Source organism: Amphiura filiformis, unplaced genomic scaffold (genome assembly GCF_039555335.1).
Source record: "Amphiura filiformis unplaced genomic scaffold, Afil_fr2py scaffold_82, whole genome shotgun sequence".
Lineage (NCBI taxonomy): Eukaryota > Metazoa > Echinodermata > Ophiuroidea > Amphilepidida > Amphiuridae > Amphiura > Amphiura filiformis.
This window is the reverse complement of record NW_027305546.1, coordinates 15,562-159,740: the sequence shown is the minus strand read 5'-3', so window position 1 is coordinate 159,740 and position 144,179 is coordinate 15,562. Positions and strand designations below refer to the sequence as shown.

Sequence of the window (144,179 nt, the reverse complement as noted above, 5' to 3'; positions counted from 1 at the left end):
ACCAGATTCAGTTGGAACCAACGCGTGTTACGAGTACCACTGCCAATGTTCTGGATCTTTTTTTTACTTCCAATTCATCGCTGATCAATGCCATTAGTGTCACCCCAGGGTTCAGCGACCATGATGCAGTCTTGGTTGATTCATCGTTGAAACCGGAAGTTCATATGAAACCACCTCGCAAAATATTCTTGTACAGCAAAGGAGATATGAATGGTTTGAAATCGGACCTTAAGGAGTATGTTGATAATTAGGTCAAAAAAAAAAAAAAAGGTTTGTCTCAAAGCTCACGAGAAATTTAAAAACAAATGCGAAATGCGATTTTTTTTTTTTTTTTTTTTTATTCCCGACTTTTTTTCATGGTATTTTGAGAAAAAAGTCCGATTTTTCTGGAAAAAGCTATAAATTTTTTTTTTTTTTTGAAATAAAAAAATTTCCGCATTTTGTTTTTTGTCAAATCGTGGGATTTTACAAACGCACGCGCAAGCTTTGAGGCGAACCTTTTTTTTTTTTGGCCTTACTTGGAAGTTTGTCAAAACCGCACTGTTGAGAATACATTTGTAATTGGTTGAATTTCAAATCCAAATTATTTGAACTGATGGACAGATTCCCTAGTAAGATGAGTACCACCAGATACAACGTTCCTTGGTTCAATCGTGAGTTTCATAGAATGAGAAGAAAACAACAAAGATTCTACAACAGAGCCAAGAAGAGTGGTAACCACAGACTTTGGGAAAAGTTCAGATAACACCGAAAGTTGTACAACAAGACTCTCCGTGAAACACAGAAATCGCACATTAAGAACATTTTCAGCCAAGACACAGAAGAGAACAAGAAAGCTTTCTTTAAGTACGTAAAAAATCTTAAGAAAGACAGAAGTGGTATAAGTCCTCTGAAATCAGGCAACAGCACCGTCTCTGACCCGCAAGGGAAGGCTAATGTTTTGTCAGACTACTTTAAATCAGTTTTTACGCAAGAAACAACAGGTGATATACCAGAAATGTCTTCCAAAAAACAGCAAAAAATTCCACCTTTGGCTTTTTCTAGTGATGGTATTCTGAAACTTTTACAAAAACTGAACCCAAATAAGGCCTCTGGGCCAGACAATATTCCAGTTCGCATATTAAAAGAATGTGCTGAACAGATAGCTCCTCTCCTACAAGCGCTCTTCACTCAGAGTTTGCAAACAGGGAATCTACCAACAGACTGTCAGGCTGCATTCATTACACCCTTGTTTAAGAAAGGAGACAGATCTTTACCTTCAAACCATCGTCCAGTATCGCTAACATCAGTGTGCTGCAAGACCATGGAACATGTTATCTTCAAACACATCATGGATCACTGTGACACTCATAACATCGTAACCGACGTCCAACACGGATTCAGGCGCAATCGTTCTTGCGAGTCGCAACTGTTAGAAACCATGGACGACCTTGCCTTCAATGTTGACAGAGGTTATCAAACTGACATCATTGTTTTGGACTTTCGAAAAGCTTTCGATATGGTTCCCCATCTCAGACTCTTGTCAAAGTTAGACCATCTAGGGATCAAAGGACCAATACATAGCTGGATCAAGACCTTCCTCACTTGCCGAAAGCAGAAAGTTGTTGTCGACGGAGCTGAATCTGTGGCTGAGGACGCGGTTTCAGGTGTACCGCAAGGTACCGTCATGGGCCCGCTTCTTTTTCTACTTTTTATTAATGATCTGCCCCAATCCATCAAGTCGCAAATTAGGCTATTCGCCGATGATTGTTTACTTTACCATACTATTCAATCACAAACTGATCATAATATTCTCCAGGAAGACTTACATGTACATCATCTTGAACTTTGGCAACAGAGATGGCTTATGCAGTTCAACCCCAGTAAGTGCACTGTCATCAGAATGACCAGTCCCAGACGGACTCCAAAAGTTTCTGATTATACCTTATGTGGTCAGAAACTGACTCCTGTTGATTCCAATCCGTACCTCGGCATTGAAGTCTCGGACCGTACTCTGTCATGGAACACGCATATATAGACAAAACGGTAAAGAAGGCGAATTCTGTTATGGGTTTAGTAAAAAGGAACCTTTATGCGGCACCCAAAGAAACAAAGACTCTTGCCTATCAATCAATTGTGAGACCAACGCTGGATGGGACCCCCACACAGCAAAAAATATCTCCAAAATTTAAAAAGTGCAACGCTCCGCAGCCAGATTTGTATGTAGTGATTACAGCCTAGGGTGGTTCTTATTTTACAAAAGTCTGAAATACCATGCTCCTAACCCCTAGAATGGTTCAGTTGGATGAAAAACTTATCCTGTAAAATTTTCAGAAATATTGAACAATATTTACTGGTAGCTCAAGAGCCTCCAATATGGTCGTGACTATCCGGAACATTGGTCGTCGGACATTTTGGAGCATTTTTAGGGGGGTATATTTTCAAAATAGAGTGTCTCTTGATACTCAATCTTTGTAATTACATTAACAGTAACTAGTTTAATATATATATAACAAAAAGTTTCATGTATTTACATCCATTGTTGTTTTAAGCTCAACCAGATATGGCATTTCGTGCCGTGAATACTCCTAAATACTGGTCGTCAGCCATTTTTGAGCAATTGTAAGGGGGTCTAATTTCAAAATAGAGTACCTCCTGATACTCAATCTTTGTAATTGCATTAACAGTAACTAGTTTAACAGATATATAACAAAAGATGTCTTGTATTCACTTCCATTGCTGTTTTGAACTTAACCAAATATGGTAGTTTCACTAGTTTGTGCCGATTAAAGTACTCCTAAATATCAGTCGTCAGCCATTTTCGAGCAAAGGGGTCTATTTTCAAAATAGAGTGTCTCTTGATACTCATATCTTGGCAATTACATTAACAGTAAATAGTTTAACATATAATATAACAAAAGGTGTCTTGTATTTACTTCCATTGATGTTTTAACTGAACCTGATATGGCACGAAGTGCCATGAGTACACAAAATACCGGTCATCATCAGCCATTTTCGAGCAATTGTAAGGTGGTCTAATTTCAAAATAGAGACTCTCTAATTGACATTCAATCTTTTTAATTGCATTTCAGTAACTAGTTTAACAGATATATAACAAAAGATGTCTTGTATTCACTTCTATTGTTGTTTTGAACTCAACCAAATATGGTAGTTTGCGCAATGAGTACTCATAAATACCGGTCGTCGACCATTTTCAAGCAATTATAATTTTAAGAGGGTCTACTGATACTCAAGTTAAAACTTGGCAGATGGGGGGATGTTGCCTTCTAGACAATTGCATGGCTGTCTTGATAAGATCAGGTCCTTTAAGCAACTGGAGGTCATTACGTGGAGCACAGGCTGGCGTTAGCAGTGCAATGAATAAATTAGGCCTACAGCCACAGAAAATATACAAAATTCCTGAAAGTCTTTCTATCTCTGGTTGAGATTTTAAAAAACAACTATGGAAGTGAATACAGGACATCTTTAGTTATATATGTGTTAAACTAGTTACTGTTAATGCAAATACAACGATTGAGTATCAAGAGACACTCTATTTTGAAAATATACTGCCCTAAAATTGCTCAAAAATTGCTGACGACCGGTATTTAGGAGTACTCACAGCATAGCACATACTACCATATTTGGATGAGTTGAAGACAACAATGCAAGTGAAAACAAGATATCTTTATAATGTATGTTAAACTAGTTGCTGTTAATGCAACTACAAAGATTGAGTATCAAGAGACACTCTGTTTTGAAAATAGACCCTTTATAATTGCTCCAAAATGGCTGACAACTGGCCATATTTAGGCATACTCGCCGCCGCAAACTACCATATATCTGATTGAGAATAAAACAACAATGGAAGTGAATACAATACATCTTTTGTTATATAAATGTTAAACCAGTTGTTGTTAATGCAATTACAAAGATAAAGTATCAAAAGACACTCTATTTTGAAAATAGACCCCCTTATAAGTGCATGCTCATAATGGCTGACGACCGGTATTTAGAACTACTCACGGCACAAACTATCATATTTGGTTGAGTTTAAAACAGCAATGGAAGTGAATACAAGACATCTTTTGTTGTATATCTGTTAAACTAGTTACTGTTAATGCAATTACAAAGATTGAGTATTAAGAGACACTCTATTTTGAAATTAGAACCATTTACAATTGCTCAAAAATGGCTGACGACCAGTATCTGGAGTATTTGCGGCACAAAGTGCCATATCTGGTTGAGCTTAAAACAACAATGGAAGTAAATACATGAAACTTTTTGTTATATATATATTAAACTAGTTCTGTTAATGTAATTACAAAGATTGAGTATCAAGAGACACTCTATTTTGAAAATATACCCCCCTAAAAATGCTCCAAAATGTCCGACGACCAATGTTCCGGATAGTCACGACCATATTGGAGGCTCTTGAGCTACCAGTAAATATTGTTCAATATTTCTGAAAATTTTACAGGATAAGTTTTTCATCCAACTGAACCATTCTAGGGGTTAGGAGCATGGTATTTCAGACTTTTGTAAAATAAGAACCACCCTATTACAGCCGCCATAGTAGCGTTACATCTATGCTCAGTGAACTTGAATGGCCAACTCTTCAAGAAAGAAGAAAAGCCTCAAGATTGACGAACTTAACTTGTATAAAAATCAGAAATGAAGAACTTTTGTCACAGCAGCAAACAAAAGGCTGATTCCATCGAGGAGTAAACGCATGTACATGTACATCAGGCATGTTACAAACATCTGAATGCCAGAACAGAAACATTTAAGAACTCGTATTTCCCCAAAACCATAGTCGACTGGAACGCCCTGCCCCCCAATGTCATCGAATCTACTTCAACAACTCAATTTAAAGAAAGGTTGAAAGCACATCTGCAGCACATCTAACTGACCCTGACCCTCCATTGGCGTGATACTCTACGGAGGCAGTGCCAATTACAAAGCAGAAGCAGAAGCATAATAGTTTGTTTGTTTGTCCTCCAGTGTCACTTGACCGACTCTCAATGCAGGTCATTTTTATCAACCTTTTAACCTTCCGTGCAAGCGCCCTATTATTGATTTAAAAAATATCACATATTTTCCACATCGTTCAGATGATTTTCTATAATGCACCAACTTTGAATTTTGCCAAAAGTCGCCACCTTGTCAGCGCACATATCATTTTTGGGTTACTTGCCAACAAGTGAAAACTAGGTAGGAGTAGGAAAGAGCGTAAACATAGTAAAATGCTCTTTGTGTGCTAACCATACATGTGTAGACTTCAACATATTAAGAAGTTCCAATTTCCCAATATGGTCATGAAAATGTACAAATTGTAAAATGTTAGAATTTTTAAAGAGAACTTGAAACTTGTCGTCTGCAGTTGACACTGTGTGGAGAGGGTTAACACCCGGTGGGGTCACTCCCTGGCAGGGGGGACACGTACATGTAGGACCGTTACCACAAGTACAAATTACCCTCTTTCGCAGTCGATTTCAAGGACAAATCATGAAATTTTGCCCCCTTTTTTACTCCTAAAATGGTATTCTGAAACACCCCTATTTTTTAGATTCCGAGGACACATTTGCAATTTTGACCCTATTTCAACATTTTAAGGATGAGGATTTTGGATTTTATGAATGTTTTTTTCAGTAATTAACAGGGCATCACAGAATTCAAGTAACTACCCCTTGTATATAAATAGCTATCCATGGGATTTTCCAATTTCACAGATAATTTTGTCCGCGGACAAGCCCTAAAAATGACCCCCTTTACAGCGATTTTGGTAACGATCGTGCGGTCAGTACATGTATATTACAAGTTGAGTGACCCCACCGGGGGTTAACAACTGAAAAGGACAAACTCTGTTCCAAGATCCACTTCCACTTTGCACAGGAAACTTGTACTCTGTAGTAGTGTTTGATAAATAGGTAACTTGTAAAATGAGGGTGACTTTTAAGTGGAACAGTGGCGTAGCGTTGGTCATGATTGGGGGAGCACCGGGTCTTATGGGGCACAAGCCATATTCCAGCAATTTTTCTATGGGATTTTTGATTTAGCCACACTGAACCAATACTAGGCTTGTTTGTAGGCCTACTCATTTTTATTCATTTTTCATGCTGACTCCACATGGTCATGAAAATTTACAATTCTGAATTTTTTTTAAAAACTTGTGTGCAGTCAACTCCCGTATGGAGAGAATTAAAGTGGAATGATTCTGATTTCTTTGCAGCTCTTGAAGCAAAATGACAGAAGAAAAGCCTCCAGCGTACAACCCAGCAGATCCTGCCTACCCCCACAACAACCACCCCCTGAGTATGGCTCTTCACAAGGATATCCCACACAGCCAGGGTATCCACCACAGCAACCAGGGGGTCCTCCAGGGTATCCCCCACAGCAACCAGGCTATCCACAACAGCCGGCTGGATACCCCCCGCAACAGCCAGGTTATCCGGCGCAACAGCCAGGCTATCCGCAACAGCAACAGCCAGGCTACCCACAAGGTGAGTGAAAATCATCTATTCCAATTGGAACCTACCTCCTATATCAGTTCGGGGGCACTCACATACATGTACGGGGAGTCTGTGATATCATATACGTCGAGCTTTGTTGACAGCTGGGCACTCGATGCATCTTTGAGCCCCTGTGACATTTTTATTAAGCCAATGAGTGGTCTACCCTGCTATAGGGGGTCACACCTGAACCTACATGTATATTGCATACTAAAGGCAAAATAGATGATGTCTGGCATCTAGTATGAAGAGGAGGGGGGGGGTCAAAAATGGCAATTTGTCATGTGCGTCAGTATGAACATTCATTTTTAGATGTCTATATCAGTAAATGGGGGTGAGATACCATTTTTGAGTCCAGAATCTGGTTACTTGGGTCAAAGACCCCCTAGATTCTAATTTGTAGCCCTGTAGCTTACCCCTAGGGGAAGATATGGATGTTTAAACTCGGAAGAAAATTAACGTAGCGGTGGGCGTGAGCAAAACGGGGGGTCTGACCCAATTTTCAATAGGCCGGTTCTCGGAAACGACAAGGAGTAGAGACCTACCATTTGAAATGTGTTCATTTGGCACATAGGGCTATGATAAGTGATTTTAAACAAAATCTGAGAGGGTGACCAGCCAACCTTTTGTGAAAACTAGGTGACTTGAGATGGACTGACCCAGCTACCGTGGTTGTAGGCCAACCAACTACCACTACCATAGTGACCACATCAATGATTCATTATCTCATCATTTCCTTGCAGCTACCGTGGTTGTAGGCCAACCAAAATGTACCACTACCATAGTGACCACATCAATGATTCATTATCTCATCATTTCCTTGCAGCTACCGTGGTTGTAGGCCAACCAAAATGTACCACTACCATAGTGACCACATCAATGATTCATTATCTCATCATTTCCTTACAGCTACCGTGGTTGTAGGCCAACCAAAATGTACCACTACCATAGTGACCACATCAATGATTCATTATCTCATCATTTCCTTACAGCTACCGTGGTTGTAGGCCAACCAAAATGTACCAATACCATAGTGACCACATCAATGATTCATTATCTCATCATTTCCTTACAGCTACCGTGGTTGTAGGCCAACCAACTACCACTACCATAGTGACCACATCAATGATTCATTATCTCATCATTTCCTTACAGCTACCGTGGTTGTAGGCCAACCAAAATGTACCACTACCATAGTGACCACATCAATGATTCATTATCTCATCATTTCCTTACAGCTACCGTGGTTGTAGGCCAACCAACTACCACTACCATAGTGACCACATCAATGATTCATTATCTCATCATTTCCTTACAGCTACCGTGGTTGTAGGCCAACCAACTACCACTACCATAGTGACCACATCAATGATTCATTATCTCATCATTTCCTTGCAGCTACCGTGGTTGTAGGCCAACCAACTACCACTACCATAGTGACCACATCAATGATTCATTATCTCATCATTTCCTTGCAGCTACCGTGGTTGTAGGTCAACCAACTACCACTACCATAGTGACCACATCAATGATTCATGTGTCAGATAGACCTGTCAATACTCAATGCCCAAACTGTCAGAACCAAGTGACATCTGTTGTTCAGAGGACAATGGGTGGAATGGTGTGGCTTATTGCAGCTATCCTTTGTATAGTTGGGTAAGTATATGAATGAAGTATGACATGCCCAGGCTTTGATATAGATTTGTAATAGTTTGTTAAGTATGGAATACCCGAACTGTCAGAACCAAATGACATCTGTTGTTCAGAAGACAATGGGTGGAATGGTGTGGCTTATTGCAGCTATCATTTGTATAGTTGGGTAAGTATATGAAAGAATCAAGTACCATCACTCCGATGATGGCCTTCGACCAAGATGGCCGAAACGGTCAGGTCAGTAAAATTAATTGGTTTTGACAAGAAGAACATTTTGTTAATTGTATCACACAAACCTGATGAATTTCTTCAAGAATATATGAATGAAGTATGGGATGCCCCCACTAGTGTTTGAAATAAGGTAGGTCTTCGTGTCAAAAACTGTTTGATATGTTGGGCAAAATGTAAGTTGTGATTTAAAAAATATTATTGTTACAAATTTCAAAATTAAAATCTTTGAGGATTTGATTGAATGTAAAGTGACGGTTATGATTAAGAGTAGTTATATGACGGGCATTGTGAATGTGAAAAATCTATTTCCTCAATTTTACACACTTAAATTTTTCAAATAGAGTGTAGCTTAAGTCAAAATCATTGTTTTAATAATCTTAAGCTTGAAAGGGCATTTTGTGATCCACACCCTCATTCCCCCAATTTTCTCATTAAAAAGTTGAGATTCTTATACCAATGGAAACCTCCAGGTACATGTTTATGTACAAAACAAATTCTTGCACATTAATTTGTTTAGCAAAAAAAAAAAATTTGAATTACGTTCTGGCACACCCGAACGAAATTACAACACTGGCCTATGGACTGGAGCAGTGTAATACACATAATCTTGCATACATGTGCACTCACAAACGCAAAATAAAAATCAACTGAAATTTTGGGAATAAACTTTTTTCGTTGTAAAAGAGGATGCAAGGATCACAAAATACATCATTTGTGTCACTTCTGTAGCAATTCTGTAGGGGGGCACTTATTAGGGATGGGCTTATTAGGGAGGACAGCTAAAATGGTTCACTGAGCTCAGCCAAGCTTTGCTGTCTTGGGTAACACATTCTGGTGTAAGGGGTACACAGCTCATTGACCCATGTTTATAATCCTGCTACCTTGCTGAAGGCTCTGATACATATCAGCAAACTGGTAATAATGTTCACTTGTTAGTATAATAAATATAAATAAATAATAAATATATTCCGGATTTATATAGCGCCTTTTTCCAGATAGATCTTGAAGGATTCAAAGCGCTGTAATTTCGCTGCCATGGTGAATCATCACAATCAGATCGCATCATCTAGGCCAGTTGCAGCCGAACCTCAGGCGCAGACCTATCCGCACTTAGATTGTAACATCCATCAATTATCTGTTCAGCTCCCCAAATTCCATTGGGTGAAAGAAGTTTTTGATAACCAAACAACTAATCACAGATAAACCAAGTGCACATGAGTCCTTGGGCCGCACCGGGGCTTGAACCTGGGACCTCAGTGATGCAAAGCGAGGGAACTACCGCTGCGCTAACTCGCCCTCCCATCCAAGGCTGTAGCAAAGCTGAACCATTAGTTAAGCCAGCAAAACATGGCAGAGCTCAGCAAACCGTTTTGGCTGTACTCGCTAACTGTGCACGCCGTAATTCTTCTGAACTCTAACCATTTTTTTTTAAATGACTTGTTTGTTTTATTAATCATGGAAGGTGGGCATGTTGCCTATGGGGGACGATAAGTAAGGGGTGTATTAGCAAACTCAAAAATATAGCGCAAATGTACACAAATGAGAGTTGTGGGGCTAAACGCTGACAGATTGATCTCTCTTAGTACATGCATGCTTAGATGAGTGATATTGCCAGGTCCCAACGCTATACCGGTGTCGGCTGAAATCAAGTACGCTTACAGGGCACATATTGCCAGGTCCCAACGCTATACCGGTGTCAGCTGAAATCAAGTACGCTTACAGGGCACATATTGCCAGGTCCCAACGCTATACCGGTGTCAGCTGAAATCAAGTACTCTTACAGGGCACATATTGCCAGGTCCCAACGCTATACCGGTGTCAGCTGAAATCAAGCACGCTTACAGGGCACATATTGCCAGGTCCCAACGCTATACCGGTGTCAGCTGAAATCAAGTACTCTTACAGGGCACATATTGCCAGGTCCCAACGCTATACCGGTGTCAGCTGAAATCAAGTACTCTTACAGGGCACATATTGCCAGGTCCCAACGCTATACCGGTGTCAGCTGAAATCAAGTACGCTTACAGGGCACATATTGCCAGGTCCCAACGCTATACCGGTGTCAGCTGAAATCAAGTACGCTTACAGGGCACAGGCATGGAATATTTCAATTTATGTGTTATTAATCTATGGTTTTATTGTTTCCATACAACAGACTTTGGCCATGCTGCTTGATTCCATTCTGCATCACTGACTTGTATGATTGCGACCACACCTGCCCTGTCTGCAAGTATCATTTAGGCTCCTTCCGAAGACTCTAATGATCATACAGATTTTACACTCAAAGGAGGAGGACTGCTAAGGAGGTTGTATCATAAGACTCAAACAATTCTAGGGAAGATTCAGTCTCTAAAAGCCAAATAAAAAAATAGATTTGTTTCATGTCCCCGGCGCGCATTAGATTTATGTTTGCTCATGAAAAATTGCTGAATTTGAATTTTATTTCATATTTTAATCTGCTATTAATAATAATATTAATGTTCAGTTTCAAATTTGCTTCCGATTGAATCGGCGACTTCAAAAATGTAATACATAAAACGCAACATGAATACTTTAAACCCATGAAATTGCAGTACAGTGTAGGGTGAAATGCCATTTCTATTCTGTAGGCCATACTATAACCTACATGAGGGTGTGCAGTATGACAACATTATAGAATTGCATTTGGGATATAATACAATACCCCAAATTGGCATTGCTGAATAATTTATAAAAAATAAAATAAAAAGCTGCATACTGCACAGTGTTCGAAATAAGCACTTATCCTCTTGTCCTCTTGTCCAAAAATCACTGGGGACAACCATATTGAGCTATGTACTTATCCCCTGGACAACTTCTATATTCTACCTCCAAAAGTATGACACATTTTGGGGACAACCAAAATGTATTGAGGACAAGCAGAATTCATGCTTTAGTTATCCTCGGGATAACCTCCATATTTTCCTTATTTCGGACACTGATACTGCATTATATTTTCAATTCCCATGAGACAAATCAATTTTTTTGTTTGGCTTTACACATGTTTGTAATCCTACACGCAAAGGATGGTTCATGTGGAGGAGGACTGCGAAGGAGGTTGTAACATAAGGTGGATGTATAAATATGTGACACTAGTCTTGTGCACATGTTGTTATATAATATTAATTTTCACATTGTATACAGTTTGCATGTGAGGAAACTATAATAGATTAGAGTCACTGTGAATCATGATTTATAAGCCATCTCTTCTATGGCCTCCATTTTAATGCTCTACATCCTAACCATAGGCTTCAACATAAATATCAAAGTTTTGAGCTAACCACGTAACCAAGACTAGGCTTGTTTGTACTCATTTAATGTATTTTTCATGCTGATTCTCAAATACAGTCATGAAAATATACAATTCTGAAATGTCTGAAAAAAACAACTTGTCTGCTGTCAACCCCTGTGTGGAAGGGTAAATTTGTCATACCTTTCTGTAAGATAATCTTCCACAGGGGAGTGTGGATTTCAAAAGGATTAGCCCAAGTTTTCACTGATCATGTTGTCCCCTTTTAATTTTGAACCAAACAAATTAAGTAAAACAAAGAAATTGCTATTTCATTCCAGCGCCTACAATGTATGTATTAGCTCGCCGATCAAATTACATGTCTAGGGTGAGTGAAAAAGGTGCAATAGGGAAGTGAAAACCAAGTTGGAACTTTCCCAGTGTTGAAAGTTTTTATGTCACACTCAATAATCACCTTTTGTGAAAAAATAAAGTGAGACAAATCGCAATATGCACATAACTTATACCTCACTAATTCAGTGATACATGTAAACATGAGCTGACATTCGCAAGGCTTGTGAGCAAGCACTCGATTGGTGAATTCTTAGTAAACCGGAGACCGTCCGATTTAAAATTAAAACTTAAATTTTGCTGTAATAAAGCACTTAGGGCTTTGTCTTTCACATGCTATTTTAGTACACCACTGGGCATTGCAATCATGCAAAATGTAGAAATTTGAGAAAGATTGAAGGTGTTGCTGTGGTGCAAATTGGAAAGTACTGTCTACAGGCATAACTATTGGAAGAGATGCCATAATGGGCTTTTCCAGTTGAAATTCATACAGCCCCTATAGACATGCTCTTAATCCCCCACACAGCAGGTGTAGATTTGAAATGTAGTTATTGAAATTTACACTCCTGGTGGGGAAGATTTACAATGTAAGGTTATGTCTTCCATAAGGTTTATGGATTTCTACTGGAAAAGCCCAACTGTAACTATCACATATTTTGCAAGTGACATTAGTAGACTTATGTATAATTCATATTCTTGAATATTTCTTTCTCTTATAAGGCTAAAAAAACAAGTTTATTTCCTGTAGGTGGCCTGATAACCTATATATGTGAAATAATTGCTTTTGAATTTTTTTTTCTTAGTTTTAGAGTCCCAACATATAGTAACATAGGACTCAAATTACTTTCATTGATGGTCAAATCAGTGCAGACTGCAGATGTGAAAATTGAGTTTCAGGAAAATGATAGATTGATCTTCATATATTTTGATCAGCTCATAATCGGCGGGCCTTATAACATCGCGGATTAATAGTAATATATTTAACTTGAAAAATTGTCTTGTGATATCTCGCCAGAAGTATTACAAATTATTAATTGAAGTCCTATACTTTGTCTACTTTCTTTTTAACACACTAAATATAGACCAGACAGATCAACTATATCACCCTTAACATGGATCTACTTTTTGGTGTAGTGGTAAAAGCCTACTAATTCCCGCCGATTACGAGCTGATCAAAGTATAGGACACTTAGTAATTTCATATTCCTTGTAAACAAAATGCATGAAGAAGATCTTTAAAAAACAATTTGTCATAATTTTTACTTGAAAATCTCATTTTTCAAATAAAAAAAGCAAAATGTGATAAAATTGCATCCAAAAAGAAATGTGCAAGGCCTACAGGAAACAAGCTGGTTTTTTTAAACGTAAATTCTTAGAAAATACAAATTATTACAATATTGATGTTTGATGAGCAGTATGATGAATACCCCTATCAACAGCTAACCAGTCATTTTCCTCAAGCTTTAATTTTTTATTTATCTTAAATGCAAAGAAACCTAATCTTTAGAATGATATTATTGGATTTTGTAGGAGCAGCGGTTGATTCATTTTACAATGCATTATAAACGCATCGTAAATTTCCAAACCCAACTTTAAGTTATGCTACATGGTTTATTTGATTAACATGGTTTATTTGTAAAGTTACAATGGGAAAAGAGTACTTGTAACTTCACAAAGATGAGTTTTGATTGATATGCATTACACATGTAAGTAATTAGAGATAACAGGAACCCTTTGTAAAGTTACAATGGGTAAAGCATTCTTGTAACTTCACAAAGATGAGTTTTGATTGATATGCATTATACATGTAAGTAATAGAGATTACAACAGGTAAGGAGTTCCGTCTCGTAACTTTACAGTGAGTTATATTCACAGAACTAAACCCAGAGAATCCGGACTCCCTATAACGCCATGTCAATAGCAAAAACAAGTCTGCATCTTATCTGGAGTGTTTAGGTATCTCATACAGGTCCCATCAAGTGCGTCTCTCCAATGCGTGTAGTATGCGAGGCCTAATTTTTGCTCTATGCATGTATCAAGATGGTGGTCGAGTCCGGGTTCTCTGGTTTTATTACCGTGGTTATATCAAAGATGCAATCGTTTAAATGTTTTAATGAGATTGACCATGATCACTGATTTTACAATGAAAAGTGCTTTTTTAGTGCAAGTATTTCAAATGTGTGTGATAATATTGTATGCAAGCTTTAAATAACGAATTCTGCATATTTTGGACTTTATTGGGAAAAGTTATGAATATCACTATGAGTCTATAGTAACAATTGTATTTGAATGAACACAACAGTATGCAATTTTATATTTAGAGGACAAATGTGGGCTGATGAAAATACTGCTCAAACCAATCAAAGACATTGGAAATACCAATCAATGTATGTGGGTTGGATTCACTTCTGTGTTCCGTGCACATGTGGGTGTTCATAACCCAGTGTACACGGGGTGATCGTGATGTTGAGTTCATTCAAATGACATGTACTCATGTAGATTTCAGCAAAGCTATCTATCATCTTTTACTTCTTATACATTCCATGTGGGTGTATTCCTGATACATTATTTCCAGGACATATGGTTGCATTCCTAATACATTTGGGACCTAAATTCTAGATGTATTTTTTAGATATTTGGGTGTATTCCTAATACATTTGGATGTATTTCTGAGACATTTGGTTGTATTCCTAATAACTGTGGATATATTCATTTGGGTATATTCCTAATACATTTGGATGTATATATTTCCGAGACATTTGGGTGTATTCCTAATACATTTGGGTGTATTCCTAATACATTTGGGTGTATTCCTAATACATTTGGGTGCATTCCTAATACATTTGGGTGCATTCCTAATACATTTGGGTGCATTCCTAATACATTTGGGTGCATTCCTAATACATTTGGGTGTATTCCTAATACATTTGGGTGCATTCCTAATACATTTGGGTGTATTTCTAATGCATTTGGATGTATTCCTAATACAGTATAATTTGTGAGACATTGGGGTGTATTCCTAATACATTTGGATATATTTCTGAGGCATTTGGGTGCACTCTTGATACATTTACATGTAGTGATACCATCTGCTGCACGGTTTTTGTTGTGGTAAAACCTGTATGATAAATCGTTATGAATTCAGATGGCCGAATCCGGATTCGGCTTTTGGTAAATTCATTTTATGCATGCATTACTTTTGAATTTGAGAACAAGGGATCAATACTTAACCCATAGAGGCAGCATTATCGACGACAACGGTTATCGACGTTGACCGTACTGCGATGCACCGTATATGCAACCATGTATACCGCCCTCCTTGTTCTCAAATTCAAAAGTAATGCATGCGTAAAATGAATTTACCAAAAGACGAATCCGGATTCGGCCGTCTGCCGAATTCATAACGAAATGATCAGAGTTATATGCTGGGTATCAAGCATAAGGCCAAAAAAAAAAATATTGTTGTGTTGCCCTCAATTGGAAAAATGGGAAATTTGGGTAGGACGGTCGGATTATTATTATTATTATTATTTTTTTTTAAATCTTCAGTTTTAAAAATTCCCTCAAATATTAAATAATGCTTGTTCAATTAAGGGACATTAGTCAATTTTGACTAGTCTTAGAATAAAATATTAATTTTAAGTGAAAAACATTGAGTTTTTGAACAAATCTGTAAAAATCATCATTCAAAAAAAAAAAAAAAAAAAAAAAAAAAAAAAAAATTTATGACCCTGATTTTTCAGGATTTAGAGTAGGACGGTTGAGGGCAACACAACAATTTTTTTTTTGGCCTAACATGCATTGACTTTTTGCATGTACAACAACTTCTTATGAGGTATACACGGCTGTGTTGTGCATGTATATAGTGGTCAGAGCATGCAATGATGATCACAGCGTGAACCGGATTGACATATGGAGGCGTAGGGCCATAATGTCCCCCAACCTTTTCATTTTTGAGTGAATAGTTTGCTGCCCAAATGTTATGGTTTATAGCTTTCTTTGTAAATTGTGAGCTGTTGCATTGGGCTATTCCAATTGAGATCCATACACCCCCATGCAGGACTTGGCCTTAATCTGCCAGACAGAGTGTAATTATCAAATGCAAATTACCTGAATGTTTGGCACCATTTAAAGTCTACACTCCCTGTGTGAAAGATTAAGGTCATGTCTTCCATGGGTGTGTGTACGGGGGGTGTGTATGGATTTTAACTGGACAGCTCATTTAATTTTGGTAAATAGTATCTTAAGCATTCCTTATAATTGAGTTTAAAGAGGATCAAGTGAAAATTACTCTATTCATTGGTATAGATAGGAACTTTAATAGTGCAGTATTGGGTTGTAAAAGGCACTCATATAAGTAACTGTATGTAAATTGTGTAATAGTGATTTGGACCATTGGACTGTACCAGTTCAAATCCATACATTCCCATAAGACATACAGGGGTTTTAGATATTAAATGGAGTCCGCCGTCCATGGTGACCCCATCTGAAATTCACACTCCCTGTGTGGAAGGTTATGGCATGTCTTTCAAAGTTGGTGTATGGATTTCAAGTGGAATAGCTGATTTTATATGAAGCAGTATTTATCTTATGTGTACAGGGTAACTCAAACAAACGGGGTAAACAGTTCTAAAGTAAAAACCATTAGTTTGACAATATTATAAAAAGAAATCATTCAACAAGCCAGTATCATCAATGCTGTGAGCAAACATGTATTGGATTTACTTCAAGAAACCTACAGCTGACTGAACCTATTAAGTGATATTACTAAATTTAACATATTTTTATTTGAAGTAGAACCACATATCAGTATTAATGTTAATTTGTATTTGTTGTTTAAAGGTGTAAATTATAGATGTTTTGAAAGATAACATGGCAATGTGCCTACTTATATTTTGTGTGATTTGTTAACTAATTAATATTGTGTATATGAACTGAACCACTCAGTGCAAAGTCTGAATTTCTGAAAATTGAGTTACTACCGTTGGACTATGCCAGGGCCGGATTTACCTTTTAAGGGCCCCTGGACCAGGCTAAAATTTGGAGGCCCCAAACTCACTGTGAGGATAGCATGTGCCCTCAATTGGCCAAGTTTTGGTTTACAAATAGGGGGTCTAGTATAAGATAGACAATGGCAGTGCGAAAGCATTACAAATTAGGGGACACAAGCATATTTTGTTCTGATGTTAATAGGACATTCGTAATAGGACAGTTTTTGTTGGAATTTTACCATATTGTGGTCCAAAGCATGGTGTTTTCAGGCTAAAAATGGACATGCACAGGGCAATACCCCACATTTTAGGGGACCTGGCCCAATGGAAAATCCGGCCCTGGACTATTCCAGTTGAAATTAATACACCCCTTAAATAATGAAGACTTGACCAAATGGTGTTACCTAAATGGGGACTCCATTTGAAATGGAAGTTGTTCTAACAATGTTGTAACAAATTCAGTTGGGGTGTCCCATATGATTAGTACCAACAAGGGAAAATAGGCAGGTTTGAACCAGTTAAGGTGCTAATACATGTGTATTCTGGCATGCAAATACCAGATATTGAGATTTGCTGCCAGGAGAGAGTTGCAGCTTAAAAATAGGTCCCACTGATGTTATACAAGAGGCTAATTGGGAGCTATTTCATGGTAACTGGTGAGCTAATTAACAGTTCTGTCATTATTCTTCCCCAAGAGGGATTTGAGGGCTCTGGTAGCAACGTTTGGACAGTATATATTTGTGGGATATGAGAGCACATCAGACATATCAAATTGCATTCTGAACACGAAGAATGTCCTTCTGATATTAAATAATTTTGAATTTTCGAAATTTGCGATATAATACGGCAAATGATTAAAAATTGATATTTAACAGTCCTCAAAGTAAACTTTATAAATCTAATGATATGTGACTCCTCGCCACAACTGAGCCCGGATGTCGCCAATCATCATTTTTGAGATATTCAACCAAAATATTCTGCTTGAAATTAGCTTTAAAATGATGTATATCATGTCTATAGTACTTGACATTTAAGTAGTGAAAAATCAATAAAACAGTCAATAAATCCTTTCTTTCCTATTGTTTATTGTTAAGTTCGATGGAGCATATCTCAATAGTGGCACTGGCGACATCCGGGCTCAGTTGTGGCGAGGAGTCACATATGTACTTTTAGTGTATGTAGCTGGGATGAAAAGCTGATGATCAATTGAAAATATTGACCTTTCGCATTGGAGATATGGATTTTTTCCTCCAAAACACTAAAACATTTAGGTCTTTTTGGGAAAAAAAATGTATATCTTCAATATGAAAGGTCAAAATTTTCAATTGATTGTTGGCTTTTCATCCCAGCTACATACATTAAGTACATATCATAGATTTATAAAGTTTACTCTCAGGACTGTTAAATATCAGAAATTAACAATTTAATAATTTGTCATAAAATTTGTATTATAACCAATCGCAAATTTCAAAAAATCAAGATTATATTCAGAATGCAATTCGATATGTCCAGTGTACTCTCAGCTCCCACAAAAAATACTGTGCAAATATTAATATCAATTCCTTACGGAAGATTAAAATAAAATGAATTTGGGGAACAAAAAGTGTATATTTAAGCTGAGCATATATTATTTTGAAGATGGAGATGTTTGGAATAAAAGAAATTTGTAAATGTGGTAAATGGAACATACTGTTTGTTTTTGTAGAACATCAATCAAGCAATATTTTCTTTGTATCTTATTGTTTTACCAATATTCAATATAGTTAATGAGCTATGTTTGAGTTGAAAGTGCTCGATCATGATTGTAGGTAATTTTTGCCAATATTTTGGTTATATTTTTATGGTGCTTTAATTTAGCAACAAATTTCCTTGAAACTTGGTTAAAGTGGTTTTAATGTGTTATAATGTCTGTCCGTCCTCTAATTTGCATAATTATAGAGCTAATTTGCATAAATGCTCATTAATTATGCAAATTAGAAGGCAGCTAGTTTATATGATACATTAAAACACATTAGTAACATTGACCAAGTTTGCAAGGCAACATTTATGCATTGACTTCCTTTTTAGCATATAATGTTGGCAAAAATTACATATTGATGAACACTTTCATAATAGCTCATTCAATTACATTGATTGATTGGTAATCACAAAAACAACCAGATAGAAAGAGAATTCAGTAAAATGCATATATTTATTTTATCTGATTTTATTCAAGCAAAAGGAATATGTACTTTTTGCTGAACCATGAAATGGTATCAGCCTATAACTGTATGTTACTAGGTTACTAGGTCCCTAGGTTACTAGGTCCCTAACTAACCATTTGGTCTGAAATGGACATATCTCTAAATGCCACGAAGGTATGACCCCATGAGTGGTGCCATATGAAAGAGAAAAACATAAAGAATATAATAAAAATATTTCCAAACATCAGAGGTCATCCAGGGGTCACAGGGGTCAAAAAGGTCATTTTAACCAAAAATGCTCCGATTGAGCTTAAATTTAAATGCAATGATCCTTATGACATTCTAAACAAGTTTAAAACATTGTTAAATTTATTTAAGGTCATTAAAGGGGCACTTCGTGATCCACAGCCTCATCCCCCACTTTTCTCAAAAAAAGTTGAGATTTTTATATCACTGGAATACTCTGGCTACATAATGTTTATGTACAAAATATTTCTTGCAGATTAATTCGTTTAGCAAAGATATCGCGAAATTTAGAATTTCGTTCTGGTGCACCAGAACGAATATTTTTTTCGTGGATATGTACTGAAAATGTCATAAAAAGAGGATGCTAGGATCACGAAATACTCCTTTAAGGGGTCCTAAAGGGGTCAAAGGTCAAGTTGTTCAAAATGCTCCAATTGAGCTGAAATTTAAACGCAATGATCCTTATGACATTCTAAACATGTTGCAAATATTTTAAAATTCATTTAAGGTCATTAGGGGGTCATAAAGGGGTCAAAGGTCAAGTTGTTCAAAATGCTCCAATTGAGCTGAAATTTAAACGCAATGATCCTTATGACATTCTAAACATGTTGCAAATATTTTAAAATTCATTTAAGGTCATTAGGGGGTCATAAAGGGGTCAAAGGTCAAGTTTGTCAAAATGCTCCAATTGAGCTGACATTTATATGCAATGATCCTTATGACATTCTAAACAAGTTTAAAACATTGTTAAATTATTTAAGGTCATTAAGGGGTCCTAAAGGGGTCAAAGGTCAAGTTGTTCAAAATGCTCCAATTGAGCTGAAATTTAAACGCAATGATCCTTCTGACATTCTAAACATGTTGCAAATATATTAAAATTCATTTAAGGTCATTAAGGGGTCATAAAGGGGTCAAAGGTCAAGTTTTTCAAAATGCTCCAATTGAGCTGAAATTTATATGCAATGATCCTTATGACATGCTAAACATTTTAAAAACATTTTAAGATTCATTTAAGGTCATGAATGGGTCATAAAGGGGATCAAAGGTCTAGTTTTTCAAAATGCTCCGATTGAGCAGAAATTTAAACGCAATGATACTTATGACATTCTAAACATGTTGCAAATATTTTAAAATTCATTTAAGGTCATTAAGGGGCAATAAAGGGGTCAAAGGTCAAGTTTTCAAAATGCTTCAATTGTGGGTATAGGCCTACCACAATATACTGCTGAAGCCACATGGTTCAGCTATGGTGCGGTTATCGCTCTAGTTTTGTCCTAAATTAATTAATCATGCTTAGAGCATTTTCAAAATGCCCCATGATAAACCTTAATGTTTGTAACTAGTTCTGGTTCTCTATTAAGCACCTGGTCTCGTAGTCAACATCAACAATTTAAGCGGTGGCGTATCGTGAGTCATCCTGTGGGGGGGGGGGCTGACCATGATGGGGGTGGGATGGGGGCACCATTCCTGATCGAGGGTGGCGATATGGCACAAGCCGTTTTGGCATATTTGTATGTGATTTTTTACATTTTTAATACAATGGTAATACCCCCATGATACATGGTAATACCCCTATGATGCTACGCCACTGTATAGCCTCGAAGTCGTTCGCCAATATTATCCTCAAAATTTGGCATGTCTAACATGCCACCTCATGTTCGAGACCTGAAGGACTTAGGCTACCTATTCAGTTCCAATTCATCTTCTGACATGCAAGTTCGAGACCTGAATGACTTAGGCTATCTATTCAGTTCCAATACATCTTCTGACATTCAAGTTAGAGACCTGAAGGACTTAGGCTACCTATTCAGTTCCAATTCCAGTAAGTCATCTTCTGTCGAGACCTGAAGGACTTAGGCTATCTATTCAGTTCCAGTTCCAGTAAGTCATCTTCTGTCATGCAAGTTCTCTTACTATATCGTCCAAGTTTGGTGTCACACACAGAACAGTAATGGACGGTGTCATATGTTTTCTTACAGCAGAGCGGCAGGAAGAAGACGGGGAAGAGTCTGTATAAAATTTAAACAATAACATTAACGTCACACAAAATGGGTTGATGTCAAAGGGATTTAAGTTATGAAAAGACAAATTCTCTTAGTGTGTGTTTCGCTTTTTTTCTCTCCTTTTGTTCTTTCTTTCCTTTGTTTTTTCTTCTCTCTCTCTCTCTCCCTTTCATTCATTCATTCATTCATTCATTCATTCATTCATTCATTCATTCATTTATTCATTCATTCATTCATTCATTCATCCTTTGCATTTCTCTCTCTCTCTCTCCCTGCCTCCCTCTCCCCTCCCCCTGGCAATCGGGATTGCAAGACACTTACCCGACTGCACAAAGTAGACCCATATGTCCAAGCACACCTAGCCCAGGCCTCTTTTTTGTGACGGAGTTACCGAGTATGGCGCATCTAGGACACCGTATTTCTACCGATTTCTCGTAGAATTTTTGTACAGTTTCGACCTTTTCATCGGCCTCGTCTATTGAGTTGCGTTTGCCATCCCTGATTGATACTTCCTCCTCTAATTTTCCATCAGCGTTTTTTGTGTAGACAACTGCTGCAGAGTTTTCAGGTTGTTTTGTTATTGCCCGGGGTGTTATTGCTAAATAATACAAAGAGGAAAACTTGATAAATCATACAAAATAGAAGCTCAAACATCCCATATAACTAAAATTGTATCCAAATGTAACGGTAATCAGGAAAATCAGACCATAGGCCTATTTCTTTTTAAATATTGAAAGACACTCTCCATACATTATATAATACTCTTTGTTTTCCTAGGCCTTACTTTATATATATCATACTGCACACTGGTATGGGGAGATAAAACATAATGTACTTGTAGTCTCTTCATTTCTCTTGCACCCAGTTGCACCAATTCACTTTGGTTTTACGTTAGAACAGACAACCCCCTATTTCATTATTTCACTCAAGAAATTATATGGGGGGGCTTTGGGCTGGCAAAAAGGAACAGACGGTAGAAAAAACTTCCAGCCCCCACCATGGAAATCAAATGGTGCGTCCCTTATGCCACGGGGTGTCCAAAAATATAGTGGACCTTTTTAAATGGATTCTGAAATTTCTGGTACAGTAATAATAATAATAAAAAAGAATCATTTGGTATGCTTAAAATAAGTCTAATACCTACCCCTTGAAATCTCATTGCGTGCCAAATGGTGCCCTTCAACAGGTTCAAAATAGAAAGAGAATGAGCACTGTTTAGTTGTATTCACAAATATAACACTTCATATTGTTCATTGTAAAAAAAAAGTAAACAATTTTGAAATCCAAATTTGCTGGCGATATTAAACCAAACTGAAAAAGGAAAGATCCACTTTATTTTGGGACATTGAAAAGAATATGCATTCAAGGTGGTTTTTGGCCGATTCATGGTAAATTTTTAATAATTATAAAGAACACAATTAACACATTTTAAGGGTACACGATGTATTGTTGGTCGTAGCAGCCAAAAAAATTCATTATTTAAATCAATATATTATTGAAATATAACACTTTGATGTTTTGCAAAAGTTCATTCTACAAATCATATACTTTGAAAACTTGCTTGATTTATTGTTGTTAATGAGTTATGTACGTTTTACAAAAGTGTTGTTGTTTCAGCCCTCTTTACAACATAACTCAAGAACCACAGGACCTACAAAAGTATATCTGTGATATTTGAATTTTTCTACACACTCGCTATGAAATGATCAATGCAATTTTTGCCAAAGCTCACTACACTGCAAAAAGTGTGTTTAGGAATTAAACACTTTTCTAAACACTATCTTGCACCATGTTTAAATGCTACACATGTTTAGGAATTTGATGGGCTGTGTTTAGGAAATTTGACATTGGTGTTTAGGAATCAAACATGTTTAGAAATGTGTTTAGACATTGGTGTTTAGGAATCAAACATGTTTAGAAATGTGGTGCAAGAAAAGTGTTTTATTCCTAAAAACCAATGTCAAATTCAAAAACATCATGTGTTAAATTCCTAAACACATACCCATCAAATTCCTAAACATGTGTAGGCCTAGCATTTAAACATGTTTAAAAACATGGTGCAAGATAGTGTTTAGAAAAGTGTTTAATTCCTAAACACACTTTTTGCAGTGCGCTGTCTGCACACCCCCATCACGTCAAGTGCCCCTGAGATGGAGCGGTTAGTAGCTATATATCAGGGCTGGCTGCCATGCACTATAGGGTTTAGGAATCAAGCATGTTTAGAATGTGGTGCAAGAAAAGTGTTTAATTCCTAAACACGCTTTTTGCAGTGTACCATTCGCAAGATGCTGTGAACTATCAAATCGCAATAGTTGAAAATAGTTGCTAACCTTAAAGAAGAGGCTAAAGAAAAAGTACACACATAATTAAAGAAAACTTAGTCATTAATTAAGCAAAATAATTGACAAACTAAAATCTTAAGAGGGAATTTTAAGTTATTATCGTTTAACCTAAAAGGCTGAAGGTCTTGATCTTGCGTAATGTATAGGCCTACAGGTTGTAACAAAAATAGAAAATAGTATTAGACAAACATGTCACTTATTAATGGTATTAAGTTTCTCTTGTTCGTCAAGATGATTTCTTAAGATACAACATAAGAGTTATTTCAATAAAATCGACTGTTTAAAATTTAATGACATAATATAAAAACAGATATTTTTTTAAAAATCTTTCCACAAGACACAAAGTGCCCCTTAAGAATTGCAAATAGCCTTTTCGTACAGGGCCAAATAGGCCTAATCAACGAGATTTTTTTTCGCATGTTGATAAAAAGTAGGCCTATTGAATGTTCAACGTAATTTGAATTGTTAATGCCAAATTATATACACACGAAATGCTAATTACTTACGTGGTAATTGGACGTAGCCAGGTAGATTCTCTTCGGTTGTGGTCTCGGTCAATGCTGCAATTATAACATGTAATAAAAATCAGCTGGGCGGGGCATAAGTTTAATACTACTAGACTTCAATACGTGGGGTGGTTCTGAGAGTTTTAGCATTGTGAATTTATTTATCATTTTAGGCCTATTTATATATAGGTCTATTACAAACAATTATTTATTTAGTTCGTTAGTTTTGTATGCATCTTTGCAAAAATATTAAAAAACACAGGGCCTATATATTAATATAGTTCCAATTTGTTTAGGTTAGAAACGAACGCGTCTCTAAAACACCACATTGCTGTACAAAAGATTGTTTGCTTGTCCTCCACCGACCCTAATTTTAAAAATTCCTGATTTTTTTTCTTTCAACATTTTTGACATGCAGAATTTTTTTTTAAAGGGGGCAGTTAATATGATTTTTTTCATTAAACCATGAGGGGGAATGTTAAGTTTGAATGAAAAAAGGGGAAACCCGAAATCTTTTTGACGGGACGTAGGGGAACGCGAAATGTTTTGTCGATTTTTTTTGTCAAAAATTCCATTCCCCATGGCGTAGGCTAAGTAGGCATATTATTATATTGAACCGTCCCTTAAACGTGTTTACAAGGCAGCGACTACAACCCTATGTTTAATGTTTAAATTGTACTTATTTTGGTTTTTTCCGGGGCTCGGCGAAGTCATTGCAATAAATGCCATTTTTAAAGGCTAGTTTCTCGAAGCCGATGACCGACCTTTTTGGCCCATATACTTACATGGAAGTCTCTTGTAAGGTAGACGTTCTTGTTCGTCAGATATTATCGCCATGCTTTGAAGAAACCAAGAAAATAATAGCCAATAAAAATAAAGAATGAATAAAAAGTTAATAAATAAATAAATACAAATAAATAAATAAATGTGTAGTAAATAAATTATAAATAAATAAATAATTAAATAAATCAATCAATCAATCAACATAATATTATTGAGACTACCACCAGGGACTACCACAAAATAGAGATAATGAATTCTTCTCACCGTGAAAATTTACTGAAGTTGTTCAATATTGTAGAATAAATTATAAAATAGGCATAATTTAGTACACTCCTGTGATAATTTCGTGCAACTGGACACACAATCTTCCCTGGTATAGACAACTATTCATAAATGATCAATAATCAAATATTGAATCGATTATTTGAGAAGGGAAACTCAATCTAATTGAACACCATAACGTCATTTTCTATGAACACAAGTGTAATAATACAATATTGATCCAACAAATGTTTGCCGTAACCAAGTGGCTCGGTCACCGTCCCGGTTGCCATTAACATATTGTGCCCAAATTGGGAGTTAAACGGCAAATCTTACTGCCAATAAGTTACTTAATATCATTTTATGGACAAGAAATGACCAAATATCTTGTTAACTTGTAGATGAGGTTCAAAATTCACAAACTTTGGGCTTTTTTCCCCCTCTAAAACTGTGTTAAAATTGTTTAAAATTCGCCGTATCTACAAAATCACAGGTTATGGCTACCCATCAGTTCCATTACGTTCATAACAATATATCTAGTTTAAACATTCAGAGAATGCCAAAACATTTACAAGATGAAAACACAATAGAGAAGGAATCTTATTTTTATCGCGTAAAATATGAGGTCGTACGGTATGAGATATAGGCCTAGAATGAAAGATGAAGTTAACAAATTGATATCACCTACCTGTAAATGAGATGAACGTAGATGATGATATCACGTATTATGTGGATCCAAGTTCATCGAAACCCTCCTCTATAATTATGTAAGCCTATGTAGTTCAAACTTGACTTAATTTACCAATAAGCTATTTTAGTCCCCAGATACACATGTCCCAGATACGATCGGTTTATCGTAATCAGTGTGGGATGGGAACAGGACTGAAGTGAAAATCGTTGTATTGATTTGTTTTGACCACTGACCAGTGGTTTTGAGTTTGACAATCATTGGCTGATCATTGTTAACTTATTGCCTGAAAACGCCCTCTATCGTACCATGACAAAAATCACAACCTGGTATCTTCACAGTGGCGGCGGCACTAGGTGATTTGGTTCCCGGTTAAAAAAAAAAAAAAGGGGGGAGGGATGCAAGCAAGGGAAGGTGGAATTTAGGGGTGGAAAACTGAGATAAACTTGTCTCAGGTGGAAAATATCTAAAATAAAGTTTCTTCATCACCTTGGTCATCATCATTATCGGTTAACATTACTTCATCAACATGTCCATACCCGCGTAGTTATACGGTAGGGGAGAGCGGGGAGTGTTCGCCCTATATTTTTCTGACCAGCCTAGCGATGTCAATTTTAAGGTTAGGGATGATCTGATTAGCCCATGTGAAAGCCCTATGTCTTAGCTATATACAGCCACAATCCCAGAACTATAGGCCTTACAATAGCAACAGGATAGAGCAAACAAAAAAGTTTTTCAAAGTGGCGAACTTGCCCCATATTGGGGTAGGTTCGCCCATATGGTGGGGTAAGTTCACCCTAATCACAAAAAAGGTTTAAACATTGCATAACAATAACATATTAAATGCAAACATTTAGCAAGAGTATACAGGGCATTCGTTCTCTTCTGGGGAGTCACTAAATTTGTTGCAGGGGTCGGGTCAGGATAAAATGTAGGGGCCCAAAGTGAGCTTAAACGTATCATGTTTACAACTTCGGGGAGATTATGGATCAGGACATAAACGGTGGTATGAGTAATACTGATACCACATAACTTTAAAAACATGCTTTTCAGTAGTTTTACCTTGTTTAATGGTATAATTATAAATATTTTGCATAATACGCTGATGGGGCAGGTCCGCCCTCCAGTTTGGGGTAAGTCCGCCTGGGGAAGATATAGGGCGAACATGCCCCATCCTCAAAGGGCGAACGTGCCCTTGTGCACATTTTTGTATTTTCTTCAGGGTATGCAAAATACAAATCGAATAAGAAGTCTAAAACTGCATTAAATCTTTGACAAATCCCATATGTTCCCAATACAGATTTCCATTAAAACCATCTGTATTTATGTATCAATGATAGATTATTAATGCAAGAAAAAATTACGTTTTGGTGTAATTTTTTTGTTTTGGCTGCAGTTCGATGCACACGTCCCTATATACCGGGTAGCTAATATGAGAAGTTTATAATGACCTATGTCACCTAATTTTGCCATCACCAAATTCCCCGATAGCCGTAGTGCTGAGAAACAAGGGGTGGGCGAACCTGCCCCTAGGGCGAACACTCCCCGCTCTCCCCTACTAATTGTCATCATCATCTGGCATCATCACCTTGTTTACATCTCCTCCTCCTCCTCTTCAAATCCTCCTCACTTATCATCAGTAACATCATCATCGTCCCAAATCGCTGTCATCGTTATCATAATCATCGCCATCGTCGTCGACGCACCATCATCATTATAACGGTCATGCTGATGATGACGACGAAGAATGATGATGACGACGATGTCAGATGACGACGAAGACGATGTCGTTGATGATGATACTGGTCATGATCATTATGACGGTGATGATTAGGCATAGGGTGCTATGGCGCAGTAGGCCTACGTATAGGCGACAGAGGGTCACGGTGGTGGGGATGGTGAAAACGACGATCATTATGATGATGATTTATGTAAAGATGATAATTAAGAAGATGAGAGTAGATGACAACGAAGATGATGGTGGTGATGACGATGTCAATATGATGTCATGATATTAAAGGATCATAGTGACGATGAAGATGATCAATAGTATTGATGATGACGATGATGCTAATGAAACGATGATGATGATGGTGATGGTGATGACATAGCCTAGTGGTGGATCGGTGGAGCTTAAGGTGGTGATGATGATGATTCATTATCATAAATCATTATCATATTAAATCATTATTATCATCATAATCATCAGCATCATCATTGCCGTCGTCAATCAACATCGTCTTGTGTATCAGGCTAGTTCCTAATTATGTCCATGGAAAGCCGTGATATATAAAAGTAGCTTGTAACAGGATTAATTACCATAGCAATGGGTTTACAATATTTTTTCACGGCGGTGAAATAATGCTACTTGCCCTCACATCTCATATGGACAGTATATCCTGTGTCTTGAAAAGCTATATAGCCCACCAATCCTGTGGCTAAGAGGCTAGGAAGTAATTCCTAATATCTCATACCCTAGTTTGTATGCATTTATCTAATCCTGCCCCACATGACAAGTACTATTTAGCCCTTAAATCCGCAAAGAGACTGTTCAGTGTAGGAAGTTTTAGCCTTTTTTTTTATAAACATGTTTGCAATTGGCTTATAATCAGAGGAGGCTTAAAGGCATTCCTACAATGCACTATGATTGGGAAATTTGATCAATATAACCTAATTTTAAAGGCAAAGTCCCCATTGCCACACACACAAAATGGTAATTTTAAAACTGCAGCCAACGAGCTAATAGTTGAGACTTAGGAATGATATTTGATTTTCTTACAGGAAACATTCATATTGTCCCACTGCATTAATTTTATTCCTAAGTCTCGATGTTTTGAATGTTAAATAATAGGATGAAAACACCAGATATTTGCACACAATTCCAATGCAAGGTATGCTCAACTGTACTACATGTGTACAAAAGCCAGACATACAAGGTCAGAAACCCCATTGGGTTGTGGGAATGTCTTTAAACATCCTCTGGCTTATAATAGCCATCACATGTTGGCAATACACATAACTGATTGGTTAATCAAAACTAGGCAGGTCATGGTCAGTATACGGAATGTTTACTTTGTGATTAGGCTATCGTTTGTATATAAAACTCAGTGCATGCAGGCGATTCACTTCAGAAAAAGTTCAATATTGCACAAAACGAAGTCCATTATCTATAGTTAATTGAATGTTTATTGACTCTCGTAATAACCCAGCAATGTGTGTATAAACCTGTATAATCTTTTTCTATTACAAAATAATTTGTGTTCATAAAAGCAGGGCCGAGACAAATATCCCTGACAAAAGCTAGCAAGACCCAGAGCGAGCAAGGCCAAAATGGCTGTGTAATTTGTTTACCAAGTGATAAGGCATCTTGCATACAATTTTCTTCGGAGTTATATAGCCAAATTTGTTTCCTGAAGGTGGCTTAAAAACCTAAAAGCAAAATGAGATCCTGTAGGTGGCTTAAAAACCTAAATGCAAAATGTGGTTTAAAAAAAATTGTTTTCCGGAATCAAGACGCAGGTATCATTATTAAGCCTCCAAGAATAGCAGTGCTTTTACACTGAAGGAGCTACCCTGTATAAAGAAAGTTGAAATAAATAAATAAGCCTCATATCACTTATTTATTGTCGAATAAGTGCAGAGTAGGTTAGATATTAAATAATATTAAATGTTAGACCAAAGTAGCTCCACTATACACCTAATCCGCGAACTTGTCTTTTTAAAGACAAATTCTTGTTGAATATATTCTTCACTACAACAAGCAGGGTGCGCTCATGCATGCCCTCAACATGAGGATGAGGTATAGGCATGGAAACGTTTTGGCAGTATTGTCTCATTTGATAAAGACCTCCTCATCCACACACAGTGCAAAGTTCTATGTACACAATTGACTGGGTAGTTGCACAGGAGATTAGGCTTGATCAATAATGCATAAGCACAACCCAGGGAGTTTGCAATTAGGACCACTCCATTGTTGTGCATGGGTAAATTGGGGGGGGGGGGCACAATCAATATTCACAAACTGGTCATGAAGCATGTGTTGGTTTTTTGTTTCTTACAAACTTTTATTATTACAATTTTTTCAGTTGCACAGAAATGTTAATACTGATACATCCACAAAAATAAAATAAAAAGTTAATGAAATAAAAAAAGAGTTGAAAAAGTTTTAAAAACATGTAATAAATAGTAGTTTTAAAACCAGCACCAAAATATATTTAAACTAACATGTATATTAGGCCTACATTTATATGGAGGTATGTAAGCAGTGCCTGATCAAAGTTTGCATGGCACATTAAAGTAATAATAAGGCCAAATAAAAAACAAAACATGTTTCTCTTCCCCTCTCACTTCCTAATTGGAGGCTGCTTTAATTCTATTTTAATTTTTATAAATACAGTTACTATACTATTGCAAAAAGATGTCTAGAAAGTTGAGATGCTTTCTATAGCCTTGCTAATACAACAAACATTTCTGGAAGGTTCTGTGATCACTAGACATGCTAGAGGGGCCTGGACCAACTAACAATGAAAATTTTCAGGTATTTATTGTATGTACTAAATAGAGTGCCAAATATGGGCATATAGGCCTATATTTTTCAATAACTAATTAAACCGGGACGAAACATGCTTTTAGTTTACTTGCCCTAACATAAATGAAAAATATAACTTATTATGAGCACTGTTATGGTAAACTTATAGCACCAAACATAAAACAGTAAAACGTTATATAATATTAAACATTAAAAACCATAAAAAAGTCAAGTGTACAACTTGCATATGTCACAAATGGAGGTATGTAAATTATCTACAAAATTGAAACACAAGTGTAAAAGAAAGAATTACTATTATAAGTGTACATGTATAATTCTCACTTAAACTTTGTACTACATTATGTATACTATACATACATGTATATACGTACAGTACAGATCTACAGTCCAGAGCCATGATGTGTATTTTATTCACAAAAACCAAGTAATATCACAATACCATCAGCTCACATCCATACAACCACAAAGCTAGTAGAGACTATAGCTTAATGATATAACTGCCACTTTTGTAGTATAATTTGAAAATAACATGTGGTGACCATGTGATCATCATTTGTGGTTGGATTAGAATGCTACCGAATGCAAATATTTTTGTTAAAAATAGTCTTAAGTCCTTACATTACGTTTTACGACCTGAAGAGAATTGATCAGAAATTGAATTCCCACCTGCGGTTAGTATTTGTCAATGGATTGACCAGATCACCAGGCTGTCATTATAGCTCGAGGCAGTATACGACACACATGGGTCAATGAGTTACATAAATAGACCTTTAATGGTATTTAGTTCACTGGAAGTGAGTTTTGCCTGAGGCAATTTGTGGTTAAATGTTGATCCCTCACTTTAAGAGTTATTACCGTCGATTTAGTTGAAAAAGGAGGTGAGACATTATCACTTCTGTTCAGGCAATGAAACTTAATGAGTTGTCAGATCCGAATGCAAAATACCACATAAAAGAACTATATTTGAATGCATTGCAATTGCATTCGAAAGGTTTCAAAATTTTTGTGGTCTGTTGCATACTTGCATTCGAATGTATTCAAATGCAAAATACCACATCACTACCACAATGGTAAGATATGAATGCATTATGAATGCCATGATTGCATTCGGGTTTAGTATATAAGAATATCAACCAGAGCTTTTATCTTGTTTTGTAATCCTGTTCTTTTCAAAACAAACATTTTCGGTCCAGTTTGCCCCAGGTTCCCCTACCAGGCTCCACGGTTGATCATTTATGTTAAAATCCAAAACAATTGTATATAATTTGTGTAAAACGGGTCAACGGTTAGGCGCAGAAAATCAGAACTTCACGTCCGTGTTTGGATAGGTAGGCCTAACTGCAACCCTTTACCGGCCAATACCTGTAGGGGTTGGGTGGGGTGTGGTGGTGGTGTGTGTGTGTCATCGGGATGTTGGTGCGCAGGGTGTGTCTGCGGGGTGAAGGCGCTAAAACTGAAAATAGCAACAATAGCACAGAGGAGAATAAGTAAATGTGACTGGACACTTCGAATCAGCCGTAAACTTGACCCCCTGTCAATTTTGTTTTATTTCGTGTTTAGAAAATATATATCATAAGCGTTAAAATAGTATATCATTTGACTTCAAATGATATCCAGAAGCGGGGTTATGGTTTGTTGAACTCTGCTCCTTCAACAAAATGGTACCTTTTTTCGGTTCTACGTGTGTCTCTTTTTCCACATTGCAAGTAATAAAGTCATAATTGGCTGTCATTTCAAATCATCCCCAAGTCAACGAGCTTCAGGAATGTCCCGGGGGGGGCACTCACATTTCCCAGCTATACGGGTATGTGCCGCGGCGACGACCCCCTTTTTCAGAGCCACTGGCCGTTCCTTAGACCCTCTGAATTCATTGTTTGCCCGCTCTGAAGCCCCAAAATTTTTCTAGCCGTTCCATAGACCCTCAGATCATCGATTTCCGCTCTCATCGGCATCTTGAGAGACGTGTTTTCTATCCTACTATTTCAAGCCCAAAAGCAGACCCAAAAGCTACTTTTGCGAGCCCAAAAACTTCAAAGGGAATTTTCCATTAATTTCTTCCCCATTGAAACACATTGTAAGGAATAAGGTGAACTTTGGGTGGGATTTTGGGCTCCTTTAGTAGTGGCAACACTGGTTGACTGATAATAAATAAACATTGCAGCAATGCCGATCGCGAGAGTCCAGCTGGTGAACATTTAGCTAGAAATAAATGATTTTGAGATCTCTTTTTGGAATAAAATTGCCAAATATGAGGAAAAGTACCTTAATAATTATGTACACATCCTTGCAGCTCTCCATAAACAATGAATTAAAAGGTAATTTACGATCTACTGGTCTAGTAAAATCGGGAGTGGAATGGCTTTCAAATTCTGCACACTTCACTCAATCATCTCATGGTATAAGCATGACAGTTCAATGTAGTCTAAATGTTTTTCTATTCGGCACTGAAAAAAATAATTCTTGTGGGTTTGTTTTTATGGTGGGCTTTTGTAATGCTGCTATAATTATCAGTAGGCTAATAGCATAGGTTGTAGGTCTACAGGGTCTAGTAATTTTGATTTGAATGCTGTTTTGCTTTGTTGAGGTTTCCATCGTAATGGGCCAAACCAGACCTATTTTGCATTAATGATTTTCCTGATTAATAATTTAATGCACAATTCAAAGTGAAATCGATTCCTTCAAAAATCTGTGGCAAAAACGCAACAAAATTGAACCCTGGTTTGGCCTGCGGGTTTAGTTTCCGAGATTTTTCAGATTTTGGCGGCCGATCAGTTCCCAAGACCCCCTTTTGGCCAGTCAATCAGTTCCCAAGACCCCCTTTTGACCGGCCAATCAGTTCCCTAGACCCTCCTTTTTGGCTGGCCGATCAGTTCCTTAGACCTCAAGTTCGAAACTGGCGGTGGCACACCCCTACCAAAAAAAAATTCCAGTGCCCCCCCCGGGAGGAATGTCCTCTCATTGTTAATTGTTGGTTACACATACCCAGACAAAATACAATGCAATTATAACCCACCACTTGAACAGGATTTAGCCAAAGCAAATAAAGACTAGATTCTTTATGTAGACGATTATTGTCCTCTTCAGCAATAGGATTATTGATTGGTTTAACGCTATCAAATGAGAAACATGTCGCGCCTAATTGAGACACCTATGAATACGACCCTCACGCATATTTTGCACTGTATCTCAGAATACAATTTGCCGAGTTTACAGCTCATTCGTAGTGTCCACTCACAAATGTGAAAGCGTTATTCTTGTGATATGAGCATGGAATAACGCAGTATACACTGTGCACAACTTATAAGTTCCCCCTTATACTTTTTAAAATAAGTTGAATAGTATTTTACGAAATGTAAAATTGTAAAAAGATATGTATAGCCCTATTTGTTTTACCCATGTGAACCAATTTATAGCGTCACACATCATTGCGTTCAGTCACAATGGTTAATTATGTAAGAAAAGAGGCCATTTTAAAAGTTGCACCTGAGCCCATCGGCAGTCAAGTTTTCTTTAACTAACACATGAATAGGCCTGGCCTGCTGTATTGTTTGAGAGTTGACTCCTATGGACTCAGATGCAACTTTTAACACAGTTTAAACCGGTTTCTTGTTTTACACAAGGCGGTTCTCGAACCACGAGTCTCGCCTGCTTTTCTGACCGCCTGCTTTTGCGATAACTTTTGGTAGAGAGGTAAATGAATTTGGCGGTTATCGGCTGGGCACGATTATCTGGCTGATGGTAACTGTACCCACCAAGTTTCATGCCCATGCAACAGTTTTTACTAATATGACCTCAGATGACCCCTGGTGGCCCTGAAATGACCTTCTAAAATTTTGGCTCTAAATGTTGACTGTACCCCTCGTGCTAAGTTTCATGCCCATACGACAGTTTTTACTAATTTGACCTCAGATGACCCCTGGTGACTCCGAAATTACCTTCCAAATATTTGGTTTTAAATGTTGACTGTACCCACCAAGTTTCATGCCCATACGACAGTTTTACTAATTTGACCTCAGATGACCCCTGGTGACCCTGAAATGACCTTCCAAAAATTTGGCTGTAAATGTTGACTGTACCCACCAAGTTTCATGCCCATCCGACAGTTTTTACTAATTTGACCTCAGATGACCCCTGGTGACCTTCCCTTTAAATGTTGACTGTACCCACCAAGTTTCATGCCCATCCAACAGTTTTTACTAATTTGACCTCAGATGACCCCTGGTGACCCCTGAAATGACCTTCCAAAAATTTGGCTTGAAATGTTGACTGTACCCACCAAGTTTCATGCCCATACGACAGTTTTACTAATTTGACCTCAGATGACCCCTGGTGACCCCAAAATGACCTTCCAAAAATTTGGCTTCAAATGTTGACTGTACCCACCAAGTTTCATGCCCATACGACAGTTTTTACTAATTTGACCTCAGATGACCCCTGGGGACCCCAAAATGAACTTCCAAAAATTTGGCTTGAAATGTTGACTGTACCCATCAAGTTTCATGCCCATACGACAGTTTTAATAACTTGACCTCAGATGACCCTGAGTGACCTCGGATGACCCCGTAATGACCTTCCAAAAATTTGGCAAAACCAAAGAACTATTTCATCAAATAAATCAAAACAGAAAGATGCTTCCTTTACGAGTTATCACTCATTGAAAGTACTACTTTGCTATACTTTACATGGAAAGCGACTATCTTAAAGTCGTCATATTTCCTTAATTACATGACCGATCAAGCTGTTATTTGGATATGTGATGCACAGTTGAAAAATAATTATTAAAAGATTTGGTGACCTCAGTTGACCTTTGACCTTGTATGTCACCTTTGACCTCACGAAATTGGATAAAGTATGTTGCGCTGAAAAATCAAATTTGGCAATACCAAAGAACTATTTCATCAAATAAATCAAAACAGAAAGATGCTTCCTTTACGAGTTATCACTCATTGAAAGTGCTTTTTTGCTATACTTTACATGGAAAGCGACTATCTTAAAGTCGTCATATTTCCTTAATTACATGACCGATCAAGCTGTTATTTGGATATGTGATGCACAGTTGAAAATTAATTATTAAAAGATTTGGTGACCTCAGTTGACCTTTGACCTCACGAAGTTGGATAGAGTATGTTGCGCTGAAAATCTAATCAGGTCGAGTACCTCTGGCCACGCAACTCCCCACCAAGTTACGTCACTGTACCCCATACGGATCTCCAGATAATCTGTTCACAAGATATTTTGCTTATTACACATATATTATGCAAAATAGGTACTTAATTACCATATTTTATTTTGCACTGAAAATCTAATCAGGTCGAGAACATCTGGCCACGCTACTCCCCACCAAGTTACGTCACTGTACCCCATACGGATCTCCAGATAAGCTGTTCACAAGGGTTTTTTTTGCTTGATACGCATCAAATACGCATAAATTATGCAAATTAGGTACTTAATCAGCATATGTTGCGCTGAAAATCTAATCAGGTCGAGAACATCTGGCCACGCTACTCCCCACCAAGTTACGTCACTATACCCCATACGGATCTCCAGATAATCTGTTCACAAGGTATTTTGCTTATTACGCATAAATTATGCAAATTAGGTACTTAATTACCATATTTTGCGCTCAAAATCTAATCAGGTCGACACCCTTTGGTCATGCTACCCCCTATAAAGTTTCATCATCATAGCACTTTCTCAAGATAACGCGTTCACAAGCTTTTTCCGAACACACACACACACACCATAGTGATTACTAAGTCTCTCCCTGAACATTCAGGCGAGACAATAATGAACCATTTTGACTGAACGCAATGACGTGTGACGCTATAATTTGGTCCTTATGTGTAATACAAATAAGGCTACACATGGCTTTTTACAAGTTTGCATTTTGTCAAATATTTTTCAATTTAAAAAAGTATTCAGGGGCAACTTATAAGTTGTGCACCCTGTATAGCGCAAATATGCTGAGTAGTAGGGAAATGGCAATAATTTTTCCGAGACCAATGCAAACCTCAACACAAACACGCGTGACAACTTTGTGACACCTTTTTTTGGAAAAGAAATAAAACTCAAGTTTAATTTCATTTGAGACTAAAATTAAGTCTCGATCCCATCTAGGGCAAAACTACACTACTAAAAAACCCTGAAGTGGTCAGAAACTGACAATCCTGATTTAAATTCTTTCTTTCCTGCTCCCTTGGTATTGATCGAAGTGTTTTTCAGTATCGTTGGACTTCAGTACTCATCAGTATTGTTTGACTTCAGTACTCATCAGTATCGTTTTGGACTTCAGTACTCATCAGTATTGTTTGACTTCAGTACTCATCAGTATTGTTTGACTTCAGTAATCATCAGTATCGTTGGACTTCAGTACTCATCAGTATCGTTGGACTTCAGTACTCATCAGTATTGTTTGACTTCAGTACTCATCAGTATCGTTGGACTTCAGTACTCATCAGTATTGTTTGACTTCAGTACTCATCAGTATCGTTGGACTTCAGTACTCATCAGTATTGTTTGACTTCAGTACTCATCAGTATTGTTTGACTTCAGTACTCATCAGTATCGTTGGACTTCAGTACTCATCAGTATTGTTGGACTTCAGTACTCATCAGTATCGTTGGACTTCAGTACTCATCAGTATCGTTGGACTTCAGTACTCATCAGTATTGTTTGACTTCAGTACTCATCAGTATTGTTTGACTTCAGTACTCATCAGTATCGTTGGACTTCAGTACTCATCAGTATTGTTTGACTTCAGTACTCGGCATCGTTGGACTGCAGTACTCGGTGTTCTGTTGCTTGACCATTACTGAATGAGATGACATTCATCTGAATTACAATGTTAATGTTGTTTTTGAAAAATGTCAATAAATAAGTCTGATACTTTGTTGAGTAGTGTAAATTAAAATTGAGATTATTGGACCACCCTGTATAGAACCCACAGGGATTTACCAATTTGTGATTGACCTGTTTCATAATGTAATTTTTTATATATTTAGAAATCTTTCCACAGAGTACTTGACGGCAATCAATTTTGAGAACTTGTTAATAAAATCTCCACAAAACCATTGCCAATAAAATGATTGGAGGTACCATCACGACTAGTCAATTTACCATCTTTGTAGGCATCTTGTGCATGGCTTGCAGATTGGAACGTTACCATGAATCTCCCATCAGCCAGAGTCCTCTCAGCCTTCTCAATCTCTCCATAGCGACCAAAATATTCCTTTAATGTGATGCTGGTCACATGACTAATATTACTGCCTTTGGTTATTATGTAGAGTGTCCGCTCATCCTCCTGTGATGGGGGAAAACAGGATTCTTAAATAATTGGGCTGATTACAGATTAATTCAATCCTCCTGTGATGGGGGAAAACGGGATTCTTAAATAAGTGGGCTGATTACAGATTAATTCAATCCTCCTGTGATGGGGGAAAAACAGGATTCTTAAATAAGTGGGCTGATTACAGATTAATTCAATCCTCCTGTGATGGGGGAAAAACAGGATTCTTAAATAAGTGGGCTGATTACAGATTAATTCAATCCTCCTGTGATGGGGGAAAAACAGGATTCTTAAATAAGTGGGCTGATTACAGATTAATTCAATCCTCCTGTGATGGGGAAAACAGGATTCTTAAATAAGTGGGCTGATTACAGATTAATTCAATCCTCCTGTGATGGGGGAAAACAGGATTCTTAAATAATTGGGCTGATTACAGATTAATTCAATCCTCCTGTGATGGGGGAAAAACAGGATTCTTAAATAAGTGGGCTGATTACAGATTAATTCAATCCTCCTGTGATGGGGGAAAAACAGGATTCTTAAATAAGTGGGCTGATTACAGATTAATTCAATCCTCCTGTGATGGGGGAAAAACAGGATTCTTAAATAAGTGGGCTGATTACAGATTAATTCAATCCTCCTGTGATGGGGAAAACAGGATTCTTAAATAAGTGGGCTGATTACAGATTAATTCAATCCTCCTGTGATGGGGGAAAACAGGATTCTTAAATAATTGGGCTGATTACAGATTAATTCAATCCCCCTGTGATTGGGGAAAACAGGATTCTTAAATAAGTGGGCTGATTACAGATTAATTCAAGCCTCCTGTGATGGGGGAAAACAGGATTCTTAAATAAGTGGGCTGATTACAGATTAATTCAATCCTCCTGTGATGGGGGAAAAACAGGATTCTTAAATAAGTGGGCTGATTACAGATTAATTCAATCCTCCTGTGATGGGGAAAAACAGGATTCTTAAATAAGTGGGCTGATTACAGATTAATTCAATCCTCCTGTGATGGGGAAAAACAGGATTCTTAAATAAGTGGGCTGATTACAGATTAATTCAATCCTCCTGTGATGGGGAAAACAGGATTCTTAAATAAGTGGGCTGATTACAGATTAATTCAATCCTCCTGTGATGGGGGAAAACAGGATTCTTAAATAATTGGGCTGATTACAGATTAATTCAATCCTCCTGTGATGGGGAAAACAGGATTCTTAAATAAGTGGGCTGATTACAGATTAATTCAATCCTCCTGTGATGGGGGAAAAACAGGATTCTTAAATAAGTGGGCTGATTACAGATTAATTCAATCCTCCTGTGATGGGGGAAAACAGGATTCTTAAATAAGTGGGCTGATTACAGATTAATTCAATCCTCCTGTGACGGGGGAAAACAGGATTCTTAAATAAGTGGGCTGATTACAGATTAATTCAATCCTCCTGTGATGGGGGAAAAACAGGATTCTTAAATAAGTGGGCTGATTACAGATTAATTCAATCCTCCTGTGATGGGGAAAACAGGATTCTTAAATAAGTGGGCTGATTACAGATTAATTCAATCCTCCTGTGATGGGGAAAACAGGATTCTTAAATAAGTGGGCTGATTACAGATTAATTCAATCCTCCTGTGATGGGGGAAAACAGGATTCTTAAATAAGTGGGCTGATTACAGATTAATTCAATCCTCCTGTGATGGGGGAAAAACAGGATTCTTAAATAAGTGGGCTGATTACAGATTAATTCAATCCTCCTGTGATGGGGGAAAACAGGATTCTTAAATAAGTGGGCTGATTACAGATTAATTCAATCCTCCTGTGAGGGGGGAAAACAGGATTCTTAAATAAGTGGGCTGATTACAGATTAATTCAATCCTCCTGTGATGGGGGAAAACAGGATTCTTAAATAAGTGGGCTGATTACAGATTAATTCAATCCTCCTGTGATGGGGGAAAAACGGGATTCTTAAATAAGTGGGCTGATTACAGATTAATTCAATCCTCCTGTGATGGGGGAAAAACGGGATTCTTAAATAAGTGGGCTGATTACAGATTAATTCAATCCTCCTGTGATGGGGAAAACAGGATTCTTAAATAAGTGGGCTGATTACAGATTAATTCAATCCTCCTGTGATGGGGAAAACAGGATTCTTAAATAAGTGGGCTGATTACAGATTAATTCAATCCTCCTGTGACGGGGAAAACAGGATTCTTAAATAAGTGGGCTGATTACAGATTAATTCAATCCTCCTGTGATGGGGGAAAAACAGGATTCTTAAATAAGTGGGCTGATTACAGATTAATTCAATCCTCCTGTGATGGGGGAAAAACAGGATTCTTAAATAAGTGGGCTGATTACAGATTAATTCAATCCTCCTGTGATGGGGGAAAACAAGATTCTTAAATAAGTGGGCTGATTACAGATTAATTCAATCCTCCTGTGATGGGGGAAAACAAGATTCTTAAATACTGGGCTGATTACAGATTAATTCAATCCTCCTGTGATGGGGGAAAACAAGATTCTTAAATACTGGGCTGATTACAGATTAATTCAATCCTCCTGTGATGGGGAAAAACAGGATTTTTAAATAAGTGGGCTGATTACAGATTAATTCAATCCTCCTGTGATGGGGGAAAACAAGATTCTTAAATAAGTGGGCTGATTACAGATTAATTCAACACTGTATTACTTCTAAAATTAGAAAGCTTTGGTTCAAATTATAAAATTTTCCACACCTTTTACAACAGATGCAGAGGATGTTTAAAGACATTCCCACAACCCAATGGGTTTTGTATACATATGGTACAGTTGATCATGCCTTGCATTGGAATTGTGTGCAAATATCTGGTGTTTTCATCCTATTATTTAACATTCATCGAGACTTAGGAATAAAATTAATGCAGTGGGACAATATGAATGTTTCCTGTAAGAAAATCAAATATCAGTCCTAAGTCTCAACTATTAGCTTGTTGGCTGCAGTTTTAAAATGACCATTTTGTGTGTGTGGCAATGGGGACTTTGCCTTTAAAATTAGGTTATATTGATCAAATTTCCCAATCATAGTGCATTGTAGGAATGCCTTTAAGCCTCCTCTGCAACAGATGAAAATGGCTGGGTCTGGACTTATTTAAATTTGAATTCCCAATGTCTAAATCAGTGGGGTGTGGATTTTAAATAGATCAGCTCATTTACATTAATTTGCCTTGTCTTCTTGAAAGCAAGAAGTAATAATTAGTGATTTGATACATGCAAAGAATTGTCTAGTCCATTTCAAATCCACACACCTACTGTGGTTCACAATGCCATCTTGAGTCCAGTTACACCTAGCCAGTCTTTGATCAAAAACTCAAAATGTGTTGATGACTTTTCTTGTTTTAACACACTGAACCAGTATAGGGGCCAACCCCCATGGAATTTTCGCGTCATTGGACAGATGTTTCAAATGGACAAATCATATATCAAAATGTTCAGAAGAGTCTGGGGAATCTTTTTCTGCCATGTTGCCAAATCTGTAACCAAGACGTTATATTCCGTTTCCATGGCAACGGTCATGCTATTTAAGGATTTTTGTTATTTATTACCTACAAATGGCACATTTAACTATTTCTTGAAAACTAAATGGAGTAGAAACTTCACATTTGGTGTGCAGAACACATGCCACCAGGATATTTGAAATATGTAAACAAAAATCATCGCTTAATTCAATACATTTAGTTTATGGGTAAAAATGTCATTTGTTTGGTGATTTTTGTTCAGTTTTGACCAAAAAATGTGATTTTTACATGGGATATATTTTGAAAAATGACTTATGCATTATGGAAAGTGTATGAATTTAATAAGATGGATGTTTGAATCAAAAAAGTCAATCATAACATTTGTCTTATGGTTTTTGACCTATGGCCTCTTAGAATTCATAAGTAGGCCTAAAATGCATGTTTCAAATATGTGTGTATCCCTCCTATGAGTTTAGCTTGATATGCAAGTGTTATGATTATGCTATCAGATTGTAACTGAAACAACATCAAATGTGTAACCAAAACTGCCAGATGACAATGATAAAATGCATTTTAACTTCAAACAATTATACCAGTATCCAAATTTGACTATTATGTCTTGTGGTCTTTCAGAGCATGAGAATCTACACAGGGACCATATCTATGAAATGACTTTAAGTTCTGTCTCAAAGCTACAGTTAAAAGTAAAGACACCCAATCACTTTTTGTCGCTTTTGGTATTTCAAATAAGTTCCTTGGTATTCAATTACCAAGTGCCATTTCCATATAGCAGGTTTCCTTGGTATTCAATTACCAAGTGCCATTTCCATATAGCAGGTTTCCTTGGTATTCAATTACAAAGTGCCATTTCCATATAGCAGGTTTCCTTGGTATTCAATTACCAAGTGCCATTTCCATATAGCAGGTTTCCTTGGTATTCAATTACCAAGTGTCATTTCCATATAGCAGGTTTCCTTGGTATTCAATTACCAAGTGTCATTTCCATATAGCAGGTTTTAAAGGCTTCCAGTTAATCCTTTTTCTAATAGTACAAGCAATTTCTGCATAAATGTCTTTTGAGCATTTTAAAGAAAAATATTAAATTTGATTACAGTCTTTATCTGCTGTTATCTTTTATTTGCTATAAAGCTAGGTTTTGTTGTAGTGAACTAGTCTAGCTTTTTTTCTCACTTATACAATTCTCAATATTTGGCTTTATGTTAGCTTCAATTTAATCCAACTGAAGTGACCAAATCATATTTTATGGTCACTTCAATTTGGACTACTTATTGTCTTCTTTGTAGACATATGTACAGATTTTCTCCATTTCCACGGCACTGAATCCTGATTTCATTTTTACTTCGCCTACAACAAATGGAAAAAGATATTGAAACAAATTTTCTCATAAGCTAGAGAAGAGCCTGGGTTATAATCATGGAAAATATGAAAAGGCTACTAAATGCAGAAGCAGAGATATGAGAGTAAAGATAGAACTTTATAAATGACCCTCATATGCCTCTTCGTAACCAATCCAGTCGCCGGTAGTGGTCATGTGGTTTACATAATTAGCATAATTGGTTACAAAGTTATCAGCATTTTATGCAGGATGCACCTCTAAATATAATTTATGTTAATTTTTTAGTTCTATAAAAAACTTCAAATTCTGTCTAGCCTTGGCACACTTTTCTCCTAGTTGCCTTGAAAGTGATATCATGCATAGAATATGACTTGAGATATTTGATGAAGCTTTTCTTGAAGTTCAGTGTATTATACTGTTTTTAAATTGTTTTATAGTACTCACCTCATCTGATTTAGAACTTGGTTTAGCACTTGCTTCAGATGTCTCTGCCTAAAAAACCAAATAAAACATCCAAGAGTTATAGTGGGGTAAATATATTAACAATGGATATATATAGTATCGGACAATAGAGTACACATAGAACCAATGGCAATTCCAAAGGAAATGCAATGCATGGGAAAAGGTGAGAAATAGTGTTGGGCTTCTATCACTTTTTTCCTAGTTGACTAGTCGGCACCAAATAGTCACGACTACGACTATAGTCGCGACTATCTGTGGTCTAAATTGGGCTGCAAAATTTCTGGTGTTGTCAACCCTTTCTGACCGCCCCTTCCTCTCCGCTCATTTGCACAAATCTCTCCTTGTAGTCGATAGGTCTAGGCTGTCACTTCTAAGTTCTTCATAATCATTTCCAGAAGCCCTTCCTTCTCTGGCCAACTTGTTTCTTTTCCTTTGTCTCCAGCTCACTCTTAGAAATATTCTCCACAGCCACAGATCATTCTCTCTTCTTCTTTCTCAGTGTCCAACTTTCACATCCGGAAAAAGCGATGCTCCAGACCAGGGCCTAGCTAATTTCACCTTCAAATTAAAATATTTGGACATATGACCACACGGTCTGTTGTTGCTCCTTTCGCTATTTCCTGCCTGATCTTAATATCTGTCGCCCTCAGGGGTGATACAATTAAAACCAAGGATTGAACATCTCTTCCTCCTCTATCTTGATCATACAGCTTGGTCTTTGATGAGGCTTACAGTTAATTGATTATACTCCTCATCACCAAAAAAACATGGCTGTCCCTCAGCCAATATTGTGGTTAACTGCAAAATTTTCCCAAATTTCCCCCATCTATAATATCGGCTTATAATATATCCCATCCCCCCAAAAATTGTAATTACATGTGTCAGCACTGAATCACTGATACACCCAATTGAAAAATTAAAACACTGCATATCCTAAACAAGAAGTGTGGATTTTGCCAATTATCACAATTTCGGTATTCAATTTTGTGATGATGTTTGCATGTGGCTTGGCCTAATTCATTATAAAAATACAAATTGTATGCTGTATGATTGTTCTGATGTTATTACAACCTTGATTCCGGCAAAGGCATTTTGCGAGAATCATTTAATGCTCAAAATTATTTTCTGTGCTAACTTTGAACATTTATGATGATCAACTTTGATTCCCACAAATCCTTACAAAAGAATCTTGCAGAAAATCACTTGGCGGATTCTTGTTGTTGTAATTTGTTTATTCAACTAAAGAATACAGATGCTATACATATCTTCTTGTAAAAAGAGTCAAACTGTATTCTCACTTTTTGTTCATCAGAAACTGATGCAGACGTTTCTTTTCTTACACTTTTCTGAAATAAACCAAAATAAATTGATTTACTTATTTTACTGTCCATCAGAATCACAAACATGCATCACAAAATCCTACAAAAATACAAAACATCATGCAAGTTCTTGTTTCCTGCCAAAGAAATATTGTGCTCAAAATAATTTTCTGTGGGCACTTTGAATATATAATTATATGATAATCAAATTTGATTCCAACAAATCCTTACACCTGTTATATATCAATCAATCAATCAAATTTATTTCCATCAAAAATTAAAACATACAAAATTAATAACATACATGATAAAACGATGGAGGAGACACAACTAGAAGCAAAAGCCTGTAAAATGTTGTGCCCCCTGAAACACTTAAAGAGCCTAAATATATAAACACAGATACACAAAATGAAAAAATACAATATACCAAGCCTGAAAGGAAAAAAGATAATACACTTGATTTCTCACCTCACACTCACACCAGGCACACTCCACCACAAAAATGTCATAGGCATGTAATAAAAAGATAAATTTATATGTGTAAAACATTTATTTATATAAAATTCAGTAGTATTAACCAAATGTTACCATATCAATGAATTCTACTTGTAAATATCAAAAAACAGATTTCAAGTTTGACTTAAAATGGCCTAAGGTTGCTGACATTTTAACATTTTTTGGCAATGCATTCCATACTTTTGGTCCAACCGTTAAGATACTGTTGATTTTGTGGATAGGTATTTTATAATCATTCCTATTCCTTGTATTATAGTTATGATTTTCTTTGTGAGTCTGGAAGAAATTTTCAAAAGATCTAGGTAACATTTTGTTATTATACTTAAACATAAATATAGCAACTTCCTTATTGAACATATCAAAATATTTAATACCTTAAACATTTTGAAAATTGGTTCAGTGTGACTAAGATAGTCACTATTGGAGATTACTCTCATGGCACGTTTTTGGAGGCGGTACATTTTATTCATGTGTTCTTTATTTGCATTTCCCCACAGTAATAAACCGTAATTAAGATAAGGTAATATTAGAGTACAATATAATTTATACATGGCGTCTCTTGGCAGGAATAATTTAACTTTGTTTAGTACACCAATATTTCTGGTACAAATTTTACCAATATTTTGAACATGTTTTTTTTTATTCATATGTTCATCTATAGTAATTCCTAGAAATTTTGCTTCACTAACTCTACTTAATTTACACCCATCCAAGATGATATCAAATTCTTTGTTATTTATTACACTACTAGTCTGTACACGGGTACCAAGATACATTAAATTAGTTTTCTTTGCATTTAATGACAATTTATTTGCTTTGAACCAATTTGAAACCTCTTGAATTTCTGTGTTTACACTTTTACATAATACAGATACATCTTTATGAGAATAAAAAACCGTGGTATCATCAGCAAACAAAATTGTATTTAAGATCTGTGATGTGTTGCTGATGTCATTCATATACAAAATGAATAAAAGAGGACCTAGTATTGACCCTTGCGGAACACCGCAAGAAACGATTTCATGAGGAGATTTGCTGTAGTTATATAGAACATATTGTTTTCTATTAGAAAGATAATTTCGAAACCAGTCATTAGATACTCCCCTAAAACCATAGTGATACAATTTATGCAATAAAATATCATGATCAATCGTGACGAATGCTTTTGATAAATCCATGAAGATACCTAAGGTCTTCATGCCTTCATCACTGGCCTTAGTAACATCATTTAAAAATCTAATACCGCCATATATGTTGAATGATTAGTTCTGAAACCATATTGTTTTTTATACAGAATATTATATTTTTCTAAGAAGTCATATGACCTATTGTATATTATACGTTCAAGAATTTTTGACAGGCATGGTAGAACCGATACAGGTCTATAGTTACCAAAAACTTCGGGATTATCTTTTTTATATATTGGCACAACTTTTGCGATCTTTAATTCGTCGGGTACAACACCTGAGTAAATTGATTGGTTAAAAATAAGCATGAGTGGATAAGCTATTTCATTTGCAACTTGCTTTACTATATCAGATTTCATACCATCATAACCAGGACTTTTACCACTTCCAAGTTTGGTGATAATTTTTACAATTTCATCTTCATTAGTAGGTTTAAAAAACAAGTCTTATCATTTGCCTTCTTAAGATATGATGAATAGTCATTTCCTGATTGCTTAATTGTAGATGCTAAAGAAGGACCTATATTCGCAAAATATTTATTAAATTCAGTAGCAATCTCTGATGGGCATGTATAGGAACTACTTTTTGATACAAACTTTTCAGAACATTTATTAGTTTTATTACGAATAATTGAATTTAGGACTTTCCATGTATTTTTAGTATTATTTCTATCACGATCAAGAATTTCACAATAATAGTTTTGCTTAGCCAACCGCAAAAGAGACTTTAACTTATTTCTATACTTTTTATATTTTTCAATATTGTTTTCTGTGGGCTTTTTTAAAGATTTTTTGTATAAAACATTTTTTCTTCTAATACTTTTTAACAAGGCAAATGAAATCCAGGGCGATTCTGGTTTCTTCACTTTTGTGTGTACTCTTTTCCTTTTCTTTGGAATGCATATATCATAAATTTCATTATATTTAGAAATGAATTTTGAGTATGTCTCATTTACATCATCAGAATTACAAACAGAAGTCCAATTGACCTTATCTAATTCCCTTTTAAAATAATCCATATTCTCATGTGTATGATCACGTATTTCGATTTCATCATTTTCTTTCTTAGGTCTGTATACATTAAGATCAGTGGTAATAAAATGGGTAAATGATCACTTATGTCAGTAATAATAATACCAGAAGTTTGATCAAATTTTGAATTCGTAAAAATGTTATCAATAAGCGTTGCTGATTTTGATGTGATTCTAGTCGGTTTATTTATACTCGGATACAATGAATGAGAAGTTAAAATATCGACAAAATCATTAGTGTGTGAATGAATATCCTCATTCAACAGATTGATATTGAAATCGCCCATGAGATAAACAAGCTTTTGATTCTTTGTAGCATGAGTCATTAATGTGTCTATAAACTTGTTAAAAACTTTCATATCTTGATCTGGCGGTCGATACATTACACCAATTATAATATTTTTGGAACCAGTTTTCTCAATTTCAATAAACAGACTTTCGACGTTTTCAGGATGGTGAATTTGAGCCAGATATCTTCTTACAACAACAGTCAAACTGTATTCTCACCTTTTCTTCATCAGAAACTGATGCTGACTTTTCTTTGCCTTTATCTTCACTTTTCTGAAATAAACCAAAAGAAAATGTTTCTAATTAATTTAACTTTCCATCAAAATCAAATTGCGCACATGTAGTGCGAATTAGGCTTATGTCTACAAGTAGCTTTCATTTTGGAATAAGTGGAGTTTTCATGATGGTAACATTTATATTTTTTGCTAAATAAAATAGTTCTTGGTTAATAAAATCATACTGAACTGACTATAAGAATGAGAATAAATGATAGAAATGTTTGTTTTTACTATCCTGCCAGCGCAATGGCCTTCTTGCACTAAAGTCTCCAACTTGATTTGGCAAGATGAAATTCTACAAACTTAATAAATTTGATCAATTAGCTTTAAATTACACATAGCTTTTATTACAACAGTGGTGGCACCATGGACAGGAGGAAATGATGAAGGGGGGAATCCCAAACTTTGGCTTTCCCCCAGTTATAAAAGAACAACTCACTGGCAATACTGGGGCAAAAAAATGCTACTTTTTAGGCCCTGATTCACTTTGCTTCCTTCCACCTCATGGGAAAAATTGCTGGTGCCACCACTCACCACTGACCTCTGTACATTCTTACCTGAGTCACAAGACCAACATCGATGCGTATTTTTCCTATGATATGTTTCCTATAAATACCATGTGGCTTTCCATCCACATAGGTAGCTGCAGCTTGACCGCCGTGGCAAACGTGATATAACAATAATCACGATGATCGGTTGCCATTTCAACTTGATCATGCTTTGGAGGTACTTTGAAAGATTTAACCATCCCATACTGCTCAAAATAAGTTGTTAATGTCTCCATACCAGTACAGCTTATATCACCACCAATATACAGCCGCCGATCCAATGGTTCCTAGTAAAAACAATTGTACAACTTATTGCTAGTACCGTAACCACTCGGGTATAAGCCCACCTTCAGGTATAATCCCACACCCTATTTTTCAAACCATTCAGGGAACAAGGGTGCACTCGGGTATAAGCCCAGTAGTCATTTTGGCTACGTTTTTAAATCATATCAATGCTTTTCTTTCACATTTAAAAATAAATATTAAAAAAATATCAGTTAAAAATTTACATTCCATACTTAAAATGTTAAAAAAATTGACAAAGATGATAGAAATTACTGATACATTGGACAATATACAAATGAGGAAGATTTTCCTTATTTTTAAATTCAACTACTAGCCCCTCCTCGGTTATAAGCCCACCCCCATTTCTGAAGTGAAATTGCCCATCTAGGCGGGTGGTTACAGTATTACTACTAACATACAGTACTGTTTACAGTATTTGGCAGTGTAGCAAGTCACCCCTAATAAGCAGCCTTTTGGGATTTTTTCAATGCAATGGGGAGAGGGGCACATGCCCTGGGGGCGCCACCCTTGGGGGCCGAATCTACCAATTCAGCATCGATTCTGCGCCCCCTCCTAGTCCAAAAGTCAGCACAAAATCATTTGAAAGATCAATTTAAGACCAATATTCAAGTTCATTATAACCAAAATTACTGACTGGTACATGTAGGTTCTGTTTGCGCGCTCTGCAGATACTTGTTTCAAGAATTGGGGAGGGGCACCATTATGTATCCTTAGCCCTGGGCACCACAACCCCTACCTATGCTACTGGGATCTTGTATACATTCTCACAGATTTCTTTTGCTGGGCGCCAATTATTGGGCTGTGAATGTGGTTCAGGAAGCTAGCTTAAATAAAAACGGTGCTAAAACTGTACCCTGTTGGGCACCAGTATTGGATTGGAGAACATTTAGTCTGGCTGCCAAACTCAATTTTGCCACAGAAGCTTGTTTTGGTGTCCATAGTTTTGTTTTTGATGGATTCCGTAAAACCCCGTCTACAAGCATATATAGTGTTTTTTATAAAAGCTTAATTAATTCGAAGCAAGCGTTAATATACCAATACAATACATCGGTCTTAAAATAATATTTGTTTGTATATGCTTGGATCCGTAATTTATTTGCTCAAACTCCATAATGGCGACTGGATTAATGTAGCTTTCATCAGAAGCACACTATATGCTTGTAGACGGGGTTTTACGGTATTGCTTCCCTAGACTACCAACTTCAAGAATAAGTTTACTGGACCTCTGTCAGCATTGAGTATTGTGCGATATTGGTCAAAGTTCGCACAGAGGTCAAAATTCAAACTGCTCAAATTATTCATCTTGTCATGGCGATCTAGAAAAAGTATACTTTTACCTATCTGTGACATTCTCTTCTGGAGTTATAAGCAAAAAGGTCAAAGGTCACAATTTGACCTCCACAGGGGTCAAAACCTGAAAAATGCTCTAGTCTCAAATTGTTCATCATAGAAAATCCATGTAGAAAAATAATAGTTTGCACTGTGTATGATAGGTAATCATGGTAACATAGTAAAAAAGTTCAAGTCTATGTATGATTCAATGGACATTTATTTATTTATTTATTCTTTCTTTAACCAGGGTAGCCCCTTCAGTAACTGGTACTGATCTCCAAGGGGGCCCTGAGTGACAATTTACAGCACAAAATATAATAAAAGAAGTTGATAACAATTAAAAGCAATGCATGGAAGCAAAAGTTACTTAAATACAGTATTTACATTGTACATCAGGTCAAGTAATAATTACATTATACAGAATAGATAACATTGTACAAGTTTTACAATCAAATAGTGAGTAAAAGACAAAAAATTATATAAATTTGTGGAATTCAATAAATCAAATAATAAAGTCAAATCACAATTTTGAAATTTTGAAATATTGACCTTTGTCACCACGTTACCATGGTATCAAAACATCCTAGCTATGGCACACTATTCTTTTCTTAATTGTTTATAGAAGACTAAAAATTTGAGACTATTTTCATACAAATCGGGAGTATTTTTCAGGTTTTGACCCTGTGGAGGTCAAATGGTGACCTTTGACCTTTTGCTAATAACTCCAGAAGGGTATATCACAGATAGGTAAAAGTATACTTTTTCTAGATCGCCATGACAAGATGAATAATTTGGGGACCTTTTCATGTAATTTCAGCTCAAAATGGACAGAAACCCTTCCCAATCATTATTACTAGCATTATTTCAGCATTTTGAGTATAATAACAAATTTAAAATCTGAAGGAAATCATACATTAAACAGGTAGCACCCTCTGGCTAGTTCTCCACAGAAGAACTTACAATACACCTGTTACTTTGATGACAGACAGAACAGAATTTACATGGATAAATTTTAACCTTGACCAATTCCCTAAAGAACTTGAACCAAAAGCGGGGCTTTCATTTTAAGGCTTTAAAAATCACTGTGAAGATCTGTGCTAATTGATTAGCACACAACTTCAAAATTCTTGGACTAATGTTGTCTAGGCCCACAGACTTAGTAATGTTAAGTTTATTGAACTCGTGACAAACTTCATGTTCAGACACTTGCAAAATAGAACCATTATCAGATTTCAGATTGTTTTCTGAAGTGATACGCAGACTACAAATCACTAAAGTCATGTTTGTCAAAACGATTGTATAAATCATTTAACTTGCTAGCATATTTAACAGTGGTATCTGGCAAACTGTTTCGTGAACTGGAAGTGTTTGAATACTAGTACCCGCTCATAAGTCGTATACCTTCCCAAACCTGTTTCATGTTATTTTGAGTGAATTTTTGCTCAATTTTGATCTTGTACCTTTCTTTCTCCAACTTCATAATTCTATTCAATTCCATCTGACCCTCTTTCAATTTTGCTTTATCCCCCTGACCAAAGATTAGTTTTTTCTAATGTAACGAGGTGATGCATTATGTTGCAAAGGATTCTGGGAAGGGTAAGATATCTTCTCTGGCCTTACCTGGTCTTCCTCACCCTTGTACGAAACCAACAGGAAATCATCTTCAACATTCAGCAGTCTTTCTTTCCTGCCAGGTATCACTTCTCCCTCTTCAAAGGCTGCTGTGGCCTGAGCAACGGACTCAAAACAAACAAAGCAAAATGGGATTCCATTTCTGCTTGGGTGCATCTCGACATTTGTCACACATCCATAGTTTTCGAAAATGAGTTTGATTTCAGCAAAAGAGTAATTTCCTGTGTCAGGAATGAACAATTCTCGACATGGCTGTATCAAATAAAATGACATGAAAATTGCTATTGAGTACATAGTGGAGATTAATAGAAACTGACAAAAATAAACATGTAGGGATTTCTTTTTCAGTACAGGGTGTATCAAAATAAAGTATACATGTAGAGTTTGAAAAATGCCGCTAGCTTAAAAAGTATAAGGTCTTCAGTCAAAATATTTGCATTGATAGCTGAATCAATATCTTGTCCTTTAACCACGATTCAGGCTGAATATTATTTGCAAACCGGCTTTGGTTGGTAATTGTTTTGTTGTTTATGTAGAATGCCATTATAATTATAAGTATAATTTACTTTGTTGGTAAGTGCTGTGGTCTTTGAAAGGAGCTATATAAATGCTTGATTGTAGTATTCTATACTAACCCCACGTTGCTGTGATTCCTTGTTCTCCTTAATTGTTTCATCAGTTGCATCCACCTAATATGCAAGGATATAAAACAGTTGATCATTACAAAGCCATAATGGTAGCCCAATTGGGTGTCTTGGAAGATTTTCTACTCAACTTTCCTGTCTCATACAACCCAAAAGAAAAACTGGCCCCCATGATTTCAGAAACTCTTTGACTATATATTTATTTATGTATCCAATGAAAAAGTTATCATAGGCCTTATACAAGAGTGCTCAATACTAACATTACTGTCAGTAGAGCTAATTATAAAATAATTAATTAAGTTTAATTAACACATCATGGTCACTACTCCGAGTTTCATGCTACAAGCATGTAGCAATCATCAGTGGAATGATATGACAGTGATCACACACGTCTTATTTTTTCTTAGCATGGTTGACTGGTTTGTATCCATGGCGACATTTAGATACTAGCTCAGATCTTTTATTAGCACTTGAGCTATTGGTTTTTTTGGCAAGTAGGATTGCCAGCTTTTCATCAATGCATAAATTACAGTTACCAGATTGCCTCATACAAGTGTTTGATTTGTGCACAATTTCCCAATTGATGCTGTAATCACTGTTTTGTTGCTTTAATTTCCAGATATATTTTGATAGCTCAGTTTCTTTTTCATACTTACTGTGCCTGAATGACTTAGTATGATTGTTATAGCGAGGCAATCTGGTAACTATAATTTATGCATTGATGAAAAGCTGGCAATCCTACTTGCCAAAAAAACCAATAGCTCAAGTGCCCTTAATAAAAGATCTGAGCTAGTATCTAAATGTCGACGCCATGGATACAAACCAGCCAACCGTGCTAAGAAAAAATAAGACTGTGTGATCATTGTCATATCATTCCACCTGATGATTGCTACATGCTTGTAGCATGAGACTCGGAGTAGTGGCCATGATGTGTTAATTAAACTTAATTAATTATTTTATATTTATTTATTTATTTATTTCATTCTTATTTAACCTGGGTTAACCTTTCAATGCACTAGCATTGTTCTCCCAAGGTGCCCAGGTGGCACAAGCCCAACATTAAAATACACAAGATACTACATATAAAAATACAGAAGGAACAATAATATACACAGTAAAAAACTAGCACACAGATTTTGACTATTAGAATGCATTTTGGGGCCCTTTTTTTGTCAAATGTAAAACACACCAAACTTTGAAGCAATTTTTTTCAGACATTTTGCATGCATATTCCCAAAAATAGGCCTCAGAAAAGACATGACAGATTGCAATATTAATTATGCCCATGCAGATGGCATGGTTTGAATATTAATTTGTTTTAAGCCAGATAGGTAGCCAACTTCTCTTGGAAGACATGACCTTTAATTATCTCCCACACATGGAGTGTGAATTTCAAATTGGTTACCTGAATGGGTCATTCCATTTGAAATCTACAGCCCTGTGTGGTAGATTAAGGGCATGCCTTCCATAAGGACAGTAGCATAGCCAATAGGAACAAGGCAGCTGCCCCCTGTGAGAAGTCTTCCCCCCTTCTTGCAATGCTGGTCGCCCTAATATTTAAGATTTGTAGGCAATATTTGTACTTTTTATCCCATTTTTGTCAAAGTTTGAAAGTTGCCTTTATACACCTCCTCTGAAAGAGTCCTGGCTACACCACTGCATGGGGGTATTGATTTACTAAGATAGCCCATTGCATTGATTGTCGATTGTCAGTTGAGCCATGCATTCTCACATGATGTAAACATCGTGAGCTAATCACCTACATGAATCAAAACAGCTTCTAAATCATATTCCCATTCAGGTAACCCAAAACAGCTTCCAAATCAAATCAAATCATGGCTTCCAAACAGCCTCCGTAACACACATTCGCTTACTCAGTTCAAAAAGCAACTTAAAACTCATCTTTTTCTTCATGCTTTTCCGGATTCACATATGTAACTTGTTTGTCTTTATTGTTTGTGCGCCTTGAGTTCTTTTAAAGATTGTGCGTCTACTAAGAACCCTCCATTATTATTATTATTATGAATGTTTAGACCCATTTTCTTTCCAAAACTGATCTAACCCAGGCCCAGGACCACTTTAAGCAACCAAGAACTTCTTTGCCTAGCATTATGCTGTACTATGCCACAATATGTTGTAAATCCTATGATTAATACTATTACCTCGTTTTCAATTGTTGCACTATTTCCCTGGTAACAAACCATGAGGCCCAGCAAACATTATAATATTGGCCCAGTAATGGCTTAAACCGGTCTACTTCTGGCAATACCGGACACGGCTGACGGTATAACGCCAGTACAAATCCGATACTGGTCAATGTTTGGCCGCCGTTTTCTTACCAGGATAAGCTGTGCCGCATTTGGTCCATTATTGGGCCAATTGAAGACTACCGAATATGGCATCGAGCCGGCACATACATACTGGTCCAGTTGCGGCAGACACTTGTAGGCCGGGCTTGTAGGCCCCGAAAGTGCCGGCCCTGTTTTGGCCCAATGTTGCATTAATGTGGGCGTGGTTTTGAAACCCTGACATTTTCTACTATCAAAATACAATATTTGATCAGTATCATCTTCATTTTGAAGGGCCACATGTTATTATTATTATTAAGAAGAGGCAGTGAGTTTGCGCTTGTTCCGAATATTTCATTTACTGCCTTGAAAAAATCTACGTGAGCAAGGCATAATTTTTTATCTGATGACACCATAGAATATATATTTCATTTATCAATGGCTCAATTTTGTGAGCTTGGTTTGTTATCGACCTTTAATACTTTGCACATCAGTTAACACAAATTCAATTGTGCTGAGTGCAAGTAACCTGTAGGTCTCCTTTATAAAGAAGGAGGTCTGGTTCAACAGGTGAAACTGACCAATAATGCCTGAACCAACCGGATAATCGAGGAATGAATAGAAGAATATTCCACAGCTAGACGTGGACCAAAATGAAATAAAATAAAAAGTACCAAAATTGGACCATTACCGTTTGCTTACGGTTGCATAATGGGAATATATTGGCAATATTATATGGCCCAGTACAGTATTGAATAAATTGGACCTCTACTGGGCCAATTTCAACCCATTTTGGCCCAGTGCTGGCAATATCTATTGGGCCAGTCGAATGCCCGCAGTGCACGACCGTGTCGGACCAATACAGGCTGCCATTCTTGGTCCTTTATAGCAGCTTTTATAGAGCCAGTATCGGGCCGATTGTATAATGTTTGCTGGGGGGTACCAATTCCAATATGATGCAGTCTTTCTCTTTTACTAGTATTAGGGACGATATCTCCTGCTTCAAAAGCTGCTCTAGCCTGAGCCACCGATGGAAAACATATGAAGCAAAATGAACGATGATATCGGCTTTTAACTTCAATCTCCCCCACAAAACCGAACTGACTGAAGTAATGCCTTAGATCAGATTCAGTGTATTTTCCCATGAGAGGAATATACAAATCCTGATCTTTGCGGTTCTGTGTCAAGAATAATGATACAATCAATAATGAGTAAGAAATTACAAAGGTAAAATCTAGGGGTCAATTTCAATAACAGTTGCAACATCCAAACGCACAACTCTTCCACAGGATTTATATGTTTGAGAGTCACAATGGGGTTGGACTTATGAGGGGTTGGCAGACTTGCAGTGTGTCACAACTGTTAGTGAAATTGTCCCTGGGATAGCTAATCTAATCAGAGAATAACATGGGCTAATCCATTTGAAATCCACAAACCCCTAAAGCGTATGCACGCTGCGTTCGCGTATACGCTACTTTAAAAGCGTGGATTCATTACGGATTAACAACAGTTGCCTCCTGTACAAAGGTACAGGAAGAGTTGTTGAAACAATATTAAAATTGCAAATTTAGATAAATACAATCCTTACAACATAAATCAAATACATAAAATATAATCTACAACTAAGGCAGCACAACCAAATTTATTTGATCTTTGGACCAACCATCAAAGCTGAATTGATGCTTGTTATTAATATAAAGCCACAAAATAAAACAACAGGTGTGGAAAGGTGAGTATACACTGACCAGTAGATACCAGCTGTAGTCCTACTAATTCATGGCACATTGGATGACCCAGGGGAAAGTTAGCCCATACTTGCAAGACTACCCATGCCTTCAAGGTTAAATAAACCTGATAGTACTCATATGTTATCATCTGGCCATGGTATGCCCTGGGAAACAAGGTTTTTCAATTTAGGCCTTTAATGAACTACCAACTTATTAATCCAAATTAATGGTAAATTTGTATTATTGGTCAATAGCATTACATGAACAGATTGACTATGTAATTGTTATTACAATTATCAAGTCATTTATATTAACTGAGATAATATGGACCACGCAATGATCGTCAATAGAAAGATCAAACTACTTTGGTTTTATTGCCTTACTTTTTGGCGTAGTGGTAAACCCTAACAATTCCCACCGATTATGAGCTGATCAAACTAGAACCAAATCTCATCTCATCTATTCTCAAATCTGATCTAGAACTTACTTCTTGGTAACTACCCTTGGGACCACTGGTACTGTCTTTCAATCCAGAAGAAGATTGATATGTTAAGATGACTAACTCATGCCCGATGATATGCACCCTTAGTTTGTTGTCGGTTTCATGCACCTGTCCACTCTGGAATGCTTTCTCTGCTGCTTGTGGTGTTTTAAACTTAACAAACCCAAAGTCCAGCGGAACATCTTTGTTGTAAGCTTTCTGCACTTCTACAATTTCACCATATTTGCTGAAATATTCTTGTAGTGTTGCTTCAGAGTATGACATTACCCCTTGTAGGGCTATGCTTAATGGGGATTCCATCTCATGTTCCTGATGTTGAACTGTCGCATGTTTCTTGCATTTTGGCTCCAATTCTTTCTGTTTGTATAAAATAACATAATTAATTAATTAAATAAATAGCTGTCACAGAGAGATGCCTCAGATAGAGAGGGATGAAAGCAAGGACTTGTACAGCAATATGCCTTGAAAAAGCTTCAACAATGCCTGAAAATGGTCATTTCCCTATACATTTATACAGGGATGATCCAAGCAAAATACTAAAATCATGATCAGGCAAATAGCTGAAAATTTAAATCCATGGTTTCACCGCTTTTAAAAATGCATACAGTAAATATTGTTTCTAATTATGTCTGGCTCCAGTTTATGCCACCAGTGACACAACAGGTTCTCAATGCTATTAAAAACAACATGAATGAACAAACAAACACAACAAACTTGCTCCTGGGTCTGCAAGCATACTTCAAATTATTAGTGCCAAATCTTTGGTCCAGTTTTATTTGATATAAAGATAATAATATTTAGAGGTAAATGCATACGCATCAATAATCAGTTATTGTGAGGGTATTGCGAAAAATTTAAATATGTGCTGCTCTGTAAGGCCCAAAGTAAAAATGTTCAGATTTATACAAATATTCTTTATATTCTATACATTGAGATTGCATCATTTAATATTCTACAAATATTAACTGTCTATGAGTGTGATGGTGAAATATAATCACAAGGTGAAAGATTGATTGTTCCATTCCACGAGCCGGAACGGCGAGTGGAATGGAATAAATTCACCCTTACAGGTTTCCTCAAAGAAAGGTTGCAAAGTTTTTCCAGCCTGGGGAGGGTTAACTTTAATACCACCACTACCCCTCCACCAGTTTATGTAACATTTTAATTGAGGACATCCTTACCTGCAGATTCAATCTAACCCAGACATGCTGGGGTCCAATATTATGCTTTCTGTCCTTCCCTTTTCTAGTTATTTCACCAGCTAGATAAGCTGCTTGAGCATCAGCTGCAAACTGGTAATGTACGAAACAGTAGTTGCAATTGCGCGGCATGTCAAGTCTTTCTATTTTTCCATATTTGATGAAATGTGCAAGAAGATCATCTCTAGTATAGTACATCACATTGACAACAAATAGCTGTTTACTCTCATTACTCTGAAATAAGAAAATAAACAACAAAATATGCATACAGGGTGAGTCAAACTGAGTAGCCAACAGAACAAAAATCTTTAAAACACTTAGCAGTAATAAAATCATTAAAATTGCAGGAAATTATAAACTAATGTGTTGTCCATTGTAAACACATCACACATAAAATTGCCCCCCCCCTTTATTATGAGACAATAACTCAAAATCTATGCATCAAATTTTAAAATTAAAATAGCAAAAAGAAAGCCAATTTCTGCAAATTTTGCTCCTCTATTTGTCTGGATAGTTAAAAAATTACAGCCACAGTGACTCTAAAAGCTACTCAAGCCAGTGTACTATTACATTTATCTACATGACTGGATGACCCGCAGTGACCACTGATGACCAGGCTCTCCAGCAACAAAAGTAATATTTTTAATGGGTTTAGGGGCTACTTTTGAATCTGCATCTGTTCCATTCACAGGGTCACCATAGCAACAAATTTTGGGCTATTGATACAAGCGAGGCATACAAATTTATAGAACAAAACTGGGTTTCTTTTTGCTCTTTAACTTTTAAAATTTGATGTACAGATTTGAGCTATTACCACATTACGAAGGGGGTAATTATCATGTGAAAGTTTGATAAATGTAACTCTTTCACTTAGCAAAACAAGAACATTTGTAAAAAACATTAAAAAAGGCAGATTATATATGGATGTTCAATACAATCACACTCTCTAGCTTTTTCATGTGACCACTGCATATCAAAGTACAAGGTGGTTCGCGAACCACTGGATCGCCTGCCATCACGGTAGTTAAAGGGGAGATATGGCATTGACAAGGTTCATAGCAATTTAACCCTAACCAGTGCCTACTTGAGATATATCTATGCTGCCAAGATAGACACCCATATTCGCTTCAAATAAGCCATTATGGCCATGTTATTGTGCTGGTACACCACACTCTGTGCTAGCCACTCAGTTGCAATTAAAGCCAATTGAAAGATTTTTTAAATTCCTGTAGATTATAAAAGCTGTATTGGATACTCACAATATTTTGCTGGCTTTCTGACACCACTTTATTGGTACTCTCTCTTGATGTACTAGTAGATGCCTTAACAAAACGAAAGCAAAACAAGAAAACCAAATCAGTCATAATTTTAATTTTTAAAGTTTTTAAGCCATAATGTACGATCTTATAATATGGAATAGGTTAATTTTTTTTAAACCTGATTTTTTGGTATATTTGTAATGTTAACACATGTCCCAACTTGTACCTACCCTAAATAGAACCAGCCAAATTTGTTGTGTTTGTAGATCAACAAAGCAAAGTATGACATAAAGTCATATTATGACTGCTAAAACTACTGGAAGGCACAGTGATTAATATAGTGCGCGCAACACACAGGCAGAAACCACAAGCTTCATCAAACTTATCAGGAATTTGATGACCACTGTGGCCCAAGACACACCATAAACCATTTTATCAGGGACTTGCAGCTAAAAAGCACACATCCTTTACATACCTCAATAAACCATCACAGCCAGGATCAGCTCACTGAGATCCTGTACAGGTAACAGTAGGTTAACACTTGCAGATTGGCTTACAGATATGGTTTAACTTTGCAGTGATTGCAGTTGGAAACTACATGTGCTGGTAGATCAAACATGCCTATAGCCAGGAATTATTTGGGGTGAATATTTGACACTGGATATCAATGTATCAACTTAGAATCGCAATACGTTTAATTTCAAAATGTAGTCCCATTTAATGCCATTTGGTGCACCATTTCTGATCAAATGTGAGGTTCATAGCAAATTCACACAGCGAGGTGGTTTTTGGTGTTTTTTGTGCGGCAGCATTCGCCCCCTCACCCTTGGCTATGAGCCTGCCTGAAGAGTATTTAAGAAATCATCTATAGCAGACTTAGTTGGATTATTGACACTTCATTCTTAGAGATAGTGATGTACTGCTTGAAAAGCAATTAATGGGTAATCTCCACTGATAATTCATCACTCTTACAATTTTACAATGAGCATGGTAGCTGACCCATGACCACCCTTACAGGAAGGTTGCAAAGTTTGGTCATTGTATTTCAAACCTTGGGGTGAGGCTTAACTTTAATACCACCACTACCCCTCCAGCAGTTAGTATGTAACATTTTAAATGTGGACATCATTACCTGCAGATTTAATCTAACCAAGACATGCTGGGGTCCAATATTATGCTTTCTGTCCTTCCCTTTTCTAGTTATTTCACCAGCTAGATAAGCTGCTTGAGCATCAGCTGCAAACTGGTAATGTATGAAACAGTAGTTGCAATTGCGAGGCATGTCAAGTCTTTCTATATTTCCATATTTGATGAAATGTGCAAGAAGATCATCTCTAGTATAGTACATCACATTGAAAACAAATAGCTGTTTATTACTCTGAAATAAGAAAATAAACAACAAAATATGCATACAGGGTGAGTCAAACCGAGTAGCCAACAGAACAAAAATCTTTAAAACACTTAGCGGTAATAAAAACATTAAAATTGCAGGAAACGATTAACTAATGTGTTGTCCATTGTAAACACATCATAAAAAATTGCCCCCCCCGCTTTATTATGAGACAATAACTCAAAATCTATGCATCAAATTTTTAATTTAAAATAGCAAAACGAAACCCAGTTTCTGCAAATTTTGCTCCTCTATTTGTCTGGATAGTTAAAAAATTGTAGCCACAGTGACTCTTTGAATGCAAAAAGTTGCACTAACAGCTACTCAAGCCAGTGTACCATTACATTTATCTACATGACTGGTTAAGGATGACCCGCAGTGACCACTGAAGACCAGGCTCTCCAGCAACAAAAGTAATATTTTAATGGGTTTAGGGCTACTTTTGAATCTGCATCTGTTCCATTCACAGGGTCACCATGGCAACAAATTTTGGGCTATTAATATACGCGAGGCATAAAAATTTATAGAACAAAACTGGGTTTCTTTTTGCTCTTTAACTTTTTTAATTTGATGTACAGATTTTGAGTTATTATCACATTACGAAGGGGGTAATTATCATGTGAAAGTTTGATGAATGTAACTCTTTCACTTAGCAAAACAAGAACATTTGTAAAAAAACAATTAAAAAGGCAGGTTATATATGGATGTTCAATACAATCACTCTCTCTAGCTTTTTTATGTGACCATGGCATATCAAAGTACAAGGTGGTTCGTGAACCACTGGATCGCCTGCCATCACGGTAGTTAAAGGGGAGATATGGCATTGACAAGGTTCATAGCAATTTAACCCTAACCAGCGCCTAATGCTGCTTAGATGGACACCCATACTTGCTTCAAATAAGCCATTATGGCCATGTTATTGTGCTTGTACACCACACTCTGTACCAGCCACTCAGTTGCAATTAAAGCCAATTGACAGATTTTTTAAATTGCTATAGATTATAAAAGCTGTATAGGATACTCACAATATTTTGCTGGCTTTCTGACACCACTTTATTAGTACTCTCTCTTGATGTACTAGTAGATGCCTTAACAAAACGAAAGCAAAACAAGAAAACCAAATCAGTCATAATTTTAATTTTTTAAATTTTTTTAATTTTTTAACTTGGTATTTTATAAAGGTTAAGGTTACCAAAAATATGTTCTTGTTGTTTTTTCAAATGTGTGCCCCGTATAAAACCACGCCAGGTGATTGCTTTCTCCATGTTTGTATTGTGCTGCACACCTATCAAAGAAATTATGCACCATTTATTAAATTTTAGCTCGTTTTGGGGGAACATTTTGGAGAATCTTGCATGAGAAAAAACTGTTTTGTTAAATTATCGTTATCTTGATTACGGTTCTTTGATTTTGACATCTAAGTACCTACATTATTTCTCAACCTATGATAGACGACAGGCAGGTCCAATATTTTTATCATAGTGGATACCGGCTGCGACGACTAAACGACGACAGCGTCCACACAGGTACTAATATAACTATAAGCTTATAATCGAAGTTTATAACTATATACGTGTACGCCATTATCAACGACTAATCATCGACCGTCTGAACGTGCCTATTGACTACTAACTACTGCCTGTCTAGCTATCCATCATCTAATCTAACCTGATCATATTGAAGACTATCATAGTTTGATCAGCTCGTAATCGGTGAGCCTTGTAACTTTTTGGCGTAGTGGTAAACCCTAACAATTCCCACCGATTATGAGCTGATCAAACTAGAACCAAATCTCATCTCATCTATTCTCTAATCTGATCTAGAACTTACTTCTTGGTAACTACTTTTGGGACCACTGGTACTGTCTTTCTTTCCAGCAGAAGATTGATATGTTAAGATGACAAACCCATCCCCGATGATATGCACCCTTAGTTTGTTGTCGGTTTCATGCACCTGTCCACTCTGGAATGCTTTCTCTGCTGCTTGCGGTGTTTTAAACTTAACAAACCCAAAGTCCAGTGGAACATCTTTGTTGTAAGCTTTCTGCACTTGTACAATTTCACCATATTTGCTGAAATATTCTTGTAGTGTTGCTTCAGAGTATGACATTACCCCTTGTAGGGCTATGCTTAAAGCGGATTCCATCTCATGTTCCTGATGTTGAACTGTCGCATGTTTCTTGCATTTTGTCTTCAATTCTTTCTGTTTTGTATAAAATAACATAATTAATTAATTAATTAAATAGCTGTCACAGATGCCTCAGATAGAGAGGGATGGATGCAAGCACTTGTACAGCAATAAGCCTTGAAACTGCTTCAACAATGCCTGAAAATGGCCATTTCCCTATACATTTATACAGGGATGATCCAAGCAAAATACCTGAAATCATGATCAGGCAAATAGCTGAAAATATAAATCCCTGGTTTCACCACTTCTAAAAATGCATACAGTAAACAATTTCTAATATTGTGTCTGGCTCCAGTTTATGCCACCAGTGACAAAAATTGAACAGGTTCTCAATGCTATTTAAAACACAACAAACTTGCTCCTGGGTCTGCAAGCATACTTCATATTATTATTATAGTGCCAAATCTTTGGTCCAGTTTTATTTGATATAAAGATAATAATATTTAGAGGTAAATGCATACGCATCATCAGTTATTGTGAAAAATTTAAATATGTGCTGCTCTGTAAAAATGTTCAGATTTATACTAATATTCTTCATATTCTATACATTGAGATTGCATTATTTAATATTATACAAATATTAACTGGCTATGAGTGTGATGGTCGAAATATAATCACGAGGTGAAAGATTGATTGTTCCATTCCACGAGCTCTGTAAGGCCCAAAGTAAAAATGTTCAGATTTATACAAATATTCTTTATATTCTATACATTGAGATTGCATTATTTAATATTATACAAATATTAACTGGCTATGAGTGTGATGGTCAAAATATAATCACGAGGTGAAAGATTGATTGTTCCATTCCACGAGCCGGAACGGCGAGTGGAATGGAATAAATTCACCCTTACAGGTTTCCTCAAAGAAAAGTTGCAAAGTTTGGTCATTTTATTTCAAGCCTGGGGGAAGGGTTAACTTTAATACCACCACTGCCCCTCCCCCAGTTAGTATGTAACATTTTACATGAGGATATCATTACCTGCAGATTCAATCTAACCAAGACATGCTGGGGTCCAATATTATGCTTTCTGTCCTTCCCTTTTCTAGTTATTTCACCAGCTAGATAAGCTGCTTGAGCATCAGCTGCAAACTGGTAATGTATGAAACAGTAGTGGCAATTGCGAGGCATGTCAAGTCTTTCTATATTTCCATATTTGATGAAATGTGCAAGAAGATCATCTCTAGTGTAGGACATCACATTGACAACAAATAGCTTTTTACTCTCATTACTCTGAAATAAGAAAATAAACAACAAAATATGCATACAGGGTGATGAGTCAAACTGAGTAGCCAACAGAACAAAAATCTTTAAAACACTTAGCGGCAATAAAATCATTAAAATTGCAGGAAATGATAAACTAATGTGTTGTCCATTGTAAACACATCACAAAAAGAAATTTACCCCCCTTTATTATGAGACAATAACTCAAAATCTATGCATCAAATTTTAAAATTAAAATAGCGAAAAGAAACCCAGTTTCTGCCAATTTTGCTCGTCTATTTGTCTGGACAGTTAAATATTTGTAGCCACAGTGACTCTTTGAATGCAGAAAGTTGTACTAACAGCTACTCAAGCCAGTGTACCATTACATTTATCTACATGACTGGTTAAGGATGACCTGCAGTGACCACTGACGACCAGGCTCTACAGCAACAAAAGCAACGTTTTTAATGGGTTTAGGGGCTACTTTTTAATCTGCATCTGTTCCATTCACAGGGTCACCATGGCAACAAATTTTGGGCTATTGATACAAGCGAGGCATAAAAATTTATAGAACAAAACTGGGTTTCTTTTTGCTCTTTAACATTCAAAATTTGATGTACAGATTTTGAGTTATTATCACATTATGAAGGGGGTAATTATCATGTGAAAATTTGATAAATGTAACGCTTTCCCTTAGCAAAACAGGCAGATTATATATGGATGTTCAATACAATCACTCAGTGGCGTAGCTCGTCATGGCCGTCCGGTGGCCCCCGCTCGTCATGGCCGTCGGTTCATGTAAGGCCGTCGGTAGATGGAAGGCGTTGTTGAAAAAAAAATTGGGTTAACAATAGACTATTTTTCACCCAGGGTGACAGGAAAAAGGGGAGAATTGTAAAGAAAATGATGAAAAATTGTCAATTACACATAAAAATTATGTGTTTTTATGTTAGTACCGCTTATTATCCTTTTTTTTTTTTTTTTTGCTCTTCACTTTTTCAAACCATGCAACAAATCACAACTTCCATCGGTAAAAAATATTTCCGTCCGTACATTTACAAGTTGTGCCCCCTCGGTTCCAAAATCCTGGCTACGCCACTGCAATCACTCTCTCTAGCTTTTTATATGACCATGGCATATCAAAGTACAAGGTGGTTCGTGAACCACTGGATCGCCTGCCATCACGGTAGTTAAAGGGGAGATATGGCATTGACAAGGTTCATAGCAATTTAACCCTAACCAGCGCCTAATGCTGCGAAGATGGACACCCATACTTGCTTCAAATAAGCCATTATGGCCATGTTATTGTGCTTGTACACTGCTAGCCACTCAGTTGCAATTAAAGCCAATTTTTTAATTCCTATAGATTATAAAAGCTGTATAGGATACTCACAATAGTTTGCTGACTTTCTGACACCACTTTATTGGTACTCTCTCTTGATGTACTAGTAGATGCCTTAACAAAACGAAAGCAAAACAAGAAAACCAAATCAGTCATAACTTTAATTTTTTTAATTTTTTTAATTTTTTAACTTGGTATTTTGTAAAGGTTAAGGTTACCAAAAACATTTTCATGTTGTTTTTTCAAATGTGTGCCCCGTATAAAACCACTCCGGGCGATTGCTTTCTCCATGTTTGTATTGTGCTGCACACCTATCAAAGAAATTATGTCACCATTTATTAAATTTTAGCTCGTTTTGGGGAACATTTTGGAGAATCTTGCATGAGAAAAAACGGTTTTGTTAAATTATCGATATCTTGATTACGGTTTGTTGATTTTGACATCCAAGTATCTACATTATTTCTCAACCTATGATAGACGACAGGCAGGTCCAATATTTTTATCGTAGTGGATACCGGCTGCGCCCGCATCCACTACTCAAAATATTGGACCTGCTTGTCGTCTATCACATGGTAGAGGATAGTAAAAACAAAAATTCCTATCATTTATTCTCTAAGTGTGCAGGATACCCCATTCTTCCAACAAGACTAATATCTTACCTGTACAGAGCTCTTCTCCTCAGTTGAGTGTATCTTACACCTGACAACAACACCTTCTATGTTGTGCTGTGAATTATCATTCATGACAAAGCCACCACTGTAGGCTGCCAATGCCGCAGCACGGGTTTGGAATTCCACACGTCCATAGGCTGACCTTTTTGAAGCATATTTGACATGACCATATTTGTTTTCAAAATACCCATGCAGGATAGGCCAAGGAAAGTTTTTTGGCAAACCAAAAACATACAGGGTGTTAAGATCCTGTGAAAATGTAACAGAAAATGGATGGTCATTATTATGATAAAAAAAAACACAATCTCATAGGTTCACCATTTCATACTCTTCAAAATGATCAAGATTTTAACCAGATATGTAACAAGTCTACATTATGAGGGGAAGAAGCCAGGCTTGCTTGATTTAAGTTGATCACATGATTTTTTTTGTTGATAATTTGATTAATTGTGGACAATTTAATGTTGTTTTGGTTAATAATCATCTGCATTAGCCTATTTGTGATGTTCATTATGATTTTAAATAACTTTAAGAACCCTGTGTATGTCTTTTACCAGTACAGTAAGATATTTTTCAATGGAAATCGCCTTCATTAACATATTTATCTCTAATTTTCACTTGGTTTTTTTCAAGATTTCACATCCACAATATTTTGAATTTGAGTGACAATCACTTTGATTTCTATTTCATAATTATTGGAATTGCCAACTCTTATGGCATTGTGAGCCATGGTTGACATTAGCAGAATGATGTTACATGTACATGTATGTGGTTGCAATTGGGGAGGGGAAAAAAATCTTGATTTACATTGATTCACACCAAAAATTATTTAAATAAAAAAAAATCTGATTTAAATTTAAAAAACCACAAAAAACCTGGACTGAGTGATATTACAATTTCACCCAAAAATATTCCTGCTGGTAACACCCCTACGTATCTTGATAAATGAAATACAAAATATATCTTGTCACTGCTTCTCATCTGTTTTGAAGTCCTTACCACTATTTATGACAGCATGTGTGCATGTGTGTACAGAATTCTATATCAAGTAATTTACTGTATTTTCACGATTGTTCAGATTATTTGCCTGTAGTTCAATTACAATTCAACATAAGGTCACCAAACAGGTAACTTCATCATACATCTCGGGACATATATTGGTCAGGATTATGTCACATGTCAAAAATTCAAGGTTGATTGCTAATAAGTCAGCTGCAACTGTTTTACTTCAGCATTTCTAATGTACCACTACCAACCATGTGTAGGCACAATGTGCCATTCCAGCTGAAATCCATACACCCCCTATGGAAGACATGACCTTAATCTTCCACATAGGGAGTGTGAATTTCAAATGGGACTACCTCAACGGGTGACTCCATTTCAAATTCACAATCCCTGTCTGGAAGACTTAAGGGCAGAGTAATGGAAGCGAACGTGGACCTTTTCCGACTTCCTTAGGGGCTAGCATTTACAAAAAGTCAGTGTCAATAAAATTGTGACCCCCTTTTTCGGCAACAAAAATTTAATGACCCCCATAACAGGCTAAAATTGTATTGAAATCAGTCTTTGAGAATAAAATAAACACACTATTTGTGGTAATCTTGTGACTCCCTACATTTTGGTCATCATAAATGTTATGACCCCCTATTTTTCTTATGACCCCCCAATATATTTGGGACCCCCTTCTGAAGAAAATGCCAGCCCCCTTATTTCTGAAATTCAAGTCCAAAGTATATAAAACTATATTTTTTTGGAATGGAAACGAGTCGAGGAATCCTATGGTAAAGTTAAATTTAAACAAAAATGTTCAGTTTTTGAAAAAAATCACAAAAATACATTCATTTGCCCCAATTTGTGACAACATACAAAAATATCAGTCCGGAGTAAAAAGATTTCAGTCAGCTTCTCATAATGAAGATGTGAAATTAGGAATAGTTTTTAAAATTTTTTGGAAATTCACCTCGTTTTACAAAATATTGAGAAAAACATGTGTAAAAAGTAATTTTGTCACTTTGATCAGCAAAAAATTGCACATAATGGTGTACATTTTGGTTTAAAACAAATATTTTGATAAAGTGAGAAAACCTTCTGCTCTATTAAATGATAGTGCAAAAAATGTACCTTTTGCTTGCATATTTTACGAGTTATCTTGTCATAAAAAATCGTGCACTGTTGTCAAAAAAGAACTCTAAGAAAACAATGTGTTAGTAAAACAATGTCAAAATTATACACAAAATGTCCTTATTAAACTTTAAAAGGGTAAGACTTTCACACTTGCGAAAGCTGTATCTGGTGCATGGTCTTTATTTACTGGTGTTAACGACATAGCTAAATACACACAGGTTTGCACTGCGTCATGTGCCCGGGGTCATGTGGCAAGAATCACACACATAATCACAATATTTCGCATTGACCCAATTTACAGGTGTCTTGAGCCATGTGACTTAAAGAAAGAATGAAATAATGATTTTTAAATGAAGAAAAAATGTTGTATTTTATCAGTTTCAAGTGATACAGTGTACATCTCAGTATTGGTAAGTATCAAGAAATCTCAAATTTGAGCGTGGCAAATGTGCCTTCCCTTCCCTTAAGGCCATGCTTCCCATACTTGTACTTGAATTGTGTAAATGAACCACAATTTTATGCTGATGCTGTGCACTTGACATATCAATTCAAAATTTTATTTTAAATCAGTCTTTAAAAAAAAAAAAAAACGCATTCTGAATTCGTTTTTGAACCCGACAAGTAGTTGACTTTGAGACATATAATTTTTTTGTTTAGCCTTATACTCACAATTTGCTGTTGATTGCCTGTTGACTTCACTTCACTAGTAGATGTGGGGTTATTCTCCTCTGATTTGAGTAATTTGCACTTCACAAAAACGTTATCAATATAATGCTGAGAAATATTGCCCATCAGAAATCCACCATTATATGCCGTCAATGCTGCAGCACGATTGTGGAAATCTACATAAGCACCCAATGTCTTCTCATTCACTACGTTCATTCTAACAAACTTAACTTGTCCAAGACCAAATGTTGTGTCAAAGTAGTTGCGTATTACTTGCCAATTAGAAGAAATCTTTGGTATTCCATAAACAAACAGTGTATTACCTTCCTGTGAAGATTAAAACAGATGAAGATTGTGTTAATATAAAAAGAGTTGGAAACCATCCGTTTCAACTAAAGACTAGTATGTATTGCCCACCCCTGACTTGTTCTAGGAGATCTAGAAGTATCCAGATTGCAGGGTTGCTGATAATTTTGATTTAAAAAAAAATCAACGACATCAGATTTTTAAAATTTACAAAAAGTCAAAACATGTTTTTACATGTGAAAATTTTGAAGAAAAATTTGGTAAAATCACAGGAAAAAAGCTGTCGAATTATGCACCGGTATGAAGATGAATTTTTAGCAATAGATAAAATGTCATCATAGAGAGGTATTGTAATTATCAAAAATTTCATTATGTACATTAGGCCTCAATCTTAATTTGAATTGTTGTATTAACATAAACATTTTGGCACCACTTGTATCAAAATCAGAGCATTTATATATTTTTGACCCCCATAGAGCCAAAAATTTGACTTTTACCTTTTTGGAAATAACTCAAGAATGGTACATCCTAGATAGGTCAAACTATAAGTTTTCTTAACCCTTATGATTAGAAGAATACATTTATGCACCAGACTGTAGATTTTTTTATTTTATTTTGTGAACAAACAGGGATATCTAATATTGTGCATCTAAAACTTTGTGCAAAGGGGACAAAAACATATCCTTATGTTTAACAAATAGAATATGATAAAGGCTGCTAATTTTATCCATCATCATAATTAAGTTTTAACAACACTGTATTCACATGAAATGGCTTAAACTTTCACACTTACTTCCCTGGTGATGGGCATACTCCTGATTCCAGAAAAATACAGCACTAACTTTTTTGGGTTTTAAAAAACATATTATCCTGTTTTGCCAAATGAAACAACTTAATCCAATTGACAGCCTCATCCCCCTGATTTACCTCATTGCTGATGAGATATTGGTATTATATAATAGATCAGATTTTCCTCATTACCATCCTGAAATTTGACATTCCAAATCCATGTATTTCCGAACAAATCAATGAACAAAATTATGATTTGTGGGTAGCACCAGGAATTTCACTTTAATGAAATTGGGACAAACATTCGGACAAACATTCGGAAAGCTTCTTCTAGTTATTAACAGTTTACTGATACCCAAAGTGATACTCCTTTATGATTAAATGCGGCGATATTCTTGCTATGTGAATGCTTTATATAACATGTACATGTACCATATTCGTTCCAATAAGCGCCCATACCACAATAAGAGCCCACCCAGGGTATTTTCAATTTGCTAAAGGGTACCATTAATGTTGAAGTGACTGATAGATGTTGATACAGTGAAATAGCTTCAGGATTTGAAGTCCTGTGTAAACTTGCAATACATTTACTGCATCAGAAAAGTTTCTAGAACGTCTCGGACCCTATTATAACATAGGTAAATCTGTCTCTAATAAACAGCCCTTACAAAAAAATTAGGTAAACCAGGTAAAAATTAAGTGCCCACCCAAAATGACTTTGTAAAGCGCCCTGGGCGCTTACTGGAATGAATACAGTAACTGAACTATATATTGATATAATAATAATAAGGCCAAACAAAAAAATATTATGTCTCAAAGCACCCATGTGCATTCCTTTTTCTCAGCACATAAATTTCAGCTGAAAAGTCAAATTATTTGTTACATTTTTTTCAGTTTTTTACCGTAAAATCATGAAATTCTGACAAATATTTTGAAGAAAATTTACTTGATTCAATTATAGGTATAAAACAATTGAAGTTGAATTGTGTAAATGAACCACAATTTTATGCTTTGTACTTTTGAACACTCACAAATGATATCTTAATTCAAAATTAAGTTTTAAAAAAATCTTTAAAAAACCGAAAGAAAAAAACCCAAAACGCATTAGTTATTGAAACTGCCAAGCCCTTTGAGACCTAATATTTTTTGCCCAATAATAATAACAATAACAATAACAATAATAACTAGACTTAGCTGTGGTCTAACCCCACGAACACAGCCGTGTTGTGACCCCTTAATGACCTTTGACCCCAAAATATATGAAAACCCCATAGACATTGGCTAATGTCAATGTATGTGTGCACGTGGCATCACCTTGCCATGTTATTTGTGGCAGAAGGGCATTTTGAAGGTTTTGTCTCAGACCGGAAGTGACCCCTTAATGACCTTTTACCCCAAATAAAAAAATACCACGTATACACTGAGTAACATCAATTCATGTGTGAATGTACCGTCTCTGTGCAATATTTTTCTTGGCTGATAAAATTTTTTGAAGATATTTCGATTTATACCGGAAGTGACCCCTTAATGACCTTTGACCCCAAATCTGTGTACACCACATTGACACTGGGTAATAACAATGCATGTGTGCAAGTGGTGTCACTGTCCCACGTAATTTGTGGGAGAAGATGCATTTTAAAGGTATTTCGCTTTTATACCGAAGTGACCCCTTAATGACCTTTGACCCCAAATAAAAAAAATACCACATATACATTGGGTAACTGCAACTCATATGTGAACATGATACCGTTACTGTCCTATGTTTTTCTCAGCTAATAAAAAAAATGAAGGTCTTCCGTTTTATACCGGACGTGACCCCTTAATGACCTTTGACCCCAAATCTGTGTACACCCTATAGACTCTGGGTAATTACAATGCATGTGTGCAAGTGGCGTCACTGTCCTACGTAATTTGTAGGAGAAGATGCATTTTGAGTTGAAATCACGTTTTTGACCCTATGACCCCTGCGTGACCTTTGACCCCACAAGTTTCATGTGACATAGGGGCACGGTCAATGATCATTGTGACCAAGTTAGGTCAAAATCGATGTAAGCATGTGAGTGCTAGAGCAAATGTAATGGTTGACAGAAAGAAGAAAGAAAGAAAGAAAGAACCTGTAAGAAAAAAGACACGTCACGGCTGTGTAATAATAACAATAATGTAGATTTATAATGAGCACAAATCCACCAAATTAATGGCACTCAATTGGCTCCATACAAAAGTAATTTACACTACAACTTAAAATTAACTTATAACTTTAGTCTACATGTACACATTATAGGGGGACAGCTGAAATCCAAACACCTATATGTGGAAGATTAAGGTCATGACCTTAATCTTCCAGGAGTGTGAATTAAGGTCATGTCTTCCATATGGGGTATACAGATTTCAACTTGAATAGCCCTATACTTACTTCAAGCTGTTGGGATTGGGTAGTCGATTTAGTTTTAGCTTTAGTTTCACTTGTCTTAGGTTTTGCTACAGTGGCTGACACCTGAATATACAGAGGAAGAAGGAAAAAACAAACATCAGAAATGGGTCAATAACAACTAAACTTAAGTTACAGTTTTTGGTTGTAAAAGTAACAAACTTCAGCAGAATGGGCTATTCTAGTTGAAATCCATACAACCACTATGGAAGACAAACATAATCAGCCAATCAGATTATCGGTCTGTTGTTATGATTGTCACATGATTGAATCAGCCAATCAGAGCCAACTTGTAAACAACTAAACTTGCATGAAAGCTGTATCTGGTGCATGGTCTTTATTTGCATCTTTTTGCACCTGTCCAGTGCAACAAAATCCAAAATAATTTGAAAATTTGCATGGCATTTTGACTGCAAATCTTTTTTTGCTGGTGTTAACCACATAGCGAAATACACACAGGTTTGCGCTGCATCATGTGACAAGAATCACAAACGTAATCACAATATTTTGCATTGACCCAATTTACTTCAGGTGTCTTGAGCCATGTGACTTTTTGGAGTTGGAAAGAGTAAAATAATGATTAGCCCTTTGAGACCTAATATTTTTTGCCCAATAATAATAACAATAACAATAACAATAATAATAATAACAATAATGTAGATTTATAATGAGCACAAATCCACCAAATTAATGGCACTCAATTGGCTCCATACAAAAGTAATTTACACTACAACTTAATATTAACTTACAACTTTAGTCTACATGTACACATTATAGGGGGACAGACAGTTCCAGCTGAAATCCAAACACCTATATGTGGAAGTTTAAGGTCATGACCTTAATCTTCCAGGAGTGTGAATTAAGGTCATGTCTTCCATATGGGGTATACAGATTTCAACTTGAATAGCCCTATACTTACTTCAAGCTGTTGGGATTGGGTAGTCGATTTAGTTTTAGCTTTAGTTTCACTTGTCTTAGGTTTTGCTACAGTGGCTGACACCTGAATATACAGAGGAAGAAGGAAAAAAAACAAACATCAGAAATGGGTCAATAACAACTAAACTTAAGTTACAGTTTTTGGTTGTAAAAGTAACAAACTTCAGCAGAATGGGCTATTCTAGTTGAAATCCATACAACCACTATGGAAGACCAACATAATCAGCCAATCAGATTATCGGTCTGTTGTTATGATTGTCACATGATTGAATCAGCCAATCAGAAGCCAACTTGTAAACAACTTAACTGCAATTATTGAAATTCCATAAAAAGTGGTTTTGTGTATCCAACATTTTGGCGCTCTGAATTATAATAAAAAGTTTTATTTTATTTTTAAACTTAACAATTCTAAACTGGTATAAAACATATAAAATTGATTCTTACATTGTCTAACAAAAGTCCAATACCTGTATCACAGTAAGCATTCCCAACAAGGATAGCGTTTTGTTTTTTCATTTGATTCCAAATGCGGTAAATGTTGACACATGGCCTAGCATCAAATCACAACCAGTTGACTTCAAGCCGACTTTCTATTATGCAGTGGCATAGCCATGAAGGATATTTAATAATTTCAAGCCCATTTTGGCCATTTTCATCAAGTTTTGCCCACATAAAAGTTGCCATGTGACAGTCACTAGCCATGAAAAATTAATGAGTGATTTTTCAGTCAATCATTCCGACTACTAGTATGATATGAGCATAACTTTCTATCTCCAAAACCAATATCTAAAGTTTTTAATTAAATCAAACTTATACTTTTACAACTTGCTAAGTTGATTTTAATACCATCATGCATCATCAAGCAACAGACCCGCTGGATTGGTCCTGTGATAGGGTCAGTTGCCTGATGAAGTCCGATGGTATCAGACACAATATAGAAAGTTGTAAAAAGTAAATTCCAGTTAAACATTTAATTCAAAATGTTGTGACTTTAATGAAAGGATGACTGAGAATATTCACAATCTTGAAGGCCAATGGGTAGACTTCTCTGTAGTCCACTTGCCCATTGTGCATACTCTTAAAACTATGATTTAATTATTTGAATTGTTCTAAAACAAATCCAGTAAAATAGGTGATGTTGACATACCTCTCAATGACGTTTCGTGCTGTGTCACAGCACTTTATCAAATTGAATGACCAGCTTTGACCTTAGACGCCTGTTGCTTCCTGTTGGTAGCTGACGAGGTGGCGCTGTTAGTAGCTGATCATAGATGTGCGGAAGGAAGTAGTTTCCACAATCCCTGTTGAGAGTGTTAGCCTGCCCCTCTTTCGTATCCAAATTGATTCCTTTATATGCCTTCTTTTTCTGTTGGTTTTAATGTCTTTTATCTTGGCTTCGTCCCAACCGATCACGTGATTGTCTTCAGCGACATGGTCCGTGAGAGCGGATTTTCTAGGGCGCTTTCAACCAAGTTTTTTCTTTGTGACCTGGTGTAGGGTTTTTCCGAAGCTGCGTCTGATTCAGATTTGTGCTCTTTCATTCTCGTACCAAAGAGTCTTGAAGTTTCACCGATGTAAGATTTTGGGCAACCTAAGCAAGGGATTTCATAAACACAATCAGCTGTCGTTTTGACGCCCCGCTTATCTTTAGGGTGAACAAGATGGTTTCTGAGTGTTTTATGTGGCTTGAAATTTGCTTGGTAACCGTGCTTCTTAAAGATTCTCTTTGTCTTTTCCGAGAGACCCTGTTTTTACGGGAGACACACGAAGCCGCGGCTTTTTGTTTGCGACTGATCTTTAACTACTGGCTTGCTCGGTTTTTGAACAGATTTAAATGCCCACTCCGGGTATCCACAGCGAGAAAGCGCTTCCTTTATTCTACTTTCCTCCAACTCTCTATCTTTCTCCTCGGTGACAACTTTATCTTTCCTGTCCATAAGTGTCCGGATTACACTGAGTTTGTGTTGTAAGGGGTGGTGCGATTGGAAATGCAGATATTGATCTGTATGTGTCGCTTTTCTATAAACTAAGAGTTTGATTGAACCGTTGGGTTTCTTGACTATTAGTGTGTCCAAGAAAGGAACTACTTCCTTCCGCACATCTATGATCAGCTACTAACAGCGCCACCACGTCAGCTACCAACAGGAAGCAACAGGCGTCTAAGGTCAAAGCTGGTCATTCAATTTGAGAAAGTGCTGTGACACAGCACGAAACGTCATTGAGAGGTATGTCAACATCACCTATTTTACTGGATTTGTTTTAGAACAATTCAAATAATTTTCAATGGACAATCCTGATGAATCTATTTGCGGATATGATTTAATTAATTTGTGCACAATTGATAGATTTTCACATCTGATCTTTTTAGTCACCGTACTCCCTCTGTTTGTTGGCTTCCCAAGTGGACTACTTACTTTCGATTGCGGTTTAACACGGTTGTCTATGGATGAGATTGTCAAATTTCTGGCCTACTAAAATTGCCCATGATGTAATGCATCTTTAATGGTTTAAATACTCCGGGCATGTGCCATTACCACTGATAACTACATTGTACACAACTGTGCGGCGCTTTGTGTACTAGGTGCATGAGCGCGTCTTGTACGTACAGGCTTTGTGCTTGCGGTTAAATTGGATTGATAAACAAGTATGATTGACAGTGTGTGTTAGGGACTAAGTCCCTGATGAAAGTCCTGTTAAAAATGCAATGTACATAGTCGATTTTTAACTCGGGCTTTCGTGATTATTAAACTTGTAGATTCTAAAATCAGAACTGTTCAGTATTGAAGTGCCATTATAATATGTTGCATTCAATAAGCCTATATGTATATTTACTGTTAATGTCACTAATATAATTATATATTAAATTGGATTGATAAACAAGTATGATTGACAGTGTGTGCTAGGGACTAAGTCCCCGCTCAAAGTCCTGTTAAAATGCAATGTACATAGTCGATTTTTAACTCGGGCTTTCGCGATATTAAACTTGTAGATTCTAAAATCAGAACTGTTCAGTATTGAAGTGCCATTATGTTGTATTCAATAAGCCTATATGTATATTTACTGTTAATGTCACTAATATAATTATATATTAAATTGGATTGATAAACAAGTATGATTGACAGTGTGTGCTAGGGACTAAGTCCCCGCTCAAAGTCCTGTTAAAAATGCAATGTACATAGTCGATTTTTAACTCGGGCTTTCGCGATATTAAACTTGTAGATTCTAAAATCAGAACTGTTCAGTATTGAAGTGCCATTATAATATGTTGCATTAAATAAGCCTATGTATATTTTACTGTTAATGTCACTAATATAATTATATATTAAATTGGATTGATAAACAAGTATGATTGACAGTGTGTGTTAGGGACTAAGTCCCCGATCAAAGTCCTGTTAAAAATGCAATGTACATAGTCGATTTTTAACTCGGGCTTTCGCGATTATTAAACTTATAGATTCTAAAATCAGAACTGTTCAGTATTGAAGTGCCATTATAATATGTTGCATTCAATAAGCCTACGTATATTTTACTGTTACTGTCACTAATATAATTATATAAACTTTTTCATAACCAGTATATACTAGTATTTTGATGTAATAAAATAATATCAGTATAATTTTGAGTTCAACTGAATGTGTTCATAATGATCAAATAACACATTTTTATTTATCAAAAATCGACTATGGCATAGTCTAGCCAATGGGCTATTCCAGTTGCAATCCATACACCTCCTATGGAAGACATTACCTTAAATCTCTCACACAGGGGATGAAGACTTCAAATGGAACCACCCATTCTGGTAACCCCATTTGAAAATAACACTCTTTGTGTGGAAGGTCATGTTTTCTATTGGGGGTGTATGGAATTCAACTGGAATAGCACAAAACATCTTACCTGTTGTTCCATATTACCACACTGATGCAATGCAAATTTTCCAGTGAAGTGACTCTTACAGTTAATACACAAGTTGGTATTCTGAGGTCTGAAATATTAAGATTACAACCATTTGACATCTATTAACAAATCTTATCAATACATGCAGATGACAAAAATGTGTCACACAAATTTGACAAAGTATTTAGCAACAAATGATGTTCCCATCTTGTATTAGGGGTTGCAATATTTAGTCAGTGAGTCCAGGGTCTTGGCTAGATATTTACAAGTGCTCGTCACTTGAATGAGAAACAGCTTTTAAGTGTAGTATTCGTCCAATGTCAAGTGTGTGCATTGGACCTTTACAAATGTGCCTATTAGGCTTCTGAAGGAAATGAATCCCATTTTTGCATGGGATGATCTCATGTTATCCCATCTTTGTCTATTCCATGCTTGCCTAGGCTATTGGCTTGCTAGTTAAAAATATAGTGAGGGAGTGAAACATCTGACACATACCCCCATCTTTTGCATTTGTACTCATTTTAATGCATTTTACATGTTGATTCCAAATATGGTTATGAAAATGTACAATTTTGAAATTTTTAGAATTAAAAAAATAATGTTGGAACTTGCCGTCTGCAGTCGACACCGGTGTGGAGATAGTTAAACTATGAAAACTGTCACCATGTTTCTTACCTTGAAGTTTGTTCAGATGCTTGGCTGCTTTGGCTGGAGTTGCTTTGTTTCAGATTATCAGCCACTACTTGTTCCTTATGCTTGTCTGTGTTAATATGCAGATTCCAGCTCCATGCATTCTTACACTCCATGTTACACACATCACATCTCAATTTCTCTCGTCAAGCTGTTGTGGAGTCACTTTCAGGTTTGTTGGAATAACTGTTTTCTCTGGAGGCTGAATGAGTGGCAGAGATGTATTCAACTTTGATTCACTTGGTACGGTTACAACTGATGAGCCATCTGTAATGTCTTTTCCATCTAGAGACCATCTAGAAACTGTTTTTTCACTTGGAGGTATACTAAGAGAGGCATGAGTTGTTGATTGCACTCTTCTAGGAGATATGGACTTTTTTGTGGGAGATGGTGTTCTTCTTGGTGACTTGGATCTCCTTGGAGATCGAGACCTTCTCATTGGTGATCGCGATCTTTTTGGAGATGGAGACCGTCTTCTTGGTGACGGAAATCTTCTTCTTGGAGATGGGGATCATCTTTTTGGAGATGGGGATCTTCTTAGATTAAGATTAAGAAATCTTTTTGGAGACGGAGATCTTCTTCTTGGTGACTGAAATCTTCTTCTTGGAGATGGGGATCTTCTTTTTGGAGATGGGGATCTTCTTAGATTAAGATTAAGAAATCTTTTTGGAGATGGAGATCGTCTTCTTGGTGACGGAAATCTTCTTCTTGGAGATGGGGATCTTCTTTTTGGAGATGGGGATCTTCTTAGATTAAGATTAAGAAATCTTTTTGGAGACAAAGATCTTCTTGGAGATTGAGTTCTTTGTCTCATTGGTGATCGAGATCTTTTTGGAGATGGAGATCGTCTTCTTGGTGACGGAAATCTTCTTCTTGGAGATGGGGATCTTCTTTTTGGAGATGGGGATCTTCTTAGATTAAGATTAAGAAATCTTTTTGGAGACAAAGATCTTCTTGGAGATTGAGTTCTTTGTCTCATTGGTGATCGAGATCTTTTTGCAGAAGGAGATCGTCTTCTTGGTGACAGAAATCTTCTTCTTGGAGATGGGGATCTTCTTTTTGGAGATGGGGATCTTCTTAGATTAAGATTAAGAAATCTGTTTGGAGACGGAGATCTTCTTGGAGATGGAGTTCTTTGTCTTTTAGGAGGTCTTGATGTTTCAGTTGTTGAATCCACTTGTACATCAGTGGATGTGCTTTCTCCACTCTAAACACATAAAATGAATAAAAGGTTACAAGATTTAAGTGGGTGGAATGTTGATGTTTCAAACATGTACCTAATTTGACCTGTGGCAATTAGATGCAGCCTACCAATTGACCTGAGGAAGTCTCAAATATGGACATGGTTATTCCTATCCTCACCCATTATTACAAATATGGACATGGTTATTCCTATCCTCACCCATTATTACAAATATGGACATGGTTATTCCTATCCTCACCCATTATTATCTTAGATTTATTTTGTTCACACTGTATGCAATAAAAAACAAATACTTGCACCATGGTTTTGTATAAATACATTTTTGGTGGAAGCAGACCTCCACCCTATACCTGTGTATCTCTCACAGTTGGGTATTGCACAATAAGACTAGCATATTGTGCAATATGCCTGGCAGGGAGAACCATAAGAGCTCTACTTTGTGCTGCTAGCATATTTCCTAACACAAGTAAGAACATGAAGCCAGTTCAAGCCCCTGGCTCCACCATTGTGGTGTTACCACCACTCTTAGTTTTGAAAAGCTTTTGACTCAGAAAGTTTGGCCTACTAATACATATCTGTAGCTGTCAATGACATTAATATATGAATAGCCTCGACATTCATTGATGAGCTTATCCACTGGTACATTACAAATAATTATTGAAGGGCCTATTTGACTGCTGTTACACTTCTATTGAACAGCCAGGGATACATTGAATTAGTACGCATTGCAAGCTGTTCAAGAGAAACAAAATTAATTAAAACATACAACTTTAACCAGTTTAAGTAGCAGTATTTCTCTGGTTTCCAACCTTGAATAACAAGTAATTTATGGTCTATAAATGTTTTTTTTGTAAAAAAAAATACATATTTTTTATACAAATTTAACAAATTGTACTTGGCAGGTCTGGTACACCATTTTCCACCTTGGCGAGGCAGTGACATCAGTGCGCACATTACTGGGCACATCTTCTATTTGCATATGGTGTACATGTGTAAAGATGCCACCGCATTAATTTACACATGAAACAACTACCTTGCTAATAAGGGGATGAATGTTATAGTTGGTAGGGATAGTGGGTAGGGGACATCTGTCATACCTGTTCATAGTTTCCACCTTGAATTCTGACAAACATAACATCTCCTTCATGTCCAATGTTGTGTTGACTTACAAGTTGCCCACCATGTGTCGATATTACACCAGCATTAAAAGCTGCACGAGCTTCAATGGCATTGCCATATCTTATTATACAATATGGCTTTGGACATCTAAAATTGCAATCAAATTTACCAAAAAATCCACCAAAAAATCCATATTGACTAAAATGATCTTTAATAGAATCGGTGTTCTTTGGTATCATGCCCACTGCCACTAGTTGACGTTCTGAGATGTCCTGTGGTGGGAAAATAATAAAAACATGTATGTAAATGAATTCAAGCATGCTAGTCATAAAGTGATAAGGGATGAATTCAAAACCAAACTTTCGGTTGACCACTGTCAGTTGACTGGCAGTTGGGTTTCCATCTCTATGCTCATGCAGTACTTATATATACAGTAAGCCAAAGAATTGGTACTAGTTGTGTTCACCCCTGTATATCATAAATAAAGACAAATATGTCAAAATTAAAACAAGCAGCCAATGCCTGTACTCTTTAGCTCAGATTTAAGACCTCATTTGTTGAAATTGGTTGAGAATTAAAGAAATGGTGATCTAAAACCTAATGAAGAACCTAAATCAAAAATTACACTTTTGTGTTCCAATCAATTACAGCCATATTATAACATTTGCTGAGGAGAATGCCCTGAATTTTTTTTTCAATTCTGGTTTTACACGATTGTAATGTACTTTAGTCAATTAAGATACTCTGCAAAAATCAAGACTTTAGGTGCTGTAGTTTTGTCCAAATCCGAGATTTGTAATAAAACTATGGAACCGGCGTTTTATTATTACTATGGAAATATTAGTCGAACACGTATGCACAGTACGTACACGGCGTACGGGATACACATACATACACACCCCGAGGGTCGTACCATATTACAACTGCGGGAGTAACATGCATGGGTGTTATAGTAATTCCAATTTTCCATGCTTTACCTCACTTGTTCGGCTGAAAATAAATAAAAACGCGGGAATTTGAACTCACAAAAAACCTGAATTCAGGTTCAAACCTGAAAACTGGCATCTCTGTGTATATCCCCAAATCGACACTTAATATCCATGATCACATGACTCCTCAATTTACTGTGGCTATTACAAAAGAAAACAGACATCACTGCCAAGGGTATATTTTACCAAATAAAACACAACACAAATAGAAAGTCCTCACTCCAATGACCCATCATAATCTAAACCTGGTCATGTTAAAGTCCTCACTCCAATGACCCATCATAATCTAAACCTGGTCATGTTAAAGTCCTCACTCCAATGACCCATCATAATCTAAACCTGGTCATGTTAAAGTCCTCACTCCAATGATCCATCATAATCTAAACCTGGTCATGTTAAAGTCCTCACTCCAATGACCCATCATAATCTAAACCTGGTCATGTTAAAGTCCTCACCCAATGACCCATCATAATCTAAACCTGGTCATGTTAAAGTCCTCACTCAAATTACCCATCATAATCTAAACCTGGTCATGTTAAAGTCCTCACTCCAATGACCCATCATAATCTAAACCTGGTCATATTAAAGTCCTCACTCCAATGACCCATCATAATCTAAACCTGGTCATGTTAAAGTCCTCACTCCAATGACCCATCATAATCTAAACCTGGTCATGTTAAAGTCCTCACTCCAATGACCCATCATAATCTAAACCTGGTCATATTAAAGTCCGCACTCCAATGACCCATCATAATCTAAACCTGGTCATATTAAAGTCCTCACTCCAATGACCCATCATAATCTAAACCTGGTCATATTAAAGTCCTCACTCCAATGACCCATCATAATCTAAACCTGGTCATATTAAAGTCCTCACTCCAATGGCCCATCATAATCTAAACCTGGTCATATTAAAGTCCTCACTCCAATGACCCATCATAATCTAAACCTGGTCATGTTATAATTGAATTTGATTGATACAAACTTGGAGCTGATATAAGAACTACACAGTTGGAGGGCCATTCAACTTTGACGCGCTATTATTAAACTGTACGCTATGAATACGCACACAACGAAAATTTAAATTTGCTTGATTTGGGTTGCAGTTTTAAAGGCTTCCAAATTTCTCTCTACAACTCCTAATAGCTATATATTTTATATATAACTACAAGAAAGGCTTTCAACATTCCATATATGTTCACAAAAATACCGTAACTTTGCAAGGAATATGATATGGGCACATAAACACACATTTTGTCATGAATTGAGATAAAAGAGTAAGAAAAACTGCGTTATTTTAAAAATGGTGCGAGTTCATAAATCAGGAATTTGCATATGATTAGAAACATGGCTTATTATCCTCATATTAAAAATCAAGATTTTTGGTTGGTTAAGACAAAAACCTGCCGGGATGAAAAGGGTATTTTACAAGACGGAAAAATACCAGTAAACAGTAGGCCATGCGACAACAGCATTGAGAAGGTTCATGCAAGCAGTGTTAAACTGCATGCGGCGTATTTCACTGAACGCAGATGAATGGCGGCGCTTAGGCTTAACAAAGTCACGCTGCGTGTACTCGTTCATGGTGTCAAGTCACGCGGTATTGTTATGAAGTTGTTTACTTAATTTTCGTCGATGGGCCTAATCTGGGTAACCAATTTAAACTATTATAACAATTTAGAATTTTAAGTTCAAAATTTGCGACAAAGACTAATCGATAGATAAAGGTTGAAATTACTTGTCTGGCTAAAAATTAGAATGATTAAAGCGTTAAGACAGAAAATATCCGGTTAGAAGTCCTTAGCAACGAAAATAAATTTGAAGGTAAAGCAAACGCAAAAATCACTTAATTCTAACGACAAAAGTAGACAAAATGGAAATCAAGTAGAGAATTGTGAAGATATTTTCTAATAAAACTTATTTGTTAATTGCCCAAGATGATTGGCTACACATAATACGATACATTTCAAATCGAAATTTTCCGCGGGAAAAGTAAAAAAGCATACCCAAGAGTGCGACGGTCATTTTTGCCAAGGTCGCGTCCGTTAATAATTTGATCTTTAACGGAAAACGCGCATGATGGCCCTCCGACTGTACATGTACAATGATATGATGGAAACGTTGCACTGGTGTAAACTTCAACACTGTTGGGTTACTCAACTTATCATTATTGTGTTTAAATTTCTCAAAGCCAATGCACCAAATGATCTAAGTTCTAAATTAATTTTTACAAACTGAATTCACTCATATCCAACCAGACATCATCTTTCAAATACACTTGTTGCTCACCATTCAAAATCCAATGCTGCTGAGTGTACATTTAGAACAAGGTCTGCAATTACTTGGAATAAACTTCCACAAAATATTTGCCTAAACTTTGATCCTTTAACCATTAACCAATTCAAAAACATTCTTCAAAATTAAACATTATCATTTAAATGTAAATGGTAAATGCATAATTATTTTTGTTTTTCAACACCTTCAAAGTATTAGGTCTTTCTTTTCTGTATTACGTATTTAGCTAGTTCTTATATAAATTGTAATTTTTAAATTTTCTTGTCTTTAAATATATTTTGTATATGTAATTGTACCTATATTTCTGTAAATCATGGCCTTCTTGGAAAGCAGTGCCAGACACTGAATGTTGTAACCCTAAATAAAGAAAGCTTAAATACATAAATTAATTAATTAATGTGATACCACATTTGCTACCAAAAGCTCTACATTTACACAAAAAAATTGCTACTATAGTAATGCAGTAAATGAAATTTGGTGTATTTTCAAAAGTTTCAAATATAGCTACATACGTGTACATGTATCTAGCCATTCATACAATGAATTTGCCAAAAAATCATTTATTCTGAAGTTGAAACTTATTATTTTAGTTTTTAATGCAATATTAAGTCTGCTGTTTTATGGAATGCCAAAAATTTCCAGATGTGAATGATTTTACCTTTTTTCCTACAATTTTCATCCCAAAACACACTTGGAAATTAAATGATATTTAAGATTTGGAAATTCAGAAATTTGTTCCCAAAACATGGATCAAATTGTGTAATATGCAACTGGAATTGAACAAAAAGCAGGATTAATCATGTGGTATGACATGTATTGACATTGATGTATAGTCTTGCACACAGGAGTGTGGTGGTGTGACATGTATTGACCTTGATGTACATGTATAGTCTTGCACGCAGGAGTGTAGATTGTCATAGACCAAAATATATAGACTTCTCTGTAGTCCACTTGCCCATTTTGCATAAGATGGCTATTATATTTAAGCATAAAACGCTGATTTGTATTAATTTGTGTGCAATTGATAGATTTTCCCATCTGATATTTTCAGTCACCATACTCCCTCTGTTTGTTGGCTTCTCAAGTGGACTACTTACTTTGGGCTGCGGTTAAGATTCTTAACACAGGACTCTATGGAGAGTTAGGCCAATTTCTGGCCTAACTAAAATTGGCCATGATGTAATGCATCTTTCAATGGATCTGGCTTGTGAATGGTCGCCCAGATCTCGCTATTGTTTAAATTGTGCCATTACCATTAACTACATCGTACACAACAATGTATGGATTTTGCGGCACGTTTGTGGCTGCGCGAAAGTTAAAACTCTCAGTGGTGCATAGACGTACATTTAGCGTGGCATGTACTACCATGCTTAGTACTTGCGGTGAAATTGGATTGACAAACAAGTATGATTGACAGTGTGTTTTAGAGACCAAAGTCCCGGGGTAAAGTTCTGCTTAAAATCCAATGTACATAGTCGGATTTCGCGATCAATAAACTGGTAGATTCCAAAATCAGAATTGTTTAGTATTGAAGTGGGCCATTACAATAATATGTCAGATATGTTGCATTCGATAACTTTTATTGTCACTAATCATCTAATTAAATTAACTCTTTCCATTGTACTATTGAACACTTTAATGTTAACATGTTTAATAAACATCAGTATAATTTTGAGTTCAACGGAATGCGTTCATCATGATTAAATAATAATAACATATTTTTATCAAAATGCGACTATATGGCATAGTCTACAAAATATAGGGCATTTAGGTAGCAGCCTGAGAAATGTCAAAGCATTCACACCCGTATAGCCAACACAAAGGTACCCCTCCATGGTGTATTACACACCAGGTGGGAGCGGCCAAGATATGTTTAACCTTGCCATTGGGTTTTACAAGTAATCTATAAATTTGCACTGTGTAATGAATCAATATTTTATCATTTGAAATCTATAGGAGTTGGACAGTCAACTCCACTGCAAATCCTGGTTTTGATTATTTTTGTGTGATCAAAAGTTCAAAAATCTGGAATGAAGCTGCCATGTGGACCGTCTTCTGCTACATACCTCATTGTTGGGATTGCGTACCACTCCTTTTTTAGAAAGCCATACATGACAGCTTCCAATGTTGTGTCGTCTCTTTGTATCCCCTTTCACAGGCTCACCAGCTTGGAATGCTGCCTCTGCTTCACTGACAGTGTTGAAATACAGATTACCAAAATTGGGTGATTTTTTCTGGAGAAATTCAAACTTGGCTAAACCATATTTGTGGAAGTATGCAATAAGTTCTTGTTTTCCTCTGTTAGTTACACCACCAACAAACAAAACATGTCCACATTTCTTTGTAGCAGAGTTACAGGTTGAGCTGGCAGGGGATTTAGGTACTTGTTGAACTTGTTGTTGCTGTATTGAAGAGGTGTTTGTCCCTGAACTTGCATCAACAGTTCCAACATGTGGCTGAAATAATATCAAGGAAGAATAATATAGTGTGTAAATGTGCAATTCCACTTGAAATCCATACACCCCCTATGGAAGCCACAACCTTAATCCCATTCAGGGAAATTCCCACTCCCTACACAATGTATGTTGAAGTTCAAGGTCATGTCTTCCATAGGGGGTGTATGGATAGCAACTGGAATAGCCCAAAATGCCCTTCAAAACCACATTTAGGATGGCTTCAAACCCATGCAACCGCTGGACCAGGTCAGAACATGTGGTTTAACTGCATTCAATTGTTCTGAACAATACAAACCAGGTCCAATCTTCAGTTCTGCCAGGGTGTCAGTGGACAAAAGGTGTTTGGGGGTTTAAACCATCCCTTACATGTTTGTAACAGGCTGGTAATAATGGGAATCACAGAAATTTATTCATCAATGACCTCTGTGTGATGACGTAGTGAGGGATTATGTGGTACAATGGCCACGGAACAGTTTTTTGTCACTGATTTCTCGCTGCTGTAATTGGTTGTTAGCTTAAGTCCATTTTAGCATCTTGTTGTTGTGAGGAGTTAAAAAGTGATGGTTATAAAATTAGGTTAATAAATTTGCATCAATTATATGTTTTCATTGTGAAAAATCTAAACATTTTGCTTGGACCTTATATATACGCCCTTCAGTTGCAAAGGCAATTTTTCAGAATGCCCTCAAAACAACTGATACTCGGTTATTTACCTAAAATCAATGCTACATACCTTGCAGTCTATGACTGTTTGTTCAATGCAGTGGTGTGATTTCTTAGTGTGCCCATCATTGTAAGCAGACTCCACATGATGAGGCATTGTAAACTCTAGATAACCACAGCCATTAGCTACCTTGATGTCCTTAATCTGACCATACTTGCTGTAGTATAGGGCTATATCCATGTCCGCAACCTTGTGTGCATCTTTGACAAATAGTCTGCATGGGTTGAATTGCTGTAATTAAAAGATAAGGGCGATTCCACGGTTACTCGCAATATCTTTTGCATCCTCTGTTAATCTGAGTGCTGCGGTGTTTATATTGGTTAGCCATGCTCAAGGCTTTGCTATGGAAGGCAGACATGGAAGGGGATGTCCATCAACATCTTGGACTAATGATGTGTGTGAAGGAGTGCATGGTGCAACGCACTAGACATCAGATCGAGCCAGATAGCATACTCCTGTGAAGACCACAGGCATTATACATTTACCTGTATACCATCATTGACAGGTCTGAAGCATTCTACCCAACTCTTGTTAATATGATGCTCTGATTTCTCCCATTTTAGTCCTGCTTTATAAGCAGTCTCTGCAGCAAGGTGTGAATCAAATGCAACAAATCCATATCTATACAAGCCTTGGTGTTCTAGTCGTTGCAGGATGCCCACGGATGTCACTCCTCCATAATTGCTGAAGTATTGCTCAATCTGACCTTCTGTCAGATCTTTCAACCGGCTTATAAGAAGACAGTTCTGAAATAAAGAAAATGATTCATAATTAAAACTACATTATTGTAACTCAAGGACTGGAAATGTGCAATTTTTCATCTTGGTGAGTCAATAATCTCAATGTGTTAGTCGGTAGCTTACGAGTTCGAGCCCCGGCGGTGTCATCATGTTGTGCTCTTGGGCAAGGCGCTTTACCTTCCTTGCCCCTCTCTACCCAGGGGTGAATTAGGGAGCTATTATGAATTTTGTTCATTGAGTGCCACTTAAAGTATGAGCGTGCCTTGGGCACTGTATGGCAGCTGACATATTCTAACAACAGCAGAATAAATGTAAAAGCGCTTTGGTACATGTGCACGTGTGAAAGGTGCTGTATAAATACCAACATTTATTTCATTTTTATGACCCCCACAAGGTCAGAGTCACACTTTTCAGACTAAAAACACGGCAAGCAGCCTGTCAAGGTGGCGGTGGGCTGCAGGTATCTCAATTTCCACTCAAAGGAAAAGGCACCCAAAATCCTATAATTTGGGCTCATTCTATTATTTCTTGCAAACAAATCACCCAATAGGACAGATATTCACCAGTCCATCAGTTGGCATGGTGACACTTGCGTTGCATTTGGCTGTTCCATCTTGCACCCTCTGACATGAAGGGGAAGTTCCCTGTTGCACTCAACAGGGGAAATCACAAACAATGCCATAAATCAATATTTATTTGTGAAATAATTCCAAAAGTTCCATTTTTTATCAATGCAATCAACTTTCATTAATTACAAATAAAAATTTTATTTTCTAATCAGAGAAAGTTAACTGAAATATGGATTTCAAGAGGGTATGTCCTTTGACAGAGCTGACAAATGGGTTAGTGTGATAGATGGAACAACCACGACTGGGAGAATACATTGACAACACTTTCTTTAAACAGTGATCAAAATAAAATGGCCATAAAACACTTGAAAGGAGCTATTAAACTTTTTGAACCATTAATTGCCTGCCAAAATCAAGGCCATTTACCTTGAAAACCACTTTGTCTGGATAGTACTTGCAAACTGGGCTATTCCAGCAGAAATCCATACACAATGGAAGATATAACCTTAATCTCCCACCCAGGGGATGCGAATATCAAATGGGGTTTATACCTGAATGGGTGACTCCATTTGAAACCTATACACCCCCTGCATGGGAGATTAAGGCAATGTCTTCCATAAGGGTGTATGGATTTCAACTGAAATTGCACATTTTCTGTGTCGGAATCCTATCAAAAGTAGCCTAATGCCCATATCACACTAGCAATCGCAGCGCCAAGTGCTCAAATGCTGGTAGCGTTTGCACAATTGCTACCAATGTTCAGTCGTGGCTGGTGACGTATAGTCAAAGTTGAATTGAAGTCACCTGGTTGCTATTTGGTGCTTGGGCATGCTAGCAACTTATCGATTAGATATATCGGCAAAAGCGATGGAAGTTACATCACAAAAACACAATATGCTCCTTGGGTAGCTTAGTATGATATGGATACTGCATGTTAAGTGCTGTGTGATATCACATCATCAGTACTTACCTTAGGACGCCTTGACTTGCATGCGAGAGCTTTCCCCTTGATCCAATGAGTACACATGCCTGCTTCACCACTGCTTTGTCCAGCCTTTATTGCCAACTCAACATGATTTGGAGATTCAAACTCAACAACACTACAGCCAGCTGTATTCATAGTGATTTGAGTCAGGGTCCCGAACAGACCAAAGTAATATCGGAGATCATCTTCAGTAATATCACCCTGCATGCCACTCACATGTAATTCATAGGGATTAGCAACCTAAAAAAATTATAACAAACAATCAAATATATAAAAATACAAGTAAATTTTATAATTCTTCTGTCACCGATCCCAATGAAAACAAGCCTCCTTTGGAAGCTTTCTTGTGCTATCCATCGTTATAATTCAACACTGTCTTAAAAGCTTAAATTATTTATTTGTATACTACACCTATTTGCAAAGATCTTTTGCAGTGCCTGATTTGGCGCAGTTCACAGCGTAAATATAAAGTCGGGTTCTGATTGGCTAATTGAAACATATCATCATCATATCAGCACCTCATTCGCCGATCAATCTGTGTAGCATTGCGTGACGCAGGAGTGACCTAGTTGTTTTTATATGATCAGTTGGCAGCAGTGCGAAGGGTCTTTGCAAAAGCCTGTAGCAAGAGACCTGAAATCAATCAATCTATGCACCGATAACCAATGGGTCAACTGTCTTTGTGTCATGACGCTCGATGCAGAGCACACATGGAAGTATTAAACAATTTACTTGAAGTTGAAGTCAGATAATTATATGCATGTCTTTGCATGACTAATTATATTTGCCAACTTACACCTGTTCAAGCCCACTCTTTTTGTGCAATAAAAACAAATCAGTTTACTTTTACTAACAAAAAAAAGCAACAAAAAACCCTGTTATGTAATAATTATGTCCTTACTTCAAATTCTTTCTGTAAGTTGCACTGTAATAGAGTTGTCTTAACCCGATGACTTGATTGTCCTGACTGCCCCATGCCAAGTCTGCACTGTAATAGAGTTGTCTTAACCCGATGACTTGATTGTCCTGACTGCCCCATGCCAAGTCCATCTTGGTAGGTTGTCTTAACCCGATGACTTGATTGTCCTGACTGCCCCATGCCAAGTCCATCTTGGTAGGTTGTCTTAACCCGATGACTTGATTGTCCTGACTGCCCCATGCCAAGTCCATCTTGGTAGGTTGTCTTAACCCGATGACTTGATTGTCCTGACTGCCCCATGCCAAGTCCATCTTGGTAGGTTGTCTTAACCCGATGACTTGATTGTCCTGACTGCCCCATGCTAAGTCCATCTTGGTAGGTTGTCTTAACCCGATGACTTGATTGTCCTAACTGCCCCATGCCAAGTCCATCTTGGTAGGTTGTCTTAACCCGATGACTTGATTGTCCTGACTGCCCCATGCTAAGTCCATCTTGGTAGGTTGTCTTAACCCGATGACTTGATTGTCCTGACTGCCCCATGCCAAGTCCATCTTGGTAGGTTGTCTTAACCCGATGACTTGATTGTCCTGACTGCCCCATGCCAAGTCCATTGCACTGTAATAGAGTTGTCTTAACCCGATGACTTGATTGTCCTGACTGCCCCATGCCAAGTCCATTGCACTGTAATAGAGTTGTCTTAACCCGATGACTTGATTGTCCTGACTGCCCCATGCCAAGTCCATTGCACTGTAATAGAGTTGTCTTAACCCGATGACTTGATTGTCCTGACTGCCCCATGCCAAGTCCATTGCACTGTAATAGAGTTGTCTTAACCCGATGACTTGATTGTCCTGACTGCCCCATGCCAAGTCCATTGCACTGTAATAGAGTTGTCTTAACCCGATGACTTGATTGTCCTGACTGCCCCATGCCAAGTCCATCTTGGTAGGTTTTCTTCACCTGTTCCATGGTATAAAACTATATGTGACCTCTACCTTCGCTATCAGACTCCACCTCAATATTTTTGATTTGCCCATATTTGCTGAAGTAGAGTAGCAGGTCCATTTTGGTCAGACTAGACAAGCCTTGTAGGTACAAGAGACAGGAAGCAGATTGCTGTAATGAAGGGACAAAAGACAACTAAAGTAGAGTACTAAGAGTAGCAGGTCTATTTTAGTCAGATTGACAAGCCTTGTAGTAGGAATAACCATCAAAATTTCATGTTGCCCCTATTGCTACAAAATATTGTTTTCTGGATAGAACTCATCAATAGAAGTATTTTGGTGGTTAAATGGTCAAACGTGGTCAAAAACTTTTTGAATTATTAATTTTCAAAGTTTCCCATTCTGACCGGTCATTGGAACGAAATAAAATGACAAGGTCCAAAAATATCAATTGGGAGCAAAATTGGCATAAGCATACCTTTATACATTTCTTTATTTTAACATATGTGACGTGTCATGTCAAAAGGAAACACTTTTTGGGCAGGACCGTAAATGGAGAAATAGCCAAAATTCTGCCCGGGGTGATTTTTTCACAATTTGGGTTTGTTGCGAATTTATGATGTTATTAATGTTAAAAATATTGTCTGATAGTTTCAGACCGGAATATAACTGGCATCTTGTATTTTTGAAACATTTTTCAAGGTAATTCCTACTCTCAACATTGTCAATAATATTTTTAAAGGCCGATATCTCAATTTCCAATTTTATAATACCATAACTTACGAACTCAATATCTTCGCCTACGAATGTCCGATTTCATTGGGGTAAGCGGCGTTGTGGAGCAAAATATCTCTATATTTAAGGGGGTACTACACCCCTGTGGTAAATTTGTGCCTATTTTTGCATTTTTCTCAAAAAATAATAACACACTGGTAATAAAAGTTACGTATATTATTGGGGCAAGGAATCCAATTACTACACTAAAATTTCATTGACGCAAGACAAGCGGTTTAGTATATATGATAGGAAACGAGGTACATCCTAGCGGTACCTTATGTCTTATCATAAATAACAAACCGCTTGTCTTGGGTCACTGAAATTCCAGTGTAGTAATTGGATTCCATGCCCCTATAATATGCATAACTTTTGTTACCACTGTGTTATTAGTTTTATTTAAAAATGCAAAAATAGACACAAATTTATCGAGGGGTGTAGTACCCCCTTAAGATATGTAGAAAACTCAAAATTGATAACCTGCCCAAAAGTGTCTCCTTTTGACATGACACGTCACATATATGCAAACATGAAACAAGCATATTGTGAAAGTATCAAAGGGTTTCTTATGAAATGGCACTTTACTAGTCAATGGCATAAATTATTTTTTTAAACCGAGGCATTGAAATCATGCATTTAGAGAACATTTTGCCAAAAATCATCCAAGATGGCCGATATGGCACAAAATCAAATTTGCACTAAGTCCAGGTAAACTTTTTTTTTCACAACCAAAAATTTCAATGTTATTGGGTTTAAATATGACCAATTAGTAGGTGTATGCAAATTAAATCTTAAGTGTCATTGAAGGTCATTGACTCATTCACAACAATAGAGGTTATCCACTTCACTCATCATGCTCATGTGTGACTTCTAACAAAAGGTGCTGGTTCCTGTAGTATTCCTCATTCAAAACAATTCAATACATGACCTCGGAGTTACCTGCATCTGCATGACTTTCGCGGGCTATTTTGAAACAGTTATGGTTGCACATTCAGGTACTTCTTTTGAAAGTTCTAAACAAGGTATAGCCAGCAGCAAGTTGTATATGGAATAGGCCTAAATATAAGAAAACGTTTAGGGTTGAAATCAGGTGAAAAATACATCAAATGGGCACGAAACTTCACATTTATGTTCAGAAAGGTGTCTTCTTAGCATGATTCGAAAGGAGTATGGAAATTCCAAAGGGAAGCTGGTGATTTAATTTGTAACTCGAGATCTACTTGTTCAATTTTTTAACCTTTTTACAGAGGTTATGATAGAGGTATTACTGGCAACTCTGCCAAATTACAGCTCAGTAGGCCACGTTTTTCACCTGAAATTATTGACATGAATATTTTGTGCCATTCTTGAGCAGTGCTGAACTCAGCCACTGGCAATTAAGTGCACTGTGGCGATGGACCAGTTTTGACTCACACTTACAGGAAAATGAAATAAGTTATGTTGCTGTAATTTGCAAGATAGTTACAAAATATAATTGGCATTAACTTCCCCAATCTTTACAGAAAAATATTGAAAAATAAAAGAATGAGATCAATTTAGAAATGTCTGTGCAAGCAGTGCACAGTTGAGCTCCCTGCATGTTTATGGGAGTGTTCTAATCAAGTTGATGGTTCATTGGTCATCCCTACTTGTAGATACAAGAGGCAGGAAGGAGATTGCTGTAATGAAGGGACAAAAGACAACTTATAGTAGCAGGTCTATTTTAGACAGATTGACAAGCCTTGCAGATACAAGAGGCAGCGAGGAGATTCCTAAAATGCAGAGAAAAAACAACTTATGATTAAAGTAGAGTAGCAGGTCTATTTTAGTCAGATTGACAAGCCTTGCAGATACAAGAGGCAGCGAGGAGATTCCTAAAATGCAGGGAGAAAAAAACAACTTATGAAAGTAGAGTAGCAGGTCTATTTTAGACAGAATGATAAGCCTTGTAGATACAAGAGGCAGGAAGAAGATTCCTGAAATGCAGGGATAATTTATGATTTAAATAGTGTAGCAGGTCCATTTTGGTCAGACTAGACAAGCCTTGTAGATACAAGAGACAGGAAGGAGATTGCTGTAATGAAGGGACAAAAGACAACTTATAACTAAAGTAGAGTAGCAGGTCTATTTTAGTCAGATTGACAAGCCTTGCAGATACAAGAGACAGGAAGGAGATTCCTGAAATGCAGAGAAAAAACAACTTATGATTAAAGTAGAGTAGCAGGTCTATTTTAGTCAGATTGACAAGCCTTGCAGATACAAGAGACAGGAAGGAGATTCCTGAAATGCAGAGAAAAAACAACTTATGATTAAAGTAGTGTAGCAGGTCTATTTTAGTCAGATTGACAAGCCTTGAAGATTCCTGAAATGCAGGGAGAAAAAACAACTTATGATTCAAGTAGAGTAGCAGGTCTATTTTAGTCAGATTGACAAGCCTTGCAGATACATGTACAAGAGGCAGGAAGGAGATTGCTGTAATGAAGGGACAAAAGACAACTTACCATATTCGTTCCATTACCTGCCCATGCTCTTACATGTATAAGCATCCACTCACTGACTTTACAACAAGCAAACTGCAATATTATTATCTGCCCATGCAAATCTGGATCAGGGTCTGGAAAATATGGCACACTGCTGATGATGGATGAATAGTTTGGTCCATTTTTTTATGTAAAAAATAAGTACTCACCCAAAATTACTTTGATGTAAAAAATAAGCGCCCACCCAAAATTACTTTGTTAAGCGCCCTGGGTGCTTAATGGAACAAATGCGGTAATTATGATCAAAGAGAAGAACAAAGTGAAAGCTGTTAAAAACTTTTGTGATTTCTGTACAAAACATCTTGCCTAGATATAAAAACTGCCTCATAAATTTGAGATTCATCATCAGCATCAATATGTCTCTTGAAGTTTTTTTAAAAAACAAAACTTTCTTCATTCACACCACTTGCTCACAAGTGTGAGTACACTATTCTGGTTGATCTGGGATCTCATGTTAATCAGTGCTTCAAGCACATTAATTTGAATGATGAAAACCAAGCAGCTAAGAAGCGATAATCATAAAGCTTTGTGAAAGATTTCTATGAATCAAAGTTGATTCTTGTAAATTTGCATTTTTTTTTCATCATCAACTTGTCCAGTATACCATGCATGCTATTGCTAAATTCCTTATATTGTTTTTTTGCTCCCTTTTTATGCATGAAAAGTTTGCCTGGCACATGAAATAATCTGGAAGTAAACTAAAGATTGCACAAAAAGAAACGTAGCTGTTATAAATATGCCTATAGCTTCAGAACTGTTAAAATGTATTCACAATATTTTGACACAGAACGAAAGATAATGTCTTTACGCCCCGGTCCCCGCACTCCGTGCATCCACGGGTATTCATGCTTGTCGGTGAACTTTAAAAACACCCCCTTTTGCATCTCATTTCGCGAAGTTTTTAAGGGAAAAACACCCCTTTTTTTAACGATTTCGCGAATTATTTGCCCTTTGACAATACCCTATTTTCACTAAAACGCGAACGATATTTCTAATATACCCAAGTTCTGGAAGAAACGCGTATGCTGCTCGATGAAAATACCCTTTTCTAAAATTTCGCGAACACATGGTTTGAATAAACACTCCTTTTTTTTGTGTGTTTCGCGAATCGCGTTTCTTCATCTGAAAACACCCCTTATTTCGCAAAATTTTCGACGAGCATGAATACCCACGGATGCACGGAGTGCGGGGACCGGGCTTTACGCGCATTTTGATATCCCATTTGTCCAATGTCATTCAATATTAACAACACAGTAAGTGCTGTTACAGAACAAAACCCAAATTTAAAAGTTGCAGTTTAGAGCGATCAATGGTTATTATGCACCCATTGTAGCACGTATAAAGCCCGCCATTATCTTTGTGCTGACTTAAAATCAATACAAATACATGTAGCTGCAACTTTTAAATTCGGGTATTTTTCTTTCAAAACACTGCTGTGTTGTTAATATTGAACAAAATTGGGCAAATGGGGCATCAAAATGTGTGTAAATACATCATTCTTCTTCTATGTCAAAACATTGTGATGAATACAATTAATAGTTCTGAAGCTGTAGGCGTATTTAAAATGGCTGCATTACGTACATGTATACTTTTTGTGCAGTCTTTATTTTGCTCCCCATGAGCGACACACAAACATGGCAGAGTCTTGATTCTCTTACTTATTTCTGTGATTCCAACATACCTGTGTAGCATCATGTTGATTTGATTTTGACAACCCTAAATCATCTATCACCTCCGAGACATTCCTTCCTCTCTGTGTCTGTGGAGCCAAATCAGTATTTCTAACACTACTATCCGTGATCATTTGCCAATCTGATAATAAGTTCTTCTGAGTAGGAGTCAACTTAGGTGAGAGTAAGTCTGGTTTACAAGGAGGAGTTTGCCTTCCAGGTAACATAGGAATAGTATGTTGCTGTGAATATCCTGTTGCATTGTGGGAATACAGTGTGCCCTGGTGTGGATAATTTGTATTCACAGCAGCTGTATAGGTTTGAGTTGTTGGTGCATTACCACTAGTATTTGCTGATGATGCGTTTGTGCAATCTGTGTAAGTGGAGGATGTATTCATGCCTGCACTCATTCCAGTCACTACAGATCTGTCATAGGTCATTGTCGGCCAATTTGTTGTATACGGTTGGGTGCTGTAATGAGATTGCATTGGCCGTTGAATATTTGTGTATCCTCCTGTAGCAGAAGTTGATGTGTTTTGTGGCCAATCATAGCTAGCCTGATGTCCTGTTGTAGATGGTGCCGACAGACTCCCATCTGGCATTGAAGATGCAGTAGCACTATGTCTATCATGTCCTGCTTTCAATTCCTCTTTCTCTCTTAACATTTGGCCCAATACAGCAAGTAGTTTAACAGTTTTGAGGCTTGCATCTCCTGATTCAATGTGCTTGACAATGTCTGTCATTCTTCTTGGATCAAGTATGTCTGTAGAATCTCCTGACAAAGTAAAAAAGTAAAAGGAGAAAAACTTGATTAGTCTTTTGGAACCTGATTTGTCTTTTTTGAAGTTTTAAGCAATTTGAAAAAAAGAGGATGGTCAAAAGTAGAAAAAAACCAATAACAAGAAAACTGCTGATCGGTGTCAAAATTTGGGGAACAATATAATGCAACACTCCACTTCAATATAACTATATCTTATATATTTTTAATGTCACCCATTGCAAAGAAAAAACAATGAGGTAGAAGTAGAACCAAAGTGTAGGTACCGTACTGTTTGCATACATGTCGTGCATGGAGGGCAAATAGTGCACCGCCAGATAATTTTGCTAAAATTCAATTCTAAATGTGTAGTTGTTTGCATTCTGCATACATGTAACATGTTGTGCCAAAAATGTGCACTAAGCGCTGTGTTTAAGCTTAAAAATGAAAATTGTTGTTCAATTTTTGGCTAAAGTCAAAAAAACGCCACTACTTTCCTTTCATGAGAGACAAATCAAAATACCATACTGCTACATACATGTACATGGCAATTTTGAGTCAATATTCTTTGGGGAAAAAAGAGGCTGAAACCACAAGAAATAACCAATTTCATGTAAGGTTTTAAATACGGTAGCAGTTTCACCATAGTAACATATTTTCAAAGGAGAGAACAGGGGAGCTACATCATTCAGCAGGTTATTCATGAAGCTCAAGATTGTGAGTTCCTGCGTTCACAAGATGGGATCACTTACCTTAAAGGGCAAATCTATTGCAAAAACAAGTTTAAGTCTATTTGAAGAGAATAATCTTACACTTACTTGATCCAACTGATGAGTTTGAAAATAATCTCTGCCGTTGCCTTGGTGATCTCTCTCTTGAACATGACCTAGATCTGCTATGTCTACTTCTTGACCTGTGTGGTGATGTCTTTCGTCTCCATGGCGACCTACTTCGTGATCTTTTGTGCCTGCTTGGTGATTTACTATGTCTCTGTGGTAATTTGGCAGGGGATCTTGATCGTTCCCTGGATTTTGTGTGTGGTAAAGGTGATCTTGAATGTCTTCTTTGCTGTCTTCTAGGTGAAAGTGATCGGAGATATCTTCTGGGAGAAGAACCTCTTCTATCAGCACTTGACTAAAATAATAAGAGGAAAGAGGAAAGAAATTCAAAACTTTTAGTATGGTACCGTTCTTAATTATGATGTTTTAAAAACCGACGTCGACAGAATACTTCTTGTTAATCGCCCTACTAAGCATGCTAATGGGGCTGTGCAATAATTTTGAGCCTATGGGGGAGGGTAAAATTGGTGACAAAGAAATTGGTTTATTTAGGAAGTGGTCACTGAAAACATGCCCCTAAATTATGCTAAATTACACATATTTTGTATAGGCTCTAAACTGCGAAATATTTCATCTAAATTTTGTTTTGGACTCACAAATTCAACATCGGAATGTCATACATGAACTTCATATTGCACACAAAATGGGAGTAGACCATATGACTGAAAACACAATAAAGTCAAGGGCTTTTTTAAAGACCAATATAAACTATTTTAATGTGTTGATTTACATGAATTCTTTCAATAAAAAGTGAAAAAGGATAACTTTTGTCATAACCTTTTAATATGACATGTTTTAATGTCAGAAAATATGTGCAATGAATAGGAAACCAAAAACATTTTTTAATTAAATTGTAAAAGATAATTGGGATAAGTAAGGTTTATAATGTAGCAAATTATTTTTGACCAATTTAGATTGGCATTCAAAAAATGACTTGCAATGGTGACATGTCAAGGACAGAAAATGCTACTTTGTCACATTTTAATTAGCAGAACTTTGTTACATTTGCAATTTTAATTAACTCCTGGGTAATTATGACTTTTTGCAACAATTTTATAGTTTAATAAAACATGTTGCAATTGCTTTTAAACAAATTATATAATATGGAACAGAAGCCATGATAACCATTTTGACCTATTGTATGGTTTCATTATTTTCCCCAAAAACTTACAGTGCTACGGTGACAACAGTTTGACATAATTTGTTATAGTGCAGGTTTACTTTCAGGACCGTAAGTAATTGAACCATGTTTGTGTATTATGTACACATGTTCTAGTATATTCCAACACAACAACTAAACTGTCTTTTTGATCAAGATGATGTTTGCTCGAGAAGTCTAGCCAAGAATTTGCTCACCATGTAGCTTCACATTCTAGGCTAGAGACCCCCGGTAGAGGCCATTGCAGTCAAAATCTAGTCGGATTCGCTGAAGCATCATACCGTGTAAAGCAATGGAAGTTCAGAAGTAAACACAGTCACAGCTGATGATCACAACAGGTGATTGCATCAAAAATGTTGCTAAAAAAAGTAAAATTACACTTCAGCAACATTTTAGACTGTCCAAAATAGGCAAATCTTGCTCAAAAGATGTGCAGTTGACTCATCCAAATTTCAACATTTTAACAGAACAAATCACCTCCGGTGCAAAAAATCGCACCGGTCCGACCGAAAAACACATGAACAATAGCAACGATGAGACTAAGATCTAGAAACACCACTGAAATGCTGTTTTGTTAGCTGAATCTTTTTGATGAAAGTCAATCTTTGACAAGATGTAACTTTGCTACAGAAAGTGCTATGACAAAAAGGTTTTCAGTTTTGGCTTTCTTTACTCAAGGGCTTTCTTCTTCCGGTAAAGTGCTGCTTCATCTGGATGAAGATAATTTGCACTGCGGAAGCACATATGCATGTGTGTGGAACAAGTTTGTGACGCAACCTTATCTTGGTGCAAATATATACAGGTGCAAGTAAAACAGTCCTGGTCCTCTGGTGCAGGGTAGGTGGTTGGCCCCAGCAACGCAGTCTTGAATGCGTTGAGGGAAGCTAGGTGAGCAGAATCAAATGCCAGGTTGTTCCAATCTCTGCTTGTCCGGGGGAAGAAGGATGAGGCATTAAGGGAGGTTGATTTTCAACTTTTTTTAGATATTTGATTTGAAACAAATGGAGATATCTGTGACTTGCCATAACAATAACTACCATGCAAAGAAAAAAATTCTACCATCAAGCACTTTTTGAGGAAATCCATTTTAATTTTCAAAAATAAGCCTGTCGAATTCGGCAGCTTTGCACAACATTTACTATGGGAAGTTTGTATGTGATATTAAGTTCCTACATTTTTGCAACTTTTTTTGGTATCAATATTTTACATGTGAATACTGTTTCATTACATTGATGTGAAAAATAACCATTATGTATCAGATGCCACAAAATCATTTTCAAATTTAACCCCATAACCCCTGGGAGAGCTGTATTTTTGTACTCTTCAACCCTAAAATATACCGCTTTCTTGCTCATTATGTTTAACTTAAAATTTTTTCCAACGTTATCCATACAAGCTATAATTATGTCATTCTAACATCAACAATAACATAATATATAGTTCTCAATTTCAATGACCCCACTTCACCTTCACCACTTGAAGCACCTGGTCAGGAATGTTTTCTGTCAGAGCTGGTTCACAGATCCCAGTATTAATTGGTGTGATCTTCTTTAAGTGCTTCTTTGCTGGCTCTTGTGATAGGCAAGACTTTCTTGGGTGCAGTTTCTTCTAAATCATCAGACTTCACCATGATGGAGTACAGTACATTCTCAGGAAGCAATGCAAATGCATTGTACTTGATGTTCTAGCTGAAAGCGATAGATTGGATCTCTTCAGAATGCAGTTTGATCCTCTGGATCATGTTAAAAATGTACAGCTGCTGGTTATGGAACTTGCTGTCCCTTTTGATCTCAAACCAACTTACTGCATACACTTCAACAATGAACTTGATAGCATGGTGAAGCCTTTCTTGTATTTCTGCAGTATAAGCACCTCTGGTCCACAGACACATCAGTCTTATTACCAATGTCAACCATTGCATGATTCATTGGTCCTATCTTCTAGGCTGCAAATCTTGGGCTGACCTAGATCCCATGAACATACTCTAACAGAAGCCTCTGGTCAGTGTGACTACTGAGATCATCCAGTGAATCTTCATCAAATTCCATCTGATCAAGGGGGGCCTTCACCTTTGTGAAATTCACCTGTGGCAGATCCTGATGTTCAGTTTCACACAATTTTCCCAGGGGGTCAGTGAAAGCGGATGGACTTTTAGTACTGCCATCAAGGTGCTTAAAATACTGCTCTGAAAGGAAGCTCATTCTGATGAAGTGAACAGCCAATGGTGTGTAGTTTCATCTTAATTTCATTTTCTAAAACTGTCACGAGACCTCCCACTGCACCAGTCAGCTTTCAGGGTATGAACACTGTTGAACTCCTTCAAGACACTGGAAACTTCTTTATCAAGGAAGATTGGTTTGGTTCATCCAATCTATATAGGCCTAGTATAACATGGTAATTGCCCTGTAATAGTGGATGTAAAGGTATTTTTTTTACTCCAACAGAGTAGGCCTATGAGATCTTCACATGATTGTGGGAAAAATTACATGAAAATTACCATGTTCTACTAAATTACATAGGTTGGTTGTTTCATTATCCTATTTTTCATAAACACAAACTATACCCTCAACATCTTCACATCCTGCTTCTATTACTGACGGCTTTTCATTTGACCTTGTACCGTTCCTAAAATTGACATAGGCCTAAATAGCAATTTAAGACAATTGATGGTGACATCATATAATCATTAGATTTTGGAACTTATACTGATGATATTGTGCCATCAATAGAGAAAAGAAACCTTTGCCTTCAATGTAAAAATAGACTGATACCAAATAATGAGCTGGGCTGTGTTTATAATTCCTAAATACAAGTACTTATAAATCAGCCCATAATCTCCCATAGTATAACACTATGCAAGGTTGCCGAATTCGACAGGTTTATTTTCCAAAATATATTTGGATTTCCTCAAAAATTACAGTAATTTCCACAAAAATGACTTGTTGCAATGGTGTTTCTACATGGATTCACAGATATCTCCACTTGTTTCAGACCCCAGTTCCAAAATCAACCTCCCTTAATGAGGCATATACCTGTGTGCTGCAGTGCAGCAAGGTGAATCTGGATGCGTGCCCTCTGGTCTTGGATGATGACTCGGTTAGGTGATCACGCCAGTTGATGTCAACAAGGTTGTAGCGGATCCAATACATACAATGTAGGATAGGATAGGATAGGATAGGAAGCTTTTTATTTCACCACGGAAGCCCAAATCAACAAAGTTGTTCTTCATTGGGGCCGTGGACATAACATAACATTCAAAATGTATTAATAAACAAAGTACAAATAAAATTATTAACATCATCATATAATTAAGATTTAAACAACAGTTAAAAATATGCACTTTTAGCATCATTTTTGAAAAAGCACCCAGCTTCTTGTTGCCATCAGGATCACTGTCAATGATGTCTGACAAGTACTGATTGTAAGTCTGGCGACAGGCCCGGGAGACAGGCCTGTTGAGTTTGTTTCTTGATGTTATGATACCGACGCCAGTCTCTTGCCTTGTTGGTATGCCTGGCCTTCTTAAAAGCCCTGGATTTCTTACGACACATGCGCTTGGTGGTTGTGTCAAACCAGCATTGGCTGTATCTTGATGAGCAGGTCTTGGATGGTTTATGATTGTCAACTAAACTACCCAAGGCTTCCTGAATTGATACAGCAACGCCAGTTGATTCATAGTTGTGTGCCCTTAAGGTGCACTGAGCCTGGTTGGGCTCTCTCTCTCTGTCTCTACACTCGTGGAAGCTACATGTGCCTGGTTGTGATTATCACATTAGATTAATCCCTAATCCTTTTATTGGCGTGGTGACAGCTTGGATTCGAAACCAGTCATCTCTGAAGTCTCTCAGCTGACCTTCCTGACGAAATTGGTGGTCATCTTGAACCCTAAATGTGTGATCTTTCACAAGACTGTGAGCGACCAGTAAGCTTAAAACAGTAAGCTTAAGCCTGCAAGGCTGCATATTAGCTTTTATTCTGGTTCACATACACGAGTGTAAAACAATCAGCAATGGCCACAACACATCGTGCGCCAAGCAATGGCCTCTAACAAAAAAACGAAACAATAAACTCATTTGAAAGCTGGAAACATAACCTCCAGTATACACTGTCATTAGACCCAAGCTTTTCTCCCTACTTGGTTGAAGGAGCGGTATGGGAAAAAAGTCAAAAACTTCCCCTCTTCGAGGTCTCACTAACGACGGTGAGGACATACAGGAAGCCCAAAGGAAAACAGCAGTCCAGAAAAATGCTGCATTGAGCTTATGCTTGGACAAATAGCCAACTATTGTCCAATTATCTCACGAAATACAATACTCAAAAACTGCACCAGCCTGAAAACGATATGGCAAGCCATCCGTCTCCATTTTGGCTTCCAATCAACAGGTGGCCACTTCCTAGAGTTCAACAATATTACCCTTGGCCCTGATGAACGGCCAGAGGACTTGTACCAGCGTCTAGTAGCATTCACCGAAGACAACCTCATGCGTGAAGGAGGCGGCATCAGTCACCATGACCAAGTCATCGATGAAGATGAGGAGATTACGCCTACACTCGAAAACTTTGTAGTGTTAGCGTGGTTGCGTCTTATAAACCCTGATCTGCCCCGATTAGTAAAGCAGCGATGCACGGTACAGAGCTAAGATCCCGCACCTTGGCTTCTATCAAAGCCGAAATTTCTTAAGCTCTGGATTCGCTCCTGGATGAGCTGAGCTCAAACGATGCTGCTCGCAGCATGCGCACTAGTAGTCAGCGTAGACCGATGCCTAAATTGAAAGCTAAGAAATCATTTGGTAAATCCTGCCCTCTGTGTGAGCAAGCTGGTCGGCATGACCATGCGCATTTCTTAAGCGAGTGCTCGTACCTCCCTGAAAAGGACAGAAAATACCTGGCCCGCGCTCGTCAGCTTAACACTGATATTCAAAAGTATCTCATTTTGGAAAATGGATCTCATATTTGTAATCGTCTCAAATTGAATAGATTTGAGAAGCAATTTGAGATCCAATATGAGATCCAATTTGAGTGGCAAATTGAGATATAATCCACCCAATTAGGGTTTATTGGGTGCTAAGTTGCTAACTATTATAGTAGATGAAGTATGGTACTGTATGGAACCATAGATGGAACCAGTGTTTAGACTTCTCATGGTCAAGTATGGGTTTAATTGCTGTTCATGGTCTTTTGTGTATACACAAGGTGACCATATGGTAAAGTTGAACTAAAAATGTTTTTCTTGTTCCTTTCCAAAGCAAAAAAAAAATCAAGAGAATGTTTTTCAAATTATTTAAAACATCAGAATATCTCACAAACTTAAAATCTGAATACAATGTACTCATAAAATCACTTGGAAAATTGCAAACTCAATCAGTAACAAGGACTTATAAATTCCAGGAGGATAGTTGGTTTCAGGTTGTTTGCTACAAAAAATTAAAAGAACAATTAACAGCTATAAGTAATGTGGAAATAATTTGTGCAGTGAAAACTGAAGTAAAACCCTTATATTTAAAGTGGGATGCATACATTTGAAGTATGTATCAATAATAAGATGTTTCATAGTAAATTGACCTTGTCTTCTTGGCAGAGAAACCTGACCTGCAAGCACAAAATTCCCAATACTATTTCAGCTATTAAATTGGAGTAATTAGGCCTTGCTCTGTCAAAAATACAATTTTGATGATCCCCAACCTCTTTGACCATGAAATGACAAACATTTGGTAGCACCAATGTATAAAGCACCAATTGGGTGATTATGGATCTCATATTGGTACTCAAATTCATTCTCAAATTGGGTCTCAATTCTATCCAATTTGAGATGATTTTCAAAATGAGATCCATTTTCCAAAATGAGATAGTTCTGCACAACAGTGTAACATCCTTGATGATTGTGACAGCGACTCAGATTTAGCATGCGCCTTATTTGATCAATCTAACCTTAGTGCGCAGCCCAATGTTCAGACAGCGCTGCGAATTCATGTTGATCAGTCTCCTTATGTAGATGCATTCCACAAGCACCATGCGGTCCGCATCACCATTGACAGTGGATCCACTGGTAATCTCATTCGCGAAAACACTGTCCAACGATTAGGATGCCCCATTCATCAGAGTTCGCAGTCTGCCCGTCAAGCTGGGGTAGTTGGGGAAACAACCCTCACCTTTACTCGTGACAGACACTCCTTTGTCTTTAAAGGTCTAGTTGTTAGAGACCTTGACGAAGAAATCCTTGCAGGTATTCCCTTCATGAAATGCAATGATGTCGCAATTAAGCCCTGCTAAGAACCAAATCATCTTGACAGATGGTACAATTATCACTTATGGCGCCAACAAGAGCCCCAAATCCCAGCACACTGTTCGTCGTGCCCATATACTTCGTGGACCTTCTCAAAACACTACCATATGGCCAGGCTCATACGTTGAGGTAAATCTCCCTGCAGACATCGTTGAATCAGATGCTACTTTTGCCATTGAGCCCCGTGTTGATCAATACCCCGCTCGGTAGGTTCCTACCGCCCAAACAAGCCTGGCCCAAGCCTGATGTAATTACAAGTATTGCAGGCAGGGTTCGCATTCCCAACAATACTGGTGTGCCACTTGTCATCAGAAAGCATGAACATCTTGGCCAGATACACACTGTTTTTTCACCATCACTAACTTCTAAGCCATCACACACTGCTGCAGCAGCATCAGTCAGTGTCCCAAAGCCCAGTTCACCGGTTAACTACTCAGCTGCTGTTGCCCTTGACCCAGATGGTATACTTGGCACTTGTGAGCAATCCAACTTCCGCAGTCTTCTCGATGAGTACGATGAGGTTTTTGACCCTAGTTTCCCAGGTTACAATGGTGCTGTCGGCCCTTTCAAATCTGTGGTTAATATGGGCCCGGTCCAACCCCCCCCCCCCCAACGCAAAGGTCGTCTCCCATTGTATGCACAGGATAAACTCCAAGAGTTGCAATCAAAGTTTGATCAGCTTGAAAAAGCAGGCGTCTTTGCTAGACCTGAAGATGTCGGTGTGTGTGTCGAATACCTTAACCCGTCCTTTCTTGTCAAGAAGCCTCATGGAGGCTTTCGTCTGGTTACTGCATTTGCTGATGTCGGTAGATATAGCAAGCCACAACCCTCTCTAATGCCCAATGTGGACTCAACATTGCGTTCAATTGCCAAATGGAAGTATTTGATTGCCACTGACTTGACTAGTGCTTTCTACCAAATCCCTTTATCCCATGAGTCCATGAAATACTGTGGTGTTGCAACTCCCTTTCGTGGGTGCGTGTGTATACACGGTGTGCCATGGGTATGCCAGGTTCTGAAACAGCCCTTGAGGAACTGATGTGTCGTGTCCTTGGTGACCTCTTAGAGAAAGGTGTCGTAGCAAAACTCGCTGATGACTTGTACTGTGGTGGTAATACTGTGGATGAACTTGTTGAGAGTTGGCGTCAAGTTTTGCAAGCTTTGTCTAAGTCTGGGTTACGCTCTTTCTGCTTCCAAAACAGTCATTTGCCCCCAAAAGACAGTAATTCTGGGTTGGATTTGGTCAAATGGAACCCTTTGTGCTAGCCCCCATAGCATCGCCACACTTTCCAGCTGCTCGCCTCCAAGCAAAGTTGGTGGCATGCGGTCCTTCATCGGTGCATACAAGGTTCTGGCCCGTGTCATTCAGAATTGTGCCAGTCTGGTAGCCCCATTAGATGATGCTATTGCAGGGCACCAATCAACTGAAGAGCTTACATGGTCTGATAGTCTGCATACTGCTTTTCACAAGGCTCAAGCAGCACTGTCTTCCGCTAGGGCAGTCACACTTCCCCATCCCAATGATCAGCTTTGGATCATTACTGATGGATCCGTGAAGAAACATAGCATTGGGTCGACATTGTATATTTCCGCAATGACAAACTCTTCCTCGCCGGGTTCTTCAGTGCTAAATTGCGTGATCGACAGCCAACATGGTTACCCTCACGAAATTGAGGCGCTGTCTATTTCTGCCTCCACCAAGCACTTCAGTCCATATGTTATTCAGTCCAAACACAAGACATGTATCCTCACTGACAGCAAACCTTGTGTTCAGGCATATGAAAAGCTCTGCCGGGTGAGTTTTCAGCCAGTCCTCGGCGTGTCCACATTCCTCTCCACTGTCAGTCGTTTCCAAGCATCTGTTCGTCATCTTGCAGGATCAGCTAACACCCCCTCAGACTTTGCTAGTCGTAATGCCCCTGACTGCACTGAGCCCACTTGTCAAATATGCTCCTTTATCAAACGTGAAGAGGAAGCAACCGTCCTTCGTGTTTCCGCACATGACATTCTGTCCGGGAAAGCTAAGCTCCCCTTTGCCAGCAAAGCAGCCTGGCATGCTATTCAGCAGGAATGCCCGGATCTGCGACGAACACATGCTCATCTAGTTCAGGGCACTCGCCCTTCAAAGAAAGCTACTTCTGTCAAAGATGTGAAGCGCTATTTGCAGGTTGCATCTATCGCTAGAGATGGCCTACTTGTTGTTCGTCGTGATTAACCATTGTCCCCAACTCGCGATTGTATCGTTGTTCCCAGACAGGTCTTAAATGGTCTTCTCACTGCCCTGCACATCCAACTTGACCATCCCTCCAAACATCAGCTCAGTTTGGTGACCCAGCGTTACTTTTATGCTCTTGATATGGACAAGGCTATTGATCAAGTGACATCAACTTGTTACCAGTGTGCTTCTCTGTTCCAATGCCCCTAAGACATTGATCGAGCAGTCCTCAAGTGACCCTCCCGATGCAGTTGGCATTTCTTTTGCAGCTGATATCCTGAAGCGTAGCCGCCAGCTAGTCCTTGTGCTGCGCGAAACCTCAACGTCCTACACAGCTTCTTGCATTGTCGAGAATGAACAACATGGCACGTTGCGTGATGCCCTGATTCAATTGTGCATTGAACTTCGTCCACTTGATGGCCCCCTGCAGTCATTCGTACTGACCCAGCACCAGGGTTTGTTCGACTCGCCAATGACAAACTTCTCACACGTTACCATCTATCGGTTGAGATCGGTCGTATTAAAAATAATAACAAGAATCCTGTTGCTGAGAAAGCCATTCGTGAGCTTGAAGATGAGTTGCTCAGACAAGATTCTACAGGTGGTCCGGCTACAGCATTATCACTTGCCATTGCTACTGCAGCCCTTAATACTCGCATCAGATCCCGAGGTCTTTCAGCCCGTGAGATGTGGTTTCAGCGAGACCAGTTTACCAATGAGCAGGTTCCTTTCACTGATTGTCAAATGATTCAGGCCCAGCATGCCTTGCGAAAAGCCAACCACCCACACAGTGCTCATTCAAAGGCCCCATTAGCCTCTGCCTCCCCAGCAGCAGAGTTGGAGGTTGGTGATCTTGTCTACCTCTACTCAGATCGCAAGAAATCTCATGCTAGAGACCGCTACTTAGTCACTACTATCGAAGGCCCATGGTGCAACATCCGCAAATTTGTGGGTTCTCAGCTTCGGAATACTTCTTATCGTATCAAGAAATCTGAGTGCTTTAAGGTCCAGTATTATCCTGACCTGGATTCTCGTCCCTTTCCCAAGTCGTCTCCACCCACCGAGGATTCGAGTTTGTTGAAGTGGTCCCTGAATGTACTCCTCCAGAGCCTCCTTTCATACCTGGCGAGTTGTCCACACCTGCTACTTGTGACCCCCTGCCCAGGAATGCTAATCATTCGCACCCCAGTTCTGAGTCAGATCCTCGCGATCCCTTGCGCGATAGCGGTCATAGCTCCAGCAATACCTCCGGTTTGGTTGCACAGTCTAATCCATGTACCGGTAACAGCAGTGAGGTTAGTGAAAGTATCCCCCAAGCTAGTATGGTTGGCCCTGAGATCATGCCACCATTGCTCACACAAAGGCGTTCCGCTCGCCCTCACAAACTTCCTGAGCACCTGAAAGACTATGTGTTAAACTAAATGGACAGGTCACTGTGTACTATGACATTAATCCATCATCGGTGTCCTCCTATATGGTCACTTCATTGAACTTTGAACTGATTTACGTATGTCATTTGGAATTCTAAAAGAAAACTCTGGAACTGACGTTTACTTCTTTGAACTTTGAACCATTTTACATTCATGTTAAATGTCAGTTTGTCATTGCAGACAAAAAGACTCTTGAACTGTTGATGTTATTGACTGTTGGCACATTGCCTATTTTGAGTGTTCTAACCAGCAGTGTCTTCATTCACATAAGCTGTTAGATTGGTTTCTGCAAGTCAGTTGTTAGTAGTAGTTGTTTAGTAGTGTTATCCTCACTTCCTTGTGAGGAAAGTGATTTTTTTTAAAAAAAAAAAAAAAAAAAAAAAAGAGAGAAAGAGGTAGTTACGCCAGTTGATTCATAGTTGTGTGCCCTTAAGGTGCACTGAGCCTGGATGGGCTCTCTCTCTCTGTCTCTACACTCGTGGAAGCTACATGTGCCTGGTTGTGATTATCACATTAGATTAATCCCTAATCCTTTTATTGGCGCAAGGGTCTCAACTGGAGTTGATGTGGTGTATTTTAAGACCATGCCTTGGCGTCTGTGCGAATACTATCCAAGTCAGCTTGTTTCCAGAGCAAGATCTTACGTTGTGGAGGCTTCTTCCCGTAGGCACATGCACTCATTTCCAAGAATACAACATCATGGTCACTCAGACCTGGCATGCCAACACATTGCTTCACTAAAGATGGTCGGTTTGTTGCGATCAAGTCCAAGGTATTATCTCCCCTAGTGGGGAAATTGACAATCTGCAATCAATATCCGGTAAGTTCATATCGCCGCCGATCCAGACAGGTGCGCTTGGGTTGGAGGTACACAAGTTTTTGATGGCCCGATTCAAATTGTCCAAGTACTTCTGATCATTATTAGTAGGGCGGTAGGCTGCACCAAGGATGATGTCATTGTTTCCATTCCTTACTTTGGCTGCAACAAAGTCTGCATCAACGTCAACTGATATCTGATGACTAATAAGGCTGTTGGTAATGCCCATAAGGCTCCTCCATAACGATCCTTCCTGTCCTTTCTGTACACCGTACACTATAACCAGGCGGAAAATTTTCACCTTGCTCCACACACGGTTTCAGCCATGTTTCACAGCCCATGATGATGTCAGGCCTGGTAAATTCCAACAGGCTCCAAAACACTTCCCTCTTGGCGAATATGCTCTGGAAGTTGATCACCCGGGTACGTTTTCACTAAACTACTGGGTGTACGTTGTTGTTTTGATGGAGAAGATGAGGCGAGTGGTGATCATGGAGGGCACGAGCTAGTTGAACTCTAGTCCTACTTGAGGTAATGGATGTATCACTACCCAGGATAATTTGATATAAAATAATGCAGTTTGATGGCAAATTTGAATTCACCTGGCATACCTACTACAGTATATGCATATTTAAAAACTTATTGCAACTTTATACAATCACATGTCCTTTGAATTTGCATTTCATTAATTTGGCTGCCTACAATTCCCAATTTGTACGTGTTTATGGTGACACATTTCATGATTTGTATTCCGGGTTTAAGTTGGACACACACGTCATGCACTAGTCCTAGACCTTAAGCATCATATTCCGAGGAGCGGAAAGACACCAAGTTGGTGTCTTATGACTTTGGACATTCTTTTGTGGCGAGTGACACATGTGGTCTTTCAATTCACGCCGAGTGTCCTTGACAGGCATGACTATTATGCTTCAGTGGTCATGAAAGAATTCAAAAGATAACCTCTGCCCCAATAATCCCGAGCTATTGTCTGAAACTGCTCCTCGGAAGATGTATCATAAGAACTCAGTCTTCAAATGATAGTCATATAACGACCAATAGATAAATGACTGACTATCATTGAAGACTTGAGTTCCGCAGTCTAATCATGCACGTATATATGGCAAGCTATTGGGGTCATTAACATGCAGGTAGCTAGCGCAGCTTATTAAAGCTATGTGCAGCCATTTGACCAATCAAAATTGTCAATTTAATCACATGGATGGGTTTTTAGCTGCGCGTGGTATAGTGCTAGCTATCCTCGTTCACGATTATTATCTTATAATTAATTTACGGAATTATATAACGAGCGGGTAAGGATGTCAAATCACAGCATGTGCCAAGAGAACATGTTGCTAATGTCTGGCTAAAAAGGTCAAACAACAACAACTATCAATGCAAAGCACTGATTAAAGACATTACAGGGATAGCGAAGGTCACATGCCACTGTATATTGACAGAGTAAATAGAATCCTCCTTCTGACGTTCTGTTCAGATATTGCTTAGCAGCTATATATATACCCTTTTATTGCTTATATTCTTTAGAAATTTTCACTTGAGAAACTTGAGATAGCACTGTAAGTGCTAACTACTACTACTGATGTACAGCCCTGTGTAAAGATATTGCAGGGAAAGCAAGGTCACATGCCACTGTAGCTGGTGTAAATATGGACTGAGATAATATGAGATATAGAACAATCATCATGCTGTTCAAACTTAGCACCTACCATTTCATTGCTGATATACTAGACAGATATTTTCACTCACAAAAATTAACAACGTAATATTTGTGACAAGAGGATAAATTGCAACATACATATGTATGCCACGCGCAGGTAAAGACCCAACCATGTGATTGAATTTACGATTGTGATTGGTCAAACGGCTGCATGTAGGTTTAAATAAGCTGCGCGTAGCTACCTGCACGTTATGACCCCAATGGCTTGCCGTACACGTAGTCGTATGCCGATTTACACAATGTCATTGTGGATGTAAAACATTTAAAGCCATATTATAACATTTCTTTAAAAATAGATTAAGTATTTATTTTCCATAAAATGTTAGGTTTTACTGCCAGATATATGTCCCCTTTTAATTTTGAGCCGAACAGGTAAGGTAAAGCAAAGAAAATTGGAATTTACCACTAGCGCCAATTACTCCGGCGGTTGTAATACAGTACGATTCTCTGGCGTGTGTGTGTGTGCCCCGCACGCCGTGTACGTAGGGGTGTGCTATGAACAACACATTCCGGCGGTTTATTCAAAATCACGGATTTTGACAAAACTACAGCACCTAAAGTCTTGATTTTTGCAGAGAATCTTTGTTTACTAAAGTACATTACAATTGTGTAAAAACCTGAATTTAAAATTTTTTTGAGGGCGTTCTTCTCAGCAAATGTTTTAATATGGCTTTAAAGGAGTATTTCGTGATCCTAGCATCCTCTTTTTATGACATTTTTCAGTACATATCCACGAAAAAAGCCTATTCCCAAAATTTCAGTTGATTCCGATTTTGCGTTTGTGAGTTATGCATGATTACATGTATGTGTATTACACTGCTCCATAGACAATGCGTTGTAATTTCGTTCTGGTGCACCAGAACGAAATTCAAATTTCACGATATCTTTGCAAAAGCGAATTAATCTGCAAGAAATATTTTGTACATAAACATTATGTAGCCAGAGGTTTCCAGTGATATAAAAATCTCAACTTTTTTGAGAAAAGTGGGGGATGAGGCTGTGGATCACGAAATGCCCCTTTAATACCGGTATTCAATATCAGGGCTGTCAACTTTTTGTAATTGCTTGGCGTGAGACAGAGGCGTACCGGGATTTGCCGACGACTCCAATGACAATGTTCATTTTGACCCATCATGATTTGAGCCATGGCGCTCTAGAGTTTGAAAAAGCCGGGGGGGGGGGCAACAAATTATTCATGACTATGGCAAATGCATGAGATTCAGGGTTCAGTTTTTGCCGGCAAAAACCTGTATTTGCCAGCAAAGTGGCAAAAACTGGCAAAAACCTGTTTTTGCCACTTTTTGCCCAGGTGGTTTTAACCGGCAAAAACTGGCAAAAACTCATATAGTCACTCAAATGTTAAAAAGAAACACAGAAAGCTCATACATAAACAGTACGGTAACACCAAACTTTTAATGAATCATTCAATAATTTTTTTTCTTATCAAGTCCTTAAAACAAAATAATTTTTTTTTACTTAATAATTTATTTTGAGATTAAAAAACCACATTATAAATCACTTTTTTAGTTTTTGCCATTTTTGCAGGCAAAAACTGGCAAAACTGTTTGTGGTTTTTTCCACCTGAGGCAAAAACCTGCGAACCCTGGTGAGATTTTACTCATTTTTCATCTTTTTGCGTGAGATTTACTACTTCTGTGTGATTATACTACCTTGGCGTGAGACCGTGAGAAAGTGCGTCATGTGCGTGAGACTCACGACCAATGCTAGAGTTGACAGCCCGGCCCCTGTTCAAAAAAACACTTCAATATTCGATTTTAAAGCTTACCCTGCCATCATGATCATGCCTGCATGTTCTGCTACATTCAGTGGCTCCAGACATGGCAGACATACCATGGGCCTTTCTTAATCTTAGCTTCGCTAGCGCATCATTTGACGAAGCCATATAATAGCCTCGAAAGAGAACGAAAAAGTGTTTAAAACTTCAAGGCAAGCTTTCATGCGTGTCGATTGTTGATGTTGTTCAGGGATATTCCTCCTTTCTAATAGGAGCACCAAAGCATGGAGCAATTCCTGGAAAGGGCAATCCCTTATTTGCATGTGCCACATTCTTATTTAAATTAGCCATTGTGTTATTGCATAATATTCATATGTTATGGGGAGCACTTTACACCACCAGGTTGGGCAAGTCATGAATAATAATGAATTATTTAGCGTAGTAAGCCAATTAAATAAACTTTTTTATTTCCCAGTCTTGAAAACAAGATATTCCTGAAAAAAATTGGTGTCAGTTCATTATGGAAGGCGTGGATCGAGCCTGAAAATCCCTGTCAGGAGATGGAATTTTATCAGCAAGGTTAGTTCCAATGTTGGTGAAGAACTCGTTGAATTTGGTGGCAATTTCATGTGGATTAGTGATTTTGGCACCAGAGCTATCAGTGAAAAAATCAGGGAGTTTAGAATGTTTGTTTCTCCCAAGTAGACTGTTCAAAGTAGACCACATCTTTTTCATGTTATTATTATGGAGCTCAATTTCTTTGGTGAAAAATGATCTTTTGGCAATTCGGAGGAGACTATTAAGGTGGTTCCTATATTTAGTATATTTAGTTTTATTATCATCAGTGGGTTTAGATATAAATTTTTTGTATAATTTATCTTTAGTTTTAATAGATTGTATCAGGCCTTTTGTGACCCAGGGCTTTTTTGGATTATTACGGTTGTTAGATTTAGTGTTTTTCATAGGACAATGTTTATGTTACAGAAGGTGTGAATTATCCTTCATGCATACATCACTTTAGATCTGAAATCGACCAAGTAATAATGACACACGGGCAATTCTAAAACAACATCTTTTGCACAGAGTTCAATGGGATTTGAAAAGTAAAGTGGCAGTTGAAACTCAAGTGATAACACTTTTACAGTGCATGATGGGGCTTCCTTAAATCCCGCTTAAATCATCCTCTGGGCAGCCACTTACCACCACCCTACCAAGTTAAACCCAGATACACCTCACCAGCTCCGAGAAACTAACCTGAAAGCCAAAGGCATTTAAAAACAAAGTTCACACAATACAAATGTATAAGACCCCATTATATAGCATAAGGCAATTTATTAGTCATTTTAAATTATTTTAAATGTGACGTATACAATTTGTCTATAACACAGGGAGATATAAAATGTAGGGATTTGGGTACTTTTTGTTCAATTTTCACAGAAATTGAAGGATTTTGACCTTTGTTTTTGTTTGTCTGTTTACCCCTGGGTCGCTGAAACAAAGAATTATATTAATTAAATCACCTAATTTATAATTAATAAAGGACAAAGAAAGATAAAAGCAAAAGTATGCTTCATTTAGTTAAAACAATAGTAACATCCCTGTTGTGTACAAAAATATAACTCTATACGACAATGCAAATCAGGATCAATTCATGGACTAAGTGCACAGGGAAATGTTGAGTATGTAAATTAAATGGTACAGCCAAAATGCCATTGGGTATGTAATTTAACTAGAACAGCCTTAAATTGATATCGATATTAACATTGACGTCACAGATTCGATTTGTCAAGTGATCGTCAAACCTGTACTAAAGGTGTCAGTTCTGCAGGAACTGACACAAAAATTGCAGGCAGAGAAGGGAATCGATCCGCTGAACCGTTAATAGCAACAATCTTCAACCTCCCTAAAAGAAGCTTGAACGTACCAGAAGAATGGAGAATGGCAAAATGTAAAACCTGTGTACAAGAAGGGGGGGCATTACAAACTATCTCTATTGCAATGAGGACATTCGATATGATGTCATGGCTCAATAGATGATGGTGACCTTTGTTTTGATCCTAACACAGTTGACAATCATATCAACCAGTTCTATACTACTGTTGCAAGCACATTAGTCAACAAATTGCCTGCCTCTCTCGGAAAGTTCAGCGTGAACTCCACAATTTTTTCGAGCCATTACGAAAAACTGGGCGTGTCATCTAATGCCTTTAAATTATGCCCTGTGTTAAGTGATTTTATCTTGAAAGAGCTTCGCTCTCTTAATCCCAACAAAAGCACAGGCCTTGATGGAGTTCCTGCCAAATTTCTGAGAGATGGAGCAGCATTATTAAAAAATCAGTTGACCCATATAATTAATGTGTCAATAGCTACTAGCACTGTACCAACTGAATTTAAGCTTGCTCGTGTAAGACCCTTGTACAAAAAAAATAGTCGCTCTGAGGTTGGAAACTATAGGCCAGCGCCAGTGAGCATTTTATGTGTTACATCAAAATTATTGGAAAAAGCTGTGGATTCTCAGTTAGAGACCTATTTGAGAGAAAATAATATTTTGTATGGGTACCAATCGGGATTTCGGAGTTCATTTTCTACTGATACCTGCTTAATTCATCTCAACGACTATATCAGGAGTCAAATGTCCATAGGTAATTACACCGGTTTAGTCTTAATTGATCTACAGAAGGCATTCGACACTGTTGACCATGTCATTCTCTGCCAAAACTTAGAGCCATGGGTGTATCTTCTGTTGACTGGTTTTCATCATACCTAAGTGACAGGAAGCAGATTGTCAATGTAAACGATGTTGACTCTAATCCCCTTGGTGTCTCGTGTGGTGTGCCGCAAGGCAGCATTCTTGGGCCCCTTTTGTTTCTTTGCTACGTGAATGACCTTGGTACAATGATGAAATCAAAGAGGCACGTCGCATTCGCCGACGTCTAGAACGTAAATGGCAAAAACATGACACTGAAGAAAACCGAAAAGCCTATAAAGAACAACATACGTCTGTAAATAAGCTCATACATGAAGCCAAGAAATCTTATTATAATGAACAACTAGCAGCCGCTGACAACAAACAGGTTTTTCAAATTATAAATAAACTTCTCAATAAGGGTGCCAAAGTTCTACCATCATGTGACTCATACAAAGAACTTAGCGATTCGTTTGCCGACTTCTTCAAAAACAAGATTGTCAAAATCCGAAATAATCTGGACAAAAATGGTAATAACATCCAAATACATACAGAAGTTCAAGAACTCAATCAAATACAGTCAATGCAAGAATTTAATTTGGTAGATGAAGAAATCGTCAGAAAAATTATATGCAAGTTACCAAATAAGAATTGTTCTCTTGACGTTATTCCAACCTAGCTACTCAAGCAATGTATGTCATCAATTATTCCCACCTTAACGACAGTTATTAACATATCACTAAAGTCTGGCACTTTTCCCAACTCATTGAAACAAGCTATTGTCACCCCTATCATAAAGAAAGCAACCCTGGATCCTAATGAACTTAAAAATTATAGGCCTGTCTCCAATATTAAATGTTTTTCAAAAATTATGGAAAAATGTGTTATGTCACAGATGTTTTCCCATATGTCTACAAATTGTTTGCTGGAGCCTTACCAATCTGCTTACAAGCCTAATCATGGAACAGAAACTGCTCTTCTGAAAGTGAAAAATGATATTCTATGTGCACTGGACAACAAAAAAGCTGTTTATCTTGTATTATTAGATCTAAGTGCAGCTTTTGACACTATTGACTTTGATATTTTGAATGATAGACTTGAAAAATCTCTTGGCATTAATGGAGCCGTGCGATCCTGGATACTCTCCTACCTCAAAGGACGCAATAGCCAAGTTGGTATAGGTGGTGATTTTTCTAAAACTCAAACAATGGAATTTGGCCTACCCCAGGGATCAGTGGTAGGTCCTGGGATGTTTAGCTACTACACATACCCACTTGGAAAAATTATCCAGAAACACAGATTGAACTATCACATATACGCAGATGATACGCAAATATATACAGAATTTAATCCCCGCATACCTGGAGATAGTGTAACTGCTCTTTTCAAATTGGAATCATGTATTGCTGAAATCAAGAATTGGATGAATGTAAATAAGCTTAAACTGAACGGATGAAGATAAAACCGAATTCTTTGTTGCTAGCTCTGCATATAATTTGAAATATATATATGAACCAACTCTTAACGTATGTGGAACAATTATCAAACCATCTGATTCTGTACGCAACCTTGGAGTTCTTTTTGATTCAACCATGTCTATGTCATCTCAAATATCTGCTGTCTCTCGCTCTTTAAATTATCATCTTCGTAATATAGGACGCATTCGCTGTTATATTGATAAAGATACTTGCAACCATGCTGTCCGCTCACTTGTTATTTCTCGAATTGATTATTGTAACTCTTTATTATATGGAACAACTGTAAAAAACACACAAAAACTACAAAAGATACAAAACAGAGCTGCCAGACTTGTTTTCAAGGCAAACCGTATGGAACACACCACTCCTCTGCTGAAAGAGCTTCACTGGCTTCCAGTAAATGAGCGTATTACCTACAAACTACTCACATTCGCTTATAAAAGTAGACATGAAACAACACCACTGTACATACAAAATCTCCTAAAATCTCACACATTTTCTGATGGTATGTTCCTACGATCACATGCTGATGGCAGTCTGCTTGAATGTAAAAGAACTCACACAACATATGGGAATAATGCCTTCTGTAATTCTGTGCCAGCTCTCTGGAACAAATTACCTGTAAAACTTCGTACTTCACATAGTCTGGCCACTTTTAAATCTAATCTGAAAACATATTTGTTTCCAAACTAAGTTTTTTATTTTTATTAAGTTGTACATTAAGTGTAGCCTAAGATGTAGTGTAAGTTGTACTTTTTAAGATCATTGTAAAGCGCTTTGTTCATACTTATGCTAAGGCGCTATATAAATTCCGTTTATTGTATTGTATTGTATTGTATTGTATTGTATTGTATGGCCAGCAGTGTCGACTGCAAGCTTCTGCTCTACGCTGATGACAGCGCTCTTTTAGTGTCTGACAAAAATCCGGGGCACATTGCAGAGAGACTTGGTAAAGAGCTTGACTCATGTAGACAGTGGCTTATAGCCAATAACCTTTCTTTACACCTTGGAAAGACGGAGTGCATGCTATTTGGTACAAAAAAAAAGACTCGGGAAAGTTAATTCATTTTCTGTTTCTTGTGGTGGTCAGAAAATAACATCCTCCAAGGTTGCAAAATATTTGGGAGTGACCCTTGATGAAACACTGAATGGGAGTCAATTGCTCAAGATATTATTAAAAAGGCTAGCGCACGGTTGAGGTTCTTGTATAGACAAGCTGGTAATTTAAACTTAACCACTCGTAAGATACTTTGCAATGCCCTTATTATGTGTTATTATGATTATACATGCTCTTCATGGTATTCCTCTCTCTCACAACATTTTAAGAACAGGCTGCAAACCATGCAAAATAAAGTTGTGCGGTTCATTTTGGACATTGGTCAGGCAGAGCGGAACAAAATTGGTTTGTTGTCTGTTCATGATAGGGTGATTCAGTTGAAACTGAATCAAGTTTTTAAAATCTTCCATGAAAAAGCCCCGGTCTATCTAAGCGCCAATTTTACCCGTACAAAATCTTTGCATACGGTACCAGGGATAGCTCATACAATTTTGTTGTTCCAAGAAACCATGGTAATGTTAGTCACACCTTTTTTTATAGTGGCATCAAACATTGGAATTCTTTACCAAATTCCATCAAACAGATCACCAATTTGACCCAATTTAAAAAAACCGTCAAAAACATCTGATGGATCAAGCCATAAGAACTGAGCAGAGATCTTTTGCAGGTATTGATGGGGTTTGTTTGATCTTTTTCCTTTTGGTCGTTATTTATGTGCAATATATGGGATTTGAGTGTTATTTATTTATTTTATGTGCAATATTTTGGGTTTGGGAGTTATTTATTTATTTATTGGGAGTTATTTATTTATTTATTTATTTGGTTCTGTTGCCTGATCTGCTTGTTTCCCCCATTTCTTTTTTCTTTAAGGACCCCAATGGAAATAAGCCTCAATTTTATTGAGGCTTTTTGGGCTATCCTTGGTACTCGTCTGGTGTTTACTCCATAAGGCTGCGTTCACATAGAAGTATACTATTCGGATATACGGTGCACGTTTTGCAGGTTCACGCGTATAGCTTAAATCGAGCAAGGCAATTTCATAGTACCGGGTCACATAAGGCTACGATCGCATAGAAGTATACTATTCGGGTATACGATGCACGTTTTGCAGGTGGACGCGTATAGCTTAAATCGAGCAAGGTAATTTCATAGTACCGGGTCACATAAGAGCTATTCGAAAAGGCCGTATACCTGCGTTTAGTATAGTACAGGGTGTAACAATAAAATTTGTACAATTTTGAAAATAGAATGACACAAGTATGCCGCTTATGTTGTGGTTTGATATTTATATGTCTATCAAGATAATTTCTGTAGCCATCAGCTAAGCTTTGTTTCAATAAAATCGACGGTATAAAAGTGAAGATATTTTTTTTTTTTTTTTTTAAGTTACTGTAAAATTTTAATTACTTATCCTATCATTTTTTATTTATTTTTTTTCCAGTGTACATTTTACAATCATAGTTTACTCAGATAAATACAGAAATTTTGATTTCTATACACCAGGTATTTTTAAATATTAAACAATACATAAACAGTACCAGCACACACACACTCTCACATACATATTTATATAGCATTTGATTTGTCTAGCTTTTTACAATAAGAACAAAATGTTTAGTTGAAAAGTCCCTTCCAAACCTGCCATTTATTTTGATAAACTCGGTATTTTGAATCTTTTAAAAGAATGAATCTTTCCAATTTATGATAATATTCTATTTCCTTCTGAAGAGGGATAAAAGAAAGGGTTGAATTTTGGCATCTTTTTCTGTATATATAAAACTTAGTTAGAATGAGAATTAAATTGATAGCACTATTTAGTTTTCCTAAATCTGTCCCGAAAAGAATATGATTTCGGTTGAATGTGATAGGTATACCGAGTTTTTGTAAACACCAGGTTTCGAGCTGAGACCAAATGGGTTTAACCTTTTACAATCTGATAAAAGATGAATTATCGTTTCGGGTTCCTTGTTGCAAAAAGTACATATATTATCATTTCTTTTGCCAATTTTAAACATAAATGTATTTGTGGTAAGAATTCCATTTAAAATTCTGTACTGAAACCACCGTAATTTTGTATCCATTGTACATTTAAATGGCAACAAGGAGGTTTTCTTCCCTTCATCATCTGAAAAGCTACTATTTAATTTTACTTCCCATTTTCGTTTTGCTCTTGGTATCTTTGAGGACATAAGTTGTTTACAGATTGATCTGCAACCTTTTTATCTTTTAAAATAAAACTGAAATGAAATGGGATAAACGGCTTAGGAATTGCAATAAATGTAGCGTTTTCCTGAAATAGATGCTTGAAATTACTCTTAATTGCGCAAATTACACTGTTGTATTCCAAACAATTTAGCCGTAATCCATAATTTGTTTCAATTTCATGAAGAAAGAGAAAACGGTTTTGGTTAACATGGACAAGGTCAGAGACAAAATCAATACCTGCTGTCCGCCATTTTTTATAATTTATTTCTTTACCACCAATCTTAAACCATTCGTTTAAGCTTTGTTTCAATAAAATCGACGGTATAAAAGTGAAGATATGGCCAATTATGTAACCTAGTCTTAAAACCGCTTGGGCCACTTTTGTCTAAGCTGTTACAAAAGTGACTGAATAGAGTTGGAACCATGGCCGATGCTCTTATGACATGTATGATAGGTAGTTTTAAACAATGGTGTATTCGAAGTGGTAGAAATGATTACATAATAGAATATCTCCTTGAGTTTTTGAACGTCAGGGGTCACAACTTACCACTGACATAACAACCTCATTTACTAGAACCCCAATTCACGTTGGAAGAGCGTATTTTTATGGTTGTGACATTCGGTAGCACATGGAGTCAAGCAGAAACCATAAGATTGTTTATAGCTCATTTTCCAAACTCATGTCTTCCATCAAGGCATACAATTACATATAACTATGAGAAGTATGTAGAATTTGTTAACAGAAATGCTGGCAATAGTGGTCGCCCCAGAACAGCTAGAAGCCAAGCTGAACTTAGTTTCAAAATCCTATTGTTTTGTACTTATGGATGCAAAAACAGTTCTCAGTTTTACCAACAATGAGAAATTACTTTATTTATAAGATAATTTGAAAGAAATTTCATGACTTCATTTATAGATTTTAAAGAAAGATCATATCATATTATCATTAAGTTCATGTTAATTATATGAAGAAACACGACTTATAATTCTTTTGTGTAAGTTCTTTGATGTTTAATGCACGATAAGCATATCTACGCTTGATGTGCGCAAACATGGCAAAAGTGGCCCAACACGTTTTCTGGACGTTTTAATTAATCGGACATAACTTTTGAACCCAAGCTAGTAAAGAAACCAACTAAACGTCTTCTATTAGCCAAGATTTTACTGATTGTATTGCATATAACATTTGTGCCATAACTCTTTTAGTTTTTTCCTGAGAAGTCAAAATGCAATTGTATAAATTTTATTGTTACACCCTGTATAGTGAGAATCGCGCGTGTTCGATTTTAGTGCAGTGTATACCGTCCAAATTTTAAAAACCTAAACCATATGTGGGTAAATTCATTTTTTTAATAGATGCACTATCTAATTCTGCACATTAGGCTGAGTTCACATAGAAGTATACGGTATACGGTATTCGCTATACGAAATACGCTCATTCGATCAGTCTGAGTTCATATAGGAGTATACTATGTGACTCAGCCTGATCGAATGAGCGTATTTCGTATAGCGAATAGCGAGTATGTCAGTTTACCCATTTTCTTCGTCTTAACAAATGCTTGTAACTTTACTTCTTGAGGTCACATTGCATTCAATGAGGTGTCATAATGTGCAGAATTAGATAGTGTATCTATTAAAAAAATGAATTTGCCCACATATGGTTTAGGTTTTTAAATTTTGGACGGTATACGCTGCACTAAAATCGAACACGCGCGATTCCCACTATACTATACTATACGCAGGTATACGGCCTTTTCGAATAGCTCTTATGTGACCCGGTACTATGAAATTACCTTGCTCGATTTAATCTATACGCGTGCACCTGCAAAACGTGCATCGTATACCCGAATAGTATACTTCTATGCGATCGTAGCCTTATGTGACCCGGTACTATGAAATTGCCTTGCTCGATTGAACTATATACGCGTGCACCTGTAAAACGTGCACCGTATACCCGAATAGTATACTTCTATGTGAACGCAGCCTTATGACACCTCATTGAATGCAATGTGACCTCAAGAAGTAAAGTTACAAGCATTTGATAAGACGAAGAAAATGGGTAAACTGACATACTCGCTGTTATCCTATATGAACTCAGCCTGATCGAATGAGCGTATTTCGTATAGCGAATACCGTATACCGTATACTTCTATGTGAACTCAGCCTAATCCATACATTTCGTTGCTATATCAGGTTTTTCATGCAATTGACCACATCTTGTATGTATTTATAATGTATCTTTTTATCATATGTGCTGTAATATTTTTTTTATGTGAGTACTGAATAAATATGAATGAATGAATGAGCATTCCGCCAATAAGAATAAACGTTAAACCCTGTGTACGTATCACGCAGACATTGCACTCACCATGCTCACTGATCGATTCACTTGACTGGTCAAGTGGCTATTGTAAAGCATTGTATTGTGAACTGATTTTGGCTCGATGTTTCGATCAACCAAGGAGTTTAATAGGAAGGAGAGGAAATAGATTATGTAACGCTTATTGTTCCTTTGTGCCAATTGGAGTTCCCGATACGCTATTCATCGAGAGGTACCTTTTGTTCGAGACAAAGGGCTTCCGCCATTAAATCGGTAACTGACCTGACCAGCGTATTAACGCTATAATAGGCAGGCTACTGTCAATAAGTGATGAAACGAAAGTCACGTAAAAGCGCCCATACGAACGAGAGGTACCTTTTGTACTAGTCCATCCCAAGGGTGTGCGTGAGTTGTCGCATGCACACAAAACAGAGGTTCACCTACAATACAAACCTATTGCAGCGCCCAAATTGGTTTGGGCGCTCATTTGATTATACTCAGTGAACACGCTTTGCTCTACCATTTCGCTACGGACAGTTCAGCAGCATAGGCAAAGTGTGCGCTCTGTGTGGCGGATATAAGAATCTACACAAGTAAGTTGTCTACATTGTTTGCCAATAGGTCTACATATAAGGATTTGAAGTAATTATGATATCATTCCTACTGTAGTATTTTAAGGACATTAGCCGCGGTCCACATCGTGTTTTATTATGTATAGGCCTACCATAGTATTTTACATGAGCATCGCGTATATAGGAGTCTACCCTGGACCTCAAATGTGATATATTTGCTGATAACTCGAGAAGCATAGCCATACTATTTCTGAATTAATCAATAAAGCAAAGCAAATCATACTTGTAGGCCTATAATACTATATTAAATATAATTGTGGACCAACCGATACAGCTCGATACGCCCAATGTATGAATAAAAGCACCTAACAATAAAGTCACCCAATTGAACAGTTGTAGCATAGATGAACTCCTGGATGGGGCAGCTTTAATTAGCATGAGGCCGCATTGATATGTAAATAGCGTATTGTTATTTAAATTTGCGCCCAGACGTATTGAGGGCGACAGTCATGTTATCCAGACGGAGAATGGCTGCATATGCCGGGCATGTCAATTTGCTGAGTGAAGGCTGATAATGACCTTTCTGTATAGGTAATAAGCTAGTATATTTCGTGTACCAGTTGGTTATAAAAAAAAATTAGTATCATATTAAATATATTAAATGTATAAACTTTGAAATTTACATGAATTTGAAGAGCAGAGCTTCGAAATGTAGCTAAGTCAGGTGATGTGAAATTCTGCTGCGTGACCCCCTCTGCGTGGTAGAATTATATTCATAAAATATTGAATTTAACAGATATCGTGGGTAGCCAACCACGATTTATCAGCATTTAAAATATATGTTAATTAACAAAGATAAATAATAAAGAGTACAAATGGCAATTAACTAGTAAACAAGCCTGAAATCTTAAAATGTTGCCACGTGATTTCCCGAACACATGATATGTTAACATGTGACCACTATTCAGATTTACCGTAAATATTTGGAGTATGCTTGCACATCATGCACATACACTGTGCATTTCTTTACTTCCGTATAAAATCAATAATTCATGCTGGGAGCCAAGTAACATTGTCTGCTCAGAGCAGATTGGTATTTTATTTTACTTGAGAGCATAATAGAAATACATAAAACGAATAAGGCGCCATGATGGAAGGTCAGGTCGGGTATCAAAGGTTATTCATAACTTAAATACTACTTGTATTTCCCACCTTGCCTCTGTCACATGTTTCCTTCATATTATTGACAGCAAGTCCTAATTTTGACTTTGCTATTGCAAAATGTCATTTCATATCAAATTAGTAGACTTTCTTTGAAAAAACATATCATTGGTGCCTGATGGGAATACCCGTCCGCCATTTCATTAAACTGGATCGTTTTCGCCTGTTTTGCGCCCAGATGTATTGGGGCGCGCTATACTCTCATTGAACAGGCAAAGTTCGCAAAACTAACAACGTTGTTATTTGCCAAACTCAATTAACATGATCCAAGGGGTCGAACATGAATTATTCATAACGAGCTATAACGGATCGATAACTGGCCTCACTTTCTAGCTAGTAAACCAGCTGAATTTTTCATAGATTTTGCGTTGCTAATAGAACAACCGTGAATTTAGTGTCACCCCCTTGGTTGTAGGTGTCGATCGCACGACTTCATTAATATTGATTGGCAACATTTTCCAATATGTCAGCGCTCAAATCGGACACAATAGAACAATAGACTCTTCAGTGCGTTGCGATCAACTGTCTGAGCAGCTGCATCATCCCTTTCAACTTGCTTTGCAGCCACATCAAGTTGACGAGTTCAAGTGTACTGCCTGTGGAGCAGGGATAGCAAGACATCTGACTGGAACATGCTTCCATAATCTACAGAAAATTCATGAAATTATGTGAATGTTCTTGGCTTGCTAGAAAGAGACTGTGCAATGATTACGAGATATACAAAAATATAACTTATGAAATATACAAACGGCTCGCCAAAAATCGCTTGCCTCCCCTCTCGGCCCGCCAAAAATCGCTTGCCCCTCCCCTCCCCCTCGACTTACCAAAAATGGCTTGCCCCGGCCCCTTTCAGCACGTCAAAAATTTCTTTTCCCCCTCTATTTTTCCCCCCCCCCCCCCCAGGGCTTATAATTATTGCACAGCCCCTAAGCTCTAGAACGGAACCAATGCACGCATAGTCTAAAGCGCTCCACAGACTCCGAGTATTGTACGTACAATATTGTATGCAACATATCTACGTTATTTAATCTATTGCCATTCTATTTCCAGTAATGTTTAAGTTCTAACGAATGTTTGATGACGAAAAATCGATAATATGTTACATGTAATATCTAGTAGAAATATATTATCGATTTTACGTCATCAAACATTCGTTAGAACTTAAACATTACTGGAAATAGAATGGCAATAGATTAAACAACGTAGATATGTTGCATACAATATTGTACGTACAATAAAAAGTCTGAATACTGCTTAAGGGTACTTGCCCATCAATTTCATTCAGGGGCGTGTTTGAAAAACGGCACAGCGCATTAGTAAAAAGAATAAAAAATACTAAAATTTTCACCGGGGTTCGAACCACTGCCAATTGCACTATGAATGCTAAAGATGCTTACTGTGCTACGGTGACTGTGGTTAACATTCGGCGATTTTAAAAGATATACATATCAACACGTTTCTAGTGTATTGAAAATCAGAGTTTGGTAGGAATACGGTCATAGAAAGACATATGACTCTACTTGTCTGTTTGTTTTTCATTTAATACAAATTAATTTTGATGAATTGAACTGGTACGACTCTTAGGACTCGTGATAAACGACGATTAATTTAGTAATAACAAAATGAAAACGCTGGGTCATTCACGACGTCATTTGTAATTCATGTCAAAACCTGGGGAGGACCACACACATCCGTGTTGCATGTATACGTGCGCAATCGATACTCAATGATCCAGACAATAGCGTTTGAATACACCGCCCTTATGTCACTTGCGGGAAGATATACTATAGGCCTACCCTAATAGCTTACAATAGATACCCCACCGTAAATAGCTCTCTTCATTACCTCGCTGTCCCAGTATATGGTCAATTCCAGCCAAAGCGGGCCAAAATTCTCTCTGGGGGCCATTTTGAAAATGTTTTCCTTTTCAATTCTAGACTTATCAAATGAGACGATCATGTCTAGTGAATCATCAGGTGGAAGTGCCATCGGATTGAAAAATAACTTTTCTTGCTAGACCAAATAAAGTGTTAAATGCGCATATGCATGTTACCCACGAATTCAAGCATTTTTCACCTGTTGTACGCCATAAAATTTCACTTTCTTTAATATCTTTCAATATTTTATGTGTGACTCATATACACTAGAAATCGGTGAAGACTTTGAACGTAAAATAGAATTTTATTACATATATCTACAAAGAAATATTTTGGTTATTACAAATTTTAAGAAAGAACCAGGTGTACAGTTAAGATTGTGTCAATTCTTCGAACTCTTTCCAAAGTGGCTGTCATTTAACTTTACTGTATTATTTCGAAAGATTAGAATAAATGCTTCATATTAATATAAAGTTAGATTTTGTATCTCGTCGCAGGATGAGGATCTCGGATGGATTCGTGGGTAACAGCGTCTGGAAAATAGCAATTCCTATTAATCTTTTTAATAAAAATAAAAATACTTTTCCGTATGTCAATAATTCAGGCTGCAATGGCACTAAAATGAATTTTAATCAAAATACAGACTACATGGAATATTTAGAATGGATCATTATGGCATTTTGGGTATAAATATTTTGAGAATAATGAAGTTGCCAAATTCAAATAGACAGAGCAAACAGTTTTATATTATTATTTTAGTAAAATCATTCCATATTTTCATGCAGTAATATTCTATTAACTCGTGTTTGACAGTTCCTATGAACTAAAACACTATCAATACATTGTTAACTATAATTTAAGTAGGGATTCGTGGGTAACCAAAATGTTCGTGGGTAACACATATTTGAAGGTATGTATTGGTAAGCGGCAAAATAGAAAATATTACAGAAGGTTGGAAACCACCATGCGCTTATTCCTCCACTGTGTTTCAATGATTCCCGTTTCTCTAACCAATTGCATTTACCCAAAAAATGGTAATTTAGGATAATCAATCAAAACTTCGTGATGCAGCTTCAGTATACCTTCAAGAGGACGCTATTAAACAGGACTGTTTTGGAACCTATTTCGCATGTTTTCAAAATGTTAAAATGCATAAGAAACATATAATTTACGAGTAAATCCTTGGATTCGTGGGTAACGCCGAATTCGTGGGTAAAGCTATAAGTACTATAGTACCGTTTGGGGTTTGCGTTTCTTAGGTGTATAAACTGTAAGTACTGTCAAAATTATAGCATACCCATGGCTTGAATATGTGCTGATTTAAACTTAAAATAAACAATCTCCTTATTTTTGAAGGTTAGCATCTATTCGGGATTCGTGGGTAACAAAAGTTAAAACCGTCGTAGATTCTTTTTTAAAGCGGTGAACGTATTTTTACGATTTACAATTTTAAGCGCTTGTCAAACTAAATTCAGTGTCCAAAGTCATTAAATGTTAATTTAAGTTATGGCAATTATATTTGCTGGACTCGTGGGTAACAGTTGATACGTGGGTAACGTCAAATTTGATTTTATGGAATTTTATGGGTAAAACGTATTTGCATAAAATAATCACTTGGACCTCAGAATTATAGAACGAAACTTCGTTTCATGATATAGTCATTTATGGCATATTCACTTAACATTTTTCAGAACGATCATTTTATTTTTGATACGCGGGTAACAAAATTATTAGCCAAATTGACTTAATGGCCTCTAGAGTCCACAAACTTTGGTGGAATTCAATCGTTTTACATATGATGAGAGATCATGCAAACGACTTTCTAACGGTAATAATTTCATTTTGATTGAAGGACATTCAATGACATATATGGTGCTTTATCTTTGAATTCGTGGGTAACGCCAATTCATTTAAACTATCATAACTTGTCCCCTGGTATGACTTGCTAGTAAAGGCCTATATGCACAAAGAGAGCACATTGGACGTGACATGATATGCTCCATCAATAACGTGATTTCCTTTATTAATGACATTTTAAAGTGGAACGTTAACAAAGAGAGAATTTTGTCCCGCTTTCGCTGGAATTGACCATATACGCTTGGCGTACGCACTTTTGAACCATATTTTGTTCAAAAATGATAGGAAGGGACTGTTTTCAGCTAAAATGTTGGTTATCAGCAGATGCTTGATGATACCGGGAAGTGTTGCAGAAAGGTAAGCATACTCTTTATTTATTCAAAATATCACATATCAATGAATTTAAATTGGAAATCCACAACGGAAATGTCAGGTCAAAATTTTCACCTTAGAATTATTGTGAAATAAAATCAAACCAAATTTAGGCTCCGCAAACAACGTCCAATAATTATTATTATTCCCATTGGTGTTTGCTACACATGCATATAATAAATTATGATTTGGGGCTAATTTGAGAAGAGTTAATGCCTCGAGTTTCAAAATACACCGAGTGATGTTTTTTGATCAAAAACATCGACAATTCAAGACACTGTAAAAACAAATCAAGAATTTTCTGGGATAATTGCAACTAGGTATAATGAAAGTTATGATCTAAGCTACCAGATGCATCATTAATTTCCTGACTATGATATTTAGTTGTGGGAAAAGATTACGTTTATGTTTTGGTGGGATTATTTCCCGCCAAAAATTTTAACCAAAAAGAGCATGTAGCCTTAAGGCACGTTGGTGGGCAACGGAGTATGTGAATTAATTTCTTATCTATCGCTTCAACAGTTAGGCACGTTGATAGGCAACGTATAAACTCACGCATAGCACGGGCGCGTTGGCATTGGGGGAGGAGTACATGATATTACTTAAAACCTATGCAGCCTCTTAGCTACTACAGATTCGCTGCAGATGACGATGAGCTGAATTACATGTCCAATAGCTTCCAATAAAAAAATGTGGTCGCAGGCTGAGACGAATATCGTCTCAGGTAGGACTTTCTACCATTTGCAGAGCTTGGAGATTTTGACAACGATCGTGATACTGATGGAGATAATGCAGGAACTTTTTTCAAGATACTAATGAAAAACCGGACTATAATTATGACTGTATTAAACCAATTGGTTTACATTTCATTCATATTATTATCAGGTCTCTCACATTAAAACTGTCTGAACTGAAAATGTGTTGTCCTTCATTTAACTCCTTGAACGAGTTGAAATTCACTCTTTTAGAATGGTTTTCACTCTTTTTTGAGTGGTTTTAAAGTTTAAAAAACACATTTCACTAATTTTTGAGTGGTTTTATAAGTGAATCACTTTCACTCTTTTACATTTAGAGAGTATGAAAACCTTTTTGTGCCACTTTTTAGAAAATTGAATACTAAATGCTATATCCGAATACCTGTACATTTAGTTAGCTTTCCAAGCAGGCCCTCAGTCAATACAAAACACAATATAATATAAAGTATAATAGTACACAAAAGTGATAAAATATAAGATAAAAAAAAAAAATGCAATCACAATTAGGAATTCATAGACTACATGTATATACATTTTAATATGAAATGAGAACATTAATTTTGTTTTGAATTGTCTCAAAGACATATTTTCCATATCAGTTCCAATCATTGGTGATAAACTGTTCCAAATATGAGCAGCTCTGACGTGAAATGTACGTAATCCAGAATTAGTGTTGTATTTTGGAACAATCTGTACAGTTAATAAAAGAACATTCATTTGTAGGATTAGAAATGATTATGTATTGCTCAGTAAAATTTCAAACGTATACGATATGCAATTATTTCGTTGACATGATTTTAAGTTTACAACAGAGTGTGCAATATTTTGTTTGTCTTTTAACATGTCTTGAGTGACAAAGAGAATCGTGATAAAATCATTGATATGTAAATGTATTTAATTTTACAGCAGAATGTGAAATATTTATTTATCTTTTAATCTGTTTCAAGTGGAAAAGGAGAATTATTATACCTGTATCATGATAAAACAGTAAAAGCAATAAAAACATTTTTGCATAGTTGTGTAAACGATGCATTCTTTTGATTTCATGAAGGAACTCTTGATATTTAAAACTCGATGCTATCATTGATTTACATGTACAGCCCTCTTTCGTAGTAAAAGTGGCAAAATTATGATTTTACCCTTTCGTTGTAAACTAAACATATCTCGAGATTAAAAGAAGCAAATTGAACAGAACAAACGCTATTTGAAGGCTAAGACTACGCCCTTGACGTTGATTTAAGCATCGTGTCACAACAGTATTTTCTAATTGCCAAATAGGGCGCTTTTCACTTGCACAATTGTTTTTTGGAGACAGGCTGTACAAGCACCCGCTATGGTAAAAGAATGCGAGGAGTCGGTGAAATTCATAATGACCATGTTACCAAGATGATAAGGCTAGTTGATTGAGACACATTTTTTATCATGTGACTGTTTATAAGAAATATAGCCTAAAATCCGTTGTAGAGACAATTGAACTGTAATAGGCGGATGTCGGGTAACATCAGACGGAGTTTTTGTAACACTGGTGTTGTTCTACTGAGATGCTTCTTGGTCTTATTCCGTTTTGATATTGTTTCTAAAATGGATTTCATGGTATACTTCGTATGACATTGATTAGTCACATGATAACAATATGTGTCTCTATTAACTAGCCTAGCCTCCTAGTATCATGCATGGTCATTATACGTCTTGGGTTGGCTTTATAAGTAATACAGTAATTAGGTGATCCATCCTTACAAAACGATGTACCAGCACTAAGATGTTGGAAAGTTGACTCGGCTACACGAAAGTTGAATAGGCTACAGCTATGTTGAGAAAGTTAACTAGGCTATAGCTATATGGGCAAAAGCTATATAGGAAAGTTGACTACAGCTGTACTAAGAAAGTTGACTAACCTACAGCTTTGTACACTCCAAACTTTTCACGGACTTGAAAAGCCAAAACAAAAAGTCACATTAAATGTGGTCATGGTATCAAACTGCTCATTTCATTTGGCTCACTGGTCGGAAATGGTTTGGAGGCCATTTTGGATTCCACCTTGAATTGTGTGCAGTTTTATTTCTTTTGATTAGAAACGTTCATTCCATTGATAATACTTTATTTTTATACTATTTGCATGTTGCTCTAGTGTATTTCAATGGAAATAGGATACTCTAGCGGCCATTTTGGACGCCATCTTGAATTAAACAGATGTGAATGAATCCAAAAGGGCATATATTTATTTCTGTTGATTAGAAACATTAATTTTTATTCATTAGATCATTTGTATGTTGCTATATAGTGTGTTTTAATCTTTAATTACACTTGATCTGAATTTCTTACCCAATCTTTTTTTGAGGATCTTTCAAAGTAAATTTCAAGAAGAGTCATGTACACGAACTCCCAGAGCCTATAGTAAAATTAGGGTATGCGTAATATTGGCTCAAATTTCCAATATCTGTCACTCAATGTTACTTAACAACTGTTAATTTATTTCGGTACATAATCAGTCCGGTCCGACTGCCTGATCAGGAAGTACTGCCTAATCAGGCAGTATGTTGCCGTGTCAGGCAGTATGGTATCCCACAATGCAATGCTCTATTTCAAAAAGAGCATCTTTTGATATACCGTTATTTCTTGGTTTAGATTTAAGAAGTAGGTAAAATCTATAAAATTATCAATGAATGTACAATTAGTAGTAATTTTTCATCAATTTTAGTTAAAATAAAGTTAATTTGCATATTTTAAATCAAATTTTTCAAAAACCGTTAGAAATTGTTTTTTTATTTAAATTATTTTTCTCCCGGGGAAATTTTTTTTCGCCCGGTGAAAAATTGTCAACTTACATGTAGCTCATGTGTGTCAAAGTAAAATTTCCCCCCATCTTTTATAAAATCACCATGAACAATTTAGTCCTTAGTCTGTCGAATTCGGAAGGGTTACCAAAGCCTGTGTTGCCTAACTCGGCAACATGCTGCCTGATTCGGCAGTACTTCCTGATCAGGCAGTCGGACCGGACTGATAATATTTACAATAGCAAGACACCTTTTGCCCTAATGTTAGAACCCTAATGTTATCTTGCAAGATTCATTACTGAATCTAAGAATAAAAACACCGGATTTGTGGTCTCTATTACCAGTCATGTGAGCTATGAACATAGCCAGCTTGGTGACAACGCCTACAGCCGTCAGCGTCACAGTCAGTGATGTGTTAGAGACTGTTTTGCACTTTTTACGATAGTGTAGAATTCCGTGATTTTGTTGTTTAGGTCCAAGAAAGTAGCTTATGTGGCACATATACAGGGTGTATCAAAATGATTGGTACCGACGACTTCTCATTTTTGCCGATTTTTTAAACTATTTTTTGTACCAGTTTGGGTTTAATTGTTTAAATATTTGTAATTATAGTAGTTTCATCTTCTCTAAGAATTTTAGATCATAAAGATAGCACATTCTGCTTAGAAGTTACATGATTCTAAAGGAAAGTAGGTGTTTTTACACTTTTCATCGTAACGCTGGATCAGTAGCGCACCATTTTCAAAGCTCTTTCAAATACCTTGTGAGAATGATATGTTGAAAATCATGGAAATGTTTAACTTTTTCCTTGCCTGTTTCTTCATTCATAATATGTGACGTGTCATGTCAAAAGGAGACACTTTTGGGCAGGTTATCAATTTTGAGGTTTTTACATAATTATCTTAAATATAGAGATATTTTGCTCCACAATGCCGTTTTTCCCAATGAAATCGGACATTCCTAAGCCAAGATATTGAGTGCGTAAGTTATAGTATTATAAAATTGGAAATTGAGATATCGGCCTTTAAAAATATTATTGACAATGTTGAGATTAGGAATTACCTAGAAAAATGTCTCGAAAAATACAAGATGCCAGCTATATTCCGGTCTGAAACTATCAGACAATATTTTAAACACTAATAACATCACAAATTCGCAACAAACCCAAATTGTGAAAAAATCTCCCCCGGGCAGATTTTTGGCTATTTCTCCATTTACGATCCTGCCCAAAAGTGTCTCCTTTTGACATGACACGTCACATATATATATAAATGTTTTAATCAATATTTATTGGTTGAGAGTAATATTATTGACTTGAATAATCTAGGTGGGGTGAAAGAAGTTTATGTATCAACACCTTCCAGGGAGGTAATTTAAATTGTAGTATAAGATGCATTGAGATTACTAAGTAGACGGTGTGACAGAATGACTATATAGACTGCAGACAGTGTAGGTTATTTTAGACCTGGTAAAGTTATTGGAATGGTTCCACAGTATTCAGCGTGCATTCATAGTAAAGAATTACTGGTTGACACAAAGCTATAGAGAAGTGCAGAGAAGATTTAGAAGACAGTTTCCAAGAGCAAGGAGTATCCCATGCAAACATGCTATAACTTGCAATGTTTCAAAATTTGATATGGGCAGGGCAGTTACAGAATGGATCCATCCCAGGTGTTAAGTTCATTCAAGATAGGGCTTCACCTCACACTGCCAGAGTCGTAAGGCAGGGACATCGGGAACTATCTTTCTAAAAGCATGTGTAAAGCAATTTTATGTTATGTAGACTAGTAGACTGGGGTGAGATATTGAAGGGCATGTATGCAATAAACATTTCAAGCATGCAGTGAACCTATTCATCTAAGTAAAACCATGATTACGTCGATCTTCGTTTAAATGACAATCGGCTCCCAGATGCATCAACCTATCAACTTCAGATTATTAGAACAATAAGTTAACATATGCCTCTTTCTATTTATAGTGCAAAAACTATATTAATTAGCAATTTTATATTTTTGATATATTTTTGAAAATGTCACATAGCCCGGTACCAATCATTTTGATACACCCTGTACGACGGTCTTGCAGCAGCGATGGAAAACCAAAACTTATTAGCGTGCAAGTCTATAGTAAGTCCCGATCGTAAGTGTCACATACGATAGTGTTGCAGGCATTAATAAAATTGCATTGCACTTACGATATTTTATTTTATTAATTAAAAAATAATTAAACAATTTTGAAACTTAAAACCTGGTTTAAAATGCGTGTTTTTATATGGCCTTCCATAATTTATCAACATCTCAAATTGGCCAAAAATGTCACGATAGCGTAACACTCTGCCGACGATGTTTTTGTCGGTACATTCATGAGTCAGTGTCCCCTGATCCTAAAACCTCGCTATGCCACTGTGTAGCACAAATGTTACATCTTTCTGCATGTCCCGACTACACTTTTACAATTCGGGCAAGAATGAATGGAATCGTTGAGGCTTGGTATACACAGTGGTATTAAACAACATCCCAACCAAAATCTGTGAAAATAATAGAACGTTCATTAGCCTTTTTTAACAATATAAAAAAACTTGTATAAGAGTATCAATCTCGACCTTGCGGAAACGCGCGAAAAGGCAGTGAAAAGGTATGTGAATGTCATGTGCGTTTTTTAGTGAGCGCATGATTATGAAAGTAAATCACTCGATTGCCATAACGCCTTGATTTTCTTGCGAAATATTAAACACATCCACATTAGAACACTGTTTGACATTTCGCTGTTTAAAAGAATGATGTTCAGAAAAGTAAACAGAGTTGTTCAAAATCAAAAAATCGGCGCTTGATTGTACTAAACAATAACAAATGAAAAGGCAAAAAGATCAATTTACAGCCTGCCTCAAAAAAAGTGTGCAAGTGACAAGCGCCCTCTTTGGCAATTAGAAAATACCGTTGTGGCATAATGCTTACATCAACGTCACGGGCGCAGTCTTAGCTCTCAAATGCTGTTTGTTCTGTTCAATTTGCTTGTTCCAATTTCGAGATATGTTTTTTTAACAACGAAAGGGTAAAATCACAATTGTGCCACTTTTAGGAAGAGAGCTGTACATGTAAATCAATGATAGCTGATGTTGATGCGTCTACTAATGCACTCCCCCTTTCGGGGCGCATGCATTAGACGCATCAACATCTAGCACGCGTGCATTATTTTGTCTAATATATCTCCCAACAAGTAATACGCGTTCATTAACCTACAATATAATGTATAAGTGCGCAATATTTGTTTGTCTTTTAACATGTCTTGAGTGACTAAGAGAACAGTATTTACCATGATAAAATCATTGACATGCACATCATGCACATGCAGAACAGCAGAATGTGAAATCAATTTTTACAGCAGAATGTGAAATATTTATTTATCTTTTAATCTCTTTTAAGTGGAAAAAGAAGAAAATCACCATTCCTGCATCACAGTCAAAAAACATTTGTATTGTGTAATTGATGCATTCGTTTGATTTCACGAAGGAACTCTTGATAAACTTGATGCTATCACTGTTACATGTAAAGCCCTCTTCCCTAGTAAAAGTGGCACAATAATTGTGATTTTACCCTTTCGTCTTTAACTAAACATATCTCGAGATCAAATTGAACAGAACAAACGGCATTTGAGAGCTAAGACTACACCCTTGACGTTGATGTAAGCATTATTTCACAACGTTGTGTTCTAATTGCCAGAGAGGGCGCTTTTCACTTGCACAATTTTTTTTGAGACAGGCTGTATACAGAGTTGTTAAACAAAAACCTGATTTGCCGCCAAATTGGCATTTAACAACGAGATGTTTGCCGTGCACAAACTAGAAGCAATTTCGTGATCCACGAATAAAACATGCATTGATACTATGCTTCTAAGCTTACTGTATTGTAAGATGAAGTATGCTTGTACAGTTAAGCTTATAGTTATCATCAGCAATATTATGCTCATGTTTTTAACCACACAATACAAAATCGCATTCAGTTATAGCAGCAGCACACCAGTAGCGCAGCCAGCGGGGAGTGCCCCCCTGACAAAAAAATCAAAGAGAAAATCCAGTGGAGGGCAAAGGAAAAGAAAAAGGGCAAGGAGGCCCCTTTTCACCAAAATTCACCCCAATCATGTGACAAAATAGTGTAAAATACAAACATTTTCGCGCTGCGCGCGCACAATGGCATAATAAAGGCCTTTCTATCCTGATAATGGGCAAAAATAGTGTTACATACAATTTTTGTACGCGTGCACATTACTCCAATATAGTCATTTGGGAAGCTCGAAGACATGTACAGTCTTTATCAAAAACAAAAACGGCATATGTATTTTATGATGCAACTACGTTTTCTACGTCTGTGCCCCCGAAATTGTATTTTGCCACCCCTGACCAAGAAAGCTGGCTACGCCCCTGCAGCACACATGTATATATAGGATAGCGAACAATTTAAAAAAAAACTTGTACACATGCAAGTCAAATATTCCATAAAACGTAAACACCCTTCACTGAATAGCAACACATTTTTAAAGAACCCTAAAAAGTTAAAAAAACCATATTTAAACAACAATTATTTTAAACAATTTTCAAACAGGTTTTCACTTATTTAAACAATTGAGTGATTAAAAACTAAACAACTTTGAGTTGTTTAACTCTTTTAATTTTTATAAACGCACTTATAATGCTGAACATGGTGAGTGATTTAACAGATTTTTTCGGCCGAACTAGGAATCCAAAACTTTTATATAGAATATGATGTCATTTCTATCAGGGGGGCAAGATTTTGACGTCGTCATTGGTTTTACACGTAAACACGAAAATGTCTCAAATAATTCCAAAAGATATGCATGTTATTAAGCACTATTTTATCAGTCTAAATCCGTTGAGGTTCGACAGTGAACCTCATTGTAAGTATTGTTTTTTGAATGTTTTGTATGAATAACGCACAATATGTAAAATGATATACTGATATAACGGGGCCAATAGAGCTAAAAACGCACCTCGGCACGGGCGTCCAACGTCCAGGCAGTGTTGCCGTCATATTGTCTGTTTTGTTTACACTATTGGCTTTTGCCACATTGAATAATGTCGGCCACCGTCGTTTGTTCTATCAGAAACGAATCTCAATGGGCGCCCTCACATTATGACGTCATAGCGACATAATAATTTTCTTGACGTTCTTGGGGCTGTTTTCCAGTGGTGCTAAAAATGTTAAACCTGATATAGTAGGTTGGGTTCATACACAGTTCATAAAACTTGACTCTGGTTAACTTGATGATTACATTATAGGCATATACGTACCCCAGGAGACATATAATTCCAACCATTAGCCAAACCATGGTCCCCTTCTCTTGAACTACAACCGTAGTGACTCGGTGTCGACAGTATGTACACTCTACTGGGACCGGATGATCTCCATAACGGGTCACGGCTGAGCTGACGTAACCCGCTCCCCCTGGCTGATGAGTTACAACAACGGTTGTTTGCTGGGCATGTGGCGGCGGGTATTGTTGCTGGTGCTGTGGTGGAGGATAGGCGGCTGTTGTAATATTAATAATAAAAATTCCTTTAAAAAGAATAGGGCGAGCAAATGAAAAATTTTCAAGAGAAATGAAAGAATGAGTAACCCTTCACAATTAAAAACAGGGAAAATATGACACAACATCGATTTTAAATGGGGGAATAACACAAAACGTAACAATAAACAAAGTTAAAAGAGTTTTTAACTTTATACGTTTATACGTTTCTATATTTCCCCCATTGGATGTTGTGTCATATTTTCCCTGATTTTAATCTTATCCATTCCTTTTGGATCCATCCTTTGGTTCCCTGCTGGTCAGTTGGAACAGATTTTCCCTGTTTTTATATTAACCCTTCACATCATAACAGAAAACATTTTATATTAGTATATAAATTTTTTGTAGATAATAGTTATTTAAAACATTTTCGTAATCATACCTTAGATACCTTTTTAGAGTTTTTTTATCATCAGATAGGAAGACTTCTGCTCATCTTCTCTGTTGAGACAACATGTCTGGGCTATCTTTCCATATCAAAGTTTCAAAATCAGTCATATCTATTTCCTCAATTATATATTATTTTGATACAACTTATGAGGGGAAAAGTTTGATTTTACAATATTTCGATATTATTTTTGAACTTTCTAACTTGATCATGATCCAGGCTGTAGAGGTTGTGGTTACTATGCTTACCAGGAGCCTGCGTGTATAGAGGCTGTAGGGGCTGTGGTTACTATGCTTACCAGGAGCCTGCGTGTATCCAGGCTGTAGGGGCTGTGGTTACTATGCTTACCAGGAGCCTGCGTGTATCCAGGCTGTAGGGGCTGTGGTTACTATGCTTACCAGGAGCCTGCGTGTATAGAGGCTGTAGGGGCTGTGGTTACTATGCTTACCAGGAGCCTGCGTGTATCCAGGCTGTAGGGGCTGTGGTTACTATGCTTACCAGGAGCCTGCGTGTATCCAGGCTGTAGGGGCTGTGGTTACTATGCTTACCAGGAGCCTGCGTGTATCCAGGCTGTAGGGGCTGTGGTTACTATGCTTACCAGGAGCCTGCGTGTATAGAGGCTGTAGGGGCTGTGGTTACTATGCTTACCAGGAGCCTGCGTGTATAGAGGCTGTAGGGGCTGTGGTTACTATGCTTACCAGGAGCCTGCGTGTATCCAGGCTGTAGGGGCTGTGGTTACTATGCTTACCAGGAGCCTGCGTGTATCCAGGCTGTAGGGGCTGTGGTTACTATGCTTACCAGGAGCCTGCGTGTATCCAGGCTGTAGGGGCTGTGGTTACTATGCTTACCAGGAGCCTGCGTGTATAGAGGCTGTAGGGGCTGTGGTTACTATGCTTACCAGGAGCCTGCGTGTATCCAGGCTGTAGGGGCTGTGGTTACTATGCTTACCAGGAGCCTGCGTGTATAGAGGCTGTAGGGGCTGTGGTTACTATGCTTACCAGGAGCCTGCGTGTATAGAGGCTGTAGGGGCTGTGGTTACTATGCTTACCAGGAGCCTGCGTGTATCCAGGCTGTAGGGGCTGTGGTTACTATGCTTACCAGGAGCCTGCGTGTATAGCCAGGCTGTAGGGGCTGTGGTTACTATGCTTACCAGGAGCCTGCGTGTATAGAGGCTGTAGGGGCTGTGGTTACTATGCTTACCAGGAGCCTGCGTGTATAGAGGCTGTAGGGGCTGTGGTTACTATGCTTACCAGGAGCCTGCGTGTATCCAGGCTGTAGGGGCTGTGGTTACTATGCTTACCAGGAGCCTGCGTGTATAGAGGCTGTAGGGGCTGTGGTTACTATGCTTACCAGGAGCCTGCGTGTATCCAGGCTGTAGGGGCTGTGGTTACTATGGCTATGCTTACCAGGAGCCTGCGTGTATAGAGGCTGTAGGGGCTGTGGTTACTATGCTTACCAGGAGCCTGCGTGTATCCAGGCTGTAGGGGCTGTGGTTACTATGCTTACCAGGAGCCTGCGTGTATAGAGGCTGTAGGGGCTGTGGTTACTATGCTTACCAGGAGCCTGCGTGTATAGAGGCTGTAGGGGCTGTGGTTACTATGCTTACCAGGAGCCTGCGTGTATCCAGGCTGTAGGGGCTGTGGTTACTATGCTTACCAGGAGCCTGCGTGTATAGAGGCTGTAGGGGCTGTGGTTACTATGCTTACCAGGAGCCTGCGTGTATCCAGGCTGTAGGGGCTGTGGTTACTATGCTTACCAGGAGCCTGCGTGTATAGAGGCTGTAGGGGCTGTGGTTACTATGCTTACCAGGAGCCTGCGTGTATCCAGGCTGTAGGGGCTGTGGTTACTATGGCTATGCTTACCAGGAGCCTGCGTGTATAGAGGCTGTAGGGGCTGTGGTTACTATGCTTACCAGGAGCCTGCGTGTATCCAGGCTGTAGGGGCTGTGGTTACTATGCTTACCAGGAGCCTGCGTGTATAGAGGCTGTAGGGGCTGTGGTTACTATGCTTACCAGGAGCCTGCGTGTATAGAGGCTGTAGGGGCTGTGGTTACTATGCTTACCAGGAGCCTGCGTGTATCCAGGCTGTAGGGGCTGTGGTTACTATGCTTACCAGGAGCCTGCGTGTATAGAGGCTGTAGGGGCTGTGGTTACTATGCTTACCAGGAGCCTGCGTGTATCCAGGCTGTAGGGGCTGTGGTTACTATGCTTACCAGGAGCCTGCGTGTATAGAGGCTGTAGGGGCTGTGGTTACTATGCTTACCAGGAGCCTGCGTGTATAGAGGCTGTAGGGGCTGTGGTTACTATGCTTACCAGGAGCCTGCGTGTATCCAGGCTGTAGGGGCTGTGGTTACTATGCTTACCAGGAGCCTGCGTGTATAGAGGCTGTAGGGGCTGTGGTTACTATGCTTACCAGGAGCCTGCGTGTATAGAGGCTGTAGGGGCTGTGGTTACTATGCTTACCAGGAGCCTGCGTGTATCCAGGCTGTAGGGGCTGTGGTTACTATGCTTACCAGGAGCCTGCGTGTATCCAGGCTGTAGGGGCTGTGGTTACTATGCTTACCAGGAGCCTGCGTGTATAGAGGCTGTAGGGGCTGTGGTTACTATGCTTACCAGGAGCCTGCGTGTATCCAGGCTGTAGGGGCTGTGGTTACTATGCTTACCAGGAGCCTGCGTGTATAAAGGCTGTAGGGGCTGTGGTGCAGCCATCGGACTTGGGCTTGGGAGGGATGGGGCCAGGGGCGGTACTCCACTTCGGGGTCTCGTCGGTCTGGAGAGGGATGGAGGGGCCTGGGCGCCGGCCTTGACAACTCTTGTGGATCTGATGGGCTTGCTGCCCTAGATGGGCAGATGGAGGGCCTGGGGCTGGCCGACGGGATGTGGGGTCGTGCCACCACCTGGAGAGTCGTGCAATCGCTTTCTGGGAGGAACTCGAGAGGGGGGGGTGAGGGTCAGGAGGAGGGACGGGTCGGTTCCGGCCAGTGACCGTGGGCTGCTTGAGGGGTGGAATGAATATTTTGGCTCGCTCCTAAACAACGACAGTGGCACAGCAGCCTCAGAACTTCCTGCACCAGCTGTTGAAGATCTTCCTATTATCACTGAGCCCCCAGCTCGAGCCCCCAGGAAGTAGTCGACGCAATGGCAGCCATGGGGGCCGGCGGGGCAGCAGCGTTGGACTGTGCTGTAACTGCAGGGGCGCTTCGGGGGGAGGGGGTGGCATGATTGGTGTGGTTCTCGAGTTCTGTGTGGAAGTCAATGTCAATGGGTCACGAATGTAATCATTCCTCTGCCAAAGAAAGGTGACCTCTTTCTCATGACAAACTATCGTGGTATTTCGCTTATGTCCATTGCCGCAAAAGTGTACAGCAAGATCATTCTGAGCAGGATCCGACCTCATCTTGATCCTTTACTGAGAAGCAACCAGGCTGGCTTTAGATCGGGTCGCAGCTGTGCTCAGCAAATACACATTTTGAGGAGGATCATGGAAGGCTTCAAGGAGTACCAACTTCCCTTAACAGTCACTTTTGTGGACTTCAAAAAAGCCTTCGACTCCATCAACAGGTCCGTCATGTTTTCAGTGCTATTGCCTTATGGAATACCAAAGGTTGTGGTCAATGCCATCCAGGTGCTCTACAAGGACTCCAATGGTGCCGTTGTGGTGGATGGCAGTGTCTCGGAGCCATTCCGAGTGACAACTGGAGTGCTTCGGGGTAATGTGTTGGCGCCATTCCTGTTCATTGTCCTGGTGTAACTTTCTGAGGAGGTCGACTTCTGGAGTTGACGCTGGGGTTGTCGCCTGCCCACGTCGGTCGGGCAGGTGTCCTGCCAAGATGCTGAATGACCTGGATTTTGCTGATGATATTGCCCTGCTAGAATCTTCCATAGCCCGGGCCCAGTGACAGCTTACTAGGACTGCAACGGCAGCAGCAGATCTAGGCCTTGTCATCAGCGCACCTAAGACAGAATACATGACTGCAAACTGTAATGCCCAACCAGCACTTGAAGTCTATGGTAGCACCATCAACCATGTCACAGACTTCAAGTATTTGGGTTCCAAGATGGGCTCTAGTGCTGGAGACCTAAAACGAAGAAAAGCACTAGCCTGGGCAGCTTTCTGGAAACTGGAACGCCTTTGGAGAAGCCCGTCCCTGCCAATCGAAACAAATATCAAGCTGTTTCAGACAACGTGTGTTACTGTCTTTCTGTACGGGTGCGAGTCATGGGTAATTACCAAGGACATGGAAAACAAGATCAATGCCTTTGCAACATCTTGCTACAGAGTCATGTTAAACATCAAGCGTGTGGATCGGATTCCAAATGAAACCATCTACCACCTGACCAACACCACTCCACTAGTTGCCAGAGTCAAGTTACATCAACTCAAATAATATTTCTCGGCCATATATACTGCGTCTTGAAGATGGCGAGCCTGCGAAAGAATATGCTCTTTATATCCCACCACATGGGAAGAGGAAACCGGGACGACCACGCACACTGTACTCACAGTATGTCCAGCAACTCCTAGGAGATACTGAAGGGATGCTGCAGCCAAACAAAATTGTTTCGCTTGCCCAAGATCGCAACAGTTGGAGAAAGCTTGTAGTCGCCTGCTCCGCAGCCGACTGATGATGAGGGGCTGTGGTTGCTATGCTTACCAGGAGCCTGCGTGAATCCAGGCTGTAGGGGCTGTGGTTGCTATGCTTACCAGGAGCCTGCGTGTATCCAGGCTGTAGAGGTTTGGTTGTGGTTACTATGCTTACCAGGAGCCTGCGTGTATCCAGGCTGTAGAGGTTGTGGTTACTATGCTTACCAGGAGCCTGCGTGAATCCAGGCTGTAGGGGCTGTGGTTGCTATGCTTACCAGGAGCCTGCGTGAATCCAGGCTGTAGGGATTGTAGTTACTATGCTTACCAGGAGCCTGCGTGTATCCATGCTGTAGGGGTTGTGGTTACTATGCTTACTAGGAGCCTGCGTGTATCCAGGCTGTAGAGGTTGTGGTTACTATGCTTACCAGGAGCCTGCGTGAATCCAGGCTGTAGAGGTTGTGGTTACTATGCTTACCAGGAGCCTGCGTGTATCCAGGCTGTAGGGGCTGTGGTTACTATGCTTACTAGGAGCCTGCGTGAATCCAGGCTGTAGGGATTGTGGTTACTATGCTTACCAGGAGCCTGCGTGTATCCAGGCTGTAGGGGCTGTGGTTACTATGCTTACCAGGAGCCTGCGTGAATCCAGGCTGTAGAGGTTGTGGTTACTATGCTTACCAGGAGCCTGCGTGTATCCAGGCTGTAGGGGCTGTGGTTGAGCGGGAGGGTAATAAGCCGGTGGAGGAGGCTCCGGAGGCATTTCCTGTATCTGTCCCGGTAAGTCTTGTTGCTGCGGTGGTGGCAGCTGCTGTGCTTGTGGTTCTTTTGCTTCTGCGCTCATGTTGAGAAATATTCAATCTGGAGAAAAACAACAATTAATAATAACAACAATACGATAATACACACACATTTTATTCAAAACTGAAGTGTTGCATCAGTTTGGGTGGAGTGGCATTTAAAAATATTAGTTCATGTACACATCACAAGTTCTAAGTTCCTCCTGATGTGTTTTTATATAAATCAATACATTAATTTTGTGAAAGTCAGTCACTAAGTATCATTTAACTACTGATAACGAACGTTAGCATATTATTTTCCATGTCACCAGGATTCACAGCCATATGTGTGCTGAAAAGCATGATTTTGGTTGCGACGGACATTGATGGACTTCTCCAAAGTTCCAAAAGAAGCAGTTCAATCAAGTGCTTTCCGCATTGATCCCAAATATTTGAAGTTTGGACGTATGCCTGATACACTCTCCCTACACTTCGCAGATGACTGCCATGTACTCGGTTTTCGGTACGCTGACGATAAGATGTAGATGTTCTACTGCTCTGGTCTGTTATGCATGTGCTCATGAGTTGGAAGATTCAAGCAAAGTAATGCCGTCAGCAAAATCAAGATAATTATAATTATGGCTACATGGATATTGACTTCATTGGGTGTACGCTGATGAAAAAAGGGCGTTATCGGGTGTCAAATTTACAGGAAAATCGGGGGTTTATTGACAGGCCAGGTACATGACGCGTGCCAATATATGCGAGTGCCCCTCACGGGTATTGCTACACCAGAGTCAGCAGCCTCCGATCGGTGGTATAGACGAATCCAACGAGCCAAGGATTTGGTCGGCCATCTTTGGTTTCCCGCTAGCACCAACCTGGGATTTTGAGCGCCCGATTGTACAAATAAAAGCCGCCTAACACCTGGAGAAGATGCAAAGACGAGGAGGGTTAATAGAATAATATATACAATAGAGGTAATCCTGTCGCATCTA

At 37.6% G+C, this 144,179-nt stretch overlaps 5 protein-coding genes across 11 annotated transcripts in view; 1 reads left to right on the top strand and 4 right to left on the bottom strand.

Moving 5' to 3' along the window:
- The first annotated feature begins 4,170 nt into the window (after window positions 1-4,170).
- On the top strand, window positions 4,171-11,082 carry LOC140144795 (uncharacterized). Its single transcript, XM_072166597.1, has 4 exons — window positions 4,171-4,245; window positions 6,212-6,482; window positions 7,970-8,147; window positions 10,531-11,082. Exons 1-4 carry the CDS (start codon window positions 4,171-4,173, stop codon window positions 10,634-10,636), a joined length of 630 nt encoding a protein of 209 aa, XP_072022698.1. The 3' UTR covers window positions 10,637-11,082.
- A 10,153-nt stretch (window positions 11,083-21,235) lies between these two features.
- On the bottom strand, window positions 21,236-26,214 carry LOC140144805 (uncharacterized). 2 transcript variants are annotated; one of them, XM_072166612.1, is made up of 6 exons: window positions 25,976-26,214; window positions 25,029-25,081; window positions 24,244-24,297; window positions 22,540-22,572; window positions 21,717-21,993; window positions 21,236-21,401 (listed from the first exon to the last, which is right to left on the bottom strand). In XM_072166612.1, exons 2-6 carry the CDS (start codon window positions 25,078-25,080, stop codon window positions 21,251-21,253), a joined length of 567 nt encoding a protein of 188 aa, XP_072022713.1. In that variant the 5' UTR covers window position 25,081; window positions 25,976-26,214; the 3' UTR covers window positions 21,236-21,250. The 2 variants fall into 2 exon arrangements, with proteins under 2 accessions (XP_072022713.1, XP_072022714.1); XM_072166613.1 differs by lacking the exon at window positions 22,540-22,572.
- Window positions 26,215-37,804: 11,590 nt separating this feature from the next.
- LOC140144803 (uncharacterized) lies at window positions 37,805-77,922 on the bottom strand. 6 transcript variants are annotated; one of them, XM_072166605.1, is made up of 20 exons: window positions 77,791-77,922; window positions 77,116-77,203; window positions 73,205-73,285; window positions 72,271-72,351; window positions 68,766-69,089; window positions 65,961-66,221; window positions 65,353-65,415; window positions 63,735-63,986; window positions 62,399-62,770; window positions 59,179-59,241; window positions 57,902-58,153; window positions 56,706-57,077; window positions 55,431-55,669; window positions 54,366-54,411; window positions 52,195-52,248; window positions 51,548-51,811; window positions 48,299-48,576; window positions 44,422-44,469; window positions 43,106-43,153; window positions 37,805-37,824 (listed from the first exon to the last, which is right to left on the bottom strand). In XM_072166605.1, exons 1-17 carry the CDS (start codon window positions 77,919-77,921, stop codon window positions 48,334-48,336), a joined length of 3,186 nt encoding a protein of 1,061 aa, XP_072022706.1. In that variant the 5' UTR covers window position 77,922; the 3' UTR covers window positions 37,805-37,824; window positions 43,106-43,153; window positions 44,422-44,469; window positions 48,299-48,333. The 6 variants fall into 6 exon arrangements, with proteins under 6 accessions (XP_072022706.1, XP_072022705.1, XP_072022709.1 ...); XM_072166604.1 differs by lacking the exons at window positions 37,805-37,824; window positions 43,106-43,153 and adding an exon at window positions 47,683-47,736 and having other exon boundaries at window positions 44,423-44,469; XM_072166608.1 differs by lacking the exons at window positions 37,805-37,824; window positions 43,106-43,153; window positions 62,399-62,770 and adding an exon at window positions 47,683-47,736 and having other exon boundaries at window positions 44,423-44,469.
- A 394-nt stretch (window positions 77,923-78,316) lies between these two features.
- On the bottom strand, window positions 78,317-112,899 carry LOC140144802 (uncharacterized). The gene is made up of 9 exons (XM_072166603.1): window positions 112,734-112,899; window positions 97,288-97,603; window positions 95,724-96,487; window positions 88,872-89,126; window positions 87,078-87,338; window positions 86,602-86,823; window positions 85,479-85,868; window positions 80,107-80,400; window positions 78,317-79,012 (listed from the first exon to the last, which is right to left on the bottom strand). Exons 1-9 carry the CDS (start codon window positions 112,848-112,850, stop codon window positions 78,317-78,319), a joined length of 3,315 nt encoding a protein of 1,104 aa, XP_072022704.1. The 5' UTR covers window positions 112,851-112,899.
- A 21,032-nt stretch (window positions 112,900-133,931) lies between these two features.
- The window catches only part of LOC140144794 (uncharacterized), a 15,201-nt gene continuing 4,953 nt past the window's right edge, over window positions 133,932-144,179 (bottom strand). Inside the window, exons 2-4 of the mRNA XM_072166595.1 lie at window positions 143,084-143,263; window positions 137,162-137,399; window positions 133,932-134,383 (exon numbers count right to left, since the gene is read on the bottom strand). Of these exons, the coding sequence (XP_072022696.1) occupies window positions 134,275-134,383; window positions 137,162-137,399; window positions 143,084-143,246 (510 nt within the window). The 5' untranslated portion in view covers window positions 143,247-143,263 and the 3' untranslated portion in view covers window positions 133,932-134,274. The remainder of the gene's footprint in view (window positions 134,384-137,161; window positions 137,400-143,083; window positions 143,264-144,179) is intronic.

Coding starts and splice junctions, on each gene's coding strand:
- LOC140144795 (XM_072166597.1), top strand. CDS start 4,171: ATGGCTGACGACCAGTATCTGGAGTATTTGCGGCACAAAGTGCCATAT. Junction 4,246..6,211: donor AGCTTAAAACAACAATGGAA/GTAAATACATGA, acceptor ATTTCTTTGCAG/CTCTTGAAGCAAAATGACAG. Junction 8,148..10,530: donor GCTATCCTTTGTATAGTTGG/GTAAGTATATGA, acceptor TCCATACAACAG/ACTTTGGCCATGCTGCTTGA.
- LOC140144805 (XM_072166612.1), bottom strand. CDS start 25,080: ATGGCGATAATATCTGACGAACAAGAACGTCTACCTTACAAGAGACTT. Junction 24,298..25,028: donor ACCTTACAAGAGACTTCCAT/GTAAGTATATGG, acceptor TTATAATTGCAG/CATTGACCGAGACCACAACC. Junction 21,994..22,539: donor ACGCAATGAGATTTCAAGGG/GTAGGTATTAGA, acceptor TGTATTATTTAG/CAATAACACCCCGGGCAATA.
- LOC140144803 (XM_072166605.1), bottom strand. CDS start 77,921: ATGGAGTGTAAGAATGCATGGAGCTGGAATCTGCATATTAACACAGAC. Junction 77,204..77,790: donor GCATCTGAACAAACTTCAAG/GTAAGAAACATG, acceptor TTAATATTTCAG/ACCTCAGAATACCAACTTGT. Junction 65,416..65,960: donor AGGAGAAGAGCTCTGTACAG/GTAAGATATTAG, acceptor CGTTTTGTTAAG/GCATCTACTAGTACATCAAG.
- LOC140144802 (XM_072166603.1), bottom strand. CDS start 112,850: ATGGCTTCGTCAAATGATGCGCTAGCGAAGCTAAGATTAAGAAAGGCC. Junction 87,339..88,871: donor GCAAGTCAAGGCGTCCTAAG/GTAAGTACTGAT, acceptor TCTTTATTTCAG/AACTGTCTTCTTATAAGCCG. Junction 79,013..80,106: donor AAGGTGGAAACTATGAACAG/GTATGACAGATG, acceptor TTATGTGTTTAG/AGTGGAGAAAGCACATCCAC.